The sequence below is a fragment of the Electrophorus electricus genome, chromosome 20 (genome assembly GCF_041902795.1).
Source record: "Electrophorus electricus isolate QZ-2024a chromosome 20, ASM4190279v1, whole genome shotgun sequence".
NCBI classification, from domain to species: Eukaryota; Metazoa; Chordata; class Actinopteri; order Gymnotiformes; family Gymnotidae; genus Electrophorus; species Electrophorus electricus.
Window position 1 is genome coordinate 18680585 of NC_137516.1, and position 144179 is coordinate 18824763.

Consider the following 144179-nt stretch of genomic DNA (forward strand, 5'->3'; position numbering starts at 1 on the left):
TTGATTTGATTAGTCACTTGAAAATGGGTCATTATCCACACCCTAAGATGGCCACTGTAATCAAAAGCACTGGATACACCTAAAACTCTTCAACCGTGACAAGTGAACGCGTTCCTTTGTCTCTTGCAGTCTTGCTGCAAGCGTTTTAGTTTATTGCTCAGATTGCAGAAAGCAGCCAGTGTCTTGTCTCAGCCGTACGGTGCTCGTACAGTGTCCTGTCTCAGCCGTACGGTGCTCGTACAGTGTCCTGTCTCAGCCGTACGGTGCTCATACAGTGTCCTGTCTCAGCCGTACGGTGCTCGTACAGTGTCCTGTCTCAGCCGTACGGTGCTCGTACAATGTCCTGTCTCAGCCGTACGGTGCTCGTACAGTGTCCTGTCTCAGCCGTACGGTGCTCGTACAATGTCCTGTCTCAGCCGTACGGTGCTCGTACAGTGTCCTGTCTCAGCCGTACGGTGCTCGTACAATGTCCTGTCTCAGCCGTACGGTGCTCGTACAGTGTCCTGTACAGAAAGGACTATTCAATATGACAGTTAAATTAGTGTAACTCTGGAGGACTGAGGGAAGACAAAGAAACAGCATTTATAAATGTCATCTTTTTATACAAGAAAGGTTGGGCTGGGGTGCAGAAAGCACCTTAATATAGAAATCCTCCATTCTAGACATTCTAGGGTTGATTGTCTTTTTGAAAATGTGTCAGACTTCTTACTGCAGTCTTTTTACCACGAGTAGTCCTAACATGGCGATAAGAGCTAATCGCTGTGCTAGTACATGCTATATCCTGCTGATACATGTCTAAACATTTCCATGCACTGTCAGTCTTTAACTACAGGTCTCAGGTTCAACACACATTCTGAAATGAGGATGCCTGCATCACTTCTCTTCCACCAGCACGAAGGCGCTGTAACCCTGTGTCATGCCCACATGTGCACCTCTATTCATTTCTCCCATTCTGATATTATCTTTCACTTTAGTGGATAAGCCCTGTGAAATCTCTCCAGAAGTACGGAATTCAACTGACCCCCTCATCCAATCATGCACTGCGAGGACTAATGCAAGAGGAACTATGCCACATGTTGGCTTAACACGACCACAGATTATTTGAATTTCCTGGATTGGAGGAGCACAAAAACTCTTAGAACTGAAAATAGAATATAAAATGTGTGTTTTGTATTGTCACAACCACTCTGGCTACCTCAAGCCCAACATCTTTAACGTTAAAACTAAAGTGGCAAATTGATAGATTTTAGCCCCCACAATGTTACCGCCCGCAGAGGAGCCATGTGTCAAGTTAAATACTCTGAAAATGAATTCTGAAAATGCAGTTAACCTATTTAATAAAAGTGTTTCTGTGAACCTGTACTGACCATAAAGATATATAGATAATGGAATCATGTTTTCCATATGGGTAGTGAGAATAGGAAATTATATGACTCAATTAAATGGCTTGTGGTAGACCCGTGCCATGCCCTCAGTCCTGAAGTTTGTTTCCAGCTTGTTTCTGTAGAATATTTGCTCATACTTTGCTGGACATCCATGCCTGGACCACGAATGAATGCATTATGTTAATGGATACTGAATAAATAATAGCATTTGATTGGCTAAAAATTGTGCACCGACGAGGCCTGTAATTGTGACTGAGGTTTTTTTCTCTACTCTCTTTCTGTCTGGATGGTCTGAGCTCTAGTTCTGTAAATATCTGGCTCTGGTTTTATTTGTGCCAAATAAACAGACTCTGAATAAAGCTGAACTGGCTCAGCCTAAGCTCTGAACCTAAGAGCCGAGTAAAAATCGGCTTTAATAAAGTTAATCCTCAGTTAAGTCAGTTGGAAAATGTTACTAGTTTCTAACCACTCTTAAGGTGTGAGTGCTACATGTAAAAGCAGGAGCTCTGATTAAACACAGCACAATAAAGTCAATATTATGTAGGGATTAAATATGATTCTTAAGCAACAACACTGCTTGCGTATGTAATGTCACTAAAATGTTTATTCACAATGAATCAATGTATTTCTGATGCATGTCAGTCATTCTTTTCCGAATGAGTCACACAGCTCCCACACAGCCCCGGAGCCGTGATGAGGCAGGGTTTATCACTGCAGGTGTATCCTTCCTCCTGTGTAAACAATCAGTCTTGCTCCATGCAATTCCTGCGTTAAGTATCACTGCAGAGCTCATGACATGAGGCTACAGTTTTACATGTTACAGATTTACACATGTGCATTTCAAACTATTTAGAGTGAAATCAAAAATAAAATACATGGTAAACAGCTGTGCTTCCTGTGTACATTGGTTTCTTAGGGCAGCCACTTGTAACATCAGTGCCAGAGGCAACAGCAGGGTGAATCATGCTTTGACTCACACTCATTCATAGCATGTCCATTGCTGAATACACGTGTCTGGGCTATCAGGAGGCTCCATGCCTGGACGAGGAGGTGTGTGTGTGTGTGTGTGTGTGTGTGTGTGTGTGTGTGTGTGTGTGTGTGTGTGTGTGTGTGCGTGTGTATGTATATATGTGTGTGTGTGTGTGTGTATGTGTGTGTGTGTATGTATGTATATATGTGTGTGTGTGTGTGTGTGTGTGTCAGAGGAACATCATGACACTGAAAAGTAACATTTTAGAAGCACTGTGGTTTGATTATTGTTTTTGTTATTATTCATTATTGCATGTCATCACTGCGAAATCACTTTGATACAATCTGAAAAAGGAATATGGGAAAATTAAACAATCTATTTATACAAGCAACAGTTTATTTATGTTTATTTAAGCCTTTTTTCATTATCAATTTATTCTCAGCTAATATTAAATACTCTTTTGCTGTCCAATTTTGTAACACATTTTATTTTACAAGCACATTAGCAAGCTAACCCACTTTGCCTGATATTGGGTCATTGATTTGATTGTGGCTCATTGTGGATCTGCTTTGACTACATGCTTTATTTTTACGCTGTTTTGACGAAGCCTCATACAGTCGCTGCTCTCACTCAGCACATCTACACTGCCTCCAGTTTCGTTAAGAGGCAAGTTCCTCTAACACCTGCTCTGGCCTTGTCTTTCATGAACAGGCCTCTACCGATGTACCTCACCTCACAGACTATACTATCACAGGGTTATTTATTGTAATGTCACTGACGTTACTATTGTAGTTGACCCCTTGAACAGCATAACAGGAGATACAGTTTGTTTTCTGAGACTACTCTCTTGAGAATGACATTGCCATCATTATCTTATGGAGATACAAGACACGAGCCTGTAGCAACACAAATTGGAAAAGTAGACAGACCGGTGGGGGGCTGAGGGTAAACCATTACTCTGTAGTGCCAGACGGAGAACAGAGAACCAGGAAGCTCCATATTTGGTGCCCCTGCTTCCTTTCTTCTTAATGACTCTTTCAGTGTTCATGTCGCCACATAAGGCCATTATATGAGGAGCACGCCTGCCATGCTTTGCACAGATATTATTTCTTCCCCTTTATCTCTGCACATTAAACACTACTGGACCAGGACTGGGGCTTTTTCAGCTCCTGTTAGTCATCTCAGATGCAGCTCAGGCCAGCAAGCACATGGGCATAAACAAACACAAAAAAACGAAACAAAAAGCAGGCAAAAAAATCCCACCGTGCAATTTCATAAAACATTCATATGGCGAGGACTGCTTTGAAGATGGACCTTTCAACGGTGCACTTACCTTGCTTTTAGTGCATGCTGTACCTTTAACACTGGTGGCTCCCAGACAAATGTTGATTATGCTAAGAAATCATGTAATTTGCAGAACAAGTGCTCCGAAATTAATATTCTCTGCACTCGCCTCTCTCAGTGCGTATCCAGACAAATTATGAAATGGCATCACTCAGATGATATCTGCAACTCTTGATGGCAGTAAAAGCTTGCTGAGGGCTTGTGTAGTATGTAAAGTAAATAATGTTTCGCTATTGAAGCACAGCACACTTATGGTCAAATAAGCTATGGGGTTTAGCCAGACAGGCTTTGGAGGTAAAGAGATTTGTTCCACAGCAGAACAAGGCTGAAATAGCAAGAAATAATTTCTTGTGCATATTACTTGTGCAGAGAAGTAGAATCTTGTGCTAGAATAACCTTTCCACTGTATTCCTGGGATCTGCATTGGTGTAGTGTCACAACACTTGTGAACGCTGTCACGGAATACAAAGTACGCGGCAGATATTTTCGATGGCAAAATGATTCCACTGAACTTCTGATGGAATGAAGCTGAAAGGAGTCCAAGTGTGTAGTGGCACGGCAACTGCTGCGTGGAGTGGAAGCAAAATGACAACGAAGTGGCACTCTGGGATGAAGAATGAACCTGTGTCTGCTACCATCACAGATCCAGAATGAGGCACGAGAGAAAGACAGTCATCAACTGCTACTTGTTTGGAGCCAAAAAGCCTGACTCATAACGGCCATATTTCAGTAACTACAGAAGAGTCATCGGGTTTCTTGTGGCCCCTGTGGAATATGTGATACACGGTCTCGATGACTATGCCATTTGCATCGTCCCTCCCAAAAATGGACACTGAAGCGAGCCATTTCATATTTCACTCCAGCGAATCACAAAACTCCACAGATTCCACTTACAAAGCGATGCCACAGAGCCCTGACTTGAACTAACACATCTTTTTAACATCCATTCTGGATGGAACCAGCCATACTCCACACCGTGTACTTCTCAAGAGTCTCGAGAGGCCATCATGCTTGCTGGTAGATGAATAATTCACTGATGTGTAACAGCAGCTGGACGCATGTCAAGGCACTGCTGGCTGACAGGACGTGAATGTTCAACATGTTGCGCTGAATAAGCTCTTTTCCCTTTTCATTGCTGTGACAGCTATAGTGTGAAGTAATAATTATGAGTTTAATTTAGCTTTTGGGTTCTTTGGATGCTGTGGTGTTGTGTATTAAGTCAAAAAAGAGAAAGAATAAGTATTGTAAATATGAAAGGATAATACATGTTGGAGAGACTCCTCATAAAGTGGGCAGTGGGAGCTCAGTGGTGAAGGTACTGGACTAGTAATTGGAAGGTTGCTGGGTCAATTCCCACCACCACCAAGTTCCCACAGTTGGGCCCCTGAGCAAGACCCTTAACCCTCAAGTTGTACTCATAATTGTAAGTTGCTTTGGATAAAAGTGTCAGGTAAATGTGTGTGGCTTGTTCAACTCTCAGTACAGGCTTCCTGTTATCATGGAGTCTGCTTTCACACAGGAGCCCTGACTGGTTTGCTTGTGATTACTTTGCTGACAGGACACAAAGCCATTTCTTGTCATGTAAGCTAAATGTTTCCAGCCACACTCTTCATGGAAATGTAGCTAAGATACCAGTTACTTTATTATCCAATTGTCTGTAGTCCTCATGGAGAACAATCATGAACTGTTATGTAAGTCGTGGTTAGGTGTTTTCTTTTTCTTCCTTTCATGTTCACTGGACTGTTATACTCCTGAATATCAATTGTGTGATTCTCAGGAGTTGCATTTCTCTGTTCCCATGGCCACTGAACACAGCAAGTGCACCTGTTTTACATGAATAACTAGAGACTGAATCAGTTGTCTAATCAGAAACACAGAAATGCAGCAAGCAACCCTCAGTTTTGGTCCCCAGCATGCAAGGACACAGATGTAGGTCTGGAATCATGTGGTTCCTTCCAGACACTCCCCTAGAATGACATCACAAGTTTCATTTTACTTACTCTATGCTGCATTTCTGTTATCTACATTAGCTAAAGCTCTGCTGACTGGATACACTACTGATAAGAAGTAAGAAAGCGTCCTTGAGTATGAGAAAGCTGCTATATAAATGTAAAGAAGAAGAAAGCCTGGAAGATGTGACAATTTGGCTCCATTTCTATGGCAGTCTGGAGATCCAAATTACAACATTTCCAGAGCTAACGAAAGCTGAGAACACAACTGAATTAGGTGAGAACAAAAATTTATCATAAGCATTAAAAAACCCCAAATGTGTTACAAAAACAAATCATTTCAAAATGCTGCGTTTGTGGAGATGAAAAGCTCACAGCACTGAAACACTGACACGTTCCATGCCACCGTGTTAGGCATGTCCCTGACTACACATATACACAGGCAGACTGGTCAAGACACTTGATTGACTTAGACTAGATAGGCAGGTCTTGCCTATCATCGACTGATCGTCAACTCTTCTTTTCATTGATCCATATTCTCATTTGGGGCACTGGCTTCCACACCAGACAAAAGAGCTGAAACACCCAATCAAAAAATGTGTCTTCTTCACTGGGTATAAGAATTCATTTTAGAATACCAGTGTTCCATCCATTTTCTCTTTTCTTGCTTGAAAAGTCTGAATTATGGTGACCATATAACAGTAATAACTTTGCCCTTTTAGAATGTAGGTTTAACTCAGATTGGTGTGAGATGCCCATTTGGAGATGAGTGACATTTACTGAGGAAAAAAGCCATAAACACTAGCTTTGTACTGGTTAGAGTTCACATTACCAGTTCAAGTTCACCTTTCCAGGTTGATTTCAATTTACCTGGAGTCAGCAAAGCAAATCTGGTGGACAAGGTACAACAAAGGCCAAATCGGAACAGTGGGCACTCTGACCAGTCACACAGTCCTATATACAGCAGGCTGCAGTGCACTGCGTATTCTGACACACTTCTGTCATAGCCGACATGAACCTTTTCTGTCATTTGTGCAGTAGTTGCTTTTCTGTGTGATTTGACCAGATTGTGTAGACATCACTCTCTATGTGTATCAATAAGTCTTTGGTGGCCATACACACACGCACACATAAACACACACACACACACACACACACACTCACACATATATGGGTAAAGCACATTAATCGCTATTGTGTCTCAATACAAATACAGTATTGATAGAGCATTAGGTATTTACAATGATTTGTGGACACACTTCCCATTTCACACACACACTGACAATGGCAACTCAAAACACTAAAATCATCTCTCTGAACAATAATCCTTCCATGGCTGTTGTCCATCTAAGCATTGCTGTGGTATGCTCTAAAGTATGTATTAAAGGTAAGGTGAGCTATTTTGCTGTAATAATGCCATGATGTGGAGACGCGGGCATTATGTTTATTACAGATCAGTGATCAGCACGTGTTATGCTGCACTGTATTCACTTGACCCATCGGACTGTGACTTTTCCAAAATTAAAATAAAGCAGAGAAATGATGTCAATGGCATTAGGTTTGTCGGGGAAACAAGAAAATGTAGAATCGCACTGAGCAACTAGAAGGATGTTGAGAGAGGCAGGATGAAGGCGCAGAAGCTAGCTGTTTCATTATGCATGCTTACTGCATATGAAGGAAAGAGTCTTTCAGACTTGCTGTCTTTTGACACCAATCTATGGAGCCCATATCAGCCTGCAGTAATTGGGAAACTTCCCAGCTGTGGAGATGAATGTTGTAACCATGCCAACGTATTCCTGAAATGAAATTAATTCCACGCTGCATTTTAGTCGCTATATTCATTTCCAAACCACTAAACTGAAACATTTTCAGTGACACACTGAACATTTTATTCATTTATTTTTGCTGTCATCGTGTGATAAAACTGCAAAGTAATTAATTGGGAATATCTGCTTTGCCAGAGCTGCCAGCAGAGCAGAGTCACACTTTAGAAGAGTGCAGCTGTTAAGTTTATATGAAAGGTGACAGGTAAGAAGGACTTTTAAATGATCCATGATTAGCTGTTAGATCTGGGCCTGATATCTTATGAAACCTGAAGAAATAAAGATTCTGGAGGAAAAACAGAAAATAAAAGCCATGAGTCTAATTCTACTAGCACAGCACAATCCATTGAGGAATGGCTCTAGTACGCCACTGCAGCATCAACACTTCCAAATGAAAAATACAAAAAAGGTGAAAGTCCACAGGAGCTCCTCACTTCTGCACCCCGACGCCTTTTTACACAGCAGCCGTTCTTTTTGTGTGGATGCACAGATGGAGTCTGGTTACAAGCTCCATACAAATGACACAATAATAAGGGTTGTTGTATTGATCATTTGCACTCGAATGACTCTCTAGCCGGGTGAGTCAGGCGCCAAGCAGTTTCATAACTGTCACTTCACATTCACATGCATGTATGGCACAGGTCCAGAGAAAGATCAGGCATAACAGGCCGGCCATGCTCCTCCTAACTGTGTTGCAGCACACACTGATGTAGGCTTGTTAAGGGCTTCTATGGCCTCAGATCAAGCAGGAGAGGGTCTATCCAGATTTAAGATTAAAGGACTTCTTGAAATCCACAGATGGCGATGGAAAACCCACAAGATTGCTAGACTGTGGGTGGGGTTAACAGGCTGTAGGTGGGGTTACCAGACTGTGGATGGGTTTGCCACACTGTGGGTGGGGTTACTAGACTGTGGGTGGGGTTACCAGGCTGTCGGTAGGGTTACTAGACTGTGGGTGGGGTTACCAGGTCCCAGCATGCCAATGTTATACTTTTACTCCCCTCAGAAACAGCTGCAGAGTGAGAGTTCAGAGTTCCTCTTCATCTCCTCATTATTTAGCTTTTTTCTCATCACCCTCACCATATACTCACCACGCTCACAATATTAACTATGCTCATCACTCTCACCATATACTCACCATGCTCACAATATTAACTATGCTCATCACCCTCACCACATACTCACCATGCTCACTATATTAACTATGCTCATCACCCTCACCACATACTCACCATGCTCACTATATTAACTATGCTCATCACCCTCACCACAATTACTATATTAACTATGCTCATCACCCTCACCATATACTCACCACAATTACTATATTAACTATGCTCATCATCCTCACCACATACTCACCATGCTCACAATATTAACTATGCTCATCACCCTCACCACATACTCACCATGCTCACTATATTAACTATGCTCATCACCCTCACCACATACTCACCATGCTCACTATATTAACTATGCTCATCACCCTCACCACAATTACTATATTAACTATGCTCATCACCCTCACCATATACTCACCACAATTACTATATTAACTATGCTCATCATCCTCACCATATACTCACCATGCTCACAATATTAACTATGCTCATCATCCTCACCACATACTCACCATGCTCACTATATTAACTATGCTCATCACCCTCACCATATACTCACCATGCTCACAATATTAACTATGCTCATCACCCTCACCACATACTCACCATGCTCACTATATTAACTATGCTCATCACCCTCACCACAATTACTATATTAACTATGCTCATCACCCTCACCATATACTCACCACAATTACTATATTAACTATGCTCATCATCCTCACCATATACTCACCATGCTCACAATATTATCTATGCTCATCATCCTCACCACATACTCACCACGCTCACAATATTAACTATGCTCATCACCCTCACCATATACTCACCATGCTCACAATATTATCTATGCTCATCATCCTCACCACATACTCACCATGCTCACTATATTAACTATGCTCATCACCCTCACCACATACTCACCATGCTCACTATATTAACTATGCTCTTCACCCTCACCATATACTCACCATGCTCACTATATTATCTATGCTCATCATCCTCACCACATACTCACCATGCTCACTATATTAACTATGCTCATCACCCTCACCACATACTCACCACAATCACTATATTAACTATGCTCTTCACCCTCACCACATACTCACCATACCTTCTCTTCCAGCACAAGTAAGCTGTGATGAGGGGTCAAGCTCATTTCCATTTTTGCTCAAGAAATCTTTTCCCTCTCCCAACATAAGATGGTCATTTTTGATACTGAGTCAGACGTCAGTTGTTGGGTGTTGGAATGAAAATGCCGCAAAATGTCTTTCACAGCCTATTGCAGAGAATCCAATATAAAAAATAAATTGTTTGTTTTATATTTTGTTTTGTTTAGTTATTTTCACATGCAAATAAATGCCACTGTGATGCTGAAGTTCATTAGTGTAATTCACACAATGTCTTTCTCTAGTCACCTGTTCCCAAGCAAAATTAATGAATTACCTTGTTAAAACATCACAGAAAGATACTTCATGTAAATCATGTATAAAAAGAACAGTTCAATGATCTGGGGTGCTTTAATCAAAAGGAGTTTGATTAAAGCACCCCAGATCATTTGCATCAGAAGTCTCTCCATTATTTATTGTGGAAACACAGTGAATTGCATCTCTTTATTAAGCCCCTGGGACACATGGGAGCAGGAGTTTGTGTGCCATACACTGCCCAGCGAGAACAGACACACTGCTACTGCCTGATAAGCAAGAACAGGTCATCGTGTTTGAAACGGCTTCTCTTGTTCTTCAGCATTGATCCCTCATTTCCAACACCTGCCCTTCAGCCTTCATGTCATATACCCTGGGGGCTTCTTTTATTCCAGCTTGGTGTCGTTTTGGCCTCCAATTACTCAGTCTGTAAGGTTCTTTGCCACCCGCATAAAACAACACTTGGGTTACTGACTGTGACATAATGCTACATGTTTGCCTTTAATGTGGCTTCTTCCACAGAGAACATTTTATCATTATTTTTGCATTGGTTATATACTGTCATATAGTGACTGACGTTAGTGGATGAGTACACTTCTGATCTCAGTCCAGCTGTTATCTCAGTATGCGTGTTATCTCAGTATGGCGAGGCCGAACACTGACTAAACATGAAACTTGTAATATTTACCTTTAAAATAAAATGCGAGACACATTTTTTTACCAACACAGAAACTAGAGAGCTGCTCCTTAATCTAAATAGAATCACAAAATTGTTATACTTAACGCTTAAAGTCACAATGCCGTAATAAAAACAAGGAAGAATGAAAGAGATGTTGGACACAGTAAAATGAAGTGTGGTGGCCAGAGGTCAGTATCGCTGTCGTGATTGAGGGACACAAAGATACTGGTACATTTGCTCCGGGCTAGGCAGCCAAGTATGGAAATCAGAGCAGGAGAAATCGAACCTACCACACTATTAGCATGACTGTAATACGAAAGCAAGTGCTGATTTATAGCTGAAATGTAGATTTGTGTTTGAAGGTCAAAGCTGCACAGAAATTCTGGGGTCCTTGTGGACCTGAATCCTGTAACCACATGACAGGTTGTGTTATACACCCTTAACTCTTTTTTCTCAAAATCCTTCCTGAGGTGGTAGATCTCAGGAGGCTATAAGCTTTCTTATTTAATTTTTATTTTTATTTATATCATTTGTATATGTTTGTGTGAAGCATTAACTTGTCATTGTGGTTACTGCCACAATGTATGGAAGTGCTATAGGAATAAAGTTGCCTTGCCTTATCCTATTCAAAGTAACACACAAACTGTATTCTCATCAGGGCAATTATGTCCAGTGACTCAACATAAATATTCCTATTAACTGCGATCACATAATTCCAATCCAACCTTTCACACACAGCATTTCACTGCAATGCTTCAGTCTTGCCCTTGCGTTTTCCACTGTGTGAAACATTAAAATGACAAATGAAAATAAAGCTAGCTCAACTTTCAAGTAGAATAATCCTACTTCACAGCTGTTGGTGGCAGGCTTGGGTTTTGTATTGAACTGATTTTCTGAATTTGATCTATCCACTCAGGTGACGTTCTATACATGTATATGCAGATATTTCAATGTTTGTCCATGACTGAGGTTTATAAGTAGCTTAGGCTATTTACAGTCCACAGGTAGCCTAAAGCAGGCAGTCACAGTCAAAGGCAGTCACAGGCAGTCACAATTTTCAGCGATTTACTGCCATCGTGTGTACGATCCGGGAACATACAAGGTTGTCTATTACTACCTAGATTAGCTAAGGAGCATGTGTCCAGATCTAACTGTTTCTAATAAATGTATGGTTTTGTGTTTGTTTGTTTGTTTTTTATTATTATTATTAGTATCATCAGCAGCACAGTTATTGTAACACAGAAGGAGTGACAGAATAATTTAACCTTTTTGTCATTTAATGAGGATACTTTAATCTTTTGCTAATTAAGGTTTTTCACATTCAGTATGAAAATTTAAGTGCATATAGTGCAAATATTTCTTGGATAACAATCCAGGGTTTTATTCCAAACATGGTATCACATTGGGGAGCCATGTGAGGATGTTGTTATAGGCTTCAGCTCTGCCTTCAACACACCCATCCCACACTGACTGCCCACTGACTGATGTAGGACTGTCCCAACCCAGCTGACTAACCTCCCTCAGACTGTCAGACTAGAGCCCTACCTCTCCTCCACCCTTACACTTACGCTGAAACCCCTTCTTCACACCATGAACACACATCACTCTGCTCCCATCCAGACTGACGGGATGGTGTTCCAAGAACAGCTCCTCCAAAACTAAAGAACTTAAACTAAAGAACTTATAACAGATTTCCGGAAAAACAGGACATACCCCTATCTACTACCAGTCTGTGTAGAAAGGGTCCCTGCTTCCATGGTTCCTGTGGACACATGAAGTCATAAAGTGTATTTACAGGAAAAATATGTTTAAGCATTGAATTAGAAATGAATAACATAACACATAAAGGATCATAGATTCTGATTTATTATAAAATGATCTGTATACATAAAAAGCAGAGGCTATTAGAGTTTACATGACTTTTGACAAAACTGACTGTCCATTAGTAAAAGTTTATTTTGTTAAAGTTATTTTGTGTGAATAAGCTAGTAGACATGGAAGAATGGATATTTTTGCCATATTGAATACTGTTTTGTCCCAGCTGACATTTGAGCGACTGTGGTTGAAATGTCAGAAACGTTTTGTGTTAAATAGTTGTGAAAAGGTTAACAAAATACTCATAAATCAGCGTTGGAATTTCAACGCTGAATCAACATCGAAACTCCGCCTTTCGTATTTTATTCGCATTTTTAATATTTTGATCACGGGCTCTTCAAAAGTCAAATGTTACAAACAGAAATAGACATCTTACGCTAAAATACCTAGATAACGTTAGCTAGGTTAGCTAACAGCTAAAATTATTTTATAGAGCCCCGACGCGAGGTAACGGCTCTGCGCGCGCGTTAATAACTCTACGTAACAGCTTGGCGCCATTTCATGGACTGACAAAGAAGAAGGAGACGGGGACAGCGAGAGAGCGCCACAATTTTTAAAGTTAAGTCTGCCTGTATTTGAAAATCATGAACTGTTACATATAGAAAGTGATATGACTAAAATGTATTTTGCCAGCGCTTGGTTAGTGCTAACACCAGCTAACTAAATTAGTTAGCTAACGCTAGTTTGTTAACTAGCTGGTTTTTAGCTAACTAGCTACTTTAGTCAGAAATGTAACGACTACTTTACTTTTTTTGTTTGTGCCGATAAAAAGATCTTTGGGCGGCTTGTGGTATTTCTGTGTCGTTTTAACGGTTCTCCTAAATAAAACCTGACACACTACTTCAAATAACTTAATCTTCTCAGATAGTAAAACTAAGTGTGATTTGAGATCGGCAGCCAGTCTGGCAAATATAACTTTTTTTGAACGGGCAGGCAAGGAATCGATTAACACTTATTCAATAAATAGTTTGTGCGTGAATGAATAATTACAGGCGCTTGTAATCCATTGCCTTGTTATTCCTCATACGTTTTCTTAATCTTATTCTCTACGTCTCTGTGATCAGTACAGCTGATCCGCGTAATGTATCTACACACTCCATTCAAAATGTGAAATTTGCTCTTAGAAATATATCGCGAAATGTTCGTTTGAATTCTGCCACTTGACGTCGTCAGTATAAGACGACACTCGCTTGCACGGACCCTCATCTCTCCCTCACTAACTTCTCCCCATTCACTCCTTATCTTTAGCACTCACTATACATACACGCTGGCTATAGCAACCATGTAGTAAGACCAATAGCTTTGTTCATTTTTATTATTATAGCTTTATTCCAGGGCAATATATCTCTTAATCTGTTTGGTGGACTAACAAAAAAAGTGAGCAACTTATGCTCTTAATAACATTCTTAACATTCTTAATTTTGATGAATTATAACTTTTCCTCAGACACCAACCTCGGGTGAAAATTTACAGTACACACTCTGACCACATGCATTTCCCTGACATGCACCGTTTGTACAAAATGTCCTTCAACGAGAGTAAATATTGTTTGAAGATTTTGCTTGGCTACATTTGTTATTGTTTAACCAATATTCAATTTAGTACTTTTAAAATTATATATGTTTGTGTTTTCCAGAACTCTCTCAAATGATAAATCGCTTGATAGCATGGAATATTCCAAGGTATTGGGCTGTGTGGGTACATTTATGAGCTGGAAGCTGAGAATGGTGGTTCACTGGCTTCTGTTTGCATCACTAATCAATGGATGTTTCCAACACTGAAGGAAAAATCTAACTGCTACAAATTGTATAAATATAAATGAAGTACTAGTATAAATGAATGTTTGTGCATTGGACAATTCAGCTTTCTTCCAAGTGTGTGTACATATATATGTGTGTGTGTGTGTGTGTGTGTGTGTGTAATATAATATTATATATATATATATATATATATATATATATATATAAAGCAAGCGCGCACACACACACAATGTAATGAACGACTTCAGACAACATATTTTAGCCAAAGGTCAAGGATTAAAAAATAAATAAATGTAAGTGTCTGTGCCTACAAATAGACATAATTTCCCATTCCTCTCCTTTGATATGGATTGGGAAGTGTGTGTTGGTGTGCGTGAGTCTGTATACATGTGGGTATTGCAGACAACATGAACTACCTTTGCTTGTTAGTGGCAGGTGTATTTACAGCACCACAGAATTTCAGCTTCTCTATAATTAATCAGTCAATAAAGCCCATGTTAAAACTCTGTAAGAATGAAAGGCTGGTGGCAGCTGCTTATAATGATCATTCAGACACTCATTATCATGCAGCCTCTAATTCACTCTCTGACTCTGGAGCTGGGAGACCCCGTCTACTTACATCTTGGAAAAACACTTATGGAAATGACCACACCATTTTTTCTAGACATTTCGTTTGCCAATGTAATCATTCATTAATCTTTTTTAATCAGTAAACATATTGTCAGTTTCAGTTTGTTTGTTTTTCGTATGTTTGCAGCTTCTTCAAAAAATAAATATACTAAAAAATAAAGTAGCATATAAACACACCTTATGGCTTTTTATGCCTAATTGTTTGCTGGTCTTTCTTTATTGTACCACCACATTTTGACAGGCAAGCCTGATAATTATAATTATGAATGTTTTTGTGTATATAAATATAAATAAAATTTTATCGGTTAATGATGGGATTGTCTGAGCTCTGTTACAACACTAGAAATGATGTCATTTAATTATATGGGGGGGGGGGGAAGCAGCAAAACAAATTAACTCCTGTTTTTGTGTGCAAACCATTCATTGTGGAAACAGGGATTTCTACTTTCAACTATATTTCTCCACATGCCCAAAATTAACATGCATTTTGAAAATTTTTGTGTCTCTTTTTTTAATGTTCATTGCAGCTGGTAAATTATGGTATAAAGCACCACCTGAAAAAGGATTTGGGGGGAATAGATGATGTCTTTGTAGACTTCAGGCTCGGACGTCACACCATCCTCTGTCCTTTGTAGACTTCAGGCTCAGTCTCATCCTCTGGTTCTCCAACTGCAAAACACAGAGCAAATTTATCCTTTGCAGTGCATGACTGCTTTGAAACCAGCCTCAAGGCTGAGCCGGCTGAAGCTGGAAAGAGGGTCTCTGAATGAATCTCTTGATCGTGAGGGCTAACGACATGTCACATACCAAATATGGATCACTCCAGTAGCTGAATCCATGCCAGTCCACAGAGTGCACTTAGAAGGTGTAATCAGTGCCCCATGTGAGGCAGCCTGTCTGGAGGCAGCAGGTCTTCAGCCTTTCCACCAACACACACGGCCCCTGTCGGCCTCAGCTGCGGGTGTCCTGGAACTGGATGTCAAAAGACTACCACTTCTCCCACTAGAACCATCCAGAAAACCTAGTGTGAGAAGGCTTTTTCAGAAGGTGATCTTGCATCAGGCAGGAATAAGAACACAACTGTCCAGAGTCCAGAGAAATATATCTCAAATTAATCTGTTCATTGAATTGCTAAATTTTTTGGTGGCAATTTAAAATTGGCCACAACTGAACCTAAGCTCGCTGGATACACTTACCTTCATTGCATCCCTTCGAGTCATGGTGGTAAAAGTTGGGGACTCTGGGTCCCAGCAGCTCACTGTCTACGTCGATGGTTTTGCTGTCTGTGATGGCATCCTCCTCGGGCTTTGTTTTCCCTGCATCCACCTACACCGGGCTGCCCTCCTGCTGAGCGGGCAGAGGTGTTTCTCCAGGAGCTTCGTCAGGCCTTCCAGTAGGCCATGGAAGTCCAGGACTACATCCCTGAGAGCTTCTGTCTGGACACTTTTACCCAGGCAATACAGATTTAATAATTGATGCAAATTACTCTCTGGAGGGCTTTGTGGTCGCTTGTGGTGCAGCTACCATACCAGACAGTGATGCAACCTGTGAGGATGCTCTCTATTTTGCATTTGGAGAAGTTGGTGAGGATGTCAGGGGGCAGGCCAAACTTCCTGAGCCTTCATAGGAAGTAGAGGTGCTGACAGGCTGATCTCATTGCTGTGTTGCTGTGGAAGGACCAGGTGAGCTCATCGGTGGGATGTACACTGAGGAACATAAAACTACTGATCCTTTACACTGGCTTCATTGATGTATAAGGGAGAGTGACCACCCTTCTGCAGCCTACTGTAGTCCACGATCATCTTCGTTTTACTGACGTTGAGATGGAGGTTGTTGCATTTTTACAGGACACTGACCTTGTATCTGTAGGCTGACTTGTCTCCCTCTGTGATGATGCCTAGGATGGTTTTGTTGTCAAAATGTGCGTTTGGCCACACAGTCATGTAAAAAAAACAATACAGGAGGGGGCTGAGCACACAACCCTGTGGAGCCCCTGTGCTTGGAGTCAGAGTTGAAGAGAAGCTGTTTCCTATTTTTACCACTTGTCCTCTGCCTGTTAGGATGTCCAGCATCCAATTATTCATTGGGTATTCAGACCCAAGTATGTCTGTTTTGGGATGAATTTAGCAGGGATGATTGTGTTGAATGCTGAGCTGTAGTCTATGAACAGCATTCTCACGTATGTGTTTGTGAGGGAGGGTAGTATGTATTGTCATTGCAATGGGGTCATTTGGAAATCTGGGTGGTACGCAAACTGGTGAGTATATGTGATGTCTGGATGTGTGGAACAGATGTGAGCTTTGACCAGACGTTCGAAGGATTTCATGGCTGTTGAGGTCAGTGCAACAGGGCGGTAGTCATGTTGACGGGACAGGTGTGTTCTTGGGAACTGGGAGATTTGCTGATAGGCAAAAGGGTGCTGGTGGGGCACCACTCCCACAACAATGTAAGTTGGGCACCACTCCCATTATGTGCTGACAAAAGATGGGATCAAGGGATGACCTTCAATGGATCACAGCGTAGGAGTTGCTCTGTGACTCACGAGACTGGCCCAGAATTGGAGACAGTGTAGCACACCCTTACTGCTGCATCCCAGCCCACTCACAAGTGGCTCTGCTCACCGGGATCCCCTGAGGGATTTTAAAGGATCGTGAGGCCCTGCTTTCATGGTCTGTATTCATGCTGAAAATGAAGATCAAGCAAGCTTTTGCTCTTCTGTTCCATGGGAGGTTTCTGTCCTCCCCGAGCTCACCTTATGACACCTGTGTTACGCTTTGACAGGTGTACCACCCCAGTCAAACTCCCCATCTGCTGGTTGAAGCGCTGGGCCATGGGTGCTTGATCCCAAAAGCGAGAGTTGAGAGAGTTGTGGTTCCTCATGTTGTTTACCTGTGCTTCACTGAATATCTTCACATAGCAGAGTACTGGGCAGAAATCACAAGCCATGCCTCCCTCAACAGCCCTGGCTGAACTTTTGGCATGGCATCGGGCTGAACCCTCTAAGGGGTTCACCATCTTGGTGTGCCTCAGGAGGCATCCTGCGTGATCCTACTTCCAACGAGCTTACCATGCAGGCGAGGGGCATGACTTTTGTTTCGGGGACCTTATGCTAGATTATGCTTGGCTGGCGGTGGCAAGGTTAGCCAGCCCTATGAGCGCATGAGAGGTAACTGGATTATACCGTAATCTTGGTTAAATTTGCAGTATTGCAGCACCTGGAGTTGTAATCATCATGAGATCTGACTCTCCCCACCTAGTGGCTATACAGGCTCGGGACAAAACCAGCCAATAAACTAACCTTACACTAACATGGTTGTAAGGGTCCTATTGACCTGAATAGATCTCACGTGTGTCAGTATGTGGTGTGCGTGCAGTGCTGTGCAGGCCTCGAGTGTATTTTGTGTACTCATGCTCCAGGATTGTCTGGTGCATGGTGAGCCCTACCCACAGAACACAGAGTAATACTGACACCACTTGATTACTCATGGTCCAAAAGACTATGCACCACAGAGTGGTTAGCTGCAGGTACATTTAAGGGTAACCACCAGCATCGTGATTACCCCAAACCAGGCTAGCCCCACTTGACAGTGCGTCTGAACAGAAAGTGCCCAGACAGGCATGGGTGGTGTCCCGCCAAACCTGGTGGCCTATTCCTTCTGCAAACCTGAATGCCACAATGAAATCATACATTGAATCACCCCACCCTTAACTTCGGACTGTCTGATGAGATATCCTAACACAAAATCAGTTCAGGGTGAGACTAAAATGAGAAACCCCAAGACCAGTGGCAATGCTTAACAAGCATTGGCCTGTGCACAACCCTTGTCCTTCCTATTCAACCATGCCATCTGATGGACAGCAATGGAGAAGTCATTGTACATTTTCTAACCCTAACCTTTGGCTTCTTGCTCATCCACATCAACTGTGGTGAGGGTTGTCATTGTAAATTCACAAAACCTAACCATAACCCTAACGCTAAACCTGTGTCAGGTTTGGTGGACCTGGTAGCTTCTTTGCCTTTGGCAGGCTAGAAACCCTAATGGGACACATACATAATAGGCTGACCGCATAGGTAATATCTTACTGTAGAACAGGGTTAGGGTTAGGTTCTTGTTCCCTATTGTGACACCAGAGGTAAATACTGGTTTGTATTGTGGTTTACCTTACTTAGTTTAGCTCAGTTTATTTTTTATTTGTTTGTTTGTTTGTTTAAGAAAAGATAAAAGAATAAGTTACCAGATTCTATCACTAGACAGCCAATTAGTATAAATGGCGGCATGGACTCTCTTTTTCTTCTGACCTGGTGGAGAGCATCCTGCAAACCCTTATCATTCTTATTCTGGTAAATATGGTATACATGGGATTCTAAGACAGGGTTTTTTTTAATCTGGACCTGTAGACTGGATGAAGGGCTTTATAAAAAGCTAGTGAGTTGGACCAGGAGTGTTGGTCTGGGAATTCCTGCAGACCTGGATTGCAAGTGACTATTCAACTCTGTAATTTATCCTTTTTTTCTCAAATATTGACATTGCATTTTGTTAAATATTGGCACTGCATTTCACTTACTGTTTGTGCCACCTTTGGTGCCTTATCACATTAAGTTCTAAAGTACCATAATTTCTCCTAAATGACAACAGAGGGCAGTAGAGTCAAAGTGTCAAGATTCTGTTTCTGCTGTTTTGATCTCCATAGAAAAGTACTAAAAGATCCAATAATAAGAGTTATCAGGTTCCAAAAGTAGACTGACTGTCTACTTAAGGTGTGGTGGAGGCATCAACATACACTATGTATGTAATAGGATATGTTTGCAAACTAAACTATTGAGAATATTAGTTTAAGCTAGGACTAATAATATTGTATACAGTGTTCTCCATTGTTTGTTTTGTTTTTGTTGATGTACATGTGTTCATTTTCAAGCCCACCATTCTTGGATACATGCACTAATAGTGGTATGTTTTTGTCATAGGAAGATAGTGTTGAGGATAGTACTTTGTTCGGCTGAGTGCCATGTGCCACATGATTTAGTTTACTGAATACATAAAATCCTAGAAAAAAAGAAGGAATTTTAAAAATAGGGGATATTGCAGTCAGTACAACGAGTACAACAACAAATTTCAATGGACAATAAAAATTTTGGTTTGTTACAGAAGTATTTGTGAAACACCAAATACTGTGGTTTTAAGCTTATTTCCTCAGTTTGCAGTTTCTTCTAGTAATCATTGTGAACAAGAATACATGCTCTAATAATTAAAAATAAATAAATAAAGACCCGTTAAACCACAGGTGTGTTTAATGGGTTGGAAATACCACTGTCAGGGTCCAGGTGCACCATCACTTATGAGCTGCCAATGAAAGGCAGAAGCTGTTCAAGGGTTTTACTCATCATAACACTTCAGCCTTTTCTTTGGCTTCATAGAGCTGTTGTTAATATTTCCATGTTCATAACATCCTATTATTGCACGCTACTTGTGAATTATTTCCCCTTTTATTTCGTTTAAACCTGATCCAAGATACACTTAGCATGCCTAAAAGACTAGTGAAGTGTTATGTTATTAATGAGAGCCAACCAGTCTTGCTGTGTATAACCTCAAGCCTAAACCTAACTCTAACCCAGGAATTGGGTCTCTGTGCCTGAGATGAGACCTAGGGAAATTTTAATTTATCATAAATGTTTTACAGCCTGAAGTCTCTCTTCGCTAGTTCAAGGTCTCAGTGAAATCAACTTCTATTTAAACTATTAAAAATTCTTTAGACTGTCCTGCCGAAAAATATCAAAGTTATTTACGGATCAGCACATTAGGATGAATTTGTGATGTAATGAAAGTGTGTTGAAATATTTTTCCTTTAATTTAATGATGATAAAAGTATTTAAATTAACTGTTAATGTGTTAAGACGTGTGACTTAACCTTGCATTGTCTGAAAAAGTTTGTTGTGAGGTAAGGGGAAAGAAATGCATTGCATAGACTTTGGGGGTTTTGCTCTCATGGTTCATGTATCTGCTGTTGGTGACCACAGAACCCACAAAAAAGCTCTGAGCATCACAAACATCCTGTAGCAGATAATAGTTAATCAGCTCAGACACTGAAGTAAAGCTATTGCAAGCTTGTTTTTATTCTGCTAATTTCCATTAAGCACTTTGCAGTGCATGCACACCACAGGATACCTTCCTACCATAGCATAACACATCACACTCCCAGTCACTAACCTATGATTTCTGAAGTAGATTAATTAAAGTTTATGCCAAATAGTCCATACAAGATATAGATTAATCTGAAAAATAAACAATTTTGAATTACAAGGTTGGATTTTTATTTTATTCTTTACAAATTAAAAGCTAAAAGAACATGGCAATAGGCAACAGCACTGTAAGAGAGAAATTAACAGAATAATCTTAAATTGGAAAAAAAAAAAAGGCAGTTTACAAAATGACAGGTTTAAATTACACTTAATTAGAAAGGAATCACTTCATTAAACATAATTTCTAAAATTATTAATTTCCAAAATTCCCTGAGCACTTTTGTGCAACATCTTATTGAAAGTAAAATTGTTGGTCAAAGATCAGATTTGTACTGAAAATATATCATTAGAAGAAAATCATTGAAAAGGGACAATTCTGGGTAAACTGTGGTGACAATCTTGTGGTAACTCTTCCCAGTATTGACATATGAATCTCTGGTTATGTTTAGGTTTTGCTCATGTGGATCTCCTTGTTCCAAGCCCTTCTCTTATACAGTAATACAGAGACAGAGCAGAAATATAGTACGTTTTTTACAAGCAGCACTACATATGTCAGTCTGAACAGATACAGGCTTCGGCTAAGACCAGGTGAACCTGCAGGAAAGAGAACAAAAGCAAAAGAAAAAATGTATATATTACTGTTTGTAAATGTTGTCAAGTATTTACATTAATTTTAATACTTTAGCGTATTTATTAAAATCACTTCTATTTTATGTTCAATTTGCTAATACACCTTGATGACTAGTAATAGAAAAATTAAGCTTTTAATATTTTATTACATGTAAGGATAAAAAGTATATGAACCAAAAGGGAACAGTAAGCAGTGAAATACATGAACAACATGTATTGATATTATCTGAAAATAATATATTGATATTATATTGATATTATATGATAATGTCATTTCAACAAATGACTTTTACAAAGAAATGTAAACTTAAATTAGTTGCATGTTATTTCTTTTACCCCAGTTTAACTTTTCGTCTGGGCCTTCTCCTTCTACTTGATCATCTCCTCCTTGTTGATCTTCTCCTTCTCCTTCCTGTTTTACTTTTGGAGGTGGACAGGTTTGGACCAGGCCAGGAACAGGGGTCACATCAGGTTTCTCTTCACCTGCGAGTATCAACAGCGTAGTTTTTATAAAAAGAAACTTAGAGTACATGACTAATCTGATTAATGTCACAGCACATAAAAATTTACTTAATATTTGTAATTTTTATATATATTTATATATATATATTATATATATATATATATATATATATATATACCAAATTCCCGCATTACAAGTATTGATTTGATACGCTGCACTGATTCTTCAATTAAATAAAGCTCTGATAATGTGTCATTGTTTTCATATACATACTAATAAAATATGAGCATAGTCTTGATAAGTTACCTCTTTCAATGGTAAACCTTTGGTCTTTATTCACACTGCTGTCATGTTGGACAATACAGTTGAATTTACTGTATTTTGCTTTCTGATGGTTTATGATGAGCATGCTGGTGACGCTGACCTCCTGACCCTCATCTCTCTGTTCCAGCAGCTCATCGTCTGTCCCGGGCACCTTCACTGTATTTTTGTTCTGATCTTCTGCTTCCCATGTAATCTTCACCATGTCAGGGAACATGTTTCGGGCTTGACACAGCAGTATGTTCTTTTCATTGTCTTGTTTAGTTGTTAGATATGCTGACACTTTGGGTTCTTTTATCTGGTTGCTTTCTGTGTTATTAGAGGGGAAAATAATGTTCCAGTTACTGTGTAAATACGAACAGGTTTTTGGCATGTTCTATTTTGAAAGAACTTTTTTGTAAACATGACTCATGTCAAGCCTGACTTAAAGGTTTATTCAAGGTTTAGACAGAACCAAACAGTGTGTTTTTCAGTTTACAAATGAACAGAACCTGGCCTCAGCATGATGCAAGATCAGATGTGAGTTATCAACAGTTTTAATACAAAATTACTAATTCATTTAAAGCAGTTTTTGAAATGTGTGTAAACCAGGTTTTTCAAGTTATAAAATAGATGGTTTTCTAAGTTTTCTTTATCTGATAGCAGCCTACTTTATTGAGATCATTTTGAGACTGGAATATTCCTCTAAACAAGCTACATTTGTCTGAGAGTGTAAAGTGAATATTAGTGATATATACATAAGAGACACTGGCAATATCTCATTCATTCATAACAAACAAGCGATTGATATGCAAGTGATCAAGTAGAGACCATATCTAAGACCAAGACAGATGTGGAAAATAATGTCATTAACATTTATTTACACAGCTCCTCAAACAAGAGTTTGATGTACTCTTTCCTTTAAATAACGGAATCTCAGTGTTGATGATGTAATTATTTTAATATGTGAACATATTCTAACAAAGTACAGTTTGGTCTCAAACTACCACAAGCTAAAAAAATCATAGAAATGACTCGACGGTGTGTTCAAGCAAATATGTATGATAGAAAAATGAGTAATTAATGATTCTATTCTGAATTAATCTTTCTGCTGGTTCATAAAGACAAATTATATCTAAAACTATGGCAGCTGGATCTCACAGGATTGTGCTTTTTTTTTCTTTTGAAATATTATCTATATTACTTGGACTTAAGACATTTGTATTCAAAGCACTAGGTGGCAGGATTTAAATGGGTTAACATCGCTAAAGTCTCATCTGTCCAATGTCTATTATTCATATATTGGATGGTGGATGTTTCAGATTAACAAATTGCTATCATATACTAACATATGTAATTAACATATGCTAATATACAATGAATAGCCTCATATATATATATATTCATTTAGAATTCAGGAATACTTACTTAAATTATTATTTTCATAGTAGATTTTAAATTTTACTAAAGAAAAAATGAGCAAATCTGGGGCCTTTGTTTCATATAATTTAGTGAAATATTTTGCTCAGTACATATTAAGAATAAACTGATGTCATACAAAATATTTAAAAGTTTTTTAATCTATTTGAATAATCAACTGGTTTTGCACATGAAAGAAACTCTAGTCTAATTGTGTTCAAAATTAACCTCCTTCCAGGTCTAAAAATTCTGCAGTAGTCTATAGACTGATACTTAAAAACAACCCACAAGAAATACTTTTAAATATCTAATACTATTAAAATTAAATAAACTGATCCAATGAGCCAGAAACATTCGGTATTTTCAGTCAAATACCAGCATTTTTCCATCAATAAAAATCATGTTTGTATAGTTCCTCTCACATGCATTTACTGTACATATATATATAATGTAGTTTTCTTACCTGCCACATAAAGTCTAGTGCCTGAACTAAAGACTTTCTCTTCTCCCACAGTATGACAATCAAGAACAAAAAGCAAGTCGTGTATTTTCACAGACAGTCCTCTAGTCCTCTCTGTTCAGTGAATACATTTACTGGGTTTGTTGTTATTTTTGTTATGCAGGAGGGTGTCAGAATGAATGTAAATTGCACAATTTCACGTTTGGCTCTTGTCTTTGACTATTTAAGAGTCTTTTTCGTGGGACCAAGAGTAAATGCAGCACATTCACATTAAACTAAGTCTGACAATTAGGTGATGTGACCACTAAGTGCTGACATGGAGTTACCAAAAACCCATACATAAACATTATAAACTGAATGGCCACTTTATTAGAGGCACCTGCCTTTCACAATTGGAGTATCCCTGTATGGAAATTACACACATAATCCTCAAATGCAGCATAAAATCAGGTAATCAAGTTTTCTATGGCTCAGTTTCAGTGTGAATCCACATTAGAACTGGAAAATTGAGTGATCCGAGCAGCTTCAAATGAGGCATAATCACCAGTGCTTAGACTAGCATTGTGGATGTTTCTTATACAATGATACTGAGAGTATACCGAGAAAGGTGTGATCGAGAACACCCAGCCAATGGGAGGTCCTGTGAGCATAAACAAACATGTCAGTGAAAGAGACCAGAGGAGAATGTCAAGAATTTTTCTGACAAACAGGTGGTGCACAGTCTAGCTAATTGCAGCATACAGAATACAAGCCTTATGTTCCAGCTTCATCACTCCTTAGCACGGATGGGCTATAACAGCACATGATCAGTTTGAGTGCCATTGCTGTGTAAGGGAAACAGAAAGGCAAGACTCCAGTGGGCAAAAACTGGATCACTGAGCAGTGGAAAAATATCATCTTGTCAGATGAATCCAGATTTCTGTTGCACCATGCTGATGGGAGGGTCAGAATTTGACACAAGCAGCATGAATCGATGAGCACTTCCTGTCAGGGGTCAACAGTTCAGACTGGTGGAGGTGGGGTAATGGTGTGGGGAATCCTTTCTTGGCACTCCTCTGACTCTTGTGGATGGTGGGGCTTATCTAAGCTGGCAGACCAATTTCATCCCTTCATGGCAGCTGTTTACCCTACAGCAGAAGGACACTTTCAGCAGGTCAATGCACCATGACACATGGATCGTAGAGTCATGGATTGGTTCCAGGAACGTAACAGTGAGTTTTCTTTGTTTCCTTAGCCTTCGCAGTCCCCAGATCTTAAGTCTGTAGAGCATCACTGGCTCAAAGTGGAACAGGCTGTTCAGAGTACGTCAATACCTCCATCTAATATGCAGCAACTGCAAGAAGCTATCCTGTCCACATGGGCCAAGATTCCTGCAAAACAATTTCAACACCTGGTTTAAACTGCTGCAGTTCTAAAGGCCAAAGAAGGTCCAACACACTATTAGATGGGTGTCTAATTAAGTGGCCATTGAGTGTATATTGTTCATGGTAAACACTTATCATTTGATTGGCTGTTGCTATTATTTATTTATTTGTTTGTTTGTTTTTAATTATTATTGCAAAAGGAACCTATCAGTATATTTTTGTGATGGTAGGCTTTTGCACATATGCACTGTGCAGTACTGCCATCAAGCCTTCAAGCACAATAGAAGCTGAGTCCTCTGGTGTTTTCATCATATCCCCATTTTTAAATATAGGTCCATACATAAAATTATTTTAAAATTCACTCCATCTCTTTTCTGACACTGTTTGGAATTTTTGCAGCTGCTGATAGCTGTTGTGCCCATCATTTTGGTTTTTAATACCTTCTGCTTTATCATTGTTTCTTCATTAACTACTGTGAGAAAATCGGGGTTAGGAATAGGGCTAGGGCTTAGTGTTACGGCTAAGGTTAGGGATAGGGTAAGGGTTACGGTTGTCGGACATTACAAAGACCTTGGCCAAAACTCTCAGAATCTGAGCATTTGTCTATAAAATGTCATGACCAGCAGTTCATTTGTGCAAGTGAACACAACAATCATATTATGAAAACATGGGAAAACACTGGTTCAATCTGGTGGGTCAAACCATTTGTGGGAGGTAGTCTATACAGCTTCAAAGTGTATTATCCAATTGCAGAGAAATGCCAGTCAACCCGATTAAAGTTTAGATTACTCTCCTTCCTTCATATCCATTAGCATTTGTTTTTAGCATTACTTTTCTAGTAATGCTATTTTCAAGTCAGACATGCCAATGTGGATCAAGAAATTCCTATGACAAAAGGTTAAACTTTTAGTTTATAACACTACTGTGTCACAACGAATCAGATTAGGCGACAGTGGATTTACTTGGGTATTTAACTGGTACTTGTTTAAGGAACACGGTCGTTTTATTCACCCGGATAATCAAGCATTTACAAGTTTTTGAGTGGTCATATTTGGCCTTGGTATCTCTGATCTTACAGCTGTTTGGCGTAGTAGCATGGGAGTATGAACCACTATATACCACCCACTTTTCCTATTTTACCCAAACGTACCCCCACCCACCACAATACGCAATCAGAATTGCTGACCTTAGTTGTGCTGCACATTTTCTGGTTGAACACTTTGGTATGACAGATAGGATCAAGGAAATGAGAATGGTGTAAAAACATATAAGCATCGTTTTAGTGAAGTTATGTAGTAGTTAAGTGAAGTATAATATTGATTCAAATACCCTCTGTCTTATTCCTCTGCAGTGTCCTTTAAATTGCAATATGGTGTCCCATAAATTGCAGCATTACCAGTGTCGCCTGACAGCAACATGCTGATGTCATTTCCTGGAGTAGAAACCTTTTTAGCCAGTTCTGTTTTGTTGTGGGTTGGGGGGGATTGCACATGCTTTATGTGCTTCCTCTTGCCATGGCAACCAGTTCAGCAGGTGAATTGCCATATGCCCTGACTATAAATCAGACATTCAGCTCTTGTTTTGCTGGCTTCAATTACCCGAGACCAGGGGTCAATTTTTATGGTCTCTTACCAGTGGATATATCTGCTACAGTCTGGATGGAGGGTGCACTCTATGATGGCTAGCTTGGTTGCAGGTTTAACACTAACCCATACTTTAGCAAGTCTGCACTTTTAGTCATTAAGACTTTCTGTTCCACAGCACTGTGCACTGTTAAAAGAGAAAGACTTTTATTGTGTTAAGGAAGCATATCCAACACTCATTACAACATTCTCATACAGATCATTCAATCACAAGGGAACAGTGAACACTGGTGAGGAGCACCATACACAGACATCAAAATATGAAACTTCAGAGCAATAAGGCACAGCTTAACCAATAACAATAAACTTCAGATATATTTGGGTGTTTTTGTAATATTAGTTCAAGCCAAGTAATTATAATTTTTATTAAATACATATTAGAAGTTACATTTTAATTATGTGATGGGTTGCCCTAAAATGAACTGTTTGTTTATTCATTGATTCATTAATTCATTTATTCATTCATGCATGCATTTATAATTGGGGTAACCAAATTGTTTCTGTGTGTTTTTGTGTGAGGACAAATTATTTGTTAAAGATTTCCTTTACATTTCTGTGTGAATTTTTGTGTGAGTGAAAAAAATGCTGTACCATTACAGAACTTTTTAATACAGTTTTAAAATATTTTAAAAGCCTAATCCTAGGATAGCCTAACATAAATAGCCTAAAAACTTTTTGAACATTTGTATTAAAGTGAGTTGGCAAAGTTCTTTCTTTATGCTTTCTGTCTGGAAATTAAATTCTTGGTTTTTGTGCTAATTTCCTCCAGCAGTTAACAACTGTGTCTCCCTTCCATAGCGCACAGAAATATGTTGCTTCATCCTCTCTCTTTACTTTTGAGATTGTTAGAGAAACTTTTTGTCCCCTTATTGAGCCACTGAATCCTTTGGAAAAATCTGCCTCATTTTTGGAGGTTGTGGACCCAGCTGCAAAGTACAAAATTCGACGTAGTCCTTCTCCTCTCTTCGCTCTGTACCAGTGAATAGCATTTGAGCTGAGGGAGGTTGATCCATCCACCTCACACGAGAGAAGCTTAATTCTTTCACTCCGTGCAACCTCCCATGTCTTTTGAGTAAATTGCGCATTAATGCAACCTAAATAACAGAGACAATGATAACTATCTCTAATATAAGCACAGCATGACAGTTGCAAATTAAATTTAATAATCACAATCTCACCAATAAACACAAGCACAAAGCACAGTGTATTCACTTCAAACATTGTGTCCTCTCGTCTTTTAAATAAATCCGCTAAGCATGGATTGAGACGTCTGCTCGTGTCTTGCATGAAACTAAAGAAGTTAAAGGTTTTTGGATGGTTAGTCTTTATAAGGAAAGGAAGTCTTACAGTCCCCAAGTGATGCAGTGAGTGGGCATTAGGCTGTCTGACTGAAAGGTGACACACAGTAGGCGGTAACAAAGCATCATTTCATCATGTATGAGACAAAATCCACAATGCTCTGCAGTTGTGGTTTGTCAGTAGGTTACACATCTGAATAGCTTTAGCTAAGCTATGATTATAATACAGGTAATATAATAAACCATTTTTAAAGAAGACCGAATGTTGAAACTGTTCATGATTGCTGGTGCCATTTGAGCTCAGAAGGGCCACATTACAGTTACAGAGATTGCAGTTTTAATACAATAAATAAATAAGGGGAGGCATGAAAATTTTTTTGAAAGGCCAGTATGTTTAATAATTAAAGCCTATTATGCATCAGTGATATTTACAAATAAAATAAAGCATAAGCACTACTTTCATTTTTTAATATCATTTACTCAGTGCTATTGCTGTTAGCCTGAGTACTAATTCTAATTACTGAATACTAATGATATGATAATATGCAGCAAGTGTAGAGAAGAGGGGAATGAGCAGGAAAAAAAAATGCAAAAATGAACCCAAGTGTGGGATTTAAATATGCCATTTAACATAAATGTGCCATTTAACATAAATGTTTCATTTAATTTGTTCGGGCAGAAGCATGTTGATTAATATGCCATTATGATATGTTATCACAAAAATGTTATTTGGGCTCATTTTTAATTTAGGTTTCATGTATTTCATTTAGTCTTTCATATTTAATGACTAATCTTTTAATGATAATTTAGCCCTTGCAATGAAAAACCACACATGTCCATTTACTGGTTTTCTGTATTCTACAAAATAAAAGCAATAATATAAAGCATTATTGCAAGTTTTATTTTTAAATGTCCACATGAAGTAAGTTAAGTCCAAATAAAGCTTCTTTAGCATTTCTAATGTAATTTTAATGTCATAGAACACACTGATAATAATTAAATGAAGTTAAACTTGAAGCAAAACAGGAACAGGACATTTTAAAGGTATCTAAAATGTCAAAAACATAATTTATGCCAGTAACATAAAACATCCATTAGAACATCGTAAAATAAAAGCCATATGCAGCTACACATGTGATGAACTGTTAAATCCAAATATGAAAACAAACAGTGTTTTCAAATGGACCTTGACATTTCTGAAGACAACGATCACTTGAGCATGCAATATTAATATATGTGTTTTGCATATATATATATATATATATATATATATATATATATATATATATATATATATATATATAATCATTAAAGATTAGTCTTCTTTTTCTTTTTTTTTCTTTTTTTTTTTTTTAAAAAAAATATAAATAATAAATTGCAGGTGTGTGTGAGTGGGCGGGAGTAGGTGGTTGAAATGTGACACACACGTGTAAACATGACTTCCTGCCAGTGGTTTATGCCTTTGATATACAGATAAAGTACAAATGTCTTGTTATATTTAATTATTTCTGAACAGACCAGAAGTGAATTAAATATAACACAGTGCAAAATAAAAGTAAGAATTTAAGAGGTACTTTGCATTATCCATCAAGGTTAATAAATCAATCTATTGTCAATGATGAAATAAATTTTGAGAGCAACCTTTATCCAACCTTGGCCAAACTATAAAAGTCTACACAGTGTACAAGTAATGCCGATATAAAAGAACTTGTTTGAGCATTTAGATATGACTGGGTATGCCACTGTCTGCTGGCTGTATCTAGGTCATGTTTAGGGCTAACCCTAACCCTAGGTCATGTTTAGGGCTAACCCTAACACCAAGTCATGTTTAGGGCTAACCTTAACCCTAGGTCATGTTTAGTAAGTTATGGTGTAACCCTAGGTTTAGTAAGTTATGGTGTAACCCTAGGTCATGTTTAGTAAGTTATGGCCTTGGGCCAGACTAGAACAGTGGAGTCCTGGAGATCCAAGGCAGAGCCACAAGTGGACACTTGAACTTCTGAAAACTTAATGACGCATACGGAACTTCCTGACCTGCAGACCATCTGTTACAAGCGGTGCCAGACCAAGGCCAGGAGGATTGTGAAGGACCCCACCCATCCCAACAATAGGCTCTTCTCTCTGTTGAGGTCAGGGAAGCGCTTTCGCTCCCTGAAGACCAAGAGAGGGAGACTGAAGAGAAGCTTCTTCCCACAGGCCATTTGGGCCCTGAATCAGGGCAGCTGATAAACTGTGGGGACCACCACCACCACCATGTGACTGTAAATCTGTAAATCTGGAATTGTACATTGTGTACATACACATATATACATTGTACATTGTGTATATATACATATTATACATATACTGTACATACATTGTTATATATTTTTTGTATTTTTGTATATATGTATTTCCTTATGCACCCCTGTTTCTTTCCTCAGTTTGGACAGAGCACTCACAAAACCATTTCACTGCAAGTTATACCATGTAGGACTATGTACGTGACAAATAAACCGAACTTGAACTTGATGAGATAAGGCATTTACCTGAACAGCATGCAAAAAAGACAAAGGCCAACAGCTCCCCCTGGGGCCTCAAATCCACCATTGCATGTCTGTGTAGGACTTCTTTCCTGAGTGTTTCCAAGGACCCTGATAGTTACATCTTTAATGTTTGACAAGACACAATTGAAATTTGCTGGTAGTTTGCTGATATGAGTGTGAGCAGTTTCATGTGATATTCGAAGTGGCATTGTTTTTATGCATCATGTTTTATAGATCTTTTCAGCACATCACTGAATTAAAGATTAAATAACACTTTTTGTAAGCAGATATAAAAACACACTCCCATATAACCATATGAAGTAATATTTATTCACTTTAAAGATAAATTAACATGGATATATACATCACAAAATATCTCAGTGAAGGCTAACAATATAAACACAGGAGTGACCTTTACCTCTAAACGGAACAACCAAGAACAAACTCAATGACATATATTGCATATTTTGCCGATCCACCCCAGAACTCTGTGAGCTTCAGCTTAAAAAATATAAAGTTAAATAAATATAATTTCTCACAACCTGAAATCTTCATTCAACATTTTTTTCAAACACATCTACAGGATTTTTTTTTTTTAATTTAATGTAATTGTGGATATAAGGATGGTTTTGTAATAGAGATCAGTGTTTTGCATTTTGCAAAGCTCTGTCAAGTTCTCAGGCTTTTTCTTCCTAAAATATTACACATGTTCATAACTCAACAACTATCCACATTTATCCTTTTAATTAATTTTTATCAATTTGGCAAGAGAACAGCAAGTTTTGTCTAGAAATGTTGTCGTCAGTTACGCCGAATATTATCACCATAGCCATGTACACTGAGCCATGAAAACTACAGAGAACACTAACAATGATGCAAGATAACATTGAGGTCTGCAGTGCCTCAAAGAAAACATTGAAGTCTCGTGTAACACTTAGAACAGTTAAATAGATCATATCACTACAAATTCTGATAAAATTTGCTGCAGAGCAACAAACTCAGTACAATATACTTGATGCAGAGGAAAAAGTATATTTTGTCTTTAGAGAATTCACATTTTTAGTTTTCCTTTAAACAGAGGGATTACATGTGGGGGTCACCACAGTTCCAACAAAGCACACATCAATTTTCTGCTGCTTACAGTTGAACAAACAAAAACAAATAGATCATGGTTTTGGGGAGAAAAGGTAGACCACACTATCGCATCATGCTCTGTTATTTTCTTTAAGCTCTGAGTAGGAGTTCATTCTGCTTTTCCCACCCCCCCTTTTTCTTTTTTTTACTTTTGGTCAATTGTATAATTTTCTTCTTAGACACGGTTTTCTTCGTAGCACTCTGAACGACAGCCGTCTGTCAGGGCACCAGACTCCGCGTTAGGTGGCTCCTGTGTGGCTCATGCCAACCTGGTGCCCTGGATCTCCAGAGGTAGGAGGCTTAGGCCATGTGCTGTGTGAAGTTCTCAGGGAAGAGTCCTTTCTGAGCCGAGGCACCATGCTGCAGCCAGTCACTCTCCTTAATGCCAGTGAGCCAACCAGCATCCTTAACAGCCAATAGAGACAGTTAACCACAGACAGGTAACCAGTCCTCTGAGGTTCACATCAGAAATACTGAAAATCATGACGATCCATTATACAAATCTTATAGGTTACAATATGTGTGGTAAGTCAGTGTTAAATATTTCCTAGATTATATAGAGAGACAAAAGGACATTGTTTGAATATGGCTAATTAGTACAAAATATTCAGATGATTGACTGAACAATACACCGTTATCACTGAAGTATTTACTGACTTATTTATTCATGATGTTAAATGCTTCATAAATCAAACACTTTGAGCAGAGGAGCATTATTCAGTGTCCAATTCCTGAAGCATTTAGCATATGCGTAATTAAGCAAGCCCTAAACATATATAGCTCACTGAGAGCACACCAGCACACCACTGTTCATACCTGGTCTTCCACCAGCTCTGTAGGAACAACAAGAACTATGTCTCCCTTCTTCAGGTTGAGCTCGTCCAAGTTCGCTGCTTCAAAGTCATGCATTGTTTCTACCTGCATGTTGGGGTGGGAGGCACGCAGGGAGTATGAGCTTTTCCTGGTACACTCTTTTGACATATGATCACACATACTGCTGCTGTTTGCACTACTGGCCTTGTACTTGAAACCTGGTGGCATGCCAGAGGAGATGTCTTTGGCTGTCTGGCTGTCTGGTGTCACCTCGTTACCACTGCCTGCTGTCGGAGATGTGATGTCACCATCACGGTCATCGTCACCTTCATTGCTAGATGCAGGCTCAATTACAACAGAAGGAATAGGCATCTTCTCCTGGAAAGAGAAGAAACAGCAGCTTATCATATATTGGAATAATGGGTGTCACGCTGGATCACAGAGCACAAATACTCTTGCCACAAATTCATGGGTGCAAAATTCACATTTGGCATGTTAAGCAAATTTCTGGATCACTCCAGCTATTGTAGCAAACCTTTAATACCATTATAGTGGAAAGAATACAGGTTATGAAATAAAAGCAAAGTTTGCCAAATGTTTCAGGATACAAAACTTCACATTGTATTCAAAAAGTAGCTACATAGAAAAACCTTCAATCATAAGCAACCTTGAGTTTAAACCCTCCCAGTGTATCACACCTGTTCCTCGTTTTCTGTCATTACTCTGCGTGTATTTAAGGTCTTGGTTAGGCATTGGTGTTTATTGGTTGTTGACCCCCCATTAGCCTATGGGCTACACTATCTTTGTTGCGTCTATCAATAAACATCGTTTACTCCTCACATCACAGTATCATGGTCCAAATCATAATGGCAGATAATAACAATCATGATAACAAAATGGCACAATCATGCAACATCAATGAATGAAAAAAAAATTGAAATGGCTCAATATAGATATAAACATTTTAAGGTAAACTTTTCTAAAGTAAGTCAGATACTATATTGAATAATCCCACAAGCACAAAATAAAATATACAGTTTTATATGTATTTTTAAATGTATGTTGTACCATCTCAATCCACACCAAATCATCAACATTGGAAATACAATAGTTTGTAAATAAAAATGATCTATTTTATGAATTAAAAGTGTGAACACTAGTTAGAGAATTGTTAGAGCGTACCAGAATGCAAACTAGCTGACTGATATTTTCTGATATACACACATACCTACACACACACACACACATACATATACATACATACATACATACATATATATATATATATACATACATATACATACATATACATACATACATACATATATATATATATATATATATATATATATATATATATATATATATATACATACACATACATATGTATATATATATATACATACACATATACATATGTATATATATATATATATTACACACACACACACTGCTAATGTAGGCATTGGGATTTTGAAGAAATTTAGGTTAAAATTTCAAAATATTTGTAGTACAATTCCTTTTGTTCTTTTTCTCAAAAGCATTTTTCAGCATTTTAAAATTATTTTGTTTACTCTGAGAGACTGGTATTTAAGCCAGCAGACTTTCTTCAAAGAAAGATTTATAAATATAAAAAGAAGACTTGTTTGAGAAAGTATTCAGATCATCTCGATATTAAATTCTCAAGAAATGTGGTTTTCTGAGCAATCTGGAACAGCACAGAGGTGTGAGCCAGGGAAACAGTATTAAGGTTGTTGATTTATTCAGTGATTCATTAAGTAACCAAGAAAACACTATTAAGATTATTGATTAATGGGTGGTTAAGTAACCAGGGAAACAGCATTAAGATTGTTGATTAATTAGTGATTAAGTAAGTAACCAGGGCAACATATTAAGATTATTGATTAATGGGTGATTAAGTAAGTAACTATGGAAAGAGGATTAAGATCATTGATTAATCAGTGATTAATTAACTAACAAGGAAAACTATTAAAATTGTTGCTTGATCAGTGATTAATTATGTAACCAGGGAAACAGCATTAAGATTGTTGATTAATCAGTGATAATTAAGTAACCAAGGAAATAATATTAAGATTATTAATTAATTAAGTAGTTACCGGAGTCTCTTCAATAGGAGACTCTTTATCTTCTGAAGTGGCCTACACACAAAAGAAAAGTGAATTATCATCCCACATACAAAGTCAGCAGCAACAGGTAATACAAACTTTAGGATTCATCTCAGACAAATACTCCACAGTATCATAGACTGAAAGTAAATATTTCAAAATGCTCTATTAAAACAATCCTAAATAAACCATATAAACACACCAAACCATAAATCTATATTTATAAATGCACATTGATCACAGCATGAAGGCATATTATGTTGAGACTTTGTTCAGCATAGCCATGTGGCTGCCAAATTCATGTTCAGGTTAAAATAAAAATCAACACACATCATGACTGATACCATAAATGAGTAGGTTAGAACTCATTGGTTGTACATCATACAAACGTACGCTCTGCGATTAGTTATCCAAAAGAAAAATCAAAAGCCTGGAGACCATAGCAGGTTTGTGCTGTACCACAGATAAGATTTAGGAATGCAACACTTGATAAGGGGAGAAGTGGAAATACAGAATTACCAGATCTGCTGCCTCATATTAATCTCTTACACACTCAATCTGCTGCTAAAGCGAGTTAATCTCAGCTGCACTGATTCTGCTGGAGCAACAGCACAGGGAACACGCTATAGGCAGAGGAATTGATTATTTGACCTTTTTTATGCTGTTTGGGGCATCAGTCACATGATCTGACCTTTTCTTATGATGTCTGGGCATAAATCACATGATTTGACCTTTACTTATGATGTCTGGGGCATAAAGCACATGATTTGACCTTTACTTATGATGTCTAGGGCATAATTCACATAATTTGACCTTTACTTATGATGCCTGGGGCATAAAGCACATGATTTGACCTTTACTTATGATGTCTGGGGCATAAATCACATAATTTGACCTTTACTTATGATGTCTGGGGCATAAATCACATAATTTGACCTTTACTTATGATGCCTGGGGCATAAAGCACATTATTTGACCTTTACTTATGATGTCTGGGGCATAAATCACATAATTTGACCTTTATTTATGATGCCTGGGGCATAAATCATAGTTACCGGAACCTCTTGGTGGAGTTGCTCTTTCTCTGTGACATCATCTGGCGTTGTCTACACATAAAAGAAGAGACTGTTGAATCAGGATTTTACCGCAGTTACTGATTAAATATATATGTAGATAAAAATATAGCAGCTATACATAACAAAGGTATTCAAACTGTATGTAATATATATAGTTTGAAAAATTTGGTATCATTTAGATTGAGGGTTTTCATAACTCAAACTCATTCCTTCAGATAATACATTTCTGGAGCCAAATTACTGTCAGTTTAGACAATGGCAAATCTTTGCACTGTTGAATACTGAAAAGGTCAAGAGAACTCTTAAAATTACACAAGGGCACATAGGCAGGATCATATTCTGCACAGCAAATACCAAACTTGTCATACTGCCCAACACACATACAAACTACAATACTCATCATGCACTTAGTCTCCAGGAGAGCGACTCATCCAATCATCTGCTTAATGAGTGCACCTGTTTTTCATGTATATAAGCCATCCCATAACTGTTTGTCGTTGTGAAGTTTTGCCTCCAGGTTACCTGAGCACACTGAGCGTTCTAGTCATGTTTCTGCTCTCTTGTGTTTTTCATCTGGTTCTCCCGTTTCTCTCGACTATTTTTCCTACCACTTGAATTTGTTTGCCTGTGTTTTTGCTCTGTGTTTTTAGGACTCGAACTGTTTACCGCTGTGGCTGCGATTACCCTGGACTGCATCTCTCTGGTTCTGACCCTGGCTAGTTTAAAACTCCTGCCTTTTATCCGTAAGCATCTGACTGTGCTTTCGGCGTTACAAAACTTGTTTTGCAGGCAGTATTAAGTAAACAAAAATCAAAGTAAATAAATAGAAAAACAGAAGATCAATATAAAAACAAAATGACAAATTGTTCACACATAACTGAAACAAACCAAATTAATGAAATTACAAGAAAACTCAAGAAAAAAAATTGCATTTTTAATGCATCCATTTTCATAATGGATTCATATATGGCAGAATGAGTATGCAAATAACAAAAGATAATAATAATAATAGTAACAATAATAATAACAAGTAAAGCAAACACTAGAGTTTGCTGTGGAACAGAGTGCACAGCTATGTTGTGTGTCAGAGCTGGGTCAGAGCAGGCACTGGGCCTTGGTGAAACAGGACAGGCACATACCTTGGCCTGCTCCTCTGCATCAGTGTCAGCAGTTGCGGGAGACTCCGCTGGACTCTTAACCAGCAGCACAGTACACAGGAAAACGTAATTAGTCGCCACTAACATCTCAGCACTTTGACCCTCTCTGCACCAGGGTTCTCACAATGGGGAGCATGCTTGTGTGTGTGTGTGTGTGTGTGTGTGTGTGTGTGTGGTGGGGGTGACTTGAAAAATTGGGAAGCAAGTAAAATAACAAAAACAGCGGTAGGGGTTTGATGAGGGGTGGAGGGACAGATGATTATAGTGGTGATGATGATGATGATGTGGTGAGGGTGATGAAGATAATGGTGTTGGAGACAACATGATGAGCATGGTGATGGTGATGATGACGATGACAGTGATGTCCTTAATGGCTGTAATGTTTGGGCCGTAGTATCCTTGTATCACTCACAGCAGCTGTGTCTGCAGGTGGGCTGGTAGCACCTGTGGTCACTGATGGTTCACTTGTGCTCTCTGCAGGAGGAGTAACTGGCCCCTCAATGCCCTCAGCGCCCTCAGAGCGCTCAGTGGCTGGGGGCGTGGCTGGACCTGGGGGTGTGGCTGGGGGTGGGGCTGCAGCCACTGCCGCCTCCCCTTCTGGGGCTGTTTCTGCACCAGCTGCCACCTCCTTTGGGGCCTCAGTCTCAGACTTTACATACACAGCATGAGAATTAGAAACACTGCATTCTCACAGTGGACACGCAGTGTGTCCTCTCACAGCCCGCGTGAAACTGGATACAATGAACATATCGGTCAGGACAAACAGGTCTAACATATATATGGCATACCACTGATCTTTAGTTTATTTAGCTCTGCTAATTTGGCTGTGTTCTGTACGTTTGGTTAGATTAGAGAATTTCTGAAGTTTACATTTTTTCTACTGCTGGAAAAACTCATACGTGGATGTTTTTACACCCTGCTAGAGAAACAGCAAAGAGCCTGAAAACACTTAAAAACAGGGGAACTGACATTTATTTAACATTTTACTGCCAAATGAATTATTCCAAATTATGCCATTCACTGCCAAATTAATTATCCACCCAAAATATCACTAGTGAAACTGCTTTTTCAGAAAATCTTCCTTTGCATCTTCCTAGATGCAAAGTCTAAGGTAATCTTCAGTCTCCCTGTTCCTGTGCAAGGTTGTCTACTACGCATGCATCAGTGTGATAACATCTGAATATCACCCCAAACAGGTGTTCTTTTTATATTATAGATACTGCCTGGAGCATCTCTGCAGATACTCCTTAAAATATTTGCATGTCAAACATGAATTCCATCATGTGCAATAAAAGAATCCAGAGGCTCACCATTTTATCAAAGTCTGCCACGAATGCTGTATGTGAGGCATCCATCTTTGGAATAAACAGAAGAGAAAATGAGAAAACCAGAGTTACACACTAAACACATCTATAATCTATACATCTATACATTACATCTATAATTATGCTAATGTCAAGGCTAGCTGTCAAGATTCTGAAAAGTTTCTAGAGAGAGAATTTTTTTTAAGCATCATTAAGGAACAATAATACGAATGCAATGCTACTCTTAAGAAACTGTGTTAGGTGTGTTAACAGAATTGAACACACAATAATTTACGATCACTTTAATAACAGTAGATTTTGCAGTTATAGATGTAGATATAGTTATATAAATATAGTTATATATACTGCCTGGCCAAAAAAAAAAAAGGTCACACACACTAATATTTCGTTGTACTGCCTGTAGCTTTGATTATGGCATGCATTCACTGTGGCATCATTTCCACAAGCTTCTACAATGTCACAACATTTATTTCTGTCCAGAGTTGCATAAACTTTTCCCTAAGATCTTGTATTGATGATGGGAGATTTGGACCACTGCGCAAAGTCTTCTCAAGCACATCCCAAAGATTCTCAGTGGGGTTCAGGTCTGGACTCTCTGGTGGCCAATTCATGTGTGAAAATGATGTCTCATGCTCCCTGAACCACTCTTTCACAATTTGAGCCCAATGAATCCTGGCATTGTCATCTTGGAATATGCCCATACCATCAAGGAAGAAAAAATCCATTGATGGAATAACCTGGTCATTCAATATATTGAGGTAGTCAGCTAACCTCATTCTTTGGGCACATAACATTGCTGAATCTAGATCTGACCAACTGCAGCAACCCCAGATCATAGCACTGGCCCTACAGGCTTGTACGGTAGGCACTAGGCATGATGGGTGGATCACTTCAGCCGCCTCTCTTCTTACCCTGATGGTCCCATCACTCTGGAACAGGGTACATCTGGGCTCATCAGACCACATGACCTTCTTCCATTGCTCCAGAGTCCAATCTTTATGCTCCCTAGCAAACTGAAGCCATTTCTGCTGGTTAGCCCCACTGACAAGTGGTTTTCTTAAGGCTACACAGCTGTTTAGCCCTAATCCCTTGAGTTCCCTTCGCATTGTGAGTATGGAAATGCTTTTACTTTCACTATTAAACATGTCTGAGTTCTACTGTTGTTTTTGTACGATTTGATTTCACCACACGTTTAAATGATCGCCGATCACGATCATTCAATATTTTTTCCGACCACATTCCTTCCTCGAAGATGATGTTTCCCCACTGTCCTTCCACTTTTTAATAATGCGTTGGACAGTGCTTAACCAGGTTTTAGTAATTTCAGCAATCTCCTTAGATGTTTTTTCTGCTTGATGCATGCCAATAATTTGACCCTTCTGAAACAGATTAACATCTTTTTCACGACCACAAGATGTCTTTTGACATGGTTGTTTAACAAATGAGAAGCTACTCACTGCATCAGTTAAGGTTCAATAACTTGTTGCCTGCTGAAACATAATCACCCATGCAGTAATTATCCAATGGGAGGTTCTTATCTATTTGCTTGGTTAAATCCAGGTGGTGACCTTTTTTTTGGCCAGGCAGTGTAGATAGCTACACTAACTGTATATATAATTACTATAGAGGTCTTGTACTATAGTTATATGTTCTAAATATATACATTTACTTTATCATTATTGATGTCATCATTACATTTTTCTACATAACTATATATTTTTTGAAGATATGAAATACTTGATAAATTTTAGACATTTTTGAAAACTTTGTTCTTTGAAATGGTCTAAAGCATACTTCAGGAAAGGGTTTTTCTATCAAGTACACCATTTATATTGGTGTACTTGAATATTGAATATTGGTGCAGACATTCATATTAGTCAATATGACCTTTAAGTGTGACAATTAAAGACTTGAAAGGTTATCTTGACAGCAGTTCAGAAATATTTTCACAGCAGTCAGTTAATAGTCCTAATTAGCTCTGTGGGTTTATTCAGGGTTTGTAATTGCCTAGTTACCTTAGCAAATCCATTAAAAGCTTTGTTGAAAATCTAAACCAAATCAAAGAAAGTATCAGCATGAAATCCCCCAATATACACTTTATGATAAAAAAGGGAATGTGTGTGCTATTTGAAATGTCCAACAAAATCAACAACCTTCAAAGCAAGCAGAGGTGGGGGGACGAGCAGAGAACTAGGGACTTTAGACTAAATTCTGGGTTCCAAGTGGGAATGTAGCAGGAAAATGGGGCTTCATCTGCAGGCAGGAAAAATGGATCTTTCGTTCTATGCTAGACTACATGGGGGAAGGGATTCAGGTACCTCATCCTTCTCGGTATCTATTTCTTGGTACAACTTTCCATATCTCCGATTCGCAACCTCATCTTCAGACAGGTCAGAGTTATCTGTCTCTTTAGGACTGGCTTGGTTTTCTGTGGCAGTGGTCTTTGGATTGGCCATGTCGTTATGACCAGGAAGGCAAGCATACAGATCTTGAGTCTTGCCACCGTCACTGGACCAGCTTACAATGAAGTCCCCTTGGCCATCAGAGAAGGCAACGATGTTACTCATCTCCTGCCAAGAACCTTTACTGGAGCTTTCCGGACCAGCTTCCAAGGGAGGGAAGGATGCCCACTGGGAAGGCCTGTTAGACTGTCTGACTAAGTCTGTCCCTTCCCCACCTGCTCCCCCAGTGCTTGTGGGCTCCCAGTTCCCTGCCCACCCCTGGTTGGTCTCACTGGCAAAAAGCTCTAGAACAATATCATTGCTGAATGAATGTGATGTCCACCCCCCAGTACCTGCTTGGGATGCACATGGATCTAAAGCAAAACCAGTTGTTTTGCTCTCTAGTCGTGAACACAGGGGATCAAAAAGCTCACTCCCTGATGTACCAAATTGGTCACTGACATCCTTCAGAAACAATTCAAATGGATCTGTCTCTGGTGGCCCAAAATGACCTTTGTCTGAGTTTGCAAATGGGTCATTTCCAGTGCCAAAAGGATCACTCCCTGATGTGCCAAAGGGATAATTCTCTTTACCAAATGGATCATTTGATAAGAAACCAAATGGATCTGAGGTTAGAGTGGATTCTGAACAATCTAACACTGAATCATTTATATTTTCTTGCTGCTGTTTGCTTTGAGTGGGCTTTGTTGTACCATGGCTTGACCCAGGTGAACTTTTCTTTACAAGATTCATGGCCTTATTAGGCTTTACTGGCTCTTTTATAGTCACCTGATCACAGTTAGCTAGTACCATTCTGCCACCAAAGCTAGCAGCATTCTGATCAGTACTCTGATCTGGGAAGGGTGAAGCCATATCTTCTGTACCCCAGGCAGAAAAGCACTTTTGTGCCACAACATTGTTGGTGACACCCTGGTTTGATAATGCATTTGGCCCCTCATTTTCTGTAGGCCCAGGATAATTCACACCATTGGCCCCTCTGTTCTGGCCAGGACTGTCTCCCCACTCTTCAGTAGTTTCATACTCAGATTTTGACCCATCAGTGTCTCCCTGACTTGCTAAATGCCACTTGGAGTTGTTTTCCTGGGTTGTTTCCTGCTCATTGACCTCTGTGGCCTCTGGTATCTCCTGCCCAAACTTATATGTAAATATGATCCCTGGAATGGACTGTGTAGCCCCTCTCTCCTCTGATCTTTTGGTTGTCGCTACTACTTGGTCACCTGCCTCCCCCGGTTCATCCGTGGCCTGACCTGTCTGCTCTGCTGCCCACCCTGTCTCGATATTACTTTGTATTGGCTGTAACTGGGCCTTGCCACACCCCCCAGCACAGGGTTCACAGTCGAAGTTTGGCTCTGGATTGTATTCCTTATCCCAGCTTCTAACCTCGCCTGGAGCTGCTTCTTCTTGAGGTGCTGCCTCTGTGGGCCAGCCTTCTGCAGGAGGCCAACCCTGCCTGCCATCTGAAGGCTGAACACCTCCCACATCTTCAGCAGTGGAGCCAAAGTCTGCCTTCCAATTGGCAGTGAAGCCAGCATCTGGAGCCTGGTTAGGGAAGGCAGGTGGGGAATTGTCTAAAAAAGCATCCTCCACAGACATAATACCCACAGAGATGGCCTGGAGGCCAAAAGAGAAGCTAAGGACAAGGCATAAAAGGACTACAGAAATTTGTCAGGACAGACATTACAGGAACTTACAGCACATTCAAAGGTTTCTACCAAACCTGGCCAGCCTATACATAAAATTGATTCAACAACAAATAAAGAGTATTAATCAAACAGCTTAAATCAAAATGGGTAGTTGCTGCCATTATTGCTTTGTCTCAAGCATATACAACTTTTCATGAAGCCATTACTTACAGGCTGGGCCTCAGTATTTTCCTGGAAAACAGAGAGCCTTTTGTCAAACATTTTCAGTGTATCAAGTCACACCACAGAGCATTATGTCAGTATGGAAAATGTTCTATGTGCAGTTATACTGCTAAACTGAAGTACAGGAATAAACACATCAAAATAAATCTGCATCATTTCCTTTGGTACCATGCTAGAGGACCTATAACAGTTTTATTTTCATAACACCAGCGAATCCAAGTAGCACGGAGTACAACACCAAGTTTAAAAAAGCTCTCTCACCGTCCAAAGGTCCCAAGACAATGCCTGTGCAGAAAGAAAGTGCAAAAAAGATGTATTAGATTCACACTAGGTCATAAGTAGATTATTGAAGATTTTATTCAAGTATAATTCAGAATTCCTTCTCAAAGAGCATAGAAAGACTCGCTTGGTGGTCACTTCATATAATCAAGTCCTTGGTCTCTTGATTTTACTAAAGGATTATGAGAAATGAGGCAGGTATGGACCTGAGCTGCAGGCAGTTGAGTCTGACCAATGGCTGTATTGCTGTCTGGCTTGAATGGATCAAAGTCCAAGTCCAGGAGAGATTCTCCGAGTTTTTCGCTCATCTGGAGAAAAGCGATTGTGATGAAAAAAGATGTATGAAGTGCATAATATTTGAGAACAGCAATAGCAAACACAAAACAATTTTAGTCATTATAAAATGATAAGATAATATTAAATATGCATTCACCTGTGGTAAGGTGACATTGATACTTGAAAAGCCTCTGTCGAACAGGTCAATGATTTGCTCCTGTGCAACCTCCTTGTTCGGAGTAACTTTGGGAGGAGGAGGCTTTGGAGGGCCAATCTTGAGCTGATAATGTTGCATTGGCAATTAATTAACCACCAGCCATCAGGACTCATATAATCAATATCGCATATAATCAATATCGCACTATCCACTGCATGTGAGGTCAGAAATCTCTACATGTACACATTACTACTACCTCTACCAAATGTTATCTAAGATGAAGCAGATGACTACAATAGAAAGTCTGCAGGCTACAAACCCACTTACATTTTCACTCTGTATCATGCAGAAGAAAAATAAAGTGTATATATATGAGATTGCAGCAGATATTAATGGCATACTTTTTTCAAATAACAATCTGACCTGGCATACTTTTTTTTAACAACAATCAGACCTGTTTTTTATACCTGTTTGCACCTGGTTTTAAGAGGTGGAGAAATCTCCATACAAAACTCTCCACAGCTAACAAAATTTTTATAAATGGAGTGATATATGTAATCAGCAAGACTATGGATATATCAGGATTGCAGATAAACTACCCAGTTAGGCAGGTATGTCAGTTTCAGTAACATCTGGTCCTAGAGTTTGGTCTACAGGCAGTAGATTACAGGTGGTCATTTACAGCAAAGGATCACGTTTTATGTTCATTTGTTCAGATATTACAGCCCCCTGAAATGGGGGCATTTTGTAATAAAAAAAGACTGGGATTCCTACATGGTTCATGCAATTAACTTCAAAAATTAATCAGATTAAATCTGACATTTCTGTCCTTTAACCTTTCTGGGTCCACTGTCATGCATCTAGAATTTGGTTTTGGGGTTTTTAGACACAAATGTAACAACTTCTATTTGGTTCATACTCCAGTGGGTATTGAACGTACTTTAGAGGTGTTCCAGAACCCACCTGTGAAGGGGATTTGGGTCGAGGAGGGCCAGGGGAAGTTGGCCTCAGTGTGTGGTTGGGGCTGGCCACGGGGCTGCATTCTGGGCTCTCGTCCTCAGGAGGCGTTGGAGTCCTGGCAAGACGCAGGGGGCCCGAGTCACTGCAAATGACATCATATACGTTACCCGCTCTTATACACAGCTTCATATGACATCATATACGTTACCCGCTCTTATACACAGCTTCATATGACATCATATACGTTACCCGCTCTTATACACAGTTTCATATGACATCATATACATTACCCGCTCTTATACACAGCTTCATATGACATCATATACATCACCCACTTACACACAGATGCAAATGACATCATATACGTTACCCACTCTTAACACACATTAACAGAACCTTAAGCACATCAATAGAACCCTAACCACATTGACTAACCCTAACCATAATAACAGGAAGAATCATTTTAAAAAACTTTTAAAAATCAGAGTAGGTGGACTCTTGAAAAACACCAGAAACATAGTACCATTCATTATACCATTCTAGCTAGAGGTGGATAAATTGCATATATCTTTAATGTTGATTGTTAATAAGGCAAACACGGACGCAGTTCAGGGAGGGTTGGAGAGTAATTCCTCACCTGGGGGCGCCTTGGATGGTGAACATTTTATCTGAGTGCTGGTCAGCAAGCCTGATCATCACCTCATACAGCTTGTGACAGAGCTGGTAAAGGAAATAAACCACAAAACATTATGTTGCCTTTAATAATCAATAATGAATATTGACTCTTCATGATATAATACCATCAAAATATTGTGTGCAGTCAAATACTGTTGAGTAAGATGTTAAGAAGTAAATGTGTCATCTGCACATCTAACTTTTGTTTTAATATGAAAATGTAAAAAAAAAATCTGATACTACAACACTATGGGATTATAATAATTAAAATACACAATATAAATAAACATTTTTAGTTCTTTCATTAGTTTCTAAAGTAATGTTATTTTATTGGCACTAAAAGTATGAATATATGGATTAATTTTATCCTCCATACCAATATGGAGAAACTGAAAAAAAAAATAGGATGGTAAGTGTAACACACCAATTCACCAGCAGAAGGCAGCAGAGTGCACATCTGTGACTTTTGACAAAGTCAAAATGGAGGCAAAGCAAAACGATTCAGTGTACCCCAGCCCAGAGTTCCTTATCCTCTAGGCATTTTGCCTTCTAACCTAGACTTCACAAAGCTCTGTCATTGTAATGCTGTGAAGCGGATTATGTATGAAGCATGAACACAGATACTATGATGCAAGTACACGTGACCCCCATCCTCACCAAACCACAACAGACACACACACACTGCCACGTCTTCTCTCTATACAACCACCATGCTTATATAAGGAAGCTAGAGATAGAGATAGATGATCTCTGAAGCAGTATCTGTGCTGATCTTTGGCCCCTTGTTGGTTATGGCTGTCTTTAGTTGTGCAGTAGCCCCATGGTTGTACTACTAAAAATAATAACCATGTTCTGCCCACACTCATCAGAAGCCACATCACAACCTGTAGGTAAACAGAGTGGGCTAAGATTAACAGACAGTGTGAGTGACAGGTCAAATGACAAATGACATGTGAAGGGACCTGTCATATGACCTGTCATTGTCAGTGTCTTGCATACTGTATGCTTACATAGCGGCTGGATATCTCAGTGGGTTGCAGCACTGACTTTAGTACAGGAGTTTCGAATCCTGACTGGGGCATCTGCAGCGTGGTCCCTTAGGCAAGGTTCCTAATGCTACGTACCTAAGCTCACTCTCAGTGAGAGTCTGAAACAAGAGAGTCACACTGGCTTGGATGAAAGGTATCTGATGAAAAGTGGGCTACTGGAACAAATACAACACACTCATGGACAAAACTTGAGAATAGAGGACTTTTAGAATACTACTACACAAACATCCCCAGTGTGAGGGTGCTTGAAAACATATATAGAAGATTCCCCACTTGCCCCCCAATTTTCTTTTAAGCTCTGGTACTCTACCAAAGGCCTGGGAGCTTGAGGGTCCTGTGTGGTATCATAGCTATTAGGACTGCACTCTTCTGGGTTTGGATCTTTGATGTTGTTCAGTCTGTATGTGGAAGTCCCACAGCATCTTTGCTCGGTCATTCTCCACCACCTTTCAGGTGTATCCCACGTTGACCTTGGAACTTCCTGTACTCTGCACAAATGTTTCTGTATACTATGCCAGCCACTTGGTCATGGAGTTCCATATATACTCTGCCTGGTAGCATCTTTCATTCCACTGTTATGTGCTGGGTTGTTTCAGGGACATCTTTGCATAGCCTGGTGTGGTAGATCCCAGCCTCTATTGATCCTGTATTCTGAGCTTCTTTCTGTGCTGCTCTGGTGTTCTTGCCAATGCCTTTCTGGGCCTTGCTCATGTAATGAGCCATGTGCCTACTCATCTTAGCCGCAATGATGCCTGACAGGAGAGGTAGGGTACAAGTTGTTGGATAGAACTGCCCCTTTCTGGGGATCATTCTGGATCAGGACTGTCCAGCCTTCAGTTAACTATTCAGGTTAGCAGCTGGTTCATTTGTACTGCTAACCTGAGCAGTCAGTAGTCAGCAGTCAGTAGGCATGAACCATGTCAGGGCCTGGAAGTTCCTCATTTTTCATTCTTTCTTGGATATTCTTGGATGGTTACTGGATCCTGTTCAGGGAGGTTGCTGTAGTCAGCTCTCACGTTCTCTAACCACTGGGCATTTTTGTTGTGTGATGCCACCTTCTCCCCATACTCTTTTCCAGTTTCCAGCTTTGGTGGGTCTGTTCTCATGCTGTTACCCTGACACTGAGAGTACACTTTGGATGTCTCGTGTGAGAACATCCTGTTTATTCTCCTGGTTTCTACTCAGCCTTCTCGTTTGTACCTCTTCAGGTGGGCAGCCAGAGCTGCTGTTAATCTACTTGATATCCAGCTGGATAGTTCAGTGTGTTACACCACTGACTGTGATTTATGGTATATGATTTAGGAGGTTATGTGGAATATCTATACGTGTGTGTGTGTGTGTGTGTGTGTGTGTGTGTATGTATATGTATATCTATTAATCTATATATATATATATATATATTCCCACTTAAACACCTAAATCAGTATGTGTGTTATTCTGAAGGGTTTCTCTCTTGTTCTTTGAGATTTCAGCAGATGCAAGGCATTGTTAGAGAGTTAAATAGGCCATAAATATCTCCCCAGGGCTCAGTGAAGTCTGCTCTGCAATTTAGAAACTGTCACACATGCCAGGATGTGATGTCGGCCTTTCACGGCTAATACTGAGCTAGATGAAAGGAAAACGAATCTGAGTGGGCAGTACCATCTCTTCAGATCATCACTAAATAGAAGACACACTGTGTATCACGTGCAAGCTGTTTTTTCAACATATGAAAGTAGAACTAATTCCATTTGGTATCTGATATTCTGGCCAACAAACAGATCAGCAGTTTTCTGTCCAGTCAAATCTGATCATATTGAAAATGTCTTCAAGGATTCAGTCCAAGAATTCATTGTCATATTTCAAATATAAATGAAATAGTTAGGCCAGAAATGCTCAATATTAATGAACATAACTGGAAAATAGTGCGTGTATGCTAGCTTCCATTCACAAAATTTAATGCCATGCTAGCATGTTGTGAGATGGCCATGAGTGAGCTAGTCAAGAGTGAGCTAGTCAAGAGTGAGCTAGTCATGAGTGAGCTAGTCATGAATGAGCTAGTCAAGAGTGAGCTAGTCATGAATGAGCTAGTCAAGAGTGAGCTGGTCATGAGTGAGCTAGTCAAGCGTGAGCTAGTCATGAATGAGCTAGTCAAGAGTGAGCTGGTCATGAGTGAGCTAGTCAAGAGTGAGCTGGTCATGAGTGAGCTGGTCAAGAATGAGCTGGTCAAGAGTGAGCTAGTCATGAGTGAGCTGGTCATGAGTGAGCTAGTCAAGAGTGAGCTAGTCGAGAATGAGCTGGTCAAGAGTGAGCTGGTCATGAGTGAGCTAGTCAAGAGTGAGCTAGTCATGAGTGAGCTAGTCATGAGTGAGCTAGTCGAGAATGAGCTGGTCAAGAGTGAGCTGGTCATGAGTGAGCTGGTCAAGAGTGAGCTAGTCATGAGTGAGCTGGTCAAGACTGAGCTAGTCAAGAGTGAGCTGGTCATGCATCCATCATTAGTTGTGATCCACAGACTTGTTTGTTGAACTCTTGTTCTCATTACATATTTATTTGCACATACACTTTCAAGAAATATGAAAGCACAAATGGGAAATGTCCAGCGTGACTCACAAAGGAGATCTCCTTGTGGAATTTGGCTTCTAGGCTGCTGACAGTCTTGAAGGTGTTTACATAAAATCCCACTCGACTGCAAAGACAAAAGGAGAAATAATATTAGAATATGTACAGGCCTGATTTCTTTTGAGAGATATCCCATTCACCCATGAGACAAATAAGTCTGTGAATATGTTCCACATATTAGAGTTTGAATGTCGAGATTAAAAGAACTTCCAGGTGATAAATACTACACGGCACATATCTCAAACAAATCCCTTCATGGTAAATTAATCCATCTGAATGAATCAAACCTCATCTAGGTCACTGTAAACAGAGGGAAAGGGTAATATTTATATAACATGTCTGGGGATAAAAAAAAAAAAGCATCTCCACACGGCATCATAGGTTTTCCTGTGCACATGGTAGCTAGGAGGGTATACAGTATATGCAATATACAGTATATGCAATAGCAGTTCTTATTGGATGGTTTGTGCTTGGTGTCAGAACCACACTCACCTCCTGTCACTAACACTAACCCTCACCCTAGCCCTATCTTTAACCCTAACCATAACCGCACAGCACTGACTGGATGTGTGAAGCAGTACATTGCTTCTGTACTCTGTGTGTAGCACATTGTCAAGAGAGGCTCTGCATGTATCAGAGCACATCACTGTTTTAATCATTCTTCTTTATCAACCTGCTACACTACCCATAATGCTTATTATAACAGAAACACAAATGTGCACTTAGTCTCACAAAAGACCACTCAGCAATGAAGACAATACTATAGTGCTGCTTTAATACTACTCTGTTTACTGACAGTATATATTCCCTTACACCAATCACAGGCTACTCATAGTCATGATACCCTTAACTCAGCACTATGCATAAAGCAAGTATGATCCCAGCATCCAGAGCAGTGCGCTACTGCCAGATGCTGCCCCAGTTTGACTGTTCTGCCGCAGGGTAACAAATGGGCCATGTAGTTCAGTATAAAAACTGCTGCACTACGTTGAAAGTGTAACTTTCTGCACTACATATTAAATGTAATCTTTTACACTACATGCCAAGTGTAATGTTCCGCACTACATACCAAATGTAATGTTCTGCACTATGTGCTAAGCATAATATTTTACACTGCATGCTAAGTGTTTTGTAGTGAACTGTTCGATAAGCTTTGGTGACAACACAGTGCCAACCACAGCCCCACAATTATCCACATTTTACGGCCGTGTTTTTGGGCAGTATTGCAGCCTTCTTATTAAGTTGTGAGGAGGCCTAATTAATTCGATAATTAAAAACACACTCCTTTCCAGAGTTAGCATTCATAATGCTAGAGACTGTACTAACTGTGACAGCTCCTCATATAATATAGACTGATGTCATGTCCATCCATACCGTTCATGCCACCATATTTCTGGAACAAAGGTCCAGTTGTGTCAAAAGGACCAATCAAGTTTGCCCCCAGAAGACAGTCATGGTGTTACAATAAATATACCTTTATGTTTACACACCATAAAGAAACTGATAGTCCTCCAACACTGCTGCAGTTTACTGGCACCATCCACACATTCTTCCGTAGCACATTAAAACCAGTCAACAAATGACAATAACATACCTCAGCATAGATCACTATACCCCAGCAGTTCAGTATACCTCAGCATAGATCTTTATACCTCAGCAATTCAGTATACCTCAGCATAGATTGCTATACCTCAGCAGTCAGTATACCTCAGAATAGATCTTTATACCTCAGCAATTCAGTATACCTCAGCATAGATTGCTATACCTCAGCAGTTCAGTATACCTCAGCATAGATTGCTATACCTCAGCAGTTCAGTATACCTCAGCATAGATCAGTACACCTCAGTACTGTAGATGTTCTCTGTTGTAGGGATGTACAGAATGTGATGTGCAGAAAGGGCAGAACTGACAGGTAAAGCCCCCTACATATATGCTGCTGTTCTAATGCACACTGTTCACGGTGATGTTCACACAGTTGTGCAATCCAGGCTACTACTGGTGCAAATTAATTCAGTAGTATTGTGATGGGAGCAGGGCTTGGAACCATCACGTCCTTTTCACACCTTATATGAATATTGGCTCAGGTGCTGAAGCTCCTGTTATGTAAGTTAGTGACTGAATATTTTAATGTAACATTTGACAGCAATGGATTAAAATGTGATCATTGGTCCCCTGTCTTATTTCATAAAATATGTCTCCGTAATTCTCTCCTCCTCACCCTCACTCTGTTTCTCTGTGTGTGTGTGTGTGTGTGTGTGTGTGTGTGTGTGTGTGTGTGTGTGTGTCTATCTATCTCTCCCTTTACTATACATTTTCTCTCACACACACACAACAAAACAATTTTGTTCCATCTCTGATTCCTGGTAATTAACTCTTTTATCTTATGGAATGGTTATGTAACTTCTAAACATAATGCAGTGAAAGCAGTGTTATCAATTAAATCAATCAGCAGGACCCTGAGTCTGTTTCATTGTATCAATATTATATGTCTTCCATTTTAATTATTGTTGTTATTGTTCAATACAAACTAACCCTGATTATTAGCAGTGAGCATATATACAGCACAGTGCAGTGCATTTTAACAGAAAGACCCAGAGGAAGCCGTGTCTCAGTCCCTTTTGAAGCTGTTATTTCTACAACACATGAATTCTCGTTGCTCACCTGTCCCACAGGGTGGGCAGCTCATCCTGAAGGTCCACGTTCAGATCATCAAACACCTTCTGGGCCTTTTTCAAGTCTTCCTCTGCCTGTATGAAAACACAGATGAGAAATCAGGCTCCTGCAGTACCATCTCACTAGACCACATGGCATGTCATGTTCTCTAACACATGCTTTCCAAGTTGTTGGACGTTGTGCTGTAGATGTGTTCTCCAAACTTTGAAGCTTATAACGCGTGTTCTCCTATATAAAGAGTATAAAGCATTTTCTCTGGTACCTTTGCAATCTTTTTATCATTCTTAATCCCAGACACTTGCAGGGTCTCAAGATGGTGCCTTGCACTGTCATAGTCGATTAGCTTTCGGCTTCGTTTTGCCACACGCACCTAGAGGGGATACACACAACAACGCCAGTTACCCTTTGCTAGGCGCCAGCAATTAGCTACATAATTCTACACGAATAGTACCTTGATATCAGGGAACTGAGCCAAGTATGTGTCCAGTGCAGCAAGTGTGGAGTCCACCAGTTTCTGATGGAAATCTTCCCATAATGCATCACAGTTCTAGGGGACAGTGAAGAGTTTACTAAATACACACCATTACAGAACAGGAACGAGAACAGAACAGTGTTCCATTACAGGTGGTCACATCACCAGCTCCATCCAGGGTGTAGGTGGAGTGAGTCTCCAACCTCTGTGAATTGTATGTCCATGACTCTTTCACTCCCAGTTAAATAAACCATGTCAGATGCATGGCTAACAACATGGCTGAATTAACATTGAACTATGATTCTGTCGCATCACCAAGGACGGTTGCAAATAAGGGTTAAGGTTAGGGTTAGGGGTTAGGGTTGAGGCTTAGGCTTTGAAAATGGAATCTACCCTGCTCCTCTTCTGAGGACTGAAAGCAAACATTATAAACCCATATAACATTTGGACAATAAAGGTCCATAGGTAAACAGAATCGGAATATTCTGAGGATAGTGCTCAGAAGCAGAACTCCTAAGTGGATGCATTCCAATAAACACTAATAATAGCTACCTGCCTCAAATAATACATTTTTCCAGACTAATCTGTGAATTGATACTTTTCCATAATCACATATTTTCACATGTATTTAAAGAATCTTTTGAAGAATCCAAACAGTCTTCTCTATGGTCTGATTTTCCGGTAGGTATAAAAATTCATATTGTGTTACATACCGCACCTCTTACTGAAGGAGCAGGCTATACTGTATGCTATTAAAAACACTCTGTGGGGTTGTATTGAATCAGGTCCCCTTCAGGTTGTCCCACACTACTGTCCTCCACTAGAGTGTCAGTTATGGCTCAGTGAACTGAAATCCATTTTCCTGAAAGGCAGGATTCTTTAAGGCCTTGACAGAGGTATAGAGTCACCCTCTCTATCCCTAACCCCAACCATAACCCTAATCCTAACCCTAGTTCCCTACTACCTGGCCGACCAACTCTCCCCTGATCAGCTCGAAATGAACACTAGAGACGTTCTGCCTCTCAGGTTACGGTAAAAACAAGCGTGCTATTTTCTCCTGCCTGCCACAGCAGGTGACTCAGTCCTTGTGCACAGACAACTGCACGAGGAAATTCAATAGCACCTCGCCTTGATCTTTCGGCAGCTATTTCAGGGGCGTGTTTGAAAGGTAAAGTGCGGGGGCCTCCCTCGAATCGTTTACAGGCAGATTTGCCATGACCTGGTAAATTTCCAACAGCTAGCAGGGTCTGTCTCAGCAACAAAGGCATTTTTCTACATCATTTCCTGTCATCCTACCATCCACAGCATCTAAATGTCCTCGGTGTATATGAAGACCTGAAGTACTGAACTGAGTTTTTACACCAGTGCTCCAGTGTTTTCACTGTCTTATGTTTCCAACATCTGCTCAGTTTCAGTGAAAGAGCTGAGGTTCCTCCTACCTTCCCAATGGACATCACGTCATCCTTGCCATGCCAGTCAGGCTCATAGACTTCATGGAGCGATTCTGTCAGATTCATGGAGGCTTGCTGCATTCCTGCAATGTTAGCACAGAGAGGAGTCATCTAAACCCTCCTGCCCGTAACTCTCGACCAATCGACTGCAGTCATTTGTAATGACTGCCATCTGCCTGAATTGGTGTGTGTGTGTGTGTGTGTGTGTGTGTGTGTGTGTGTATGTGTGTGTGTGTGAGAGAGAGAGAGAGAGAGACAGAGAGGATGAGTCACCTTTCACAGCTGCTATGTAAGCCTTCATCTCCCTCTGTAGCCGGGAACCCTCCGTCTGTGAAGACAAAACAAAATTAGCCTCGGAGCAGAGAACACCAATCACCTGTAGATCAAGATTTACATCATGCTACACACATGCTACATGCTACATACCACCCCTGTCACTTACAGATCTGAATTTGATTAAAAACTACTAGAGTGAATTACATTCACTGATGCAGTATCAAATGCCTGAGGAACGTCTACAGAGAATAATATAAACTACAGAGAGTCAGTTATATCTGACAAAATAAGTGTAGCATCCAGGTTTCAGATTATGCCCTGTTCTGACGATTGCAGTCTGCTTGGAAAATTTGGGGGCCTGAACAACACCATGATTTCTGTCCTTGTGAGTGATGGGGAATAACAGGTGTCCATGGTGCTGAAAGCTCAGCTCAACTGATGAACAACAGAGGCTATCAAGTATTCCACAATAATGTGGAAGGCAGAAAGGCAGAAATCTTACTGAGTGATGGCTTCAAAGATGAAACTCCTTTAATCTGTCTATTAATTAAAAATTCAACTGCATAGGGTGGTTTGAAACATTACAGAATAAAGTCATGTGTGTTACATTTGATTAATAGAAGAGTGTAATAGGTGTTACATTTAATTCATAGAAGAGTGTAATGTGTGTTGAAGGACTAAAGCACGCAGATGCACAAAGTTTGATGACTTTTACACATAAACTCAAATGGGATAAGTTGTTATATTCTGAGTCTGGGGAAACCTACTTTTTAGAGGAAATACACTGAGCATCTTTAACATGTTAGGTGTTTGTTGAACTTCACCAAGATAAAAGTGTTTTATTATTAACATGATTTGCTCACTTATTTTGTTGGCTGTAGTACTAGTATTCATCAGTGTACAGTCATGGCCAAAAGTTTTGAGACTGACACAAATTTTGGTTTTCACAAAGTTTACTGCCTCAGTTTTTTTTAAATCCTTTTGTCAGATGTTTATATGGTATAGTGAAATACAATTATATGAATTTCATACGTTATTTACAGTGTTGACCCTTCTTTTTTTAAGACTTAAGAATTTCACTTTGGCATACTGGATATCAGCTTCTGAACAAAAGTTTGACTGATGGCAACCCATTCTTGCCTAATCAGTGCTTGGAGTTGATCACAGTTTCTGTGTTTTTGTTTGTCCACCCTCTTTTTGAGGATTGGCCACAGGTTCTCAATGGGATTGAGATCTGGGGAGTTTCCTGGCCATGGACCCAAAATTTCAATGTTCTGTTCACCAAGCCACTTGGTTATCACTTTTGCCTTGTGACATGGTTCTACGTCATGATGGAAAAAGCATTGTTCATCACCAAATTGCTCCTGGATCCTTGGAAGAAGTTGCTTTTGGAGGATGCCTTATTCATGGAAGTGTTCTTAGGAAAAATGTTGAACAAACCCACTCCCTTGGATGAGAAGCAACCCCACACAAGAATGGTCTCAGGATGCCTTACTGTTACCATGATATAGGACTTATAGTAGCGCTCACCTTTTCTTCTCTGGACAATCATTTGTCCAGATGTCCCAAACAGTCTGAAAGGGGCTTCATCAGAAAAAATAACTTTACCCCAGTCCTCTGCAGTCCAATCCCTGTACTTCCTGCAGAATGTCAGTCTGTCTTTGATGTTTTTCTTGAGGAGAAGTGGCTTCTTTGCTGCCCTACACCAAGCCATCCTCCAAAAGCCTCTGCCTCACTGTGCATACAGATGCACTCACACCTTCTGCCATTCCTGAGCAAACTCTGCACTGGTGGTGACCCGATCCCGTAGCTGCATCTTCTTTAGGAGATGGTCCTGGCACTTGTTTGACTTTATTGGGCGCCCTGAAGCCTTCTTCACTGCAATTGAACCTCTCTCCTTGAAGGTCTTGATGATTTGATAAATGGTTGATTTATGTGCTATCTCACAAGCAGCAAGGTCCTTGCCTGTGAAGCCCTTCTGATGCAATGCAATGATGACTGCACATGTTTCATTGGAGATAACCATGGCTAAAAACTTCAGAAAAGAAAACTTCAAGCAACACCACCCTTTTAAAGCAACCAGTTTGCGCTACTAATCAGTATGACAGAGTGATATTAGCTTCCTTGTCCTCGTTAACACTTTCTCCTGAGGTAACAAGATCACTGAAATGATGTTAACAGGCCATTTTGTGGCAGGGCCAAAATGCAGTGGCTGGAGTAAAATAATTTTTGTAATAAAGTTAATTTTCATGGAAGTGACTTTGCAATTCGGCTGATCACTCTTCACTATCTAGAGTTAATGCAAATTGCCACCATAAATACTAAAGCAGCAAACTTTGTGAAAACCAAAATTTGTGCTAGTTTCAAGACTTCTGGCCATGACTGTACATCAGTCTAGCATTTTACTGGTTAACACTGTATTAACATTTTACTGGATAGCACAACCTCTAAATCTTTAGCCATGTTACTCTGGGCCAAACCCGCTTACCCGTGGGTTCCAAAGCTATGGCTCTTTTATGGGGCATTAGCGTAAATTGAACTGCTGTACTTTCTGGCATGTGGGATGCAGCTTTTTGGCTGCAGGCCTTATCCCACCGCGGCAGTGGTGGCACTATCAGACACTGACTCAGCAGCCTTGGAGTTGGACTCAGGACAAGCACTAAAGGAAGCTCAAGGAACAATGTATACCAAATGATGGAGGGTAGGGGAGGGGAGTAGAGGAGAGGAGGGGGAGGAACGGAGAGGGGAGGACAGGAGAGGAGAGGAGGAGAGAGGGGAAGAGAGGAGAGGGGAGGGGAGGAGGGGGGAGGGGAGGACTTTTTTGCTCTAAGCCATGTGGGTTGGCGTATGTTGCTGTAATCAGGATTAGTAAAACCGAGTTGAGGAGGGATTAGACTCCACAACATACATGTACTGGCAATAAACACTTTGCCTTCACGTTCCTGTCCTTGTTCCTGTACGCACTCCATCCTAATATGCACACCTACGATTCGAAAAATAATCCTCTAGAAAATGGCAGAATTATTTTTTTTAAGGCTGGTGAACTTTGACTACAAGGTTTAGTACATTTAAATGACAGACAATGTCTTCATGAACAGATGAAGATCAGTGTGTTGGTTACTGATGGGAAAAGAACCATATCCTCACAAAGAGGTACAAAACTAAGACATTATTCCAACAGTGTGTTTGTGTGGGTCTCACCTCCTGTCTCTTGAAGTTCAGCACGCACTGTTCAAACTGCTCATCTTTTGTCTCGTCTGCCTTTCCCAGTTTCTGCAGGACCTGGTGGAAGAGCAAGCATGCATACGCACTGCTGGACGCCTTCTTTACCGTGATCAAGCAACACTTTTAAAACAGCATTAACCTCACGCACTATTCATTATGTCCCTGTCACGTCCAGCAAAGCCACTACACTACCCAGAACATCTGACAGCTAAATTCCATGTCATTATCTACACTACCATGGGACAAATGAGGACGGGGTTCAGAGCGCTCTCCCACCCAAAAACATCCAGCCAACAGCAGTTCCATGGATACAAACCCTAGGGTTACCCTAACACCAGCTCCATGCTTCAAAACGGAGCATTGATGAAGGTTTGGAGGAGGACTAACGGGCAGCTACTGTCTGTCAGCGTATACCTAGGAGCTTAAAGCAGGTGGTGGTGGAGGACTAGTTTGGTTGTGTCTACAAAATGAAAAAAATGTTGAAACAAAGCAAAGGGTAGATGGCACTGAACCCATAACAAAGAGCCCAAGTCCTCCAGAACATGGTCTGCTCTCCTGGCAATAATGTAAACAGCAACTCAAACATGTAAAGTGTGGCAAGACACTCACATCAACCTGCTTGAAATAATTAGTCATTATAAATGTAATCACCAACTGATAATTAATTAGAAGAGCAAAGTTTTTATCATAAGCTTCAGTAAATTTATTCTATTTTTGTCTTATGAGATACAATGTTGAAAATAAATCTGGACTATGTGTGTATACACATGCAAATGACCAAAGGGCAGTTGGTCATGATTTCCAGCACCACAAACTCCAAATGTTCATGGACGTCTGCTGTGAAATCAGTTCTGAACATTTATACATTTGTAGCAACATGGCCATAACACCCCCCCCCCCCCCCCCCCCCACACACACACACACTAATGCAGCAGCTGGTGTGGAAATGCTCTTTCCTGAAGATGTTGTTTGGTGTGAAGACACACATTGAATAGGACGCACGAACTCAGTACTAACCCATTCACACTGTGATTTGATGAGACACTCACTGAATTTACAACAGGGAATCACTGCAAAACAGAGTAATGTGTCTGAGATGATACAACCTCCAGAGAGCACACAAACACACACCTGACACACACAACCACACACACGCACACAGGCCCCAGCTTCCACAGCGAAAGGAGATAAGGCAAGGTGGCTATCAGGCGGTCAAGTCTGCATAGTCCCTCACATGATCATCACTCACTGAGACCAGCACATAAAGCTCTGGTACTCTCCTCTCAGACATACTGAGATGGTAGATAAACCTACTTTACAACTTAACATAAAGTCACCCGAGAGTTAAATAACTGAGAGTAACTTGTTTTCTGCACAATGTGCAGTGTTTGCAAAAATATGAGTGGCATACAGTATAAATTACCAGTGTATTCTGTGTTTAAACAAATAATTTTTAGAAGTGCATTTACATATAAGTTTACAGAATAAACTTTTAAAAACATCTAGCTAATACCTCATTTTTGGCAAAACCAGGACCTGTTAGAAGTTGGCCCCCCTAGTACGTGTCTTAAAAGATCAGGCCTGTTTCTGGGCCTCATCAAGTGTCTCTGCATTAACTCTGATAAGACTCTGGTTTAACTCTGATAAGATCCTCTGGTTTAACTCTGATTTAACCACCCATAGGTCTCACCTGCTCACTCTCTTATTCACATACTCAGAAACTCACTTACTCACTCACTCTCCCACTCCCACACACTCCCACACACCCACACTCACTCACTCTCTCACTCACTCTCCTTCTCTTCTTTTTTTTTCCAGAGAAAATTACATACTAAAATTAAAAATAACTCACAATTAATTAGTGAAACCTGACACTCAAGGAGCAAAACCTAAACCCAGATCTGCACCACTATAAGCATATTCTCAGCCTCACACTTTTAGCAAAACATTACACACAGTGTTTTACTAAACACTAAACACAGTTCTGTACACTGGACACAGAAATCTAACATGATGTCACTTCTTTGCATTTCAAGGTATCAAAATACCACACATGTGATCCAAAATATCGCACCTATGAACCAAAATACCCCACCTGTGAAACAGCTAATCAAACACAGCTGCCACCGGTGTACGAACATTTAGGTCCTTAACTGTAAACTTACCAATCAGACATAAGTGCTATAAAAAGACATGAGTTTACCTGTCTTCAACAAAAATGGGAGGCAACACTACAGTAAGAAGAAGGGAATGAGGGAAAGGGAGGATGAGAGGGGCAGCCTACAGAGGACGAGGTAGAGGTGAACCTAAAGAAGAACATGGGAAAATAAGACATGGACCAACTCTATCAGAGAGCTCAGCCCAGTGGTCCCATATTATCCAACGAACAAACATGGTTTTGGCCAGTAATGCAGTACACTTCAGAGAAATTCAAACAAATCTTCAACTACCACAAAAATTGTAATGCCCATCAGGTCTTTTTATCAACACTGGTGCCTTTAAAAAGCATCACATACAGAGGAAACAACAAATTTCACTTGAAAGAAATTCTGAGAGAGTAAATGACCTCTGCTATGCATAAGTGGAGGGTAGTAATGTTCACTTCAGAACCTTTTTACATTTATAGTAGGCCTATACTGAACTATACGATGCTGTCGTATTTTCAGAGATTTTTGCGAATGGATGTTGACGCAATGTATTTATCTTCAAAGATGATGTGTGGGGTTATCTGGGATTAAGTAAGGTTAACTGGGGATAAAAGTAAGAAGCGGGAGAAACCTCAGTGGCCATGTGGCTATTTTGAGTGTCCCAGGCCAACATGGTGAAAGCATTACATTATGCACTGCAGTCCCATAGAATGGTCTCCTCCACCACCAGTAAACACAAATCTGAAGATTCAGGCTCCTGCCGTCTTACTCCATGTGTGTTTGCAGTAGACATGACTCTGAGGATCCAAGCTCTCCAACTCCCTTTGAGCACAAATACTCAAATCTAACACTAAGAGAATAAGTCTTAGATATGACTAGCAAAATGTACCAGTGTTAAAATGAACACCTGCAGTTTCTTGTTATCACTGTAGGTGTTGTTTTAACACTGGTGATCTTGAGCAAGCCTCCACACACAAAGCTTCAATAATCAACCCACAACACCGTTTGCAGTTAGATCTTCTTTAACAGGAATAGTGAAAAACAGGCAGTGCCCACAATCAAAAACACTAGATACAACGGTGCCATCTCTGTGGACGTTACCCACAGACACTGCACACACAAGCTGCTTCCCAGATGTACAATTCTATGTACAATAGAGTCTTGGTGGGACATTGAGGAAACTGTGAAATGTCACACACATACACACATACGCACAAACAGAGAGAAAGAGGGAGAGACGAGATATACAACACAGCCAGATTTTCAGAGTAATCATACTCCATCTGTTTGTCTGCTCACTTTCACACCCCGCCTCACGTCTACCTGCAGGCAACTCAACGAGCCTCAAAAGGAATTATCTCCATCCCATTATATTCGATTGAAATCAATTTGATGCATTTCTACACACACAATACACACACACAAAAGTAATGGCATCCTTGAATAATATCATTAATAGAACCAAAAGAATGTTAAGGAAATGTTTCTTAATGTTGCTTTAATGTCTAGGAACTTTATAACCATTTCCTGTTTTGCTGTGGCTTAAATATGAGAACACACAGGTAAAATCCCTTTGTCATCCATCAACAAACTTAGCAGATCTCCGCTCAAATAAGAAAAAGGCTGCTGAGTCGGAGAGACGGAGGAATGGCAAGAAGAAATAAGTCAGCAGTTGAAATGATGCAGTCAGGGCTGTAGTAAAAAGCTTCAGAACCATGGACCAGCTTGCCAGGGAGGGGAGGTATTCTGCCCCCACACAGGAGCAGGGCGAAGGGGCAGTGTCTGCATACCGCCCCCCATAGTGAGGGGGACGAAGGGGTAGTATCTACATACTGCCCCCACACACAGTAAAGCCCACAGTAATGCCCATAGTAAAGCCCACAGTAATACCCACAGTAATGCCCACAGTAAAGCTCACAGTAATACCCACAGTAATGCCCATAGTAAAGCCCACAGTAATGCCCACAGTAATGCCCACAGTAAAGCCCACAGTAATGCCCACAGTAATACCCACAGTAAAGCTCACAGTAATGCCCACAGTAATGCCCATAGTAAAGCCCACAGTAATGCCCACAGTAATGCCCACAGTAATGCCCATAGTAAAGCCCACAGTAATACCCACAGTAATGCCCATAGTAAAGCCCACAGTAATGCCCACAGTAATGCCCACAGTAAAGCCCACAGTAATACAAAGATGTGGTTGCAAAAGCACAAAGTGAAGGTTCTACCATGATGCACTCAGTCTCCAGACTGGAAGCCAATTGAAAATCTGTGTCCAATTTTCCCCCCAAGAGTGTTTTACAGCCTTGTTAAACGCTACAGAGTGAGGTGGGGTGTTTTCATTCTCACCAGAGGAATACAGAAATTTGGGGTGCCAATATTTTTGTATTCTGCATTTTTATGAAAATTTGTGTTACTAAAGGAAACCTTTATTTTGTTCCAAAAATCTTTTTCAGAATAAAAGCATGGGGCTTACACATTTGTTTACACCCAAAATATCACTCACTCACCTGGTATCTTCTTAAGATATATATGTTTATATATGCAAGAAACATATAGAAAAGCACTATATTCAGAATAAACGTCTTGCTGCTCATATTATGCCTGTTCAGCCAGTTCCCCTTCTTTTTGGTGCATGTCCACAGTGCTCTAAAAACTTTCAATAGTGAAACACTTCAAAATAAAAGTACTGCACTGTGTGCTGTTAACATGTTTCAGTCTGCATCTACATATGACACCATGTCTCTGTCACAAATTAGACTCCCAAAGAGAGCCGTGTAGGCATTCAGTGTAACTTTGTATGTAGCAGACTGGCATTATTGCCACTCGCCACGGCTGGGAGACACCGTGCAACAGAGGCGGCCAGCCTATGAAACATTAACTACGCTCAGGCCTCAGGACCTGACACGGACCACGGCAGGGTCCTGCTTTCTAGTCCACACCATGGAGGGCCTCCCATTCTCCCCCACATGCTCTCCACAAGTGTAATATTAGTATGTGGTTGGATTTTCGTCAACTAGGAAAACTGGGGATACTACAGGGAATAGTGCAATTCCCATAATAAAGTGTTAATTATGCATGTGGTCTTGTGTTCTGTGAGAGGCTCATATCCCTCATTCGCCACACAGTGAAGCAGTCCAAAGGCCGAGGCCATGTTCGTTAATGCCATAATTAATTAATTAATAGATGGACAGGACTGCATTATCATCACAATAATTTTAAACTCTTCTGTGTTTAATGCAGTTAGATTCTGCTGTGTGTGTGCTGTGTACAATACATTACTGAATTAAAATTCACAAATTTGCAACAAGGAGTTGCATATATTGCTAGAAACTGCATTTGAAATATGAGCCTTTTTATTGTTGTTGTTGTTACTGCACAGGTTGAGGTTAGGGGTAGGAATGGGAATTTTGGAATAGGAGCGTTGTTGTTGCTGGGTTCAGATGAGGATATCTCTTACACTTCTTATCATATTATCTGTGCTGGCACAGGCTCTCATCTTCCACCTGGGGTAAACTGTATGCCTCAACCTAATGACATTTGTCTGAGCAAGTCAAACGCAGTCTTTCTGTGACTGTCACCGGAACCTAGGACAATGGCGTTTTGAATTATTTGTCCATTAGCCTACATAGTGGCCAATCATCCAAGTGATTTGGATTTGTATCAACACTTAAAACCAAGAGATTAGTCTTAATTTAGATAAAACCATCACAAATTCTAATTATGGCTGTGAGTAACGTTAATCTTTCATCCTCGCATAAAGCCATCATATTGATGTGTGCGGAAAAAATTAAACCCAAGCCAGCAATCAGTAGTTCTATGCAAATGAGATTTTCTCTTTTACCACCTCAATAACTCTATATCTCGGTCTGCTGAGAAGAACTGTGGATATTAAAAGAAAAGCAATCCTTTTACTGACACTCATGTTGGGGTCACTAGGAGCCAAAGTTATCTTTATCATTGGGATACACACCAATTCATGAGCTACTGTAACTCCAACTTAATGAAACAACCTGTGCGTCGCCAAACAGCAAGGCCACACCATGGATTCTACCACAGGCCTTCAGAGAAGACACAAATAAAAGGCTTATTGGAGGCTGGCCAAATGAAGTCTAGACTCTACGCAATGCCTCTTCTGTTTAGAGGCTATCCCATTTAAACAGACCAGATCGTCGCAACACCATGGCGAGTTAAACTACGCGTTTACAGATAGATGCTAAACGCCAGTCCTCGGACGTCCACCCCCACGTCTTATACCGCAGAGGGTATCCCCCCCATCCTGCCCTTGCAGCCATAAGAGAATACTGCGTTAACACAGGGGGAGAATTCAGCTTTGCTTTACGAAGCCAAAAACACAGTCTTGGGTCTTGGGCTTTGGATGAACTATAACACTGTATGACGGCAGGGTTTATTCGTCGCCTTATACGTTACGTTCTAATCCCCGTCACCCAGCAGAAGCCCATGTGTGCTGCGTTACACCTGAGCTCAGCTCTTTTCCTCATGACTTCTCGCTTGATGGAAACGGATTTATGAATGCCGACACAACCTGCTGTCTCTGTTTCCTATGTGGGAACAGCTATCACGAAGTACCTTCGCAAAGTCGCTAGCAAATGGCAGTTGCTGGATAAGACTGCAGTCTGATATTGCGATCACGAGATGCTACGTGAGCATTTGGAAAAATGCGGCATTATTATAAAAATTAATCTGCGATGAAGGTATTTGGCGAACACACTAGATCTGTGTGTGCGCGCTGAGGTTTTCCACGACCGATCATAACTGCCCCCTGCTCCACCTACCACAGCATCTTCCGGACAGCTCCTTCGCGAAAAGAAAGCTGGTATGTCCTATCAAATAAATCAAGTCCTCATGAACAAATCTTGCTTACACCATAAGCTTTTAGAATGTGTTGAGTCTCTTACCTTTTCTTGAGCCCGACTGAGCCGCTTTTGCACGTTTTTGGCAAAAATGCCAGTCTTGATTTCAGCCATGGCTGCGGGTACTGAACAGAGCTGAGCGCTTCAGCACCTACAGGCAGGAGGATAGCGGAGGGAGGGCTGGCTCTTAAAGGGCCAAGACTCCGCCAGTGGGCCAGATGGAAACAGGTCATTCCAAAGGGTTTGGTGAGACATGCACATTTTAGAGAAATTTAGGATTTAGCTACGGAGTCACAATTGTTCACAGTGGTAGTACTAAGAACCAGGTGTTGTGGTGTCTACACTGTAAATATAGCCATTTTAGTGAACTTACATGTCCTATAAGTTTTTATGTCATGTTAATAATGGTAAAATATGGTAAAAAATAGTGCTAAAAAATCCATTTTCATTAGCTACTATTTTCCTTCCAATGCCCTGCACACGTTTTGTGTAGTTTGTGTAGGTGAGTCGCGCAGTGTCGACAAAACTCAAATGGGAATTTTCATCGGAGGAGCTGTGACAGACCACAGATCACCTTGTTCAGTTAGTGCTGAACTACGCTGTACCAGTTCCAAAAAGACATTTTGAAAATACAGCACGGTGTATTTTTTCGGTTGCTGTTCAAAATATCAGAAGTCCTGAGGTTGTGGCCAGTCCGTTAGAAAAGGACTCCTTCAATCAAATTGATATATGGCTCTACGACACTTTGGAACATATCCACACCTATGGAATAACAGATGCCGGCCTGAAATTCCATTCTATCAAATATATTTATATATACAGGCATCCCACCTCCCCTGGAAGTTCCAAGAGTCTCCTGCATTTTAATATGGGCTTGCTGATGCCTGCAAATTATAGACAAAAATCAATGATTTTTTTTTTGAGTGAAAGAGAGCGCGAGCAAGAGAAAGACACAGACACACATACACACAGGGTGCGTCTCAATTGAAGGACCATTGCTAGGTCGGCTGTGTCCTTGGCAGCAGCCATCCACAGAGGAGCCTTCCTCTGCAGCTGTCACCAAATGGTACAGTCCATCAAGGACTCATACCTACTGTGACGTCATACGCAATGGTACAGTCCATCAAAGACTCATACCTACTGTGACGTCATACGCAATGGTACATTCCATCAAGGACTCATACCTACTGTGACGTCATACGCAATGGTACAGTCCATCAAGGACTCATACCTACTGTGATGTCATACGCAATGGTACAGTCCATCAAGGACTCATACCTACTGTGACGTCATACGTAATGGTACAGTCCATCAAGGACTCAAACCTACTGTGACATCATACGTAATGGTACAGTCCATCAAGGACTCATACCTACTGTGAGCTACTGACAGAGCTGACCATTTTAAACCTTTCTATGGACTCCACAGAATAATCAAGAGCAAAACAGAACTATCTCTGCTGTATAAAAAGGCACATCTAGTTTATAACAAACCATGAAAACATATCTTTAAAATGTAATCTTGTATACAAACATTTTCAGAATAGTGAGAGAAAGAAATTACAAAGACTCTTGGGCTAACTGTACGCAACATAAATTGTGAACTTGTGATTTGAGTTCTGTTGCAATGTTTCTGAGAAAAACAACTCATAATCAATAAAGTAACTGAATTATCTGGCATTCTTTGAAATGTATTATATATATATATGTATTAAATTAATGTATTACTTTTAGCTATCCTGCTTTGTCCTCAATATATCTTTACAACTTCAGCAAGTTGACATGGAGTCAGAAGGCCAACAGAAGTGGAGGATGGAGAGGTTGTTCCCAGCGCTCCCTGCACTCTGTCCCAGGACCAACCAGAGTACATTAATCCACTGGCTGAATCAAACATGTGGTCGCAACATCTGTTTGGATGTACTGGAGTTTATTTCTACTTTTTTAAAATTATGAAAAAAGCACTATTGATTAAGTGCTGTCAAGTCAACACTGTGGTGACTGTGTGGACAGTGTTGTAACGTGGAATGATTACGAGGCAGACACGTACACTGAGAAGAGCGAGATTTAGAAAGGGCAAATATAAATCAGAGTTGCAATCACGGTCCATGGTCAACATACCAAGACGAGGAGATCCAGTATACATGCAAAACAGAAAGTAAAACACAGAAACAACAGAAAACAGGCTAATAACAAACATGCACTAGAACAAAGAACATGTGCAAAACAAACAGAGTTAGCACAGCGGGGCAGAGCAACCACGACAGAGGCATAGACTCACAATGACCAGCAGACTAAGATGAACAGACAGAATATATAACCCTAGATGTGCTAATGAGGGCTGAACAAGACACGGGTGAAAACTAAACTAAGGAACGTAAGCACAGCAAGGAAGTAAAGCAAAACAAAGACACTAGACAGGGTAACCATGGAGACAGGATGCCATGGATGGCCAGTCTTTGGGATGATTCTTCCTTGTTTACCCTCAACTGTTCCAGGCATCTTTTACAATGAATAATTTCTTCTCTTAATGTGTCCAAAATAAAAAAGTTTCTGAGTGGTTATATGGGCTTTGAGTAAAGAGGAGTGTTTTAATTGAGTCATCATGCCAGTTGTTTGTTGTTATTTAACAATGTGTTTTGATAACTTAATCCTAGGTTGTCCAGGATACTGAGTATTGATATTGATTAACCTAATCCTAGGGTGTCCAGGATATTGAGTAATGATATTGATTAACTTAATCCTAGAGTGTCCAGGATATTGAGTATTGATATTGATTAAGTTAATCCTATGGTGTCCAGGATATTGAGTACTGATACTAATCAATTTAATCCTAGGGTGTCCAGGATACTGAGTATTGATATTGATTAACTTAATCCTAGAGTGTCCAGGATATTGAGTATTGATATTGATTAAGTTAATCCTATGGTGTCCAGGATATTGAGTACTGATATTAATCAATTTAATCCTAGGGTGTCCAGGATACTGAGTATTGATATTGATTAACTTAATCCTAGAGTGTCCAGAATATTGAGTACTGATATTGATCAATTTGACCCCTATTCACAAAGCTCCTTAAAGAAAGGGTGCTGATGGGAGATCAAATTCCTTTCTTATTTACTGATGGGAACCGATCCTAGATCAGCACCCCTGAGCAGATCCCTTTCTTATTTACTGATGGGAACTGATCCTAATTCAGCACCCCTGCTCCTGAGGTGATTTAGGAAAGGGATTGGTGTTAAAATGAGCAATGAGCAAAGAGCAAAGAGTTTTTCCTCTTGCACCTATAAGGATACACTTGAAAACAATGTTAAGCAATAATATGATAAGCATGCACAGGAACAATAATAATGATTTTGAATAGGCCTTTAAAAGAGGTACAGCGTTATTTCTAGTAAATAAGCACAACCCATGAGATTTGCCGCGTCATAGACGATAAGACCCAGTCGTCTGGCCCTTGTCAAAATGTGTCGGGTCTTCACGCATGCATATTTTTACCCAATACGTCGTCCATGAGAATCGACACCTCACCGTGTCTAATATATTCCAAACAATGAAATTGCACCCCTGTTTTGACATAATCAATCCTATTCGCTTCATCTGGGGTAACTAGCTATTAATGTAAAATGTAAAAGTTGAGAGATTTGCAGAACTGCGTGCAAATATAGCTCATAAGCATGTAAGAGTTTTGAATGACAGCAGAGTGTTATTTGAACAGATTTTGAAGTTTTGAAGGAAAGCAGTGTTTTTTTGAACAATTCAGGTTTATTAGTTGTGTGTCCAGAGCACTGTTGTCCTCACAAAGTGTAATATTCATTTTTAAAACATAATGATCTTCTCTCAAACATTTTGGCAGTGAGCAGGGAAGGGGGAATGAGTTTGAGAAGTAGATCTTAATGCTACATTCCTTTTTTGCAGGGTGAGATGTCTGTATATAAGAACAAAAATACCATGAACTGCATGGGACGACAGCTGAATAGCAGCACAACAAATATTCCAGTGTTGAATCAATACTTATAGTGTTTCTTCATTTCTGAGTGTTAATTCCATTATATTGTGATTTAGTTGTGAAAATATTTTAAGTCAAAAGCAACAGGCACTGGGCACTGAAACTAGCTTCACAACCTAATAGACCATTTTAAAAGTAGGTTGTGAAAAGATTTTTAGACAGATATTTCAAGTTTAAAATTTCACACAAGTCATACTAGACAAACAGCTAACAGACAGCAAGTACTACGGGCTGAGTACATGAATCCGATGTAAAGCCCTAGAGAAAAATGTAGGTAATAAGAAACAGCTTACACTACACCAATTGGCCAATAGAAGAACATGTCTGATGACACTTGAAGTATCACGTGAAGGATGGAAATGGCAATTTCCCATTGGGTTATGAGACACGGTGAACAGAAGACGTACAGAGACTTCAAGTGAGTGTTAATGTTCAGCGATAATATTTGTTTTTTAATACTGTGGCCTATCTTACATTTACATTTACAGCATTTAGCAGACACTTTTATCCAGAGCGACTTACAAACGTGCTTTATCATTTCCTCATAGAATATATCCTACCCAGTACAGTAGGTTGGAATCCAAGATACCAATGAACTAGAATACTGCTGAAATACAGGAATCAATGCTGATGCCTAGAAGTGCAAAATACATATAAGCTCTATAACAGACCACAATCACTGCAATAAACAATAAGTACTAGAGTTTCAGTTAGTCAGTGGTCATTTAAATATTCCACAAGTAGATGGTTCTTCAGTTTGCGTTTGAAAACTGCAAGGGACTCTGGACAGCCAGCAGAGGTTTGTTCCACCACATGGGAGCCAGGACTGAGAATAGTCTCCATGCTTGTCTCCCATGATACCTGAAGCATGGTATTTCAAGCAGAGCCGTACTTGAGGTTTGAAGTACTCAAGTTACGGATTGGCCTTTGACCACTGACAACATGTATAGAGGGGCCGGTTCATTTTGGCTTTGCAGATGAGCACCAGGGTTTTAAATCTGATGCAGCACTTGCTCAGGGGCACTGGTAACTCATTGGTTAAGGTACTTGACTTGTAATTGGAAAGTTCCTGGTTCAAGCCACATCACTGCCACTGCTGGGCCCCTGAGCAAGGACCTTAACCCTCAATTGCTCAAGTTGTACTTAATCATAATTATAAGTATCTTGGGATAAAAGTGTCAGCTAATTGCAGCAGCTACTGGAAGCCATTGAAGGGAACACAGCAGTGAAGTGGCATGTGATCTTGGTAGTTATTTAGTATGACACTGAAGTTAGTTACTTATTTGAAGCTTCTGATTTGTGAGTTAATTATTCAGTGTCTGGAGTTGGTTCCTCATTTATAAAGGGAGTGTTCACAACACATTTGCTGCACAGTTTATGTTTTACAGGCATAGATTAACTAAATGAAGATATAATAAATTTGTTAAGAATTGATTCTGTCATTATAACATTCAAATATAATGAAAATATTTATTTTGTAAAATATTTATTTAAATTCATTCCAAGTGATTGTCATTTCAATATACGAATAGTTTTAGTCTACATTTCTACTGTAAGGAAAATCCATTTTTAGTCTGGCTGTTGATGATTTTATACATCAAAACTAACTGAGAACATTGATACATTCAGTGATATTATTTGTGAACTTACAAGAAGAAATACCAGCTCAGGTTTCAGAGTTAAAATAACAAGAGGCCAGGCATTTGATATTTTCAATAGGGAACAAGTCTCTGTGTGAAGATAATTTGATTTTAGTAAGGCCCATATGATATCACAACTGGCAACATGACACATTGTGCACACAGATAAAGGAGTACAACGGGGAAATTTCAGATGCATACTGAAAGCCTAATTACCTCTAATAAAGGCCTAATACACTGTAAGAAAAATCTGGTTTTAGCCCAAGATCACTGTACACCTCAAATCTAACTTGCAACATGTTACATCAAGCAATACAGCACAGTGGCCAATGAAAAATCTCAAAACTGATTCCAGATCAGTTTTGAGGGCTTTAATTGTCGGCCAGACAAATAATGAGTTAACCAAGAGGTCATGTGCGGTGAGAAAAACTTGGTCTTAGGCTAGCGCAATTCATCTAGGTTGGGTAAAACATTAACTGCGCAGCAGATATGCGACATGAACACTCCCTTTACGCATAAGCAGCTGTGACTCAGTAACCAAACGAGTCGGAAGCTGCGAATAAGTAACTAACTTCAGCGGCACTTCATCTTAGATCTACTCTAGATAGCCTGGGCTAATTCGGGAGAGAGGGCCATTTTAGGGCCATTTTATTCTCATGTAGCTAGCTAACCTACATAATATCACCCGCCCGTTAAATCAAACGATACCCACTGGTCAAGAACAATAAACCTCTAAAACACTACAATTCCCGGCATCCTCTTGTAACAGGAAGCTATAGTCTAAACCAATATCATGTTTGTTTTAAGAGGCTGCGACCGACGGTAGGTAGCTAAATAGCTAATAGATAGCTTTGAGGTATTTTCTATGTAATTAAAGTTACACTTTTAGCGAAATAAATGACAGCATTGCGTGTGCTATGATATGTTTCGTTTATTTAGCTAGTATGACTTCGCTAGCTAGATAGTTAGGTGTCTGTTTATCAAAAACTGAAGGGCGGAAGTACTGCTGAGTTATTGTTAGCTTGCAAGCCACCTAGTAGAAAAGTACTTTACGACTTTTGTGTTTTACTCTTGTTATCTTGGTGTATCGGCAGCGATATGTAGCAAGTGGCCCATTACCGTGTACGTTACAAAGCCCTACGTTTCCGTTTCTGTTCCGGTAGCATGTCGGGGGATGTTTAGGGTGTTTTAGGTCTCCCTGAGCCCTAACATGTGTCCTGGTGACCCTGGTACCACACATGCGCCCAAGACAAATAAAGCCAGAGCGACTCATCAGACTGTAGACAAGGCTTCTGAGGCTAGGGGTCAGCCGGAGAGCAAAACCAGAAGGATTTAAAGGTAAGGAGGCTCTGGCTTGAGCATGAATATTACTTTATTTATTGAAATTGTGCAATGCTGAGGGGACCTGATCTCCTCTAGATCAACTGCAGAGAATCAAACAGCACAAGATACTGCTGAGCAGAATGCGCGCCAACCTAAACATTGGAAAACCAGGGAGATGACTTCCAGTATGAAGGGGCCAAGTAAGAAAGAAGCCAGTCTTTCAAATCAGGAAAGCGCTCCAAGCCAGCCATGTCCACCTGGAGTAGCCACTTCTGAGGATGATAACAGGTGACATGACACTTGCCAGCCTTGTGAATTGAACTAGACTGTACACCATCACCTACTCTATGGAAGTCCCATAATGCACCACATTATGACCACATCTTTTTTGCAGTGAGGAAGACCTATACAGAGCTGCAGAGGACCTAGAACAGGAACGGCAGGAAAAGAGCCAGCCACACGCAGGTATTTAAAGAGAGGACAAAAAATCCTGGTTGTTCTTGTGTGTTTGAGAGTTCTGCTACTTTGAGAAGCCGTGGGGTGTGATTTATGAGTGATCGGGATGGTTTGATCATTCACATGGCAAAACAGCTAGTAAACCTGTGTGTGTAGAAGCCAGAACCATTCATCCGCTGTTGCCAACGCATGATGGTGTTGCATTTGAATTTTCTGCTTAGGCACTTGTTTTCTCAGATAGTATGTGTTTTATTTTAAAATGTAGCTTCCTTGTTGCCTAATTCTGAAGAAAAGAGCAGCGTGGCTGCTCCAGAATGTTTGCTGTCGTATGCCAGGAGGGAATGGAAAGGCAACACAGCCAAAAGTCTCCTAATCAGAAAGGTAAACGTTCCTCCACAGCGCCACTTTGCATGTGATGGTTGACGGCTGGAACACACTGCTCACATGTGCTGCCGTGTTTAGGGCTATGAAGCCACAGCTTGGGTGTTTGAGAGCCTGCGCAGAGTGAGAGGTGATAACTACTGTGCTCTGAGGGCAACCCTCTTCCAGCTCCTTGGACAGTCCCGCAAGGTGCCGGCATGGCTGCAGGACCCTGAAATTCTTAAGGTTTGAACTGCGTGTTTTTTTTTTTCTCCCCCCCATTAAAAAGAAAAAATGTCCACCAACCCTTCATACAGTTGCATTTTGCTAAGTACAATTGCAAAACCTGCACGGTTTTGTGTACTGCTTGTGTATTGTGTACTGCTGTTACTGTGCCATTTTAAGTCATTTTTAAAATTGAGCTTGTCGATGTGTGTGTGTGTGTGTGTGTGTGTTGTTGAAACTGAGCAGGACATGTTTGTTACAGTACAGGCTGGCTGTGAATTTCTCTTGTCTTTTTTTTCTTGTTTTTGTGTAGTGGCCAAAACAAGTGCAGTGTGTGCAGGATTTGGTGGCTCAGTGGAGGTTTCCATTTGGTAGCAGAGATGGAGAAGGTGGGGCAGTGGAGCGGTTGGAACGCTGTCTAAAACTCTTGAGATCAAGGGTAATACTGAGCCTCATCATATCTACACTGTTTGGACAAACGTGTCTACATGTTAGATATTGAGTTCAGGTCTATCGGCCATGTCCATTGCTAACAGGTGTGTAAAATCAAGCACGTAGCCACGTCAGTTCCACAGGGAAACACTGGCAGTAGGAAGGGTCACACTGAACAGCAGGTCAAGCCCAACAACTGTGTGTTGGAAGCTTCATGAAACGGGTTTCCATGGCCAAGCAGCTGCACTCAAGCCTAAGATCACTACACAGGATGTGAGCAAGGGCCCTTCATTAAAGTGAAGTGTAATATTAATGCTACAGCATGCAAAAACATTTTAGATAATTATGCTTCCAACTTTGTGGCAACAGTTTGGGGCAGGCCCTTTCCTGTTCCTGTATGGCTGTGCCCCTGTGCACAAAATGAGGTCAGGTGTCCACATACGTTTGGCCATATATTTCATATTCTTTCACCTCAGCTAGTGGCCAATAAATTAAAAAGTTTTAATGTATAAATTAAGTCTTCTTAAAGGAAGACTTTTACTTTTAAAAGTCTTTGAGTTTGCTTTCTGTATCTGACTGTGTGCCATGCAATGTCTGGCATTTTTGGCTCATTATCTCACCAAACATTGCTGGTAATTGATGAATTCATTAAGCATTATTGCAGCTAACACTTCAAAAGAAATACCAAGGTGATATTTGGAGCATTTGCCAAAGGTTCCTGTAGTTGTATTTTTCTTCATGATCCAACAAACATACATATATATATATATATATATGATGTCCCGATAAAAGGTTTTGTTTTTTTTTTGCCCCCAGTCGAGTCTCTGTCCGATACTTGTATTTTCCTAGATAATGCTATTGCACAGTGCAACTTCAAGTACATTAGTTATTAAAATTAATCCAGTGTATATGCTTAACAACTGAATAGCTCTGTAGTGCATTAAGAAAAAAATTGCTTGTATCCAGGCTGTTGCTTAATGTTTATTTTTTATTTTTACATAATAAAGTGAACAAATGTCTATAAAGGGCTCATATAAATTCCATTTAGTGCAGCATTGTGGAAGTAAAACCAGAACACTCAAAAGTCATAATCAAAATACTACTTTGAAGTGGTATAATTGCTTATCGGTGACAAATAAAAAACACAATTCTCCATAGTGCAGCACAATAGTGAAAATGGTGCACTAAGAATGAACAGCAGAAGTCTGCACCACTTAAGAGAGGTAGCAGCTTAACCTGAACATGGAAAAGGTTCTACTTATTGAAGTAGCAGCATTACAGTAAAACCTGAATATCAAAATAATACAATGGTACTTAAAGTCCTTAGGTTACAGCTGCTACAGTTTTCCTCTCACTTTTACTCTCACTTCAAAATTAAGTGAAGTTTTTTTGTTTTTGTTTTTGGGGGGCGGGGGGAGATCAGCATTCCTGCTGTATTAGTGGACAGCCGATTCCACTTCTCATTAATGACGTTTAGATGGCACTAAAAAGTCTCTGACTGACCACTTGTGCAGGGGCACACAGACAAACTTGATTTCTGTGAGGCTAAGTAATGACATCGGGGGAAATCTCAGAACTCCAAATATCTGTGGTAAAGCCAATAGCAGTCGCATCTGATAAAAGAAGGTAATTAAGTTAACTATGAGGCTAGGTAGTCGTAAACCTTGTTGTAAAACTCTGGTAGGGCCTTGTTTGAAATGTAGTGTCGAGAGGGTAGGACGTATCGTGGCTCCAAAAGACGACGAAGACATGTCATTTGAAAACGGTGATTGGCTGGTCATCCAATATGATGAATTCAGTTACCTTCTCTTTAACCTTTTTGGCCATGTTGCTGTCTCAAATTTCTCTCTTCAAAAAAAAAATGTTGTCACTAGAGTTTCCTCTAGTGTGTGTTGCTTTGGTGCTGCCTTTGCCTGGGTAACCTGAGTAAACTCATTGTATTTACCTGGGTGGTTTTTTTTTTTTTAGGTGGTGTATCAAATTGGCAGTATTGAACATGACTCTGTTACGACTGCCTCTCGAAATGGCTGTTGGACTGGTTTCCTTCTCCACTGTGAAATATTTCCACTCTGAAGACACTGCCGTATTCTGCTCTCTGTTTACAACACCAGTGTGATCGCTGACATAAAACAAAGTTTTGGTCTCAGTTAAAAAATAATGCTTGAGCGGCCCCGATTCTGATTGGGACATCCCTAACAGAAAAATTCCCCACTTGCCCTATGGGTGGTCTTTTTCCTTCAAGCTCCGGTCCCCTACCAAAGACCTGAGAGTCCTGTGTAGTATCTTGCTGTTCCCAGGACTGCACTCTTCTCGACCGACGTTGTTCCTGGGATCTGCTGGAGCCATTCTCCCAGTTTGGGGATTACAGCCCCTGCAGCTCCATTTTTAGGAACCACAGTTGCCTTCACCCCCTGCAATTTTTTTCTATCTCTTCCTTCAGTATTTCTCAACCTTCTTGTGTTCCTTGTTCCTGATGTTGCTATCACTTTGCCACATCTTTCACTACAGCCCTCTTCTGCTGTTTGTCAACTGCTACTATGTCCGGTTGGTTAGCCATTATCGTCTTGTCTGTCTGTATTTGGAAGTCCCACAGGATCTTAGCACGGTCATTCTCCACCACCTTTGTGGTTGTATCCCACTTAGACCTTAGAATTTCTATTCCGTACTCAGCACAGATGTTTCTCTACACTATGCCAGCCACTTGATTATGGCTTTCCATGTGCGCCCTGCCTGCTGGCATCTTGCATCCCACTGTTATGTGCTGGATTGTCTCAGGGGCATCTTTGCACAGCCTGCATCTGGGGTTCTGTCTGGTGTGGTAGATATAGCCTCTATTGATCTGGTGTTCAGAGCTTGTTCCTGTGCAGCCATGATTAGTGTGTCTGTGCTGTCCTTCAGTCCAGCCTTTTCCAGCCATTGGTAGGATTTCTCCACTTCCAGTATCTGCCTTTGGTTCATACTGTGCAGGGGTTTTTCCTCCCATGATGGCCTCTGTTCCTCCACATTTCCGTCCTCCTCCGGTTTCTATTATCTGAGGTACTCACTAAGCACATTGTCTCTTGAGACCGTCATCTTGGTTGTTTCATCCTGGATAGTGGCTCTGACACTCACTAGTAATCAGCCCCCCCCCTCCTCTTGCTTACTGTGCAGTCTCAGAATGTTCAAGTTCAAGTTCGGTTTATTCGTCACATACATAGTCATACACAGTATAACACGCAGGGAAATGGTGGAGAGTGCTCTGTCCAAACTCAGGAAGAGAACCAGGGGTGCATAGAGAAAAATATATATATGCAGATAAATATATATATTCTATGTATGTACAAAAATATATTAACAATGTATGTACAATATATGTATATTATGATTATATACACAATGTACAATGTATATGGTTGGGTATATATGTACACAATCTACAGAATGTACAGATCCATTTTGTATAATACCATATCTACAGTTGTTGTGTAACAGGGTAATTGAGTATAAATCTAAGTCTATATATACAGATGTACAGATATACAGTCATGTTACATGGTGGTGGTGGTCCCCACAGTTTATCAGTTTCCCTGATTCAGGGCCCGAATGGCCTGTGGGAAGAAGCTCCTCTTCAGCCTCTCTGTCTTGGCCTTCAGGGAGCGGAAGCGCCTCCCTGACCTCAACAGAGAGAAGAGTCTATTGTTGGGATGGGTGGGGTCCTTCACAATTTTCCTGGCCTTGGTTTGGCACCGCTTGTAGCAGGTGGTCTGCAGGTCAGGAAGTTCCGAGTGAGTGATGCGCTCTGCTGAACGCACTACCCTTTGGAGTGCTTGTCTGTCCTGCTTGGTGCTATTCCCAAACCAGACTGTGATGTTCCCCGTGAGGATGCTCTCGATAGTGCAGGTGTAGAAGTTCCGCAGTACCTTGGAGGGCAGTCTGAAGTCCCTTAGGCGTCTGAGGTGGTAAAAACGCTGACGAGCCTTCTTTGCCAGGGAGCTGGTATGGCGGGACCAGGACAGGTCCTGCGAGATGTGAACACCAAGGTACCTGAAACTATCTACTCTCTCCACCGTGGTTCCACTGATCATCACAGGTTGGTAGTGCCGCTCCTGCTTCTTGCTGCAATCCACGATCAGCTCCTTTGTCTTACTGACGTTTAGGAGGAGATTATTTTCCTGGCACCAGTTTTCCAGGTGTTTAATCTCCTCCAGGTAGGCCCTCTCGTCGTTGTCCGAGATCAGACCCACGACAACGGTGTCGTGAGCAAACTTGACAATGATGTTAGAGCTGGAAGTGGCTGTGCAGTCGTAGGTGTACAGTGAGTAGAGCAGGGGGCTTAGGACACAACCCTGAGGAGCTCCAGTGCTGAGGGTGAGGGTGGATGAGGCGCAGTTGCCCACCCGTACTGATTGTGGTCTGTCTGTTAGGAAGTTGGAGATCCAGTCGCACAGGGATGTATGCAGTCCTAGATCTCCCAACTTAGTAGTGAGTAGGGAGGGAATGATGGTGTTAAATGCTGAACTGTAGTCAACAAATAGCATTTTAACATAATTTCCCCTCCCTTCGTCCAGGTGAGTCAGTGTAGTGTGGAGCAGATGTGCAATCGAATGCTGGATTTGGGATTAAAACCTCCGTGCATTGTGAGGAGTTTCCTTGTCTTGATGTCAGTGGTTTCTGTCTCCTCCTTAGGCCGACTTATTATACCAGCGGAGTACCCGATGACTGGTGGGACATATTTGTTGATGGCTTGGATCTTGTTTCTCCCATTCAGATGACTACTCAGGACGTGTCTCACTCTTTGTAGGTGTTTGTCTGTAGCTGCTTTCCTTCTGGCCTCTTCATGAGTCCCATTTGTCTGTGGGATTCTTGGGTCCTTGTAGTTGCTCTCAATATCTGCTATGTTACCTTCTGTAGTTTGATCCACTCTGTTCTAGCCACCTTCCCTCTCCTTATAACCATCCAACCACACTTATCCAGTCCGAATGACATTCTGATTTCGTTGCTGTACATCCTGGTGAGATGGATTAGTGAGTCGATGTCTCGTTCCCTTCTGGCGTACCTGGCGTATGTCAGGGACTAGAGCTGTACGGTTCTTCATACTTGAGACTCTTTCTTGGAGGTTTGCTAGCGTGCTGGTTACTGGATCCTGTTCATGGAGGTTGTGCGGTCTTCTCTCAGGTCCTATAACCACTGGGCATGGTTGTGATGCCTCCTTCTCCCATATGTCTTTCCAGTTTTGTTCAGTCTCCAGCTTTGGTGGGTTTGTTCTTTTGCTGTTACCTCGCCACCAAGAGAACACTTTGAATGGCAAATGGGAGACATTTTTGTTTATTCTCCTGGCTTCTGCTTCCCTTGTTTATCTCTTCAGGTGGACAGCCAGTCTCCATGGGCCTCTGGTATGGACAAGTTGTTGTACTTCTCAGGTACCTTCAGGTGCCTTTCTGCATTTCTGATAGCTGGCTGACTTCGTGTGGCCTTTACCTTGTCCTCCAACAACCTTCTCCATGGAGGATTCTGCTCCTTGATGGTGTTGTTCTTGTAGCCAAGCATCTCAAGTATCACTGTTACTGTGGTGTATAACAGATGTTTCGGACAGAGGTCCTTCATCAGCTGTGCAAGCATAGTGCTTCTGAATTAGTATTAGCAGGAGCCAGTTTATATATGAAAAAGTAGATGTTTAAATCATAACAGAGTCTCCAATAGTAACATTAATACATTAATGGCATATCTGTTTGAAATTTTGAGTATCTCTACATCTCTTACTACAGTACACTGCAGTTACTCACCTAGATCGTGTGTGTGGTTTGCCATTGTTTTAATGTTTTAATACATGATTTGTTCCTAATTCTTAGGCAATGGGTGTGTATCCATGTGAGACAGTGCTGGTGTGAGAGAGTGCTCACACAGTTTGCTGGCAGTTAATGCTATTCATGTCACAGAAGGGAATCTTTGCAATATCAGAGTTGTACCAGACAGACTCGGGCAGTGAGCTGCTATTTCTCCCATCTCAACTGCAGTGGCTGGAGGCGGTGGAGTGTGTGCATCCAGCAGAGAGGGAACGCATGTGCCAGCAGGTGTTTGAGGGCACCCTCGATGAGTATGAGATGCTGGAGGCTCTCAAGTTCCTCATGCTGCACACGGCTGTCCAACTGCACGGTGCAATATCAAAGGGCTTGCGTGTTCCCGAGTTCTGTTGGCTCCTCTTCGCCCGTGACACCTCCAAATGCCCAAGGACCTTCTTCACCAACCATCTCAGGCATGTGGGCTTCAGCGGTGGACTGGAGCAGGTGAGAACTTCAATCTGGACTCCATCATAGCAAAGAATTATTCACAACTTGAACTGTTGGTATTTCTTGCTGACAGTATTTTCTCGTATAGACACTTAAGTGGTGCCAGTCCGGTGACGGAGATGTCTGTGTCTGATTTCTAGATCTTTGCAGATTGGTTATAAGAGCACTGCACTGTGTAAAGAGGATCGGTCTCTGAATTCCCTTTCTCTCTGATGCAGGTGGAGATGTTCCTGCTGGGGTACTCTCTTCAGCAGACAATCCAGGTCTATCGCCTCTATAAGACTGACAGTGAGGAGTTTGTCACGTACTATCCAGATGACCACAAGCCAGACTGGCCTTGCCTTAGCCTGGTGACAGAGGATGACAGGCACTATAACATACTTGTGCCCAAGCAGGACAAACAGCTGTACTCCAAATTTGATGAGTCTGGCAGGTCTAAAATGAACCATCCCTCAGGAAGCCAGGCACAAAAGCAGCATGTTACTCGTCTGTAGATCTGACGCGTCCTCTGTTCTCACTGATGTGAACTGAAATGCTCAGAAGACCTTAGTCAGGTGATTTTCCAGTTGTCTGTTAGTGTCTGTATGGAACTGAAGCCTTTTGAAAACATTTTATGTGATTTATGTGTTTTATTATTCTATTGTGTATTGGACTAGTGCAGTAAAACTGGCCTGAAGTTAACCCTTTCTTGGGCCCTGTTAGAATGGAATACCAGTGCACAAATCAGGAGCTACAGTGAACATGTTTGTATGAGTTAATACATAATGCAGGTGTGGTCTACTGTGTTACTGTAGGAGATGTAATCAGCTTTATATCAGAGAAACCAAGAGAAGACTCGCTGATGGGTTTGTTGATCTCTTCTGGACCATCAGAATTAAGGATTTGTCATTTCCAGTGGCAAGGCATGTTAAAACTAATGGACACTGCATCAATGGCATATTTGAAAACATTGCCAGTTACTGCTATGGCAACAATTAAATTAGGAAACTCTGAGCAAAAGAACTGATCTGCAGGCTCTGTTTCACCGGAAAACTTGTGTACTTCACTACAATTGTATTTATATTTATATATATATATATATTATATATTAGTAGTAATTTACAAAGTAAATGGTTTTGAATACATTGCCAATGTATTTAAGTGAGAAGGAATATTGGGAAATGTAAAGTAAATGATAATACATGACAACCTGAAATATTTTTCAATATTTTAAATGTTATTTAGGTTTACTTGATTTCTGAAGACCATTGTAACTACACACTGAGTAGTGTGAGGGGTGATTCATATGTGTATTTCTTCTTCTTGTTGTTGTTCAATTAGATATTATTATCCATGAGAGCCACAGAGATGAGGGTTACTGGTTATACCGTCCTGGGGGAAAAAATGCCAATATTTGTCCTTTTAATTTTTTTCATTAATATGTATGTGCTTGGGAAGATTTATTAGCAGTGATCTCTCAGGATTAAAAGGTTGGACTAGCCACATTAACTCTCGGCCAAATTAACAGTTTTCACCGCTGAGCTTTTCAAGTGCTGAGTTATATGCTTTTATTTTTTCACTTGCTGTTATGCCCCCTGTTCGCATTTTGCAGTGGTTTGCGAGTCACTTCAGACGCTTGAATATTACACGTGTACCATTAAGAGTATGCATTTTGGAAAACCTCGATTAGGGCCTTGATCTGAGCTGCGTTTCTTGCGTGATTCCGTGCCTGCCGTCGCGGGTCCTGCTCCGTCATCTCCGGTCTCGTCCACAAGGGGGCGCGTGTGACGCTACAGCGCCACTCAGAAGGTGAGCACGCGCAATTCCACTCAGCGCGCCACGCTCCACGCCCTGTGCAGGTTAAATGCAGTACATTTAGGGACGCTATAACCAAAGAGCTTGGCTCATCCATACAGTGACCCTGTCTAGATCAGTAACGCATACAGTATTGTGTACAAACTGCGCACACACTTTATGGGTAGACTCTTAAATTACCGACCATACCCAACTCCTGTACCTTGTTTGCTGTTCTGTGCTTATGGCCAGTGGGAATATGAGCTTATTTAGTGAACGGCCGTCGTATAGTCGGATGAAGTTTGCTTGGATCCCTCATCATACAGCAGGAATAACACTCATAATCTATGATGGCGATAAACCATGAAACGTCTGATTGTAATTTCAATGAATGCACACTGCTTTCATGTGCAGTATTAACAGGCGCCTAGTAGACAACACGATGCGCATTCAGCATCCAACGGCTATAATCAAATCGCTTGTCCTGCCTTTTGGGTTTATGCTCATTCACACACAACGTGATTTAGTAAATACTCTTAATTTGGTGTTAAATTGGAGAATTCATAATTATCCACATTATTTAGTTTAATCGCCGTAAGGATGAAAATCTACTAAATAAAATGAACGCTGGCTTGCGGGACGTCTGACCGAATTGTCGGTCGCGCGACTCCGCGTGTGTCGTTTTCACGGAAAGAATGAGAATTCTCCGAGCGCGTGACGTCTGGACGAGGAGTGGCTCTCATGGACCGACCCCACGTGCCATTTTGGACTGGATGCTGCTTTAGGAGCAGATGTCTGCGAGGGCCTCGCGTGCGCCCGAGGAGAGGAGAGCGCGCGCTCTTCATTTCGTGCATTTCGTGCACCGCACTGCTGGACGAACGATGGCGAAGCAGTCAGCGCAAACGTGCGCTGATCCTCCTCTTTTCCCATGCAGCACGCTGCTCATGATGCCGTTGTTGTGTAGGTGGGCAGGGACGGCGCTGTGCTAGGAAACCCTTCTGCCCTGACTACGGCTGCAGCCTCCCTCATCCTCCCCGCTCCGAGCAGCGCATCCCGGCGACATGGTGCAACTCCCGGCGCTCACGCACTACTGGCCCCTCATCCGATTCCTTGTTCCGCTGGCGATTACCAACATAGCCATCGACCTCGGCGAACAGGCAAGTGTTACTGCTGTGTCTCCGTATCAAGCGAATATTGTGGTGATGTTTGTAGACAGCGACGCTCCGAACATCCTTAGCTGTGCGCTCCAGGCTCTGCCTCCTCCCTGAACACTTACCGACTCACATTTCATATGGTGCCTCCGTAAGCACCCCTGCATCAGAGCGTGCTTTACCGAGGCCGGGTCGCGTCGGCGGCCTTGGTGAGCAGGGGAAGCGCGAATGACTCGGTCAGATCTGTGTACTTCAACATCTGATGACGGAAATCATCCAGTGACATGGGCTGAATCATACTGTACCCGCGCCTAAGCGGGTTGGGTGGGCTTGATGGGGAATCGCTCTTAGCCTTCTTTTTGTTTACAGTCAACCGCAATAACAAAAAGGAAACAAAGCTTAGATGTTTTGTCGAAGTCTGCATCCAGAATAATAGAAAACTGTTATGAGACTGCTGTCCATCTTTTAAAACGGGTCCTTGTTATGAAACGAGGATAAAAATAGCAACTCAAATCCTTATATTTCAGTTTTGCTTAATATCTTGTCAGCAACCTCATAATCCTGGTGATGAGTCATTTGAATGTAACCATGTTATTTAAGGAAATAATATTTATTATATTCCACTTGTCTATTAAACCGCCATGCGGTGTTCCACTGTGTTTCTGAATAACTTTCTCCATTAATTTGACATTCAGTGTGAATAGCAGTGATTACGGTGGCTCTGGTGTCCTCTTCCATGTGTGTCTGGATGTGATTAGAATGGGCGCATTTGGAATGAAGCACGAATCATGTCCGAACTGTAATTTTTAGCGAACAGTTGGCCGGTCCTCACACATTCTACTGGGAGCCATGCTCTGCTAACAGGTTCATGGCTACAGGAGCTTGTCTACTGGCAGTGGGCTGTTCCTCCTCCTGCTGGTGACATGCTTTACTGGATGTCCACCTACTTGTTGTCTAATTGTAGTTCAATGAGTACACTTAAACATCCTGACCAAAGACATGTAGGTGAGTGCAATTTAGGTACTTACTCAACAAACAAGGAAAGTGGCATGTTATAAAATTAGGGTGGGATGGTTGTCACCATGGAGGCACTTTTCTATATTAAATGTCTAAGGTTTTATAGACCCTCAATAGTGGACTAATCAAATGAAGCTATTTTGCTTCTGAACATGAAAAAATAAGGAGTTAGGATAAGTGCGACAAGGACAGTTGTAGTCTGACTACCCCCAGTAACAGACATTCTTTATCTCTCCGCACAGCACTGTAGAGCGTTGAAGACAAGCGTAGCTACACACACACACACACACACAGAGATAGGTAGAGGCAGTGTGTGGCAATGTGTGACAGCTATCTCGAAGATAAGGCGTTCCGGGAGCTTGGGTCTCGGATGCAGTTATTGAAACATGGCACCTTGACTTTTATTAACATTCAGCTTGACTTTGTTTTGGTAGAGGTTGTTGCATCAGTTAAATGATCTCTGTCCTCAACCAGTCAGATGACCGGCGTGGGCCGTAGGATGCATCGCCGAAGTGTCCTGCCCTCCCTTATTCTGGTGTGTGTCCAGAGTAGCTGCACACTGAACTCTTTGTCTTTACGATGTCCTCAGTCCTGAGAGGGCAGCTGATTATCTGCAGGCACAGTGTGCGCATGTGTGTAGAAGGTTGCTATGATTTTCTTTACGCTTTTTGGACTTTAGTGCCATTATGCAAGGACATAGAAGAGTGAGAGTCTCAAGGCTGTTGTGGTATCCTCCGTCTCAGCTCATACTGTCCCTTGACAAGGTCACCTTTATTATGCAATAGAAGGTAAGATGCAAGAAAGCAGAACTGGACTGCCTTTAGGCTGCAACTCTAGCTGTAAATAAAGCTAGACAGGACCAAAAATAGTCAAGTGAGTGATATCTTTGCAGTTTGTTCTGTGGTACAGGGAAGCCATGATTATATCCAAATTTGTGAAGATGGTGCATATGAATACTGGAAAATGGCATGGTATGTAAAGTCTGATAACGGGCAAATTGGGTGTTTAGGAAGAGCAAAGGTCCCCAGACAGTGAGATTAATAGTGTGTTAGCATTCTCCATCAAATTGGACCTTGTGCATTTTTCCCCTTTACGTCGGTACACAGTTATGCCCTGGAGCACTGCCAACAACAGAAGCTTCGGCATGTGCTCATGTCCCCTCTGAGCAAGTACTCTCACGGCGAGGTTTGACCAAGGCTCTGTTGACCTTGATTAAGAGTTCTTGGGTGGTCTCCGGTCTCTTAAAGCTGTTACTTTAAGCGTCGTATATTGAATGTGCTTAACCAGTGGTGGGGACACAGCATAAACATGTTTATTCCTTATTTCTCATGTGACCTGTTTCACTGCAGGCGCATCTATGAAAGAGATCAGGTTGTTGAACCTTCAGTAATCAGACCTTGCTCAGTGGAGGGCAAAGGGAATCTAGGAATTAAAGGCTTATTCAGATGAACATGCCATGGATGGCATTTAGCTTTAATTGATACCCAGGTATCGGAATGAAGATGGATCCAGTCTCAGGTGTTGCCGTGAGAGATGGGGGTTGTCGTTGACGTAGAGATTTCTCTCTCTCTCTTTCTCATAGGCTTTGAACAGAGGGATTGCGACTGTCAGAGAGGATGCAGTGGAGATGCTGGCCAGTTATGGTCTGGCCTATTCCCTCATGAAGTTCTTCACAGGGCCCATGAGTGACTTCAAGAACGTGGGCTTGGTGTTCGTCAACAGCAAGCGTGACCGGACGAAAGCAGTCCTGTGCATGGTCGCTGCGGGAACTGTGGCCATCATTTTTCATACTCTGATAGGTGAGACTTCACTCTGATAGGTGGGACATCTCTCTGATAGGTGGGACATCTCTCTGATAGGTGAGACTTCACTCTGATAGGTGGGACATCTCTCTGGTAGGTGAGACTTCACTCTGATAGGTGGGACATCTCTCTGGTAGGTGAGACTTCACTCTGATAGGTGGGACATCTCTCTGATAGGTGAGACTTCACTCTGATACGTGGGACATCTCTCTGATAGGTGAGACTTCACTCTGATAGGTGGGACATCTCTCTGGTAGGTGAGACTTCACTCTGATAGGTGGGACATCTCTCTGGTAGGTGAGACTTCACTCTGATAGGTGGGACATCTCTCTGGTAGGTGAGACTTTGTTTCTCCTAAAGAGTCTGAGTATCTTGACCCCACTCCACCCTGAACAACTCAACCCCTCTCCACCCTGCAATCGTGAAAGTAGATATAGATTTTGGTCCCTTCAGATATTCTTGCCTAGACTGGCGACCTCAGCAACAGTAGCAGGTAATCCACATTTGTCCTTTGTAGTTGTAGCAATCCACTTTTGACCCTATAGAGAATGGATTTAACACTGAGAATGGGTTTGACCTCAGTGAGTGTGCCAGCTGTGCTCAGGGCAGGTCATAACCCTTTCTGGACCCAAAACCTGAGAGAGAATGGTTCCACAATTGTACCCTGCTCACATCATGGTACATCATAGGGGGGTGATGAGGTTTCTGTGCACTGAATCCTTAGGTTCCTTTTGCCTTGGTGGGTCTTTTCCAAACTCGCCACTTTCACAGTTAGAGTCGGGGGTTGACCCTGACCTGAGACACAGGCATGGAGAGAAGTCATCATTTACACAATATCATTACATAGTCGTTAAACAGTTATTCCAAATGTGCCTCTACTCCTACGTGGTTGCTGCACAGGAGACAGTGGTCTCACCCTATTTAGCAAATTACAGATAGTTGGTGTTGCCAAAAAAAGAAGTAGTTTGTGCTGTTATAGAGCTTAATATGTATTCTCAAAATATGTTAGGATGAGGTGATGGATGAGGACCTACATTGGAAAGACTTGGCCGTGGGCCTTCTTCTCAGAGTCCAGATCTTCATGTTTGGTAGAGAAGCTTTCATCAGAGCCTTTACAGAAACAGGGACCCAGAATGTAAAAGTGTGTCTTTGCATGTGTGTGCTCACTTGTGTGTGTCCTAGGCATGGACCTGCTGAAGTCCTAGTCTGAAATCCTAGTCTGGACCCTGAATCTCCATGGGCCTGATTTTCCATTGTTTGGTTATTTCTCTCTCATGAATCAACCCCAGACTCATTAAACAGTATTCAGGCCTGGAAACATCTTTAGGTTGGCATGGGTTTGTGTGTAAGAAAAAGCACAAAGCTTCGTTTCAGTTCATTTCCTAAGGTTGGGTTATCCCCAAATCACAACCCTGACCCTAACCCTGAGGTTGGATTACCCTCAGGTAGAGCTATAGGACCAAATGGCTACTAACCCAGCACTGATTCCTTTGCAGTGTGTTGACTGGTGAGATGTGACATCCTTTTTTGCTCCTTTTCCCTGACTCAGCCTACACAGACTTGGGTTACTACATCATTAACAAACTGCACCATGTGGACGAGTCTGTGGGCAACCGGACACGCAAGGCCTTTCTCTACCTAGCTGCCTTCCCCCTGCTGGACGCCATGGTGAGCAAATCAAGATTTGTCATCATAGCACACCCCCCCCCCTCCTCATGTCATCAGGATTTGTGAATTTTCATACTGTCTGCATCTCTTCCACTGGCCATCAAATCTGGCATGGCTTCCAGGGACAGATGGACTGTGTGTGTGTGTGCATGCCTGTATAGGTGTACGCTTTGCCAAGCTTCTCTGCCTGTTTGTATCATTCTGAGACAGTAATACAGGACACTTTGAACAGTATGTTCAGTAAGGATGTTACGTAGCAGATCAAAATTACACTTAGATCTAGAGTATTAGATCTAGAGTATTAGATCTAGAGTATGGCTATCTATTTGATCTATTATCTAGTTTATCTGACTGTATGTGTTTATCATGCGTGTGTGTGTGTGTGTGTGTGTGTGTGTGTGTCCAGGCTTGGACCCATGCTGGAATCCTACTAAAACACAAACACAGCTTCTTAGTTGGCTGTGCATCTATTTCTGATGTCGTAGCCCAGGTAAGGCATGTGCTTGAATACCCTCACATGCTCATGCTGTGTTTCTCTGGTCTCCACAGTGTTTGTGTTTGAGGTATAAAAACAGTGCATAATGAGTGTTTGTGTTTGAGGTATAAAAACAGTGCATAATGAGTGTTTGTGTTTGAGGTATAAAAACAGTGTATAATGAGTGTTTGTGTTTGAGGTATAAAAACAGTGCATAATGAGTGTTTGTGTTTGAGGTATAAAAACAGTGCATAATGAGTGTTTGTGTTTGAGGTATAAAAACAGTGCATAATGAGTGTTTGTGTTTGAGGTATAAAAACAGTGCATAATGAGTGTTTGTGTTTGAGGTATAAAAACAGTGCATAATGAGTGTTTGTGTTTGAGGTATAAAAACAGTGCATAATGAGTGTTTGTGTTTGAGGTATAAAAACAGTGTATAATGAGTGTTTGTGTTTGAGGTATAAAAACAGTGTATAATGAGTGTTTGTGTTTGAGGTATAAAAACAGTGCATAATGAGTGTTTGTGTTTGAGGTATAAAAACAGTGCATAATGAGTGTTTGTGTTTGAGGTATAAAAACAGTGCATAATGAGTGTTTGTGTTTGAGGTATAAAAACAGTGCATAATGAGTGTTTGTGTTTGAGGTATAAAAACAGTGCATAATGAGTGTTTGTGTTTGAGGTATAAAAACAGTGCATAATGAGGTAAGTGGTATGGAGGTAAGGTGCAGGCTGCACTGTTATTAGTTTTTTATTAACTGTTTGTTGGTGTATTTTATTAACATGTTGGTTATGGAACGTGTAAAGCAATAAATCAGTTTTGGGTTTTTTTAGGCTAAGTGTCTCTCCCTCTCCCTCACCCTCCCTCCCTCTCTCTCTCTCTCTCTCTCTCCTCTCTCTCTCTCTCTCTCTCTCTCTCTCTCTCTCTCTCTCTCCCTCTCCCTCTGTAGATTGTGTTTGTGGCTATCCTGTTGCACAGTCACCTGGAGTGTGTAGAGCCCATGCTAATTCCCACACTGTCTCTGTACATGGGAGCTCTGGTGCGCTTTACCATCGTTGGCATGGGTTACTACCGCCATATTCATGACAACATCCCTGACTCCAGTGGTCCTGAGGTGGGGGTGTGTACTTCCTCTGTTTACTGTTCAGCTTTACTGTTACCACCATACACTAAATTACAATAGCCATTTGCTCTCATGTGTACAATACAGAACACTATGGGCCCCTGAACACTATGGGCCCCATGCACTTGACATTGTTTTGTTTTGTGCAACCTGAAATTGTTCATTAGCACGTGCACGCATATACATACATACACACACACACACACACACACACACACACACACACACACACACACACACACACACACACACACACACACACTAAAGCAGAGGAACCTGTATATCATGGCCTGTATTTATAACCTGCTGGAAGTGTCATTACAGTGTGTGATAATGATAATGACTTACCTCGCTGTTCTCAGAAAGATGAAACCTGAGGCCACAGACTCAGTCAGTTTTAACCTTGTTCTGTTAACCTTTCTCCACATGTTATGCTGTCTTGGTGTGTGTGTGTGTGTGTGTGTGTGTGTGTGTGTGTGAATTAGGGTGATGCCACTATTAAAAAGATGCTGAGTTTCTGGTGGCCCCTAGCCCTCATCCTGGCCACCCAGAGAATCAGCAGACCCATCGTAAACCTCTTTGTGTCCCGTGACCTGAAAGGAAGTACTGCTGCTACTGAGGTCAGTGAATTTACACACACTCACACACGCGTGCACGCTCACACACGCGTGCACGCTCACACACGCTCACACCCGTACATGCATTGAGCCCTGTGGAGCTTTCTGGATGCACGTAGACTCCTCTGCCAGCATAGTGCCCTAACCCTAACCCCCTAACCCTAACCCTAACCCCCTAACCCTCAGCCAGCGTCAGCCAGTATCCTTCTGCATGACAGGCTTGGTGGCATCTGGAGTCATGGGGTTTAATCTCGGCTGAGTGTCACTGTAGACGGTTCTCTTGCAGATCTTCTGTATACTTGCCCGGGACCTGTAGAATATCATGTGTTACTTTTCTTTTAAAGTGCTCTGTGGAGTTTGTTCTGCAAGTCCAAAATCACTTAACACTGGAAAAATTGGATCAAACGTATTCGCTTGTATTTGTGTGCTGCAGAAGGTAGAAATGATTATTTGTGTTCATTTATTTGTAGGCAGTTGCGGTTTTAACAGCCACATATCCAGTAGGTCACATGCCGTACGGTTGGCTTACTGAGCTGCGTGCCGTCTACCCTGCATTTGACAAGGTAAGACGGAGGGAATCGGCATAGCCATTCTACAGTTATTAGTAGTACAAGAGTGTCCTTTAGATGGTTTGGAGTTCTTTGCTGCTCATGTATTCATTATCATTTAAGATCAACACGTGTAGAGTTCACTGGGCAGTGTCTCGGGTCCAAAGATGTTAACCGTTAACAGCATAATCTTCCAGCCTGGATCTGTGCAGATTTCTGCTTTCTTAGGATGGCACCAGCATGTCTGAGATGCTCACTTGTTATATTTATTGGTAAACAGCACGAAGAAAAGTCCCACAGTCTGTAATTATAATGTGGGGGTGAGGACCCACCCTGACAAACACACCCTCCTGTGATTTTCTGACTGATCTTTGTGCTTGCGGTGACTGATTCACCGATACTGCCTCATGCTGCCTCATCATAATCACAAACACACAAAAAAAAGAATCTGCTGTTTTTTGGACCGAGACTTTCCTTTATACTAAATGATCTGTTTTTCTAATCTATTGCTGTTCTTCCTTTTCAATAATCCCAGAATAATCCGAGCAACAAGCTGAATAGTGCTGGTACAACCAAGTCCCACATCAAGCGTTTCACCTTCGTCTGTCTGGCCCTGTCCATTACAGTAAGTGGACCCTTCCTGTCCCTCTCTGCCCCCATTGGAACTGACCTCACTTGCTCTACACTGGCATCCAAGCATTGCGACAGTGCTTATATGTTACTTCAGGCATTAATTATCTGAATTTCAAAATGTCTGTACAATATTGAGTATCTAAGAAGGTTAAAACTACAGATGTCCCCAGACGGAGACAAACGCAGCCGTATGGTAAGCGAGCAGGACTGCTGGGTTTTGCTAAGTTAAATTATTCATAATAGCACTCTGTCCCCAAAAGTTTGTGTGATCTTCTCTTTGCCCTGTTAAAAGGCTTGGTAGACACTAAAGTATCATGAATCTCTTAGTGACAATTAAAAATGAGAACAGGTCTGTCATTTATACAGAAGTCGTCTTACCAAGATTTTTTATTATTAATTTTTATATTGACGAATGAGGTCCGTCTTTCCCCAGATGTTTTGTCTGCATGAAGTGTTGCTGTGGTTCTCGTTTATTATTTACTTATTTACTTGAATAACGCTGAGTTAGGGATTCCATATTTAGTCCAACTAGTTGCACTTAACCGTGTTAACAGTTTGTTAGCATAGCGCCAGTGTTGGCATAAACTGTGTTAGCATAGCACACCTTGGCTGCTGGTCCATGCAGGCTGGAGAACATCATGTCTATTCTAGTCTCTGAGTCCTTGTGTTTGAGATGTCGGCAACAGGGAGGTGCAAAACAGCAAGTAGCTTGTGTCATGTATCACAGAGTCTCAGACATGTGCTTCAGTGCCGTGTAAACTAGAGCACCAGAACGCTGTTGGGTGTGTAGAGTGTAGAGTACCATTACTGCACAAGAGAGTGCACTCATGCAAACGTGTACCTCCATGTGTCAAACTTTGCCTGCCTTAAGGGGTTTTCTTTACAGACCGACTGATATGGGTTTGGTTTACTTTTTCTAAATTTTATATGCTGGTTTCCGGGGGAAAAAATCGGGGAAAAGTGTCACTTAAAATTCAACAAGTTCAGTAATATTTAATCTCATTTCATCTCATGTCACAGGTGGAATAACTTTGTATTCATTGTTTGATTTGGAATGTTTTATATCATTATGGAAAAACACCCCAGTCACATGGAGCCCTTACTAACAATAACACAATATTACATATTAAAAAAACATTTTCACTGTTTGTAAGGTTTTATTATATTGCATTTGAAAATGTTTTTCTTTTCACATTTTGCAATATTTTGCCTGTGTGAATTCTTTGTGTGTGTGTGTGTGTGTGTGTGTGTGTGTGTGTGTGTGTGTGTGTGTGTGTGTGTGATTATGCAGCTCTGCTTTGTGGTCTTCTGGACACCACATATGTCCGAGGGGATCCTTGTGGGCATCATCGGCGTGGACCAGGCCTTTGCCGAACTCTGTGTTGCCCCACTGCGAATTTTCTCTTTCTTCCCCATTCCAGGTAAATCCCCAGTTTACCTTTCAAGTGCTCATGCTCAGGCAAAAGGCAAATGCATGGACATGTCCTTGAGAACACAGCATGGACATGGACATGGACATGGACATGGACATGGACATGGACATGGGGAGAGAGAGAGAGAGAGAGAGAGAGAGAGAGAGAGAGAAAAGGAGAACTAAGTCAGCCAGGGAGATGGGTGGAGCTTAAGCATGGCATCAGAAAGCAGGGAAAGCCAGTGGATTCGGTGACTCGTGTGCAGCCTTGTCTGGGCTGTCATGTGGTCTGGCTCCCTGTGATGACGCAGCTTAACATGACCTGCATTCTTAGCGTGACCGGAGATCTTTCTTGCTGTGTTTCCAGTGACTGTGCGTGCTCACCTGACCGGTTGGCTGATGACGCTGAAGAAGACGTTTGTCCTGGCGCCCAGCTCTGTTCTGCGCATCATTGTCCTCATCACCAGCTTGCTGGTGCTGCCGTACATGGGGTGAGGCCAGATTTCCACACTGCAGCTGGTTGTTTTCCGCCACATTCATCCACTGTAGCTCAATACAGCCCAGAGCTAGTATAGGAGTATAGAGTGTAGTAAGACAGTTGTGTGTTGTAATATAAGTAACTTTTAGGGCTGTATGCAACCTTTAGGGCTGTGAGTAACCTGTAGGGCTGTGAGTAATTGCAGGTTCTTTGCAGGGTGCACGGTGCCACTCTCGGGGTTGGGTCTCTGCTGGCTGGCTTCCTGGGAGAGTCTACCATGGTTGCGATTGCAGCTTGTTATGTCTATCGGAAACAGGTGAGAAACCACTACCATACATTTAATTTAATTTAAATGAGTTCACTCTATCTGCATTTGCCCTATCTGAATGCTACTTTGGCAAGAGTAATAGATCTATCAGACAAGTCTGTGATTCTCAGACTGGTTCAACTAGGGTTACTGGTTTGTTTTCAGCAATAAAGTTACATTAAAAACAGCTGATTAGCTCATAAATCCAGAAATATAGTAGACCAAAACAAGTCAAGTTAAATTTATTTCTAGAGCATTTTTTACAACAGTTAAAATGTTCTAGTCCCAGCCCCGAGTCAGACAGTGGCGAGGACAACCTCCCTAGTGCATGAGGAAGAAACCTGGAGAGGAACCGAGACTCAAAGGGGGCCCATCCTCCTCTGGAGGACAACAGACACTAAAATAGAAATAAAGAAATAAGCAATGAATGTCTGTTTCGATTTTCTAGAATTACTAGTCTGGTTTTGATTGTGTGTGTGTGTGTGTGTGTGTGTGTGTGTGTGTGTGTGTGTGTGTGTGTGTGTGTGTGTGTGTGTGTGTGTAACATCAGTAACATTATGACAACAGGATACTATGCACTGAACTATATTATGATTATTCTGGAATAAGATGTGAATTCAAAATGACTTTCATGTTTATTTTATAATCATGTATATTATTATAGGATAATATGGCAATAATAGGACTATATGAAATACAGAAATCAAGTCTTGGGAATGTTTAGTGATGCATCAACCCTCTTTAATGTTTGTAACCAAACAGTCTACATCCTAACCCTATAACCTACACCCTAACCCTATAACCTACGCCCTAACCCTATAACCTATGCCCTAACCCTAACCCTATAACCTACACCCTAACCCTATGCCTATAACCTAACCCTATAACCTACACACTAACCCTATATCCTACACTCTAACCATATAACCTACATCCTAATCCTATAACCTACACACTAACCCTATAACCTACACCCTAACCCTATCCCTATAACCTAACCCTATATCCTACACTCTAACCCTATAACCTACACCCTATCACCTACATCCTAACCCTATAATCTAAGCCCTAACCCTATAACCTACACTCTAACCCTAACCCTATAACCTACATCCTAACCCTAACCCCATAAGGTCTACACCCTAGTTCTATATCCTATACCCTAACCCTAACCCCAAAAAGTCTACACCATAATCCTAGATGCTACACCCTAACCCTAAACCTATATCCTACATGCTAGCCCTAACCCCATAAGGTCTACACCATAATCCTATATCCTACACCCTAACCCTAACCCCATAAGGTCTACACCATAATCCTGTATCCTACAGCCTAATCCTATATCCTACACCCTAACCCCATAGGGTCTACACCCTAATTCTATATCCTACACCCTAACCCTAAACCCATAAGGTCTACACCCTAATCTTATATCCTACACCATAACCCTATATCCTACACCCTAATCACTAAACCCATAAATGGAGACTTGTTAGTTTACACCCCATAAACTGAGAGATGTTTTAGTGACGTTCCCAGTTCTCACAAGCTTTCCTGGCTGGGGTTTGTTTCCCCCATTTTCCCAGAAGAAGAAGGAGTGTCTTGGAGAGGAGGCTGCCGAAGGTGAGGACTCTGCCCCCATGAACGAGGTCCGATCCAGAGGTCCGATGGACGACATGGTGGAACTAAGAGAGGACGATGAGGAAGACGAGTGAGCAGAGCGATGAAGACACTCTTAAGTTGCATGGGAAGTCCGCAACAATCACATGGGAATTCTTACACGTGCAACTCTGCCAATTAAAAAAAATAAATTAAATTGTGTTCTTAACTCGACTATTGGAGGACGTTACGTCAACCAGGAATCTTTTTGCTTTCCAGGAATCTTTTTGCTTTCCAGGGATCTCTTGCTTTCCAGGGATCTCTTGCTTTCCAGGGCAGTGTGTTAATTCCTTTCTGCAACCACCTGCTGTGTTGTAACTCCTGCCAGAATGACAGAGGTCTGTGTACCGTGCACACACAGAGGACACCCAAACAGAGAAGTTTAGTTAAAAACCACGAAGCCCAGTAAGGAATCAAGTGTCTGTCTGCATCGAATATCATTAAAATGCGCATGCGCACATGCACGCACGCACACGCATACACGCGCACACACACACTCACATACACTCACACACACTCACACTCACACATATACACTCACACATACACACACTCACATACTCACTCACACACACACATACATACACACACTCACACATACACACACACACACACACACACACACATACACGCGCACACACATATACACACACACTCACACTCACGCATATACACTCACCCTCACACACACACACACACACACACACACACACACACACACACACACACACATATACATGTTTTCCAGCTGTCATCTTGGGGTGCTGGACAGTGAAGATAGCGACGTGTACCAAAGCAATGTCACGCACTGAACCACTTTTCCTCTGTCCCCTACACTCTGCTGTGGTGCCCTCTTTTACAAACGCTGGTAAGGAAAGCAGATACTAAATGCAGTGGCTTATGATTGGAATGTACAAATCTTTCATTGTTGTTGTTGTTTTTTGTTGTTTTGTTTTGTTTTTTAACCTTGGACTGCAGAAAGAGAAAAGAGCACCAAACACTGAACCCAAACGTTGCCGCACAGCTGCGAAGGACCAGTGAAATCTTGAATCACAGAAATGTTTAAAAAGAGAATAAATTCTATATAAACCTACATTTTGACTGAAATAGATTAATGACATCTAGATGTTAAATAAAAATGGCTTCAGAGTGGCTGGAGTTTGCAGGCCATTTTAGAGGAACTATTTTTTTAACATGCTCTTGGTGTACGAATATCCTTAACATGTCGGATGTTAAAATCTGCTGATCTTTTTGTATGGGTGGTGGTGTGAAGTCTGTTAATGGTGGTGGGAAGAGACAAATCATACTGGTATGGATTTTCAAGACCGTGTTAATTGTAGTATTTTTTAAAAGAAAAATTATTTAATTTGAGCATTTATTTTATATCTCAGGATGTACACGATTACCGAGAATGATGTATATAATTACATCTCTGGAGTCCAGTTGCTGATTTCTCTTCTAACCTGTTCTATGAGTTTCTTTATCGACGGTACTAGGATGTATTTAGGATGTGTCTTTCTGATCCAGTTGGTGGTGAAGAACGATGTCTGGCCACGTTCCTTTTATAGTAAATGTTGCTGTTCAGCCTAAAACTGCTAAAAACACTAGAAGGACTTTTATTACTGTAAAAAGAAGAGCAGAAAAACTTTATTTCATGGCGATTAAAGGGTGATACTGCTGTTCAAGAAATCGCATTATGTGCATTCTTTTATTCATTCATTTAAAAATTGTTTCTCACTTTTTTTAGAAAAGTGGAGTGGAGGTGGTGGGAAGGAGAATCTTCGGGCTTAATACTGTAACTGCTTCAAATTGCGTGGCCAGATGTCTGGTTTTAGGCTAGACAGTCCGGATTTTCAGGACTCTCTCCTCCGTTCGGCAACACTAGTATTTGCTTTCCAGTGATCAGTGTCGTTGTGGCGTTACTGAGCAAATATCTTTTATTTCATTGATTAGACATCGCCTGGCTAACTGCACACCATCTGTATATGACGTATACAGTGGCCCTTCTCTACCTCCACCGTGCCAGACTCAAATACATTAAGTATGTGCCAGGTTTGAGGAGTAAAACGTTCATTTATATAAGAACTTTTAGAGCATTTTTAGGGATGCTCTGTTAGCTAGCTAAATACGATATGGTTTTAATTTCCTGTTGTACAACATTCCCTGTTGTAGTGTCATATTCCTGTCCTCCGTATGGCCTCTCTTTAGTGGTCACCCTAGTCTCAATGTGTTTAACTATATATTAACTACATCATACATATATATTAACTATATAGTAACTACGTAATAACTATTTACTATATATTAACTACATAACTATATATTTGATGTAGCAGTGAAATGTGTTTATATTCTGAATTAGAATCAGTTGTGTAAAGAATGTGTGTGTGTGTGTCCAGATGGACACCAAATTGACAAATTTTACTATTCGACTAAAGGATTTTACAAATTGAAATGACTTCTGTTACTTTTGGACATTATTTACCTTCAAAACTAAAGGCGGTGAAACTCAGTAAAATAGTGCCCCCTGTTGTAGGACTGTGCTTTTGCAGTGGCATGTGGCCAAGGCATACCAACGTGGAAAATGCACCAGGCTCGGTCACCCAGCAACACAGACTCTCTTAGAGCTTAGGGTGCTGTTGAGAGCCTCAGGGTGGTGTGTGTACAGCATATCCAAAGTGCAGATTATGACTCCAGCTTTGCCCTTTGGTCCATTTGGCCCTGAGTCAGTTTACTTTAATGGAAGTCTCATAGTGCCCAGCCACCAACCCCACCCACAAAACCACCATGCACCCCTTCCTTCAACCCTTGACCCCAACTGCATTCTCCTGTTCCTGGCTAAAAATGGCTCTCCATCATGGAGCGCTTCAAGGACCTTGACGCAGCCCCTCATCTCTGATGGCACAGCCTGAAGGGTGTTCACCTGTCTGCTACCAAGAACAGATGTGTCCCTCAGCATGTGTCAATCACACTCGCCAGTACTCTTTAGTGTCCAGCCTTGCACAGGCCTGATCTTAAAGACCAGGCACCAGATATAGGGTTAGGGTTTAGGGCTGCCACTGAGAATGACGTACTTGTTTTACATTTTTCATTGAGAGAAGATGTTTAAATTGTTTCAGGATTCAATTACAGATCTGTAAATTGAATGATTATTTATTTTATTAGATTTTATTTCAGATTTTTAAATAAAACAGCATTCCCACACTTAAGATGTGGTGCCTGTGCATTTAGTTTTAAATCATTGTGCATATTCCATATGTTTATGAATATTTCATCAATAACTATATTGTTCAATTCAGATTTACAATTCCTGTCTCATCCTAGAGTCAAGTCAACAGTTGTTGTCACAAAGCAGCTTTACAAATGTCAGAGTCCAAGCCCCCAGTAAACAAGCCAAGGGCAACAGTGGCAAGGAAAAACCTTAAGAGGAACCCAGAGCTTGAGGTGAGTGGTCACATCTTCCCCCTCACATTTATCCTTCCAGCAGAGGCCTGGAGATTGAAGGACTGCGAGTGTGAGGGAGATTGAGCATGTGGTGCAGTATGTTCACATTCCTACTCTTCTGGCCTCAGATCAGTGTCTTATTTCTGGGACCTTTGACTCCTTGCTTGGAATATTTTCTTCACTAGGAATTAACAGATCACATCAATATGCAATCTTAATGTATAGATACATGCATCGTGTGACCTAAGATGTCAATTTAAATTATAAGGTAGCCTATAATCTTGACAGTTTACCCACTGCCCTCATAACAGTGAGGATGAATTACAGCATGCTTTTTTTTTTCCTGAGTGTTTTATGGAACAAAGTTGAATTTAGCCGACAGAGGGTCCTAAACTGGAAACACCTGAAGAAGGTATGGTACACTTTTCTCTACAAATTAGTTATTACCTTAGTAAACCCATTCATTCAACATTAGATTTCATTTATCCTCTAAGTAAAGGCCAGGAATAGTAAGCCTGTATGATGATAACTTTATAAGATAAATATTTTTGATCATCTGTACTGAAAAGTCACGCCACGTCTCCGGTACCCCTACTGAGACACCTGCGTCTTAAAGTATTACGGATGTTCTTCAACTTGTCCACTAGAGGGAGCCCCTAACCACCTTTTAAAGAGAACATTGCAATCCACATTCTGGAGGTCGGAATGTGGTTGTAGCCCTCTTAATATTGCTGGTCTTCCACTAGTTTCATATCAAGCAGTTTGCAGCAGTAATGGTAAATAATTTACTAGTAATAGTAAATAATGAAGTCTACGACGAAGACTGTAAAGATCACGGTTATGCGGTGCTAGCACAATTACAGAATTATAGCTGACTGCATAACGTTTAAAAAGTGATTAGAATTTATATTTAATATCTGAAAGATCGAGGTAATATAGTACGACTATACGTTTTGAAAGAGTCCTCACATTTTTTGTTAAATGTAAGAGAAATGTTACAGCCTCAATTCTCTCCTGAGTTGGTGTGGCCGTTACTGTCGCTGCCCTCACTAGTTTTGTAGCTCCGCCCCTAACTTACACACATGGATAAGTGCGCAAGAGAATGTAGTTCCATCTAGATTTAAAAGAAAAACAAATCTAAGCGATTGTTTAAAAAGACAAAGGAAATGTCATTTATCGTTTGCTGTTTTATGGCGCGTTGTCGAAGGGAAAGAAAAATGGATTTGTTCGTACTTTGATTTACTACGCAGTGAACATTTGGCGGGAAACGGCACCGTGTGGCGGCGCATGGATCTCGACAAAAAAAAAAAAAAAACAATATCCGTATTAAAGCCAGCTCGTGCGGCTCTGGCCGTAAATGAGTGGCGCGCGGAGAGGACTTGCACTCACGCCCTTGCGCGAGCTGAGCGAGCGTGGAGTTGGAGGACTTTAAAAAGCCGAGTAGTGCGCGCGCGTGCTGGGATGACTCGGCGCACCAGAGCACGCGAGTGAGCATGCTGCCCTGCACAGCTGCACCAGCGGCTCGCGTTCATACGGTTGGTTCTCAGATGTTATTGTTGCGGGTGATGGAAGCGTTTGCGTTGGCTGACGTTGGGAGAATGCTCGTTTGTCTGCGAGTCTTGATGTTTTGCATCGTTATTGATTATAGCTGCCAGGTTTTGAGGTGAACGTTATTTCTGTTTACGTGTAATTTACAGACGCGTTCAGATCCCCGTTAGGTAACCCAAACCCTGCACAGGTAATCTAAACTTCTACGTTGTGCCTCTGCCTTAATGACGATATGCAAATGAACTATATTTTTGTCCCTGCTCGTTTAATTATTGCACAAGGCGCTCCACCCCAGTGTTGGTGGTGCCAAGTCCAAATCCAGGAACATCTCCTAGTGTGGGTGATGAAGAACCTAAACATCAACTGTTCTCCTTTTTAGGCAGCCATGCCGCTGAACTCAGGTATGGCGAGTAAGAATTATGACTACGACTACGATTCTTACCAACCTTACTTCTACTTCGACAACGAGGACGAGGACTTCTATAAGCAGCAGCACGGTCCGCCTCAGCCGCCGGCGCCCAGTGAGGATATATGGAAGAAATTTGAGCTGCTCCCGACGCCCCCGCTCTCTCCAAGCCGGCGACCCTCCATCTCGAGTCAGTTTCCTTCCACCGCAGACCAGCTGGAGATGGTGACGGAGTTTCTCGGGGACGACGTGGTCAGCCATAGTTTTATCTGCGATGGGGACTACTCGCAGTCTTTCCTGGAGTCTATCATCATCCAGGACTGCATGTGGAGCGGGTTTTCCGCGGCGGCCAAGCTGGAGAAGGTGGTATCGGAGAGACTGGCGTCCCTGCAAGCTGCAAGGAAGGAGTCTGTAACGAGCGAGTGCACGGACCCCAGCCCGTGCCGGCTCGCTTCGAGCCTCGGCTACCTGCAGGACGTCCACACCCCTGCGTCGGAGTGCATCGACCCCTCCGTGGTCTTCCCCTGTCCGCTGACCGACTGCTCCCGGTTAAGCAGGTCGGTCCCGCCGGCTTTTCGGCTGGATACTCCGCCCAACAGTGGGAGTAGCAGCAGCAGCAGCAGTGATAGTGATTCCGGTCAGTAACAATCTTCATTTTATGCGTTTGTGTGGCTTGACGGTTTGTGGGATGTTAAAGGCACAACTTCAGTCCTCCTTCAGATCCCTTTTTAAGCTCTCATTTTAATATGTAAAAACCCCACTGCCCGGTTTGCATACGTCAGTATCCTCCGTTAGCGGTTCCAGCTGGGCTCGTGCTGGGCCCTCCGCCCCGCAAACCGTTTTAGAGGCCGAGCTTGTGCGGACTGAACCGGTAGAGTCTCGAGCTGCCGTTACCGGAGAGCGTGAGGGGGGTTAGAGTGCACGTGTCACCGAAACTCATTTGGCTTTCTCTTCTCTCTCTCTATCTCTCTATCTCTCTCTCTGTGTAGATGAAGAGGAGGAAATCGACGTGGTAACCGTGGGGAAAAGGAAGTCGGTGAGGGGGTCTGACTCGACGCACGGCCCGCTCGTGCTGAAGCGCTGTCACGTCAACATCCACCAGCATAATTACGCGGCGCACCCGTCCGCGAGGAGCGAGCAGCCTTCCGTCAAGAGGTTCAAGTGTGAAAGCAGCGGCAGGGGGCTCAAGCCAACGAGTCACCACCGAAAATGCTCGAGCCCCAAAACGTCGGACTGCGAGGACAACGATAAGCGGAGGACTCACAACGTGCTGGAACGGCAGAGGCGGAACGAACTCAAGATGAGTTTCTTCGCGTTGCGCGACGAGATTCCAGACGTGGCGAATAACGAGAAGGCCGCCAAAGTGGTCATACTGAAAAAGGCGAGCGAGTTCATCATTAGCATGCAGGCGGAGGAGAAGAGACTCCTGTCCTCGAAGGAGAGGCTGAGGAGAAAGTGCGAACATTTAAGGCAGAAACTGGCGCTGCTAAGCAGCTGTTGAACTGTGGGGACGCGGACTCGCCTGGAGCCTCTGAGATGTTGGCAGCTTCTAGAGACGCTGCACCAAGATGAGTCCAGGAGCATAGTGGTTGTGAGGAGCGCCTCATCCTTGTTCAAATCGGACATTGATTTATACAGTTACACTGCCTCAATCTAATGAAATTGAGGTTTGATTTATTTGTATTTAATTTTATTTTTTAGTAATGTTCAGCAGTTGGTCTTAACTTAATGTGTTGGGGGGGGGGGGGGTTTGTAAATTTTGTACATATTTGCGCAGATGTATCTGAAGATTCTATATGGATTTTCTGAATCATAATGCATTTATAAATCGTGTTTGACTACTCATGGCTTGTTTAGTTTTTATTCTGTGACCATTTGTTAATCAAAGGTTCTGCAGTGGTCCTAGCTTGGACACAAGCTATCTGCTACTAGTGACCCCAACCCTCTCCACCTGACAGACCAGCAGAACTTTACCCAACCACTCCACCAGTGACACTTTAACCATGTTGGTGCATGTTGCCTTTGGTTTTGCTGTGCAGGTACTGTATGGGGTGTGCTGTCACCATGGTAACACTCACAATAACGTTTCAGGTTCATGCACTGGCCAAGTCATTTTAGTTGAACACTAATGATTTGATACCTGCTCATGGAAGCTAAGTCAAAGCTCCACTAATGTTGATCCAGTAATGATTTGTAAACACAGGCTATTGCAAAGCAGGCAGGCCTAGAACTTGGATATGAACATGTAGTCTAGAGAGACCCCTTCAGTGTGAGTCTAATTCATCTGACCTCAGCATACTCAGGTCTTCCCTTGTTAAATAGTTGAGGATGTTTTAAATTCCTCCTGTTTACTTTCACACCTGTATGTGTATATATACTGTTTACTATACACCATTTAAACTCAATGATTTTCTTCTGTTCCTTTGATTGCCTACACTGTAGCAGATTTGTTGTATGACCCTGGCACAAGTTCCTCAGAGGGACTGGTTTCATTGGCCAGGTGCTGTTGACAGGGCCAGTTTGTCAAGTATTATGAAATGAATCCTGATGTCAAGACTTTGGTTATTCATAGTTTGGGAAGTGTATGAAAGTTAAAGGCTCCTGGGCTAGTCTCTGTATATGTATTTAGTCATATTTGTAAAAAGGAAAAAAACCACACAGCACATGCTGTATTAAAATAGAATAGAACGGTTTCTCATGTAGTAGGTTTGGTTAGGGTGATATTGCAAAGGTTTCCTGTATTACTATTTAAGACGATAATAAACCGCTAACTAGGTCACATTCTACAAATAGTTTATACATTTCTAAGTATTTTCAACTAGGAACCAAAATAAAGTTCTGAAATGATGTTTGCTACAAAAACATTCCCCCGAGCGTTTTGCTGTTCTGCCTGTTCACAATGTACGTTGTTTATAACCTCGGACTCGTTAAACAGTGGATAAAGTTAGTTTTGGGCATCCGGAATAAAACGGCAATAAATTATTCCCAATACGAGCTGTTGTGAACGTTTAGTGTTGGAGGCGGTAGGCTAGTGTCGGGTAGCGCAGCACGGCTGCAGGACACGCTACCGTCCGTCCTGCATTAGCCAGAGTCTGGCACGAGCCACGCCGTCCTGTGCGCTCGTGTGCGATCAGGAACCTGCGCTCCGAAGTCCGAGCGCAGCGGTGACGTCACAGCCCGGATTTGCCGGCGACGGTTCCACGATGCGCGTGCTGAACGCATGGAGCGAGCGGCTGCTCATGCAGCCCGCGCCAGAGCACGCAGCTCGGCTTGCGTGGGGAGACAAGGACGACCAAGACGGTAAGATCTGATACTCTAATACGGGCGTTCGGTTGGGAAACAGCAGCACAGCTTTGAGCTGTCTAAACGGCTCCCACAGGTGTGTAAATGTAGCGGTATATGAGCCCAGCAGCCGTAACACAGCTGGACAGTTAAACCGCATCCACTAATCGGGTTTACTGTGCAATATTTTGTCCGATAGCTGGCTAACTTAGGCTAACGTGCATGCTAGTAACCATCTAAGCACTGATTTATTGAGTTTATCGATTTAACTGACCTACGTCGCTCGTTAATCGTCTGCGAGGGACGCGGAAATGCATTTGATTATTTGTTTAACCACATTTTAATGTTGTATGTTGAGAAAATGCAAACTTGTTACATTAAGCAGTTTGTATTTTATTCCTCCAGTAACACAAAGCCAGGCAGGACGCGTGAACGCGGGGAGAAGCAGCACGTGATGCTGTTAACGCTGCAGTTTTAGGGATGAGTTATGTAAACCGAGCAGATGTCTGAGCTGAAGGTTTCGGTCTCAGCGCTTCGCTTAACTCCTTGTGAAGGTAGTTTGAGGTCAGTACACACGGACACGAAGCCCAACTTCCTGTGAAGAGAGTTTATCATTAGATACAGCCACCACAGAGATTTGCAGGCGATTTACAAGATAAAGACCCTGTGGTAGAGGTCAGTTTCCTCTCAGTATTGTGATGTGAAGTTGTGTATCGCTGAGTCTGAGCTGTGGTCCTCTGGGATCTCTTCTCGTCACTGCTTTCTCATTAATACAATATTTAAAATAAAGGACAGCATGCCCACTGTGTGATCTGGTAACCTGCACTATCACTATTTATCATAGCAAGTTTGCTTCTTTCACTGCAGACACACAAACTCCCTCTCACTTTTCAATTAAGACAACAATATCCAGTTGAGGTCAAGGTGCAGCTGGCGCGGTGCAGATGCAAAGGTCATCTTTGATGTCACCGGGGTGAGATACGATGATGTGCAGCTCAATGGATGGTCCCACTGCTATGAGCGTGCTGTTTGTCTCACCCATGTATCAAGCAGGACATCATTTAGCTAGTCTAACCCTAATCCTGACTCAGATAGTTTAACCCTATTCCCGGTCCAGCTAGTTTAACCCTAACCTCAGCCCGGCCCAGATAGTCTAAACCTAATCCCACTCTAGATATTCTAATCCTAAAACCGGCCCAGCTAGTATAAACCTAAGGCAAGCCCAGCCCAGGTAGTCTAATGCTAAGACCAGTGCAGCCCACCTAGTCTACCCCTAAACCTGGTCCAGTCCAGTTCGTCTAACCCTAATCCTAGCCCAGCCCAATTAGTCTAACTAATCCCGGTCCAGTTATTTGGGAGGCACCACGCGGAGCATTTGGAAGCTGGCTGTACAGACAGAAGTTATTGCTGTGACTGATTCTGATTAGAGGAGAGTGAGCTCAGCACATGCAACAGCAGTGTGTCAGACATAATGGTCCAGGCAGCGCTGGGAGTTGTAGTTCTCAAAAGGACCGTAGACCATCAATTTGATTTATGGATCATTTGGGACAGAGTCAGCTCCACATTTTCATATTAATACAGTGGGGTTTTGGTATTTTTGTTGCATAATATACAAAATGTATCAGATTTGTTTGAGCTTCTAACTTGTTTATAGACTAAAGTACTTTTATATGAAATTGCTAGAAACATAAAGTTCAGGCTGTCACATCTTAGTGTTAGAGTAATAGTTCTGACCCAACAGTGGGTTTGCCATGGCAGTGGGTAGTATGGAGGGATGCTCACTCTCTGGAAACAATGCTTCTCTCTCTCTCTCTCTCTCTCTCTCTCTCTCTCGACAATGCCCTTGCTGACCTGTCCCCTAGCTTTGAGCTCCCTGTGGGAAGTGCAAGGCTGGCATCTTGGCCATGTTGCTGTGCCGAGGCTCACGGTGTTCCTGTTTCTGAGGTGAACAAGGCCATTCCTGGCTTCCCGAACACTGAGGGCAGCAGTTAGTTCACTTTCTCAGTCCGTCTGTCTGTGGTGTAGGAAGCAGACAGTATCAGTATAAAATGTGCTCTCACAGCTGATATTGTATTGTCCTACCTAAATGTTTACTGGAGTGTCACCAGGGCCTGCTGCTTTAGTGTCAGTGCTCAAGGAGCTGTGTGTAAACAGTTTTACTCTGTTACTAACCCTAACTCTGCTCGTGTAAACAACATCTACAAAGATCATAACTTGATGGGTTTTTTTAAAAGATCTATGCAGTGTTCCAATGTGAGTTTGTTAGCTGATAAAGGAAGCTGTTAAAATTCTAACAAATGTGTAAACTGTAACCATAGACGAAGTGTCACCAATATCGCAGAGGCCCAAATACCATCTGTAGGCTTCAGTTAAGGGGTTAATGGACTGTGGCGCTTTGTTCAGCAGTGCAGTGCTGCTTGTGGTGCTCAAACGTTCTCCTCCCCTTTACTGTCACACGTCTGAGTCATCGCTTAGAAGTCTTCCCTCCGAGTGTATCAGTGTTTACCAACGGCTGTCACTTGAAAAGCGAAAATAATACTTTTAGCCTAGAAGGTGAAACTTCATCCTTAATCATCAGTGAGAGGAAAAGCTCGAGTGAGTCATGTTTGTGGACCCGCTGTGAGGCATGGCTGACTCGTAGCTTTGAGTGGCGAGCAAGACACTGTCCTGTCCTTTCAGCGAGCCGCTCTAGGTGAGTAACGGTGGGCTCAGCAGTTCCGGCTCTTTCTCCAAAAGCTCCCCAGAGGAGGCTCGAGTTGCAAAGTTCGTCCCTGACGTAAGGGAGAGAAGATGCAGTCGCCACTGGTTCCTGTCATTTCAACTACTGTCTGTCTCTCTCTCTCTCTCTGTCTCTCTCTCCTCTGAATGATAAAGCTAGGAGAAGGTTATTTTTTCGTCTGCTATAACATTACATGGTTAGGGTTAACCATAACGCTATAAGATTTTATATCCTTGGTATATAATCGTTACACCTGGTCTTTTTGCATAGGCTTGACATCGGAGAACCTCGTGACCTCATCTTTGAACCTTGTGACATCGACTTTGTCACTCAGGTGTGAGGGCGTGTGTTCGTGCTAGAGAACGAAGACGCACGAGGGATGTATGGACGTGACGGACACGTAAATTATTTAAACTGGAGTTATATGCAGGGGACTTGGTGGACAAAGAGTTGGCAGAAACATCGCAAATGTGAAATGCAAAACCGCTGAGAGTCGTCATGTTCACCTGAGCAAAACCTTGTGTGATCGTGCCACGTAGAAGATGGGAGGTGGAAACCTCTTGAAGCACTTTATTGAATCTATCGCACGATTCTTCCTCAAAGGAGAAACAATTTTACCCAAATACAGTACAAGCAGGGAGCACTACAGAAAACAATCAGCCCCCCTCAGTCAGCGGCTCTCAGCAATCCACCATGTAAATGGAGAACATTCCAGAAGAATGTACTAACTGGGTAGACCATATAAACCATATTTGGCAGGTATGGTGATGTACCATATCAGCAACATACCTGCTGACATTTTATTAAAAGACTATCATAAATATGTGTGGCTATTATTAAAGGGGGATATTTTTTAATTAATGTATGATTTTAAGAATGTACAAGAATTAGTTGAAAGCTTTTTGTTCTATGCTGAGAAGTGAACTACTGACAGTTTGTGTTCATTTTTATAAGGTTTGTGTAGCTTCCAAACTTTTGGCACTTAGTCCACCTCAGGTCCAGTGAAGAGGCGTGATTTTAGCGGCTGCCTGTGAAACTGACCTTTGTTTGTCTAGATTCCTCAGATATTAATCAGTGTCCTGTTGCTTTTAGCAAGGAGCCCTGTGGTTGGCCAGAAAACAAACCACCTAGGAAGTGACAGTTCACACATCACACACCCCTGGAGGCACATTGAAACAAAGTCTCTGTGTGTGTGTGTGTGTGTGTGTGTGTGTGTGTGTGTGTGTGTGTGTGTGTGTGTGCGTGCGCGTGCATGCGTGTGTGTGTGTGCACGCGCGCGCACACGTGAGTTCTTTGGCTGTTTTGCTATAGTGGCCCCTTTTTCTGGATGGGGTTAGTGGGGTGAGGTTAGTGTGAAGGAGGGATTTAGTGGGGTGGGGTTAGTGTGTGTGTGTTTGGGGTTAGAGTGGGGGGTGAGTGTGGTGGGGTGTGTGTGTTTGTGTGGGGGAGGTAGTGTGGTGGCCTTTCTCTCAGGAGGGCAGGGTTTGTGGCCCCTTTTCCGAGAGCACTGATTAGAGAGTTAGTTTAGCGGACTGGCAGTGAGGCGCCTGAAACAGATGGAACTGTAAAGGAAGGAAACTGCCGCCTCTTCCGCTGCAGAGCTGGTGAACAGATGTCAGCACAGGCCCTCAGTGTGTGCTGGAGCAGGAAAGGGCCAAGAGCTGGACACAGGTAAAGCATGTAGTGAATCTGGGACCGGGAAATGAAGGGCTCATGGGATTCCGCTCCAGAAGGTGCTCTTATTGTGTAGTTCACGAGAAGGTACAGTGAGAAGTGGCATGTTGGGTACACTCAGGTGTTAAAGGACATGAAGAATTTCTGTAAATTGCTCAAAATTCTTCTAAAGTAATTTTGAAAATACAGTTTTTCCCAACTTGTTTTCCAAGTTGTTATTTTGAAAAGAGCTACTATGGGAGCATTTGGAAAAGCTCAATTAAATTGCCTGTTTTTTGTTTGTTTTTTACTGCTCATCTGTCTGTGATGGTCTTGAGATGTACATGTTAGAGGGGATTTCTTACATTGGGCGTTAAAACTGGTTTTAAAGTAATTGTAGGGCAATAACAGCAGCAGGTGTGAGCAGTTAATGAGATAGTTGGGTAAACAAGACACTCCGCTCCAGTTAATGAGATAGTTGGGTAAACAAGACACTCCGCTCCAGTTAATGAGATAGTTGGCTAAACAAGACACTCCGCTCCAGTTAATGAGATAGTTGGCTAAACAAGACACTCCGCTCCAGTTAAGGGGATAGCTCAGTAAACTAGACTTCAGTTAAGGGGATAGTTGGGTAAACAAGACTTCAGTTAAGGGGATAGTTGTGTAAACAAGACTTCAGTTAAGGGGATAGTTGTGTAAACTAGACACTCTACTCCAGTTAAGGGGATAGCTGGGTAAACAAGACTTCAGTTAAGGGGATAGTTGGTTAAACTAGACACTCTACTCCAGTCAAGGGGATTGTTGGGTAAACAAGACTTCAGTTAAGGGGATAGTTGGGTAAACAGGACTCTCTACTTCCCTGTGGAAGTTAATAGGAAGAACCAGAGAGACTGTTCTGTGGGCCAAATCTGAAGTAAGATGAGTGAATCATTAGTGACCTGTAAAAATAGATTTACTCATATCAAATACTGTATTATTCTTGGTTAGCACAATCCTAAAATACTTACCATCTCTTTCATGGACAGTGTGTAAAATCAGTGTTATTTGCAGCATCTACACACTATTCATAACCGTGTGTGTAGGAGGGCACTCATGAGCCATAATTAAATATGAATGCTGTTTGATGTTCTCTGTGGATAGGGGCCCAACTAAATGCCGCTTCAGGCTAAAATTGTAGTCCTAATGGCATCATACCATTTGAAATGCTGCAAGAAGAACCGGCAGTCTGCCCTCATTACTGGTGCCCTGAGGACCCTGAACTGGGCTGACACCACGGCAACCTCCCAAACACACAGATTCATATTCTCTCTCTCCCTCTCTCTTTCTCTCAGAGACAGAGAGAGAGAGACGGGGTCGGGCCGGATGCTTCAAAGGGAAGGAGCAAGCCAGATCAATTATGACAGATCACTTCACTAATGGATCGAAACAGGTAACATGTGGACATCCTGTGTTGGGGAGGTTGCTGAGATTACACTATAAAGTCTTCTTGTTGGCATTGGAAAAGCATTATACTTTCAGAGTATGATTGTCCGCAGATGCGTTGCTTGACAAGCAAATGGATTTGTTGTTGTTTTGAAATATTTCTTGAAATATTTAATCCCACCAAACATTTTTGTAGGGGAACTACATAAAATACCATTCTATATGTAAACAGGATATGACCTTTTTTTTTTTTTTTTAAAAAAGGGTTGGTCCATTGCGTGTTTAGAAATGACCCCACCCTCCCCCGAACACACACACTCGCACTTGCATCCTGTCTTATTTTCTTTCCACACATAACAGAAATCTTTTGCACTCTCTAGTCTTCCTGAGCTAAGTTTCCATCAAATATGCCCTGGGGTGGAACTGCCATCTGTTTTAGTAAGTGGGCTACAAATGGTCATTGTGTGGTACCCAGACCCAACCCTAAACCAGAGAAACTAGGCAGCACAGGCTACCACTGGGTACTGCTAACCCTAACCCTCCACTAACCTTATCCCTCCGCTAACGCTAACCCTAACCCTCCACTAACCTTATCCCTCCGCTAACGCTAACCCTAACCCTCCACTAACCTTAACCCTCCGCTAACGCTAACCCTAACCCTCCACTAACCTTATCCCTCCGCTAACGCTAACCCTAACCCTCCACTAACCTTATCCCTCCGCTAACGCTAACCCTAACCCTCCACTAACCTTATCCCTCCGCTAACGCTAACCCTAACCCTCCACTAACCTTATCCCTCCGCTAACGCTAACCCTAACCCTCCACTAACCTTATCCCTCCGCTAACGCTAACCCTAACCCTCCACTAACCTTATCCCTCCGCTAACGCTAACCCTAACCCTCCACTAACCTTATCCCTCCGCTAACGCTAACCCTAACCCTCCACTAACCTTATCCCTCCGCTAACGCTAACCCTAACCCTCCACTAACCTTATCCCTCCGCTAACGCTAACCCTAACCCTCCACTAACCTTATCCCTCCGCTAACGCTAACCCTAACCCTCCACTAACCTTATCCCTCCGCTAACGCTAACCCTAACCCTCCACTAACCTTATCCCTCCGCTAACGCTAACCCTAACCCTCCACTAACCTTATCCCTCCGCTAACGCTAACCCTAACCCTCCACTAACCTTATCCCTCCGCTAACGCTAACCCTAACCCTCCACTAACCTTATCCCTCCGCTAACGCTAACCCTAACCCTCCGCTAACGCTAACCCTAACCCTCCACTAACCTTATCCCTCCGCTACCGCTAACCCTAACCCTCCACTAACCTTATCCCTCCGCTAACGCTAACCCTAACCCTCCACTAACCTTATCCTTCTGCTAACGCTAACCCTAAACCTCCACTAACCCTAACCCTAGCTCTCCACTAACCCTAACACTAACTCTCCGCTAACCCTCCACTAACGCTAACCCTCCACTAACGCTCACCCTATACCTCCACTAACACTAACCCTAGCTCTCCACTAACCCTAATCCTAACCCTCCACTAAGGCTAACCCTCCACTAACCCTAACCCATATCCTTATCCTCCACTAATGCTAACCCTTATCCTCCACTAATGCTAACCCTTATCCTCCACTAATGCTAACCCTTATCCTCCACTAATGCTAACCCTTATCCTCCACTAACGCTAAGCCTCCACTAACCCTAACCCTTATCCTCCACTAATGCTAACCCTTATCCTCCACTAATGCTAACCCTTATCCTCCACTAATGCTAACCCTTATCCTCCACTAATGCTAACCCTTATCCTCCACTAATGCTAACCCTTATCCTCCACTAATGCTAACCCTTATCCTCCACTAATGCTAACCCTTATCCTCCACTAATGCTAACCCTTATCCTCCACTAATGCTAACCCTTATCCTCCACTAATGCTAACCCTTATCCTCCACTAATGCTAACCCTTATCCTCCACTAATGCTAACCCTTATCCTCCACTAATGCTAACCCTTATCCTCCACTAATGCTAACCCTTATCCTCCACTAATGCTAACCCTTATCCTCCACTAATGCTAACCCTTATCCTCCACTAATGCTAACCCTTATCCTCCACTAATGCTAACCCTTATCCTCCACTAACGCTAACCCTTATCCTCCACTAATGCTAACCCTTATCCTCCACTAATGCTAACCCTTATCCTCCACTAATGCTAACCCTTATCCTCCACTAATGCTAACCCTTATCCTCCACTAATGCTAACCCTTATCCTCCACTAATGCTAACCCTTATCCTCCACTAATGCTAACCCTTATCCTCCACTAATGCTAACCCTTATCCTCCACTAATGCTAACCCTTATCCTCCACTAATGCTAACCCTTATCCTCCACTAATGCTAACCCTTATCCTCCACTAATGCTAACCCTTATCCTCCACTAATGCTAACCCTTACCCTCCACTAATGCTAACCCTAACCCTCCACTAACCCTAACCCTTATCCTCCACTAACGCTAAGCCTCCACTAACCCTAACCCTTATTCTCCACTAACCCTAAGCCTCCACTAACCTGAACCCTAACCTTCCACTAACTCTAACCCTAACTCTCCACTAACTCTAACCCTAACTCTCCACTAACCCTAACCCTTATCCTCCATTAACCGTAACCCTAACCCTAACCGTCCACTAACCCTAACCCTTATCTTCCACTGACCATTTAGGGTGATATCAATGAAACACTAGTGCACACACACACACGATACTTTTTCACATAAATAGCCTTCTGCTTATATTTCCGTATGATAACTTACACTTGTATATACACACACTTGCACATTCATTCATTGGTGCATAAACGTAGAGTTTAACTATGCTTGCGTGTATGCATTTGGCCACGTGTGTGTAAAACAACATATATAAACATGTGGTTTTAAAGTGTAATTTACAATAAGTACATATTACTTATTCATAAATAAGGTTTTTATTAAACATAAAAATAGCCACGGTCTTGTACAGATGCATCAACTTCACCAATATTTGGTCTCAGTAGTCTGCCAGCACAGAGGAATCCACTTTCCTGGATTCTTAGGATTCAAAAAATATTTGTCCTAAGTAGACCGCTAAAAGCACTTTGGTAGAGCACGTCTGCCAAATGACACAAATGAAGATGTAAATATAATGGGTAAAAAACTCATCTTTGGTTCAGTGGGTAAAAATAATTTAAAATTTCTGTTTTTCTTTGCTCTGGGTCTGTCCTACTTGGTTTGTGTGTTATGTTTAAGCTACATGAGGTTTTCATATTAGCTAAATATTCTGGATATAACCAAAACCAATGTGATGCTTATGTTATGTTTCCATTTCAATTAGGTGACCGATCCCTCAGACCACCTAATCTAGCTAAATAGATATCCAACAATGCCTAGCTAACAACTATGCCTGTATGTGGTCAAAATAACTATCAGTATATAAAATCGATAACAAACCATAATTTTATAATTATCAAAACCTTTATAATCTTGAAAGTATCCCTCAAAATTGCGAGGATGCATTACTGCACGTCATGAGTTCAGTTCATCTGCTTTTTCTGATGCTTGTAGTTTATAGCTACATAACTGGCTAACGTTAGCCAACTAGCCATTTTTCCCTCAATGTCATTGCTATTGGACCACTTCACTTTCATATTAATAATGCACATTAGGAGATGGCACTGATTTCACACACACACACATGCGATCCTTAAAGAAAAGAATATATTGCGAGCTACTTTTCATAAATGTCATTTGAGTCCCACACTGGAAAATGTGATTGATTGTTGTTCATTATGTCAGTGTACTGTCCAGTAGGGTAGCTAAGATAGGTTAGTTAGCTAACTTACCGAAGCAAAGCGGCGGCACTCAGTGATCATCTTTACGGATTTCACTCTGATCATCTTTACGGATTTCACTCAGTGATCTTTAGAAGCAGTACTAGCACGCTTGGATGCGTTAGAGGGACTGTCTGCATGGCTGCAGTAGATGGATGACAAGTTAACCGTGTTGACAGATTTGGTCTCTAACAACTCTAAGCAGGTGAATAGTGTAGAGAACTGTCCAATACTAACAGTAGGGTTCCGACTTACCTTTCGCTGACAGATTAAAAGGATCTGAGGGCACGTCGTGCCGTGGGTGAACAAGGCCTTACCCTTGTGGGTTTTCGGGTGGTGCCCCAACAGTTCACTACCACCCTGTCACAGCCAATATTGGTGGCACACGACCCAAGTATCGTGGCAGACGCCTACTTAAATTGGTTCTCACGAACGTACATAGCATAGGCAATAAGATGCATGAACTAGGTAAACTGGTTGATGACTTCAAACCAGATGTCATTGCAGTGTCTGAAACGTGGCTCACATTCTGCATTTGTAATACTGAGGTGAGCTTACCTGACTATTCTTTGTTCAGAGCTGACAGACCACGTCATAAAGGAGAAGTTTATCTACGTTAAATCTGACATTGACATGAGTAGGGTCGTTACGTATGCGTGTGCTAACGATACAGTTGAAGCAGTGGCCTTGACTGCTATCGTTCAACCCAACAGTATCAGCAATGTGGTCTTCTACAGAAGTCCCGATAGCCTGGACACTGCGGTCTTCGATTTATTGAAGTCACACGCATTGAATAGGTGTTTGATTCTCCTGAGATATGCTGGAGGGCTCTGACACCTTCCCCAGGGTCTAGCACCTTTGCAAATAGGCTCATCGTGTTCACACTTGAAAGTCCATTGAGGCAGTTCATTGATAAGCCAACTAGGTTTATGAGTGAGCAATCGCCATCGATTTTAGATGTGGTGTTTGCTAAATCGGTAGACGTTATCAGTGATATGTCCTATGGACAAATGATAGGATCCAGCAATCCAGTATTGCTGTTTAGATGCAACCTGACGAGACTAAGGACTGATGGTCGGACACAGCGACCAAATATACGGAAGGCTGATTTCCTGGCCATGAGGGATAGAGAGGCACTCTGCCCCATCACAGATTGTGACACTGCAGACATTGCATGACACATCGCTCAGGAACTGTACAAATTTATCTTCACCGTACATACCGCTACAATCTGCTAGAGAAGTAACTGCCAAGCCACCATGGATCAGTTGAGTGGAAAGTAAGAGTCTACGTAGGTGCGCCAAACAGTGGAAGTGCTATGTGAGCGCCCTGACCAGTATCACCTGGGAAGGCTACAGGAGTGCGAGGTCAACGTGTAAAAGGATCTTGCGAGCCTCTCGATTACGATATGAAAGCGAGCTAGCTGGGTCAGCTCCGGCAAACCTCAAGAGATTTTTCTCGTACATCAAAGCACGTGGGGGCAGAGTGGACTCTATTCCGGTTATCTTTGGTGATGACACCCCAGCGACTACCAACTTGGAAAAGGTGTGTGTGCTGAGGAAACAATATGCCACTATTTTCACATCGGAATCGCCACTGCCATTAGATATTGTGACTGCCTTCATGCCAGCAGATCACACACTTTGTGGTGTGGAGTTTTTAGATCGTAGGGTGCTCAAGGCCCTACAGGAACTGAATCCATCAAAAGCATCAGGGCCAGATGGATTCCATTCTAAACTCCCGAAGGAACTGGCATCTGAATTGTGCGTTCCTCTGGCGACAGTGTATCGGAAATCGTTCAGTTCCGCTGCCTTACCGAAGGTCTGGCAGGAAGCTATGATCTGCCCCATTTTCAAAAAAGCACACCAGTGAACTATAGGCCGGTTAGCTTGACCAGGATTATTGTCAAGCTAATGGAGAGGATCGTTTGTGAGCAGCTGGAGAATTACCTAACTAGGCACCATCTACTGAGTGCTATTCAGCATGGTTTTCGGAAGGGATATTCCTTGCTGTCTGCCAAGGATATGTGGGCCGACATGGTCGAACAGGGCCATGCAGTGGATGTAGTCTTTGTAGACTTCTGCAAGGCGTTTAATAAGGTTCCACATCAAAGACCTTGTTTCAGCTTTGGTGTACGTGGCAGGTTGCTGGATTGGATCTCGGCCTTTCTTGACAGTAGAAAACAGTGTGTTCATGTTGACACCAGCATGTCACCTAGGACTGCTGTTATTAGTGGGGTCCCTCAAGGGTCTGTACTTGGGCCCATACTGTTTTCCTTGTATGTGAATGATTTCCCCGAGGCCCTGGGTCTGTCATCCCTGTGGTTTGTGGATGACCTTAAACTATGGGCTCCCGTGGACAAGCCTGGGGGGGGGTGGGTAGATAAATTGCAGAGTGCCCTAGATCAGCTCTGGGGTTGGTCAGAGATATGGGAGCTACTGATCAACCTGGAGAAGTACTCTGTACTGCGTGTCGATCCCAAATTACCTGCAACAAGCTATCAGCTTAGAACAGTTGGAACAGTCCCCTCCGTCAGCCAGATCAAAGACCCTGGCTTCACCCTATCTGGTGATTTCAAGGCTAGTGATCAATGGCAGGATTCAGCCACCAAGGGTTTCCATGTTCTATGGATGGTTTGTAGAGCCTTCGGTAAAACCAGTGACATATTTGTTAGGATATTCTCGACATTTGTCAGGCCACACCTGGAGTATTGCATTCAGGTGAATCCACCTTGTCTCGTGAGGGACAAAATGGCCCTGGAGCACGTTTTACGGGTTGGCACGAAGATGGTATGTGGCATGCAAGGTATGGACTATGGCACTAGGCTTGAAACCCTAGGGGTGATCTTGCACTATAGGCGGCTTTGCGGTGACCTCGTACTCACCTGTCATATAGTCACGCATAAGATTGGACCTGACCTAACTTGGCTATTTACACCAGCTCCCTTACCAGGCCTTCGGGGACATTTTATGAAACTGACTAAGCCCAGGTCTGATTGTATCAGACCCGAGGCTCGGCTCTCTAGGCAGGTTATAGACTCGTGGAACTCCCTCCCTAAGGACGTCATCATGGCACCCACAACTGCAGCTTTAAAGTGACGTTTGGACGCCCTTTCCCTGCATCTGCGCATAAGTAGCCCCTCTCTTCCCCCTTTACTTCTCGAGCACACTTTTTCTTATTTTTTTACACTTTCTTCTTGTATAATTTTTCTTCTGGCTTTCCCTTCATTTCACTAATGACCCACCTTTCCCCTGCCCACTTAACTATTTTTCTTTATTATTTTACGTGATTGGTGCCAGTGGGGGCAGCAGTCGGTGGTCATGTGGGCCTTATTGGTTGGGTTGTGGTTGACTTGTGTGTACTACTTTGGTTCTCGGGTACCGGATAGTGGCACTCTGCCAATCCCAACGACCCGCAACTTTAGGAACAATCACAGGATTTCCTTCCTAACGTTCTGGTCCCTATCTGAATCTGAATTTGAAAATCATTACGGATTTCACTCAGTGATGTTTACAGATTTCACTCTGATCATCTTTACGGATATCACTAACCATCCCACCCTTCACAGGTTGTGGCCAAACATTTTGTGTGCAAAATGTAAAATAAAATGAAATAAAATTTCGATGTAACGGGAGGAATGCTGACGGAGTAAAAGTACATTTTTGACCTCGCAAATGTACTCGATTAAGATTATAAAGTTCACTCTTTTTAAACCAACTCTTAAAATGTATTCAAAAAGGTACTTAAGTAAATGTAAACGTAATGGAGTAAACATACTCCCCACCTCTGCTGGCCAGTGTGAAGGAGCTGCAAGTGTGTGTGTGTGTGTGTGTGTGTGTGTGTGTGTGTGTGTGAGAGTGTGTGTAAAAGCCACAGTGGGGGGGCATTCCTTCTCAGGACCCCTAAAGCCCAACACTTAGTACTGGACTAACCTGTTTACTATATTATACCGATTTAATTTTAGTTCAGATTGTATTTTAGGCTGAATTCCATCTACAAGAGTGAAGTACACACACACCCACACACACACACATCCAAGCACTATCTGTATACCCTCAAAAAGGATATATGAATCTATGAATATGCAAATTAGAACAAACCTCCCATTGCCCCTGTAGTCTTGTATGCTATGCTGACTGTTAACTTTAGCGTACCATGCTTATTTTTAGAAAAAAGCTGAAGGCAACCTTTGGGAAACACAGCCATGTGTCTTCAGGCTGACCTTGAGTTTGCTTTCAACAAGTGAGGAATTGTAGATGCGAGTTCAGTTATCAGTTAGGCTCACTAATACTGCAAGCTGCTACTGCACAACTGTACAATACTGTGTTTTGTACAATACACCAATATGTGCATGCACAGTCAGAAACTTGTAACTCTTTGTAATTAACATTAAGTACTACAAAGTTTAAGCCAACACTCAGGTTGAATGTATTTCTGTTTTTTGTTTTTTTTACACATAATTTCAAGGTGCTGACCCTGTCTGAATGTCGGTGTGTATGAATGATGCAATAGTGTCGTATAAACAGACCGGGGCCGATCAAACCCTGTGACGTCCTGCCAGTTTTACTGCTCTTTACATAGAACAAAAGCTGTTAATGATGTCTTAAAAGAGCCTGAAACGTTAATGTGCGTCATAAACTGTTCTGACTGTGATCTCATGCAGGGCTTTGCAGACATTTGCGTTTACAGCGTTTGGTGAATGTACTTATCCAGAGTGACTTACATATTTATAAGTACAGCAGTGTGTGTGTTCTGCCCCCAGCTGGGATGTTACTAGCTCCTGCTTTATCAGTTCAGTTACACTGTCCACACCAATACTGGACTTTACTTTAAAAAGCTATTTGACTCATCCAGTGATTCAACGTGACTACACTTGAGTGATGCGACATTTGAGGAAACTGCTCTTGGGCAAGGTGGGTTAGACATGCTTAGTAACAACTTCTTTAAAGTATGTAATGAATCATTTCTTGCAGAGCAAACATTTTGTGGTGTTTTAGAGACTTTAGGTGTTTGTGGTGTTTTAGACACTAGGTGTTTGTGGTGTTTTAGACACTTTAGGTGTTTGTGGTGTTTTAGACGCTTTAGGTGTTTTAGATACTTTAGGTGTTTTAGACACTAGGTGTTTGTGGTGTTTTAGACAGTTTAGGTGTTTGTGGTGTTTTAGACACTTTAGGAGCTTATTTCTCCCTTTTCAGATTTGTTGGACACATGACTGCTCACATAACGTTAGGTGTGTTTGCAGGAGGAAACCAGTCAGCACTGACGCTTAGCAGCTATGTGAAGAAAAGCTCCTTGTCTCCTGGTCAGGCTCCTTTTTTTCTCCCTCCAACATTTTTTAGAGTCCCTCCCCCCCCCAAATCACTAGAGAACTGATGACTGAAGAATGGCAGTTGCTGAAAGGCCATAAGATAAGACGTCCAGCGGAGGGACGGCTTTTCTAGGCTGTCATGATGACGCAGCCCTTTACTCAGAGTTTCTACTAGAGACACAAGCACGCACACCTCTTCTTGTAAGGCCAGTCAACTCAAAGCCATTCCGTTCTTAGAAGTCAAAACCCTGACGCGTCTAGTAGTCTGGCTTTCCAGAGCACACCATTTGATCTTATGTATCCTAATTGAAAATACCCCAAACTCAAACAGTGCAGGGATGGAGGAACACACACACAGAGTAATCCATCTTCCCATAACTTTTTTGGTCATTGCTACTCTTTCTTAATATTCATTTTGACACAGACATGGTGCGCAGCTCTGTGATCCCACAGCACCACTGGAGCAGTGTGAAGCCTCTCCCTTCTTGACTTATAGGTGAGACAGTGCCATCTCTCCATCTTTCAACCCAGCGATTCGCTGTCCCTATCCTGCACTCCCCCACCTACCCACACTACCCACATTCTCTCTCTCTCCCCCTCCCTCCTTCTACTGAGTCACGGCGGGTATTTTCAGATGTGTAATTTATGATAGTGGCGGTACAACTGGGTTCGTGCTACTCGAGTAGCGTTCAACCGAGAGCCCAAACTAGGACAGAGTTGAGAGAGCTTCAGTGTCTATTCTGGATCTGCAGCCTGTAATGTTACACACAGACTCTGCCAGATGTCTTAAAATATGGCTCCCTGCGGCTCTCTCCATCTCACTGACTCTGTGTGCCGGAGGGCCGCTTTCTCGCGGACAGGGCGGTGAGCTCATGTGCCGGTACATGTGACCTGGCTCAGCCACACTGTTTCTCTTCCTTCCCTGCACTTTTTCCTGTTGCCCCTTTGTTTCATTTCTAATTGTGATGCCCCCTCCCTTTGCCCATCGCTTTAAACACTTTAATTTCTGTTCCTGGCAAGCTTCCTGGAACGTGGCCTAAACGCCAGGGACTGAGGGAGAGAGAAGCTATTCTCTGTGGTGAGAGTGAAAAGTAGATGGCTTGAAAGTTCTGAATAAACATCGGACTGTCTCGAGTAAATAAGACTGGCTAAAGAGACAGAGCTCTGGGAGCTCCTGTAGGTCTTAAAGCACTCCACTTGATTAGCGAGTCAGCTGGATTATTTTTGCACCTGACCTGGTCACTGCGTGGATGGGGTGTCCCTGTGCATACTGGCAAGGCCAGAAATTTCATGTTGAGTGAAAACTTTGACCAAAGGGGCTATTCTCTATCTTCTTCAGAAATAATATTAAAATTGTACATTTTTTTGACTCGTTTGACGAATTTTGTCATGCATATTAATTTAATATCAAGTTATATGGCTGGTACTAAAAATAATTGCACAATTAATTTGGACTATTTGCATTGATTTCTTGTCGGCCAGGTGTTTTTCTACTCAGAAGCAAAAACACGCCAAGCAAAATTATGATCAAATGTACTCTTGGATTTCCTAATCCAGTGTTGCTCTGTAAACACTGATACACTCGGAGGGAAGACTTCTAAGCGATGACTCAGACGTGTGACAGTAAAGGGGAGCAGAATGTTTGAGCTCACAAGCAGCACTGCACTGCTGAACAAAGCGCCACAGTCCATTAACCCCTTAACTGAACCCTACAGATGGTATTTGGGCCTCTGCGATATTGGTGACACTTCGTCTATGGTTACAGTTTGATGGCAGTTTAATAGCTTTCTTTAAAGGGAGTAGATAGCCAAGACGAGAGTATAGAAACACTATACAGAGTTTCCCAAGGAACATTAGTGGGTTGGAGATGCTGTTTATGCATTCAGGGTTACAATTCCTTCTACAGCTCCCTTAGTACTGTGATATAAAGCACTGAGACATCTTTACACTCTAGGGTCGAAAAAAGGGATCGATAAGATGGAACAGTCAAACATCTGGAGTGCTGAGCACTTTTATTACGTTGTGGGATAGTGTAGTGTTCCCTGGAATAGCATGAAATAGTGCAGATGTTCCCAGGAGTTGCGGGTATAGCGGCGTTTCCCATGCAGTTGTGTATAATGCTATGAACTTAACTGAACCTGGTCCAGGAGTGAGCTGGGATTTCATGCTCCTGGGCAGGCCAGTCATAGTGGGTCTTGGGGTTAGGGGGTAGGAGTAAGGGTTTACGGGTTAGGGTTAGGGTATAGGGGTTAGGGTTAGGGACGCAACACATGCTTCTCATCGTGCCTAAGGCGAGTAAGGGCTGTGGGAGGGGCATCGTCCGTGGGGGCTTTGGGACCACAGGGGGCAGAGCCTCTCATCCTGCCAATGGTGACGTAGCTGGAATGCTCGAGCAACTGGGCCAGTATTTCCAGCTCGGTGTGCATGTAGCGCTAAAGCAAATTTGCACTGAATCGCAAGGCTCCTGAAGGTGGTGCGGCCACCTGTTGCTCTGCCTCTCCACCCGAACCCCCACCTACGGCCTAATTTATGAAGCACAGCTGCACCATGTCCATTAGTGGGTCCCTGTGACCTTTAATCTCCAGACAGCAGAAGAGGGACAGACATGTTGGTGGACCCAGAGCAGCAGAGCGGTCAGGGGACGCCGTATTTAGGCCTGTGTGATGTGATCGTGAGGGGAATAATAATAATCATTTACTTTTACATTTACACCATTTATCTGACACTTTTGTCCAAAGCAACTTACAGTTCTGACTGAACACAACTTGAGTAATTGAGGGTTAAGGGTCTTGCTCAGGGGCCCAACAGTGGCAACCTGGCAGTGGTGGGACTTGAACTGGCAACCTTCCAATTACTAGTCATTTACCTTAACCACTGAGCAGCAATAATAATAATAACAATAATAATAGTATGTTTTATTAATAATAATAATAATAATAATAATAATAATATATTTTCATATATATATATATATAATTATCATTATTTAATTTATTTTTGTCTTTGCTTAGCTACTCGTGGCTATTCTGGCCGTATGTGATGCCTGTGCTCCAAGCATGGTGTGTTCTAGGAACATCCTGGAAGGTGAGAAGTTTTCTCCAGGCACTCTCCTGCTCTCCCTTCCCCACCCTTTGTAGGGATCGGGAACAGCTGCGGCTGGGGGAGGGAGAGATTCGGCCTGCAGGGTCACCAGTTAGAAACGTCACACTCTGCTGGCCTCGATTTTGTCTGGCCAATCCACTACTCAGGAGTAATTTCCAATTTTGGGGACATGAGGGCACGTTTCATTACACGTCAACAAGTTTCTTCCAGAGAGTCAAATAACGGCAGAGGTGGTGAGCATGAGCAATAAGCATCTTGGGGAGTTAAACGATATCCAGACGTCATTGTAGAACTGGAGAGGGCCACGGCTAAGCTTAGCTTAGCTGTCTGCTGTGTTCCTGTCCTTACACAGGCCGACTACAGAGTGTAGGGATTTTGTACACAAAATCTCTTTGAAACAGAGATTCCATTTACTTACACTGTTGTTCATATTTTATGCGAGACCACGTTGTTCGAGAGCAGCCAGAGTGAAACTATGGCCTGAGCAGCGGTGAAGATCAGCATTAGTTTTTAAGAGCTTCCTCCATCCTCCCGGTCCTACACACACTGACACATGGCCTATTCATGCAGCCCAACCCAGGTTTAAGTCTTACCCCAGCTGCACAATCCCTCTCCTGATGGTGTGTGTGTGGGCGTGCAGGCGTGTGCAAACCCAGCCAGATCGCCTTTCACTGGGGGAATGTGGGCGGACACCGGAGCCCACCCCTCTGTTTTTCGCAGGCACCGGCCTGACACCGCCCCCCCATGCACACACACCCGGCTCGCGTGATGGAAATGAGCGTTTAAACATGCACAGCGGAAACCTAAGCGTGTAGTCGATATTGCCCAGTCCGTGAGGAGCGGGTCGCCTTTAGTGTAGTTTAAGGTGCTCTTAAAGGACATGAGGGCTTTGCTGAGTTTTCAGAAAGGGCAGGTTGTGTGTACGTTTGGGAAAGTTTGCCTATGAAAAGTGAAAGCTTGTATATTACCCTTCAGACAGTTAAATGCACTGAAAGACATGACGATGCATATGTGGAAGCCTCGTTTGAGTGGGTCCTGGCCTCCTCATGCAGGACCATTGTTCGTCACTTGCAGTCTCGTTTGTAGCTTTGCCAGAGAGCCGCGGAGCCGTGGTGATCTGGACAGCTGATCACCCTCACGGAGCAAACGTGTTCCAAAAAAAACAACCCACCAAAAAAACTCCTCTGACACTGAAACCCCAACACATACCTCTGTGGAACTCTGCACTTGCCTCTAATGCACTGTCTAGCTGCACTCTTTCTCTGGCTTTGAACTGCTCTGTAGGCGCATCGTTTTTGCACACAAGGCTGGCTGCTAGCAACGACAGCTTGTGTTCCGCTGAAGCAGACAGAGCCGCTCAGCTGAGTGTGTTAGCAAAGTGCACGCAGACCGAAAGCTGTCAAAAGTCAAGCTGGCAACAGAGAGCAGAGTCAGCTGAGCCAGGGGCGGGGGAGCAGGGGTCTCATGGGAACGGGACGCCCCCCGAGGCCTGAAGTTGAGGGATCACTGAGTTCATCTTACCAGGTCTTTCTCTGTATGCAAAACAGCGAGATTTCTTTTGGCCCCAAATGTTTCAGACAGTAATCCAGCTACTACTTAATACTTAATATCGGTTTTGTTTTTTTTTTGTTTTTTTTTTGAGGGTGGTTTGGATTTATGTATTGTGATTTTGCTTTTTATAGTGAGTGGGAGGACAGGTTGATCTAACACAGAATAGGCCTGTTTTTAGTTAGAATTCTGATGCTTGTGTTTAACTCTGTGATTTACTACCGCAGTAGTTAGTATAAGTACAAATGGTGTCGTAAGTGAAAGAAACATGGGAATGATCCACTGTATACTCTGTGACCCACCCATGCAAATAATGATTGCCGTTTGTTTTATGGCGGGGGGGGGGGAAACACTCAAACATAATAGTTTCATGTTGAATATCAGTTATGATTTCCTGGCTGGTACTTTCCGGACAGCCGTAGTCGAGTCTGTGCCTGCCTACTGTGGATTCAGCGCACACAATCATCACACTCGCAGTTGACATTTGCAATGCAAATGCTCCTGAGCTCTCTGGAATTCATTGAAATCATTTTATCTGATTTTCCTAATGACAGTTTCCAGCTTTCTTGCTTATCTTCCAACGGCTGCGGTTAGTCTGTGCGTGTGTCTCGGGGGATAGGGTCCACCCATGTTCTGGATGCTGCTCTCTTATAGAAGAGCTTCGTTGCGGTGGCAGGAACTCCTCCAACAAATAGACAACCCTGTGGGTTCTCTTTTGTTTTGCCCCAATTATCCTGAAACTGTTCAGTGTTGATTTCTGAGCTGTTGTAGTTGAGCACTCCCCTCACGACGTGTAAATAAACACTACAGATGGGAGATTTTCACGCAGTCCCCCAGATGTACTCAGCAGAAGACCGGCAGACATGTGTAATATTCAAATGATACAGCCTCTGTTCTCATCCACTGGTTCTGTAAATGCTGAATCAAACTACTGACAACTACTGACATGGGCACTGTGAAGCTACTTGGGCAGCATGGCCTATCACAGCAGTGAGGGGAAGTGAACAATTTAAACTTGGGAAATATCTAGACTTCAGCCTGAAATGCTCCCACTTTGTGATGGGAGGTAAATCAAAATAATTAATCAGGACTCACATTTTACAAAGTCATATACTAACAGACGATCAAAAGAGCCTTGGTTTAAACAATCAGGGTTATTGAGGAAACAAACCAGAGCGTGTTGGGGATGACTTGGTCAGCCTGCTGTGCGTGCCCCACCCTGCCATACTCCTGGTCCCTAAAGTCGCCTTTAAAACCAGAAGCACTGATGCTGTAAATGTAATAACGTTGTTAGTAAATCGCCACTAATGAACTACTTGACTACACTGATAGCTGATGTGATGCTGCCATTTTCATGACAATAGAAAAATTTGGAGTGAGAAACTGAACAGCAGCAGAAAGGTTTGTACTAACAATACAGGGAGATTTTGGTCTGATAAAAATATGATTGTGTTTATGCATTTACCAAAACGTAAGTCTTCACACAGATGATTCACGAGTGGAACCATCCACATAATTGCTTGAGTAGTTTTTCCTTGTTCAGTGTTTGTCTCGTGGTAAATTCATGATCACGTAAGAAGAGCCGCCATGCTAAGCTTCCTGGTGACTTATCTGAAGACTCCACAGTGTGCCTGTGCACTGCGTTATACAGGATCTCCTGTCCCAAGCACATTAGCAGTGGTGTGGGATTTCTTTCCGTCTGCATGACCTTAGGTCTTCACAAATACATCTGCAACTTTTCCTGGTCACATGAGCTTCAAAGCCTTGAGGCCAAACCCTATCTTGAATTAAAGAACTAACTCCAATTAACCATTTTTATTATCTTACTGTTTCATATACTTTTCCGCAGTCTTTACCTTTAGCATTTAAACCACTTGATGTACAATAAAGTAGCTGTTTTAGTGTTTATGTATGTAGTATTCATTAAAAGAGCTAATTGTTCCGTGTGCGAGCACTTCCCTATTCCATTTTTAATAGTTCGCATCATCTTGGAGGGAAAATGTTGAGTGGATGTGATTAGACACCCCAGCCCTTCTGTCAGCGTTGTGCCTAATAAAGACTCTGGCTGGCAAAGATCCATACAGCTGCCTGGCCACCAATGACAGGAAGAGAGCGGGTGGCGAAAAAGCCCAAAAACACAATGTGTTCTGGGTTCATAACATTTTCCTGCCCCAGGAATCCTCCCGGATGTGGGTGTGAACATCACTCACGTTTCCTCTGACTGTTTGAGCTGTTTCCCCTCCTACAGTTCTCCTGCTCCACTGTACGCTAGCGGGGCCACAGTGGGGTCGGGGTTGGGGAGTGGTGAAGTCATGCTGCGTAAGGCCTTTAACGCAGGGTTAGGGTAACCCTAGGGTAATTTAGGGTTAGGGTAACTCTAGGGTAATGCAGGGTTAGGCTTAGAGTTAGTGCAGGGTTAGGGTAACTGGTAATTTAGGGTTAGGGTAACTCTATGGTAATTTAGGGGTAGGGTAACTCTAGGGTAATGCAGGCTTGATAACCAATGGAAATCGGCAGCATGCAGAAAAGCAATGATTGGTTGTCTGTGCCTTGTGCATTTGTGTCAGTGGGTGTGGCTAAAGGGCTGTGCCCTGGGTGGGTCTGTCAGTGGGTGTGGCTATAGGGCTGTGCCCTGGGTGGGTCTGTCAGTGGGTGTGGCTATAGAGCTGTGCCCTGGGTGGGTCTGTCAGTGGGTGTGGCTATAGGGCTGTGCCCTAGGTGGGTCTGTCAGTGGGTGTGGCTATAGAGCTGTGCCCTGGGTGGGTCTGTCAGTGGGTGTGGCTATAGAGCTGTGCCCTGGGTGGGTCTGTCAGTGGGTGTGGCTATAGAGCTGTGCCCTGGGTGGGTCTGTCAGTGGGTGTGGCTATAGAGCTGTGCCCTGGGTGGGTCTGTCAGTGGGTGTGGCTATAGAGCTGTGCCCTGGGTGGGTCTGTCAGTGGGTGTGGCTATAGAGCTGTGCCCTGGGTGGGTGTGTCAGTGTGTGGGTCTTCCTTGCATTTCTGATGAGGGTACAGTTTCGTTGCTCTGGGCTCTGGTTACATTCTGCTGGTATTTTATGCCTTTCAGCTGTAAAATAGCTGTAACGAGTGTCAACATAAGCAGCTCTTAGCTGAGACGAGCACTTCTGAGTCATTTTTTCAGCCTTTTAGAAACTTGGTGTACTTTTATAACGCCTGGCCATAAAAGTCCTCTCATTGTCAGCATATTTTCTCAAATATAGACTTCTGTTGTATTCAAATAACATTGGCCTCTATTTTTACGTTTCGTTCATAAACTGTGGCATGAACCTGAAAGAACACAGACCTTTATGCATGGATCCTACAGCACACCTTTTCCAGAAAAGCTTCCAGTTGGAATGGTACTGAGTAAGTGTCTGTCTCTATCTATTATTGTAGCTTCCCAGGACTGTGGTACAGCCTTCTCCAGTGCTCGTAATGATAAGATTGTCTAAACATCTTGGCAACTGGCAGCAGTCTCAAAAAAGAGGAAGTCTGGAGTGTGTATTTGCGTGGGGCTCCTTTTTGCTGCTTATTTGCAGTGTTTAGTCCCAGTTCTTTTTAACTTCTGCAAGTGAATCATATCTTAATAATTTTACTCTAGACTGTGACACACGTAGCTGTCTGGTGCGTATCAGAATTTCCTCACATGTTAATTAAGTGCTGTTGAAATTGCAAAAGTGTAGTTTCATAGTTTAGGAATGCACTGATACCGTGAATAAAGAAATAGGTTTTAAAAAGCAGCTTTCTGTGTGCATTGGCTAATTGGTGTCGCACTCAACCAGTAATGCAGCTGGTTGAGCCTGTAGCCAGTGCTGGTGTGTAGAACGTATGTAGCATTACTGGAGAGGAACTGAATGAACTGAGTTTCATGTACAAGTCTTTGCTCTTCAGCCGATGAGCAGAAACTCCAAGCTTGGGCTCCTTGACTTTTGATGCGTGAGGGGGATTTGGCTGCTGTTTTAGGGGCTTTGTTTACACCCACTTGGGTCTTTCCTCTAAAGCGCATGTCACGGAACGTCGGTGTCAGAGCTCACGAGGCTCTTGTGCTCTCCCCTCGTGGGGTTTCTGCACTGCCTCTGGAGACCACCGTTTTTCCTTCGTCCTAAACTGAAACAAGGTTGAATTTTGATTGACGTTAAATGAGGTCATTGTGGCCTCTGTGACTCCATCTAGCTGCATTCGTCTGATCTGAGCTCAGCGTCCGTGCGGTGTGCACGATGCAGTACCAGTGAATTTCAAGCCGTAATCGTTCTCACCCACAGAATGTCTTGATCAGGTTTTCACTCCGGTGAACTCGGGTTTCGCTCTTCAGACACACACACGCACACACAGTAGGAAATGTTTCCGATAGTGTAATGGGTGACTGAGCAGACTGCTCATGTGCATTTGCTCTATTGGGATACCACAGGGTCGGTTTGAACACTTTCTGTTCTAGTGGGCTTTATTTCTTTAATTCAGAGGTGTTACACTTCCGGTACTGTCTGTGTCCCCTCGTGTTGCCTGGTTTGTTGGCTTGTTTTGTGATTTGTGCTCTTTTTCTGTGCTTGTGTAAGCTACAGTTATTTGTGGAGCACACAGCAGTGGGGCTGTTGCTGCTGACGATTGCTGACTCTTACTCACTTTTTCCTGTCATCAGTGGGGGCTCCCCGTCTTCTCTGGGCCATAGCCAGCCCACACCCAGTGCCAGACTTCACAACAGAGGCACCTGATCCTCCTCCATTTGGTTAAGAAAAAAAACACATCTTACTACAGAGTCTAAACGGAAACAGAGCAGTGCAGTGGTTCATCCATGCTAATACGTTCCCTCTGGCATCAGACGGGACGTAGAGTCGCGTTCTTGGCATGTCCAGTTTAGGACACTGAAATTCAAATGAAGGTGTTTGGCTCAGCCATAGGTTAAGGACCGTCGGGAGGAGGTGTGACGGTTAAGGACTGTCGGGAGGAGGTGTGACGGTTAAGGACCGCTGGGAGGAGGTGTGATTGATTGGTTCCATGTCTCTAGGTGAATGGAGCCCTGTTGTGTCCATCCTCTGGTGCTAATCTCTGCATGTCATTATAAACTCAGTTGTTATACAAAACAATAGACTGTTCAGCCTCAGGCATGTTTGGATAGCGCATACCTGTAAACACGTAGACGGAAACACACCTGTATACCCGTTGACATAACGCTGGGCTGTTTTAAAACAGTTATTCATTGTTTGGTCTTTTTTTTCTGTATTATATAGTTTTATTTTTGTGTCAATATATTGGATGGTGTTCATATAACTCCATGAATGACTGTAGTAGGTTATTTGCCATGATATTATTTTACATCTGAGTGCATGAGCACATGCTGTACAAGGTCAGTGTAATACAAGCAGCTGCTGCCCAGTGCCTGTGCTGAGTCCTAACCGTGCCCTGTATCCTGTGCCTGTCCTGATCCTTCTTACCACCACAGGAGTTCTGAGCAGGTCTGTCTTGGTCCACTTATTTGGTGTGCACCAGGGTTCGTTTTAACCAATGCGCCTACAGACCCTTCGTGCTTACCGACACATCTGTGATCTCTTTGTGCTTCATCCAGTCATAACCTTTTTTGTTGTTGTTTGGCCTCAAATGCCAAACTTCAGTTTAGATGTTTATGGTTCTACACAAGGCCGGGACGGCTGCGATAATCTTCGCTCAAATGTGCTTCCGTTTAGACTCGTGTAAGCCCGTTTTCCTGTTGAACTGGGTCCCAGCTTGTGAAAGTGGCGCTGTACTCAGATTCATTACAGTGATTCCACTCATTCTGGACTTAAAGATTTATAGTCTGTTAGAAAAGCTGAATGAAATGTTGCGTTAGACCTGCCAATTTGGCCGTCCTGTGTTTATGTATAAATTTCTTGTCAATGCTGGTTGACGGTGACAGTTGCTCACAAGACATTTAGCTCAGTTTAAGCTGCTAGAATTTGGGATGGCTTGACCCCAGTACTCCGATGAGGGGTGGTGAGAAGTTGGTATGGTAAAAAAAAAGTCGTAAGATACATTGTGGCGGTTTGTTCTGCTGAAAATAAGCATGTCCTCCAGGGTCATCAGCCTTGGATAAAAGTCACCTTTGAATTTCCACATCTTGCCAGCTGCCATTCCTCATTGTCCATGCTCCCGTGCTAATGTTCCTCGCTGTCCGTGGCCCAGGTGCTAACGTTCCTCATTGTCTATGCTTCCAGAGCTTTGCCCGGGAGTTCTCTGGTTCATCTGGGTGATCTGAGCATGTTGGTTTGATTTGTCGACTGTTGAAGTTGAAACGTGTTGCGTCATGCCGTCGTTCTGTTGTCATGGGTGACGCTAAAGTTTTGTACCGAAGCGGCAGGACTGTTGCAGGAGTGCCAGCCACAGGACAATGACACAGGACCCTCACTGCTCATACGCAGGGTGATTGAAGTGTGGCAACATTCTGCAAGTCTCAACAGTGTCTGATGTTGAAGCACAAGTCATGCCAGCTCTGCTTTCTACCACATGGTATTGTCTTCCCCTGCATTTTAGGGGCAAAACTGACTGCATGCAGACTCTCAGATTACACAGGTCTGATGTTGAATGTTATGAAGGATGAGCTGGTTTTGGTAGTTTTATTTTTGTAAAGACAGTTTCATTCCTCTTTTGTGCTGTGTTCCAGTGTTGCTCCAATCGCTTGGCCCACTTCAGTGACCCCTTTACCCAAAAACATTTGAAACCCACGCGAGCAGACAGTGAAACTGGGAAGACGGGATTTTCGGGGCTTTGTGACTTGAGTGCAGCACTCTCAGGTTTCACCAAAGCCAACCAGCAGCTGTGGAACCTCTGCCAGCCTGCTCTGAGTCATGCCTGTCCCCGGTCACCTGACCCACGTAGGGCTGTTGTTACCGAGGCTCTGACAAACTGACATTTAACTGAAGAAAAGCCCCAGGAGCCTGCGTGTTCCTGGAACAAAAGGCACTTTCTCCATTGAAGTCAGGCGAGACGAAGATGCAACTGTTTGTTTTTGCTACTGTTTACTAATCTATGTAAAGAGCTCTCTCTAACCCTAATCCTGACCCGTTAACCCTTTAACCCTCACCCTGGCCCTGACCCTTTAACCCTCACCCTGACCCGTTAACCCTTTAACCCTGGCCCTGACCCTTTAACCCTAACCCTGACCCGTTAACCCTTTAACCCTTTAACCCTAACCCTGGCCCTGACCCTTTAAGCCTTTAACCCTAACCCTGACCCGTTAACCCTTTAACCCTTTAACCCTAACCCTGGCCCTGACCCTTTAAGCCTTTAACCCTAACCCTGACCCGTTAACCCTTTAACCCTTTAACCCTAACCCTGGCCCCAACCCTTTAAGCCTTTAACCCTGACCCGTTAACCCTTTAACCCTAACCCTGGCCCTGACCCTTTAAGCCTTTAACCCTAACCCTGACCTGTTAACCCTTTAACCCTTTAACCCTAACCCTGGCCCTGACTCTTTAAGCCTTTAACCCTAACCCTGACCCGTTAACCCTTTAACCCTAACCCTGGCCCCAACCCTTTAACCCTTTGACCCTGACCCTGGCCCTAACCCTGCAAAACAGGCTAGCAAACAGAATACACACACAGATCAATGAATCATAGTGAAACCAAACACAGGATATTAACTTCCTGCAGTTCCTCTCTCTGTTCCTAGTTGTTTGTCAAGCCCACTGTGAGGTCCTCCTCCCATTAATCGTGAGCCGTCTTTGTCTGGCTGGACTGACTTTCACACTCACCTGACTGCTGTTGACCACAGTCATAACAAAAAGTTAACAACAAATGGATGAGACACCCCCGCTCAGAACAGCACTGTAGTCAGACACTGTAGTCAGACACTGGCATTCATCAGACCCTGTCTACTGAGGAGGCCATGAATTTGCTCTATCCCATATTTTCATATTTATCCCATAATTCCCATATTCAGCCAAAGGGAGGTGATCAGGTGACTGCATGGTGTAAACATTCTACTCCCGAAAGAAAGGCCGAGGACCTGTGTAGCAGTGTGAATGTCAGTTGTCATCTGAAGGGGTTCAGTAGGTTGGATAGTGTGAATGGGGACTTAATGGGTAGTCTGCTTTATACTTTGCTGCAGAGGTCCTGCTCTCCCTCACTCTCTCTCTCTCTCTCACACATACACACACACACACACACACACACACATATCTTCCCACACACACACATCTTCCCACACCCTGACATAATGTGCCAAGCTTCTACTATGGAAGTGTTATGCATTTCCTGGGAACAAAGTCACATGCACTGAGACCCAAACTACAACTCCACCTCTGCTTTCTCAAACCCACCGTGAGTAATGCTCCTCCCAGCTGTTTAAACACTGCCTCTCATTGGTTGCATTCTTCTTTCAGACACTTCCGTTGGTCAGTGATTGAGCAGATGGGCAACCACATTTCACTGACTACGGACTACGTATGAGCGTTGTTTTCATTGTCTCATAAATTAAACTTATTACCATTATGATTACTGTTGAAACAAATCCCTTCTAGTCTTTGACCAAGAGGGTTTACAGTGGCGAATCTCTATTAACAGTGTAGTTACACTCAACTGTCTCTGGACATCCGACCTATAAGTGGACTTGATTTGGTTCATTTGATTGTGGTTTTAATGTGGCAGCTCATGGAATTATTCCAGTGACTCTGTGGACTTTCAAAACCTTGCCGCTAGGGTAACCCTAAAACTGTGCTACAATTCTGTAAGATTTGTTTTAAATTTGTTTTATTAGACTTACAAGCCAAAAAAGGTTTGGAGTGTAGGTCCTGGGGTGTGAGTATAAAAAGGCTGATTTGTTATGAATTTGTTTATGAATTATTTTGTCACATGTTGTACGCGGACAAAACGGGCATCACAAAACCAAGAGGATCCCAACTCTCAGAACATCACTGTCAGCTCTGTGATTTGACATTTAACCCTCAGAACATCACTATCTGCTATTTAATTGGACATTTAACAAGCCCAACCCTCAGAACATCACTACCAGCTCTGTGATTGGACATTCTTAGGACTTATGGCATGACACAAAATATCATATAGAAGGTAAACTTCACATATCCTCTCTGGCTGTACGCTTCTGTGAAGCAGCTACACACATGCCGAGAAGCGAAGTGACCAATGGTAATGTATAGGCCGTGTACATGTTTGACCAATTGTGGCGTGTGAGAAGGTGGGATTTATAGAGAATGGTCAAAGCAATGTGAGTGCAGGACTGTAGGTCATTGTAGGACGCGACTGTCAACATGATGCCAAACGTATTTGTCACACTAATATATCTGACAGATGCTGTTCTCTCAGATTAATATCCTTAACTACTCCTAATTTGTAGTGTCTGCTTTTTAAAAAAATATAATCCCCAGTAGAGTGTGTGGCTGTATTGTACTTCTATTGGCCACAAACACCCTTCCCATCATGCGGTCCCACTCTTGGGTCACGCTGATAAACAGCCATACATTCTGTTCTGACTCTTATCTGTTTCACTCCAGTGAGCCCTTGCAATGGTTCGCACCGGGAGGCTAGCGTTATGCTAACAGGCCTCTGAATAGAGACGTGTCAGTCTTGCTGTAAATCTCCTCCTGTTTATTTAGAGGTTTTCAAGTAGCAAATACTTTGACAGTTCGGGATAGTTTAGATGACTTGGGGACTATTGCATGTGTAGCTAGGCTTCAAGCCTCTCACATAGGACCTTCTGGGACTTTTTCCTGCGAACGTGATGCAGGTTTGCAGAAACCCTGCAGCGACTGTGAGTGTTCATGTCACTGCTCTAAGAGGAAGTCGAGCGAGGCAACTTCCGAAGCTGCACTTCCTGTGCGAAACTCGAACACAGCAAACTGCATGCTGTATCTGAAAGGGTGAGCGGGTTCAGAGTCATACACACTCTGTCTGTGTTGTCCATTCATGAAAAAAGAGGAACAGGGTGTATTCAGTTCGATTCTCTTCAGGTGATGCGAGGTGGGACGTGTACCTGCAGTGTGTGTTTATTGGCGGTGTGGTTATGAAATACGAAACCTGCACATAGGACAAAGGACAAGGAAGCACATGGTATTACTGGCTGCTGGAGCTCCACAGCTCATTCCTCTGCAGTAGTGAAAGGCCCCCCTGCTCACTACGGCTCTGAGTACTACAGGACGTCATGCAGGGTCCGTTCACGTCCGAATCGATGATCTTCTCAGTGAGGTGGTTGTAGCATGCATGCACGTCTGGTGGTGTCCACGAAAGTGTTAAAGGGTTCAGATCCTCTTTCTTTGTTTTCGGAGGTTGGTTTACAAGAAACGTCGACACTTTCAGGCTCGGAGAGGAGAAAGGGAGGGCAGTTTCCTGTTGCAGGTTTGGTTTTACACCTCAGCTGTCTTATGCACAGAGAGGAACAAGAAAACCTCACCTTTCTTATTAAAAAAAATTAAAAGTTCAGGTGGCCACAGATGCACAAGCCACATGTGTGTCAGCACCAGTGTAGACGTGGCCAACAGGGTTAGGATTACAGAGTTGGGTCAGGGATAGGGTTATAGCAGGGAGTCAGGGTTATAGCAGGGAGTCAGGGTTAGGGTTATATCAGGGTTAGGGTTATGTTAGGGTTGTATAGGGTTATATCAGGGTTAGCCATAATTGCGGTGCCTGAGAAAGCAAAATGTGTGCTTCAATCTTCAAGGTTATCCATCAATACTGACCAAGTGCATGTCCAAGTGTGGTCAGGGCGTGAATGCATGTTCAGGTGTGTGGTCAGGGAGTGTTCAGGGTGTGAGCGTGAGTTCAGGGTGTGTTCAGGGTGTGAATGCGTGTTCAGGGTGTGGTCAGGGCATGAGCATGTGTTCAGGGTGTGAAGGCATGTTTTCTTTAAGCGGGCCTTTGTGGGAGAGTGTTATAAAGTTGTTTGGGTTTGTTTGCTGTGTCCAGATGAAGCAACACACTCTTCGGTTGTCCTTGATACAGACAGAATATCCATCCGTGCAGAGTTGCTTTAAAACCCCTTATTTGGTTTCCGTGCTGTGGCCTGTAAGTCACTGGGATCCTGCAATCGAGACTGCTTTCCTTCTGAATGCAATAGGAAGACCACACTTGATAAAGTATTGAGGTTCTGGAGATGGAAGTGCTAATGTAGCCAGACTAGTGACGGGAGAGAGAGAGTGTGCATGCGACTTGTGTAACTGCACCGCCCCTGGCCTTCGCCATAGCAACAGCCACAAACCCTAATATGGATAAGATCTGGTGTGTGTGTGTGTGTGTGTGTGTGGGTGTGTGTGTGTGGGTGTGTGTGTGTGTGTGAAGATGAAAGTTGTATTAAACCATAAATGAAATTTTTAACGATTACATACTCTTTCCACCCTAAATTTAACTTGCAGCCAAAGACACACACACTGAGGCCAGAGACTCCTGCAGCATTTATATATGACACACAGGTCAGATGCGCTGACATGCATTACTGTCGCTATCTGCAGCTTGCTAAGCCACCAAATCCATCACAACTTTTCTTCTGAAATTCTGTGGAGTAAGTGTGTTGCCGCCCAAAACAAACGTTGGCTGAATGATTTCTGGAATATTCTCCGTGGAATTTTATCCTGCATTTAAGGAATAGTGTGTCCCCACAGCTGGGAACCCTCGGCAGGGGCAGCTGGTCGGGACGGAGTGATGAAATGTCCCAGGCCAGTGGGGGCGTCTCCAAGCAGATGAGCAGAAGGGCTTGCAGTAAATAACTGTCCCCTGGAGTCTCGAGCTGGACACGCCATGTGTCCCTGTGCAGAAGGCGGCGTTCAGAAATAGAGGGGTGTTGGGGGTGTTGGGGGATTTCTGTTGTTCTTTTTTAGTTTGTCTGATAGCTTCTCACAGAAAAGTGGGCACTTGGGGGAAAGAACGGTCTGATTTGTTTATATTCACCATTTATTTACAGTGATGGGATTTCTGCTTTCATGGTCTCACTCTCTCTTCCTGCAGCTGTCAGCTGGTTCAGTTGGGTTGGTAGTACGGGTTCAGATGGGTTAGTAGTCCGGGTTCAGTTGGGTTAGTAGTCCGGGTTCAGTTGGGTTGGTAGTCCGGGTTCAGTTGGGTTGGTAGTCCGGGTTCAGTTGTACGTGAGGAGATCACGTGATCTGGGCTGAGGAGCAGGAAAGATCAGCAAGCCACAGGCTGCCATGGAAAAGCGAATCAGTGTGGAACCTCTTACTGACTTTGGGAAGTACCATAATCCCACTGGTAAAAATGAATGTATATCCATGTGTGCATCCTGTGTGTGGGTTTGTGTGTCTTTGCGGATTACTTTGCTCAAAGCTCTACGGACTGGAGTCACTGGACAGTCAGTCCGAGCAGAGAGGCGCTGCCCGGCTGTGCGTGACCGAGCGCTCGGGCAGAACCGAGCCAGTCCATCTTGGTTCCTGCCACTATGGTGAACATGCGAGCTTCAACAAATCGCGCATGTCCGAATGTTTTGAAGGATGTGGCGGAGTGTGAAGTTGGCACAAGCAACAAAAGCCCGCAGTCTGAATTAAAGCAAGAGAGGAAGTGCTGAGTCATGGTGAGCTGGGGCACTGAGGCGCTGGTGGTGCCAGGCCAGCCCTCCCATTCTCCTTGATTAAGCCCCACTCATTAGCTAAATGAATGAACTTCCTGTAGTCTGGTAAATGCTCAAGTGCTCACATGACCTGTTTCCCAGCTCTGATTTTCACTTCAGTCTCCATCTTTTCATGGTGAACGACACTGGTGTCACGTGGTGCGGTGCTCAGCAGTTTCTTTGGTCCCGCTGGATGTCATGATTTTTGTGGTAGTCTGTGCAACATCTTTGGCGGTTTATGTCCGCTTGGTTGGTGTGGACTGTGTGGTGATCAGGCTGAGGGTTGGAGTTAACCCTGACCCTACTCCAGCGAAGAAACTGTTACGGAATAATTGTCATTTAATATTAAGCCATGAAGGATCCTAATTTCTCAGTGCTGTGCAAAGTTTACAGGTCACACTGTACTGTTTTTCAGGAACCCCGATGCTGTTGATGCGTCAGCTGGCATAAGCAGGGAACCCGTGGCCACCCTGACGAGACGTGACCCGGGTGCGTTCTCCCTGGCTCACACGGTGGGGGGAGGAGCCCGACTGCACAGCCCAGAAGCAGCCACGAGACAAGGCACAGCACAAGAGCCCTTGACCTGGAAGTGGTTCCTGGCACACCATGTGAAAGAGCACAAAGGAACATGGCTGCTTTGGAAGGGGGTACATTTTCTGATGTGGTGGTGGTGATATTGGAGAAATGGTTTTGTTTGTTCTTTCAAAGGGTCAAGTCTCGGATTAAATCCAGGTTAATTTAATTACTATACAGCAGGTGTCGGGGATTGAGATGACTCCACAGATTAAGGCCTGACCTAGGGCATGATGGGACAGATTAATGGCCCTGGGTATGATGGGATAGCAGTATTCCTCCAGTACCTTGCTCTCATTAGAAGGTGATCATGTGACCGCATTACTAGACACCATAAGCTGTTAGAAATGATCCCTGTATGATTTGTAAATAAACGGTCATGCAATATAACTGGAATAAACACAGACATAAGAACATCTGTCTTTATAATCCAGTTTTTTTTTTATTACTGAAATAAAAAGGCACCAAGCCCAGAGGCAAGATTGTGGGTTTTTTGTTATTGTTGTTTTTTTAATTCTCTCTAGGCCTCGTCAGGATGAAACTGAAATTAAACATGTTAGCCTTTTTTATGAACTCTTAAGAGTTGTGTTAATAGAACTCTTAATAGCAGTTGTTAAGAATCACCTTTCACCAGCCTTTCCCTGAAGACCAGTGAAGGTCTCAGGCAGACATGACTGTAGGCTGAATGGCCATCCAAAAAGTGCCCCCCCCCATTCATAAAGGAGAAACATATGTCTTGAAAGCAGCCCCTTACGTCCCACCCCCATCATTTAGTGCTCCTGTCTGTGATCCCCTGTCTGGCTTTGAGTTGGATCAGCTACCCATGCTCCCACAGCACACATTCCAGGGATCAATATCTGAAGAGATCTTACTGCACTCTCTAACTCCACGCCCTGACCCCGGGGGTCAGTCTGGGATGGCGCGCTCACAAAGGCTGTTGCTCCTTGACGAATGATTGCCCCTTTAAACATTAAGATGAGTGCTTTGATGTTTGTAGCCAAGCCTCTCTCCGTGTGTGTGTGTGTGTGTGTGTGTGTGTCTCCGTGTGTGTGTGTGTGTGTGTGTGTGTGTGTGTGTGTCTCTGTGTGTGTGTGTGTGTGTGTGTGTCTCCGTGTGTGTGTGTGTGTGTCTGTGTGTGTGTGTGTGTCTCTGTGTGTGTGTGTGTGTCTCTGTGTGTGTGTGTGTGTGTGTGTGTGTCTCCGTGTGTGTGTGTGTGTCTCCGTGTGTGTGTGTGTGTCTCCGTGTGTGTGTGTGTGTCTCCGTGTGTGTGTGTGTGTGTCTCTGTGTGTGTGTGTGTCTCTGTGTGTGTGTGTGTCTCTGTGTGTGTGTGTCTCTGTGTGTGTGTGTCTCTGTGTGTGTGTGTGTCTCTGTGTGTGTGTGTGTCTCTGTGTGTGTGTGTGTGTGTGTGTGTGTGTCTCTGTGTGTGTGTGTGTGTCTCTGTGTGTGTGTGTGTGTGTGTGTCTCCGTGTGTGTGTGTGTGTGTCTCCGTGTGTGTGTGTGTGTGTCTCTGTGTGTGTGTGTGTCTCTGTGTGTGTGTGTGTGTGTGTGTGTGTGTGTGTGTGTGTGTCTCCGTGTGTGTGTGTGTGTGTGTGTGTGTGTGTGTGTGTGTGTCTCCGTGTGTGTATGTTTTTTCAAGGGTTTTGCATATGTTGTGAGCAGCGATCATTGTTTAGAGTGTAAACTTGTTTACGTCTAAAAGCCCCTATTTGCCCCGCAGGGTTCCAGCGCGGCTTCAGACAACAGGCCAGGCACACGAAAATCACCAGGCCTGACACACGTGTCCTGGCGCTCCTGCAAAACAGCAGCAGGCCAGGCACATGTGTCCCAAAGGCACCCAAAACCTTTCAGATGATTGTAGAAGCTCCATGCTGCATTTGCCCACGACCTGCTAGGATGCGTCTAACCCTAACAGCATTCCAAACAGGAGACCACATCTAGCCCTGACCCTATTCACGTCTCCAAAAGCGGCCTGTTACAGAATCGCTGTGGTTTGCACCTGCTGGGTCCTCCAGCGAGAATCTCGGTATGACTAACCCGCTTTTAACGGCTACAAAGACAAAAGGCCAATTCATTTGTGCCAGATATCACACGTATGGTCCTTCTGTGTCCCAAAGTCCTTGTGTTTCATGCCTGTAATTGGTTCTTTATTTAGAAGAAGGTCTGTTGCTGGCTGGATCCGGAGGGTAGACAGATGAATGGACGTGTTGTCCAGCTGCTCTGCTCGAGGCTTTGGCTTTGAGGACAGGTCACATCTGTTGGCTTCAGTCGTGCATTCGGCTTGCAGTGTTTCCTCATGTTTATCTTGGTCTTTGTTTCGTGTTTACATATGAATCTGACGTTTTTGTATGAACACGCAGTCTTCTGTAAGCGTCTTCCGTTGGCCCTCGGATTTGACGACTAGTGGAGAGTCGTGGAAAATTCTTGGAGCTGGCTGCATGGTGACATTTTTAGGCAACCTCACGGACTTCCTGTGGTACGAGGATCCTTAATGCTCCACATATGTGATGCAACACACCATATATGACATACGTGCAGTAAACACTGGGCAGGAGGAGCTGGGATTCGGGTGTCACTGGGTTCAGTGTGTTGACGGAGCCAGAACTTTGTCCTTTTCCTACAGATGTTCCGTGCATGGGCAGCCTCGATCCTTCTGGGTTGCCTGCCGTTGCATCACTTGCTTTGGCGCGTGTGTGTGCGTGCGCGTGCATGCGGGAGCGTGTGAAGTCTAGGAAATCCCCCTATTGCCACGTTGGGACTGCATTCCTGCTCAGGCTCGTGAATAAACTCCTGCGTGACTGGGGTCCGCTCTGTCGCCCTGTCTCGGGGCTGGCCCGACGCCCAGAAGCGCTCAGCTGTCCTGCTCTGTTGCTCCGCTCCGTAGCCAGGGTCAAATGGCAGAATCATTGCCTGACTGTGTCCTTGCTGCTTGACAGGAACTGTGGCGGCATTTGCTACGTGCTAAAGCGTAAGACTCGTCTTAACAGTGTACATCCATATGAACAAGCAGTTCAGATCTTCAGAGGCGTGAGTACAGATGGCTGGCTATCCGTGTCACTCCACCGTGTGGGTGTTCCTCTGTGTACACGTCCATTATCCTGGACTCCCCCTCTCCCAGTTTGGCCGACCTGGGCCTAGATGCGCTGTGTATGAATAATATATGTCACATAGCTTCTCTCTGCCATTAAAAGTGACCTTGGTTAATTATTGATTGGATCAGATGGTTACACCCCTGACCACTGTATTAGAAGTATGTCCTCCGCCATGCTCAGCTTTCACGGACAAACTCGATGCCCAAAGCCTCCAGATACTGTGACATCACTGATGAATCTTTAATGCGGTTCCTCCACACTGAGGCTAATGGCGGATGCAATTAGTGTGTCGAACAAAAACGTTGAGCGTCGAGCCCTCCTTCACTCCCTGTGCGCGTCAGCGAGTCCGTCAATGTTACACACTTTCAGTGGGTACTGACCACTGCATACTGGCATCAGCCCACAACTCCTGCCCTTTGACCCAGTCTAGCCTTCGATTCGGCCCCTGTCAGTTATCTGGGTTCTTATGTTGGCTCATCTTTTCTGTTTCCAACAGATCAGTTCATTGGCTAACACTGTAGTGAGAGAATCGGTGTTGCACTTCCATAGTCAGTGGGTTTAATGTTACGGCTCAAAATATATGTGTGTGTGTGTGTGTGTGTGCATGCGTGTGTGTGTGTGTGTGTGTGTGTGTGTGTGTGCGTGGGGTTTAATGTTAAGGCTCAAAATATATGTGTGTGTGTGTGTGTGTGTATACAGTATTTGTGTATGTATCTGTGTGTGTGTACTATATCTATGTGTGTGTGTGTGTGTGTGTGTGTGTGTGTGTGTGTGTACACTGTATATAACAGGAGCACTGAGGGATCAGTAGTCCCGTTAGGTGGAGCACAGTCTTCTGGGAGTGTGCGCTGCAGCTGACGGAAAACGCTCACTCGCATCGATTCTGGAAATTGGATGAACTTGTTGTCTGGTTTGGTTTGATTATTTCTGTCCATGACCTTCAGTTACCTCCCTTCAGGATACGGCAGATCGATGATCTGATGTAGCTCATTTTCACATTTTCATCAGACCCAAGTTGTGGGGTGGAGGCGATCCTCAGATGCACAGGCCGAGTCTCAGACATTGATTGGTCATGACCTCGCGGCAGGGGTGGGGGCGTGGAGTGCCAGTGATCTGGGCAGGTGGACCGTGCGCTACGGCTGACTGTAAACACTCACACGCGTTGATCTGGCGCCACAGGGAAGGAAGCCTTCCAGGCGCTGTCGGCCCAGGTGCCAACTGTGTTGGTGGGAGATGGATCTGGTGCGTGCATCCCAGTCTGGCCTGCGATCCCGCTGTGAATGTGCATGTCACAGGACAGCTCGTTGAGTACCGTTTATTAGCATTCACTCTGACAGCAAAAGCTTCTGTCACGTCAGTGCCTGAAAAGCTGCAGGATTCGCGGTGTAGGGACTGAGCCCAGCGCACAGCCTTCCACAGCTCAGCCCCTAAAGCGAATGACGCGTTCCCATATTTCACATGCTCACTGGGTGTTCTGCAGACTAGAGGCAGGGGTCCGCCCCCCCCCCAGCTGTGTGGGTGTTGGGGGGGGGGGGGGGGGTGCTGACACCCAGCTTGGCCTCTCTGCTTCTGCCAGTTCAGCACTAAATCCACGGTGATGTGCTCACTGACAACACAACAGCACTCAGCAAAACGCCCCTCAGTGAGGCCGTCTGTCCCAGCAGACGCTACCCCACTGCCCTGGCCACAGTGACATATTGGCTTTCTCTCTGAGTAATGACCCGAGTTCCTGTTGGGTGGGTTTAAACTGCTCAGCATTCCCAGAGGCTTTCCTGCTCTGCTGTCTGGACTACTATGCCCAAAATGAGCCTTGGGTCTCCTGACCAATCAGAAACCTGAAAAACACAGCTGCTTGATTTTAAAGCATTTCATAGTCATGTCCCATTCTTGATGTTTGTTTCTAACCAAACTTGTTCTGAGGAGGGTCCGATCTGCTGTGTTAGCGGCGTCTTCAGGCACCTAGCATGACCTCAGGAGGCTTGAAGGAGAGCACTAATCACACACTGGTCTGTGTTGGGAAAGCGCGGTAAGGTCCGTGTTTTCCTTCCTGAGGCTGATCCAGTGTGCTGTACCGCGTCTGTGCTGAAGGTGCTACTGTGGATCGTACTATTGCACTCACAGCACACAGTCACTTTACGCAAAGAGACCTGAACGTTATAAATAAAGGTGACCTTCTCAACTCAGCTGACAGTGATACGGCGAGAGGAGAACCGCATAGTGAATGACCGTGTCTAGACTCTGAGAGAGAGAGAGAGAGAGAGAGAGAGAGAGAGAGAGAGAGAGAGAGAGAGAGAACAGGCTTGAGTAATAGAGCCGAAAGTAGTGCGTGTTCCAAATACAAAAATGTAGTAAAATTACAAACACATGCAGGATTTGCCAGAAATAGGCACAGTGCCTCACCCGCAGTTAAAGTAGCCCTAGTTTAATAACACCCCCTTTGGTTCCGACAGGCTACCTGTAAGGGTTCAATGATGCACTCATGGTACTCTGCGTAAATATTTTTTTCCAGTTACAAATCAGGCTAAATTATACTGTGGTGCAGAGGGTGAGTGACTGGTGGGTTGCTAGTTTGCTTAATGAATAGAGTAGCCTAGAAATTTTAACAAAGCAAAATTGTTGATTATTGTTAACTAATACAGGTGGTTGATATTTGTATTTGATTGGAGTAGACTAGCTCAGACAAGGTGCTTGTAAGATTCTTCTTCCTCGTAACAGAGAGGTTTCATCTGTTATGACCTCATTTGAATATGCAAGGAAAATGAAGTGATCGTGCGGTAAAAAGAGAGTTCAGTTCAACGTCGTTCGACTGGGTGCTCACAGATTTCTAGATCATTCTACTTGGATACTAATCCAAGATGTTTCTGTAATAGTCAGTGTCATGAATCATAAAATAAACAGCCAGTCAGTAACCGAGGAACATGGTGTCATAAGAAATATTGACCATGACTAGAACAGTTTTCACCTGTCTTACAAAGTACATACTAAATATATTCTCAATAAAGCTCCTCTTTATATGTATTTAAATGCAATATGTTACTGGCGACTGACAGTGGACGAGTACACCACCATCAATACTGATGTTTAGTATTCTGGGTGTGTGTGTGTGTGTGTGTGTGTGTGTGAGAGGGAGCGAGAGCAATTGTCCTCTGGTTATATGACAACGACTTCAGGATACGGGATGACAGGACATTCACAGGGGGTCTCTGGCGTCCCTTTGGGAGCTGTAATGAAGATTTATTAGCTTGCGCGTTTAGTGGAACAACACACAAACCGTTTGTTCTCTCAAGGTCATCTCCACTGCTCACCGTCTCTCGGCTGGCGGGATGAGAACGCGCCATGCCAGCACGCCGCTCTCGGGAGGCAGCCACTTTAGTTCTAGCAGCAGCTATATGGTTTTCTGCAGTGGCTATGAGGGCTGCCGGAAGCCTGTGTGTCTGACTCTCATCCTGCGCCTCTACTAGAAGCCGCACCTGGGCCAGGTAGTCTGCATGATGGATCACCCTGCCTCCTGCCGCCTGCCTCAGCTGTTTCCTGCTAAATCTTTCCATCCCCCACAACCAGCTGGGACCAGCTCCTCCGTCAAGCCCAGCTGTCTCTCTAAGTTGACAGCTCCCTGTGCACACCAGTGCTTGACCCACTCTGCGTGTGCACTGCCGGTAAGGTGGTGTGTCTGTGGCACAGGACCCGGCGGTGTCTCGGCAGAGCCGATGTGCACATCCCCCCTCGCTGCACCCTCCCCTCACTCCAGTGCACCGAAAAACCTAAAAATACCACCGCCAAATTACAGCGGTTTTCTGTCACTGTTCAACCCAGATATGTCGGAGCACTAGCAGGCCTTGCTGAAGCCAGTTGAATTGCAAAATGCAAAACTTTGCTTCCACGATGCAGTTGGGCTGCAGTTTACAGTGTCCTTCAGAGTCGTCCACCGCACCCCTGCTAACGATGGCTATGAAGAATGTCCCAGCTTATCATCTTCATCTTGTGCTTAAAATTTGAGGAGAAATCTTGCCTCCTTTTTGGACCATCACACAGTTTCTGACCCTCCTGTATTTGGTATATGTGCCTCCTCCGAGATTAAAGCAGTCTTCCCCTAAAATCCGTCATGAGGTGGGAGAGGACATCCAGATGCATCTGAGACCATCACTCCATATAAAATCTCTCCAGGTTTTCAAAAATGACTTTATTTATATGGTGTTTTTTTAATAATTCAACCACAGCTGTTGTCACACAGCAGCTTTATGGATGTCTGGGTCCAAGTCCCCAGTGAACAAGCCAAAGGCGTCAGTGGCGAGGACAAACTCCCTAGAGCACGAGGAAGAAACCTTGAGAGGAACCAAGACTCAAGGGGGGTGGGCCATCCTCCTCTGGCTGTCCTTGGACGCCACAACGGGAACAAAATAAACTATATAAAGTTTCTAATAAAAAAGAACAAAATTAGTAATAAGAGTAAATAAGCAATGGAAGTTTATCCTCGTGTGTGTCGGAAACCCATCCGACCCAGGAACAGCTGCTCAGTCAGCCATGGAGCCTTCTGCATGGTGTGGTTGTTTTCTTTCTTGATGTTGTCGTTGTTTTCTCAGTGTTGTGATTTTTCTCGAGTGTTGTCTCTCCATGATGGCAACAGTGTAGCAATCAGAATATGCAAAAAAAGGCAACAGCTCAGCGCGTCACCCCCAGACTTGGAGGAACATTCATAATCTGTGTGGTTGAACTACTACCACCCTGCAACATCTGGAGTTCAGTCTCGTTTTAAATCTTCAACACATCATAACGTTTGTCAACCTGTATGACCCTGTTTGGAGTGTTACGTAATTGCTAGTATACCTCCAATGTAAAGTATGAGTGAGCAATGGTTCTAGTGCTGTAAGACTGAAGTCATCATAGAAAAATCTGTGTTGTACGTACATCTTAAGAATTTACTCCCAGTGACGTCAGTTCTCTAAGTCAACCCTAATTCAGTTTCATTATTTGTGTCACGCTGCCTGACACCCAAACAAACTACAATACCCATCATGCACTTAGTCTCCAGGAGAGTGACTCATCCAATCATAGACAGTTCACCACATCCTCATCATCTGCTTAATGAGTTCACCTGTTTTTCATGTATATAAGCCATCCTATAACTGTTTGTCGTTGTGAAGTTTTGCCTCCAGGTTACCTGAGCACACCGAGCGTTCTATTCATGTTTCTGCTCTCCTGTGTTTTTCATCTGGTTCTCCCGTTTCTCTCGACTATTTTTCCTACCCCTTGAATTTGTTTGCCTGTGTTTTTGCTCTGTGTTTTTAGGACTCGGACTGTTTACTGCTGTGACTGCGATTACCCTGGACTGCATCTCTCTGGTTCTGACCCTGGCTAGTTTAAAACTCCTGCCTTTTATCCGCAAGCGGCTGACTGTGCTTTCGACGTTGCAATAAGCTTTGGATGCAGCTACAGCCTAATAATTCCCACTGAGATTGCAGTTCTCCAAGCTGCAAGTCCGTTATTAATTATCTGACCAATTATCCTTCGAGCAGGAACGGCCTAATTGCCTATTAACACCTGCGTCTGGAGAAAACTCACTCTGGCAAATCCTACTGTAGGCTAATGGGGCTAACATGAAGACTAGATTGTTAGGCCATAATTGAGTACCATTGCTGGCAGGCAGTTATACTATAATTACTAGAAGAATGAATGTTCCATTTCATAACCGAAAGGTAGACATTGTTTGGGCGCGACTGAACAATGAGCCATGTAGTTCCTGTTCGTGGCATCGCCGCGTAGCCAGTCTCCCTGTAACTGTGTCAGGTCCTCAGAACAGGCTCGCGACATCCCATAAATGCTCCCGTTCTCCGCTTGCTGAAATGAATCGAAAGTCCTCCGTCCTGTGTGGCCTGGAGTCAGGATGCCTGGGATGGGTGGGGGATGGGGAAAAGCTGTGGATGGGCTGCTTGAAACGCAGGCAAGGG

The 144179-nt window shown here is 42.7% G+C and overlaps 5 protein-coding genes and 1 long non-coding RNA gene across 14 annotated transcripts; 3 read left to right on the plus strand and 3 right to left on the minus strand.

The window, feature by feature from the left end:
- Positions 1 to 21100: 21100 nt before the first annotated feature.
- LOC113589822 (uncharacterized) lies at positions 21101 to 29055 on the minus strand. 2 transcript variants are annotated; one of them, XM_081703880.1, is made up of 4 exons: positions 28659 to 29055; positions 22601 to 22924; positions 22168 to 22314; positions 21101 to 21795 (listed from the first exon to the last, which is right to left on the minus strand). In XM_081703880.1, the coding sequence occupies exons 1-4, from the start codon at positions 28765 to 28767 to the stop codon at positions 21647 to 21649; spliced, it is 729 nt and encodes a 242-aa protein (XP_081560006.1). In that variant the 5' UTR covers positions 28768 to 29055; the 3' UTR covers positions 21101 to 21646. The 2 variants fall into 2 exon arrangements, with proteins under 2 accessions (XP_081560006.1, XP_026885467.3); XM_027029666.3 differs by lacking the exon at positions 28659 to 29055 and adding an exon at positions 24477 to 25001 and having other exon boundaries at positions 21102 to 21795.
- Positions 29056 to 31611: 2556 nt separating this feature from the next.
- Positions 31612 to 64535, minus strand: amph (amphiphysin). The gene is made up of 23 exons (XM_027029669.3): positions 64419 to 64535; positions 57329 to 57409; positions 54125 to 54179; positions 53840 to 53934; positions 52380 to 52475; positions 52191 to 52298; positions 51917 to 52002; positions 49247 to 49322; positions 45571 to 45653; positions 44937 to 45075; positions 43974 to 44096; positions 43747 to 43848; positions 43523 to 43546; positions 43250 to 43270; positions 42777 to 42935; positions 38920 to 38964; positions 38022 to 38258; positions 37592 to 37645; positions 36432 to 36482; positions 35368 to 35409; positions 33455 to 33628; positions 33254 to 33355; positions 31612 to 32842 (listed from the first exon to the last, which is right to left on the minus strand). Exons 1-23 carry the CDS (start codon positions 64485 to 64487, stop codon positions 32738 to 32740), a joined length of 2127 nt encoding a protein of 708 aa, XP_026885470.2. The 5' UTR covers positions 64488 to 64535; the 3' UTR covers positions 31612 to 32737.
- Positions 64536 to 70645: 6110 nt separating this feature from the next.
- Positions 70646 to 80275, plus strand: otulinb (OTU deubiquitinase with linear linkage specificity b). Of its 4 annotated transcripts, XR_003412031.3 has the most exons (10): positions 70651 to 70840; positions 71182 to 71356; positions 71438 to 71629; positions 71736 to 71806; positions 72063 to 72178; positions 72260 to 72403; positions 72696 to 72821; positions 78808 to 79077; positions 79299 to 79634; positions 79875 to 80275. XR_003412031.3 is itself a non-coding variant. In XM_027029668.3 (9 exons), exons 3-9 carry the CDS (start codon positions 71517 to 71519, stop codon positions 79572 to 79574), a joined length of 1092 nt encoding a protein of 363 aa, XP_026885469.1. In that variant the 5' UTR covers positions 70646 to 70840; positions 71182 to 71356; positions 71438 to 71516; the 3' UTR covers positions 79575 to 80275. The 4 variants fall into 4 exon arrangements, 3 of the variants coding, with proteins under 3 accessions (XP_026885469.1, XP_026885468.1, XP_081559749.1); XM_027029668.3 differs by having other exon boundaries at positions 70646 to 70840; positions 72087 to 72178; positions 79299 to 80275; XM_027029667.3 differs by having other exon boundaries at positions 70650 to 70840; positions 79299 to 80275.
- A 1310-nt stretch (positions 80276 to 81585) lies between these two features.
- Positions 81586 to 93910, plus strand: ankhb (ANKH inorganic pyrophosphate transport regulator b). Of its 5 annotated transcripts, none has more exons than XM_027029663.3 (12): positions 81586 to 82010; positions 84604 to 84820; positions 86373 to 86491; positions 86898 to 86981; positions 87915 to 88085; positions 88574 to 88708; positions 89176 to 89268; positions 89789 to 89878; positions 91178 to 91307; positions 91665 to 91788; positions 91992 to 92091; positions 92366 to 92474. In XM_027029663.3, exons 1-12 carry the CDS (start codon positions 81915 to 81917, stop codon positions 92405 to 92407), a joined length of 1401 nt encoding a protein of 466 aa, XP_026885464.2. In that variant the 5' UTR covers positions 81586 to 81914; the 3' UTR covers positions 92408 to 92474. The 5 variants fall into 5 exon arrangements, with proteins under 5 accessions (XP_026885464.2, XP_026885462.1, XP_026885463.1 ...); XM_027029661.3 differs by lacking the exon at positions 92366 to 92474 and adding an exon at positions 93672 to 93910 and having other exon boundaries at positions 81587 to 82010; XM_027029662.3 differs by lacking the exon at positions 92366 to 92474 and adding an exon at positions 93669 to 93910 and having other exon boundaries at positions 81587 to 82010; positions 87915 to 88079.
- Positions 91233 to 94051, minus strand: LOC113589821 (uncharacterized). The gene is made up of 5 exons (XR_003412029.3): positions 93912 to 94051; positions 93629 to 93767; positions 91957 to 92479; positions 91682 to 91863; positions 91233 to 91371 (listed from the first exon to the last, which is right to left on the minus strand). It is a non-coding gene; the product is annotated as an uncharacterized LOC113589821 (long non-coding RNA).
- Positions 94052 to 98523: 4472 nt separating this feature from the next.
- mycb (MYC proto-oncogene, bHLH transcription factor b) lies at positions 98524 to 135618 on the plus strand. The gene is made up of 4 exons (XM_027029664.3): positions 98524 to 98720; positions 99113 to 99776; positions 100129 to 102439; positions 134988 to 135618. Exons 1-3 carry the CDS (start codon positions 98679 to 98681, stop codon positions 100638 to 100640), a joined length of 1218 nt encoding a protein of 405 aa, XP_026885465.2. The 5' UTR covers positions 98524 to 98678; the 3' UTR covers positions 100641 to 102439; positions 134988 to 135618.
- The last annotated feature ends 8561 nt before the right edge of the window (positions 135619 to 144179 follow it).

Coding starts and splice junctions, on each gene's coding strand:
- LOC113589822 (XM_081703880.1), bottom strand. CDS start 28,767: ATGCAAGACACGAGCAGACGTCTCAATCCATGCTTAGCGGATTTATTT. Junction 22,925..28,658: donor CTTTGTGCTTGTGTTTATTG/GTGAGATTGTGA, acceptor CTAATAACACAG/AAAGCAACCAGATAAAAGAA. Junction 22,315..22,600: donor AAGGTTTACCATTGAAAGAG/GTAACTTATCAA, acceptor TGATACTCGCAG/GTGAAGAGAAACCTGATGTG.
- amph (XM_027029669.3), bottom strand. CDS start 64,487: ATGGCTGAAATCAAGACTGGCATTTTTGCCAAAAACGTGCAAAAGCGG. Junction 45,076..45,570: donor ACCATCCAAGGCGCCCCCAG/GTGAGGAATTAC, acceptor TGTCATTTGCAG/TGACTCGGGCCCCCTGCGTC. Junction 33,356..33,454: donor CACCAGGTTTCAAGTACAAG/GCCAGTAGTGCA, acceptor CCCAACATGCAG/GTAGAAACAATGCATGACTT.
- otulinb (XM_027029667.3), top strand. CDS start 71,517: ATGACTTCCAGTATGAAGGGGCCAAGTAAGAAAGAAGCCAGTCTTTCA. Junction 72,404..72,695: donor AGGACCCTGAAATTCTTAAG/GTTTGAACTGCG, acceptor GTTTTTGTGTAG/TGGCCAAAACAAGTGCAGTG. Junction 72,822..78,807: donor TAAAACTCTTGAGATCAAGG/GTAATACTGAGC, acceptor TCTCAACTGCAG/TGGCTGGAGGCGGTGGAGTG.
- ankhb (XM_027029660.3), top strand. CDS start 81,915: ATGGTGCAACTCCCGGCGCTCACGCACTACTGGCCCCTCATCCGATTC. Junction 84,821..86,372: donor CATTTTTCATACTCTGATAG/GTGAGACTTCAC, acceptor TCCCTGACTCAG/CCTACACAGACTTGGGTTAC. Junction 91,789..91,991: donor CTGGTGCTGCCGTACATGGG/GTGAGGCCAGAT, acceptor GGTTCTTTGCAG/GGTGCACGGTGCCACTCTCG.
- mycb (XM_027029664.3), top strand. CDS start 98,679: ATGCTGCCCTGCACAGCTGCACCAGCGGCTCGCGTTCATACG. Junction 98,721..99,112: donor CAGCGGCTCGCGTTCATACG/GTTGGTTCTCAG, acceptor TCTCCTTTTTAG/GCAGCCATGCCGCTGAACTC. Junction 99,777..100,128: donor CAGCAGTGATAGTGATTCCG/GTCAGTAACAAT, acceptor CTCTCTGTGTAG/ATGAAGAGGAGGAAATCGAC.